Genomic DNA, 144179 nt, shown 5'->3' with positions numbered 1-144179 from the left:
CAGCTTCATTTTGGATAATTGGTCCTCCTAGTGGATCCTGACTCAATGAAGTAGAACTCTGACTATCTTGAGAACTGTTTCTGGCAATCTCTTCAGCAATTGTGGCTTCTTGCTCTATTTCTTCATTCAACATTTGCAGATAATTTGGAAAAACAGGACATTCTATGGTATCCTTCGTTGCATTAAAAGAATCTTCGTAACAGAGAAAATCTCCAAGTAGTTCCTCTTCTATACGCCATGGCTTAAAGAGTTGCAAAAGAGCTAAATAGTAAAATTCTCTTTTGTCTGGAGATTCACAACTCAATTTTCGATGATTAATCAAATGGCCTTTTTTCTGCTTCACTAGACATCCTTCATTTCCAATGACAGCATATTTTCCATTATTGATATCTTCTGTGATGTTCCTTTTATAACTATAGTTTTGCAGAACTTCATACAAACAAGCGTTCTCAAGGTGACTACTTCTATTTGGATAGTATGTATCCAACATGTTTGTCTTCAAAATATCTGTACTATTTGGTTCTTTCTCCGCCAAATACTCAATTTCTTGTACAGATTTCAAAACTCGGTTTCGTGTTGCAGCAAGGCCTAGACTAACCCAAATGATTGTTCTCGATTTGGCATAGAGAGTTGCTGATGATAACCGATCAGAACATTCATATGCTCTAATTTCTCGATGCGACAACATCTTCAGACTGTAATTGTATAATTTCTTGCTTAGACTCTTTTATGTGAAATGTCCTCCCACATTTCCTTTAGTTCTGTCTTTTCTTTTTTTGTGATGTAAGATGTCACATATCGAACCACAGCAATAGAGTTGTCTGCAACGAACTGAATATCCATGTTAGCATTCCACATGGACAAAATCACTGGGTTGTAGTCGTTGATGTACTTGGACTCTTCGTTTCTTTTTAAATTGTATGTATTTTTGGTGATTTCCTCGTCACAGTATGTCGTAGAGATGACATCAAATTATTTACTCTTCCCTTAGAAATCACTGGTCGTGGAAACGCAAAACGACATTTTATGTAGACCTTTTCCTTGTTTTTGAATTTTTGACAACAGTACTTCCCACAACGATGGGATTGGAAGCGTAAAACTTGTTGCCTTAAATTGTTTTCTTCAGTACTTTTAGGAACAGCACATGTTGCATACTCTTCAATGAAACTCATCACTGTTTCATCCGAATCTGATCCAAATTTGGGTGCATCTTTAATCCACAACAACATATGTATATGAGGAGCACCTCTCGCTTGATACTCCGTTCTCCAAAAGAAATCCAAAACCTCTCCAAGAGGAGGATTTTTTTAATTGGTAATAACAGACATCATAGCTTCAAATCTATGATTGAAATATCTGCATACATTTACTGGATACAAAGAACACAGTTCTCCTGGTGTTTTCAATTCTCTATTTTGTATATTAGCATTTGCTTCGCGTAGAAATTCAAGTAAGTCGTCCCATGCATACTCAGCACAGCTAAGAGTGAGGAACCATGTAGGAGTTCCTAAGTTTCTTAGCATACATTTCAATTCCCCATGACGACGGTACCAATACTCGTTTGTACCACGCTGACATGCCATGAGATTGATTAGATGAGATTCCAAAATATTATCTTGCAGATTGACTTTTTCCATAAAGTCCCTTGCCGAAACATTTTGCAGATGTGCTCCACTTTTCAGTATATGATTTACTGCATATGAAAGTCCAGACAAGTCACTTTCATACAGTAGATGAAACAAATATGGAATGCATTGACGAAACCTTGAATCTTCAGCATATAATCTTAAAGTCCGGTATTCAGAAGCAGGAATTTGAACTGGTCGATTGTCATATCGTCCACCTCGACCTGTTGGAAATAGCTGTGGAAAACAACAAGCTTCCAAACTTTCTTCCCATACACTAATGGGACTTCCTTTTGCTGCTTTCATTTGAAACAAGTCAATTGCATTCCCCATTAGTTCTTTGGAATGCAAAGGATGAACATTATAATGTTCTTCACCTCTAGACACATCAACTTTTTCAATTTGGCCGAGTGAACAATCACTGTCTTCTTCTGCAGCTATTTCCTCTGCTTCAACACATACATGTTTGTAGTACTCATTGTTTTTGACCAAATACAACGTTGCCTTTTTGACTTTCCTAACATCCACTAAATCTTGCCAGATTTTCTTACTCTTTGTCGGAACCCCATTAACTAGAATAAATGAAGGTTCCTCTTCCACTTTTTCTACACCAATAATATCAATATTTTTCTTGAAATCTAGAGGCAAATAAACAACTCTTCCCTTTAATCCTCTCTGTAAATATGAAGGAGGCAATTTCCCTGTCTTAGGCTCCATGCGAACAATTGCCTGAAAAGGATGGACACATTGAATCAAAATAGATTCATATGTATTTAAATCCATCAATTCAGAAGGAATGTCTACCAACTCCAGATTATTATAACCAGCTCTAGCAGGCATTCTGTTTTCATTTAATTTATTATAACAATATTTACAAATACGCTGATCAAAACTCAAATCAAAACAATTCTCCACCAACAAATAAGTTGCAAAATTCCTCCATTCACTATTATTTTCCATTTCACTTTTTGCATATAAATCAACTAACCTAGTCTGAATCTTATAATGAGTCCGTCGACAACACACACAAGTAAAATTAGGCCTTTCACTTGATTTCAACTGAAACTTGCTAATTTCCTGGTCAAACTTTTCTGTACTTGAAATCTGTACACTGTCTTCCACATTATGTTGTATTACTGTGTCAATTTCTACACTGTCCTCTTTTTCACAAAAATAACAAATCTCAATTTCTTCACAAATCTTCTTCACATCTAATTCAGTTCCATGCAAAAGAGCACTGTTTAAGCTTAAGTGCGGGACTTTTTGCAAAATACAACCTTCTCACTAATTTCCTCATTTTGTTATGATGCCCTGATAACATCCTAAAATGATGAAAAACACTCTGACATACTTTTCTAGAAAGACATGCCAATGAATGTCCATGCAAACCTGTGTTTTCTCTCACTCTGCAAGGATCTAAGTCTTGCAATATCTTCATTTTTTGTTTTAGACTTTTCTTACTATATGTACGTAAGAAATTACGAAGCACATCAATAGAATCCTGTCGCACACTACAAATACTACTACATTTCCAATTGTACACTGGACCCTTAGTACGTCTTCCTAAAACTTCATCACTTAATACCTCTTCTACATCTCTAGACACAAGTTTCTCTTTTTCAATCGGACAACCATCTTTTACCTCATATGCTCGACCACTGGTGTCAACTGCATGCACTAAATCATTCTCCTGGAAGTAACTCTCCTCATTAAAAAATGGCTCACAACTTGAACTATGCATCCATTCTCCAGAAAAAACTTTACAAAAATTAGTTCGATTAATTACTCTTTTGAATCTACTGTTTGATTTGAAAACATCAATTGTCTTGTTAAGTGTCCTAATTCTATTGATTACTAAAATAAATAATTTGTTCTTAACTTCAAAAGCTTGATCAACAATCTTCTCTACATTTTTCTTTTTAATATAAAAAGCATCTCTCTGTGTACCTTTCTTAATGTTTTTTAATAAATTTAAAACTACCCTATTGCGAAATATTCGTTTACGTACGTCCCTAAATTCATTTTGTCTTCTATTCCTATAAATATTATTGTCTCCTGCTGCAGTAGTAAGATTTTGGGGAGACCTCTCCTTTCTCTTCAAATTTGCTGTCTCCTTCTGTAAACTCACATGTATATTGACATTTTTTTTGATCTATAAATATTCCGAAGAAAGGACTTCGTTGTCTTACCAGAAGCTTTTTTCGCATTTTTTGTAGTATTTGTTGTAGGACACTGTTTTAATTGCGTTGCTCTTTTTGTTTTTTTTCGCATAGCATCTTTCCTTTTCCTCTGGCTTGTGGGCATTTTGCCTTAATATTGAAATGTTGATTTAAATCTGTGGTAAAAAAAAAACACATTATAGACCACTATTATCAAACAACAAAGCAATGACAATAAGTAAACAATATAAACACTATAATACTTATACATATAACCTTATCTCTGTTTTTTAAATGTTATTCTAAAAAAATATTTTGAGCACATGAATTGGTTTTACATTATTGACAAGGATTAGACAGTACCATTGATTTGCCCCCAAAATCGTTTTTTGAATAACATTTTACCAACACAGCGCAGGTCCTATGTACAAGCATTCAATTTCACTAGTGAAACCTCAGTGTTTCACAAAATACAAATCCTCTATCTTGCAAATGTTGATAGCAAGCATTATCAAAAAGCAAGACACAAACCAACAGCAAAGAAACTCAGGGCTTTATTACTGAAGGCCTTGCGCCACTGGTGCGTCATTTTTTCCCATGTTAAAAGTGACGCACCTGCGGCACAAGGCAATCAAAAATAAGGCCCAAATGTAAATACCATTGATTTGCCCCCAAAATCGTTTTTTGAATAACATTTTACCAACACAGCGCAGGTCCTATGTACAAGCATTCAATTTCACTAGTGAAACCTCAGTGTTTCACAAAATACAAATCCTCTATCTTGCAAATGTTGATAGCAAACATTATCAAAAAGCAAGACACAAACCAACAACAACAAAACTCAGGGCCTTATTTAGAAAGGCCTTGCGCCACCGGTGCGTCATTTTTTTCCCATGTTAAAAGTGACGCACCTGCGGCACAAGGCAATCATAAATAAGGCCCAAATGTAAATACCATTGATTTGCCACCAAAATCGTTTTTTGAATAACATTTTACCAACACAGCGCAGGTCCTATGTACAAGCATTCAATTTCACTACTGAAACCTCACTGTTTCACAAAATACAAATCCTCTATCTTTCAAATGTTAATAGCAACAATTATCAAAAAGCAAGACACAAACCAACAGCAAAGAAACTCAGGGTCTTATTTATGAAAGCCTTGCGCCACTGGTGCGTCATTTTTTTCCCATGTTAAAAGTGACGCACCTGCGGAACAAGGCAATCAAAAATAAGGCCCAAATGTAAATACAATTGATTTGCCCCCAAAATCGTTTTTTTGAATAACATTTTACCAACACAGCGCAGGTCCTATGTACAAGCATTCAATTTCACTACTGAAACCTCACTGTTTCACAAAATACAAATCCTCTATCTTGCAAATGTTGATAGCAACAATTATCAAAAAGCAAGACACAAACCAACAGCAAAGAAACTCAGGGTCTTATTTATGAAAGCCTTGCGCCACCGGTGCGTTACTTTTTTCCCATGTTAAAAGTGACGCACCTGCGGCACAAGGCAATCAAAAATAAGGCCCAAATGTAAATACCATTGATTTGCCCCCAAAATCGTTTTTTGAATAACATTTTACCAACACAGCGCAGGTCCTATGTACAAGCATTCAATTTCACTACTGAAACCTCACTGTTTCACAAAATACAAATCCTCTATCTGCAAATGTTGATAGCAAACATTATCAAAAAGCAACACACAAACCAACAGCAAAGAAACTCAAGGCCTTATTTATGAAAGCCTTGCACCACCGGTAAATCATTTTTTTCCCATGTTAAAAGTGACGCACCTGCGGCACAAGGCAATCAAAATAAGGCCCAAATGTAAATACCATTGATTTGCACCCAAAATTGCCTAAATGTAAATACCATTGATTTGCCCCCAAAATCGTTTTTTGAATAACATTTTACCAACACAGCTCAGGTCCTATGTACAAGCATTCAATTTCACTAGTGAAACCTCACTGTTTCACTAAATACAAATCCTCTATCTTGCAAATGTTGATAGCAACAATTATCAAAAAGCAAGACACAAACCAACAGCAAAGAAACTCAGGGTCTTATTTATGAAAGCCTTGCGCCACTGGTGCGTCATTTTTTTCCCATGTTAAAAGTGACGCACCTGCGGAACAAGGTAATCAAAAATAAGGCCCAAATGTAAATACCATTGATTTGCCTCCAAAATCGTTTTTTGAATAACATTTTACCAACACAGCGCAGGTCCTATGTACAAGCATTCAATTTCACTACTGAAACCTCACTGTTTCACAAAATACAAATCCTCTATCTTGCAAATGTTGATAGCAACAATTATCAAAAAGCAAGACACAAACCAACAGCAAAGAAACTCAGGGTCTTATTTATGAAAGCCTTGCGCCACCGGTGCGTTACTTTTTTCCCATGTTAAAAGTGACGCACCTGCGGCACAAGGCAATCAAAAATAAGGCCCAAATGTAAATACCATTGATTTGCCCCAAAATCGTTTTTTGAATAACATTTTACCAACACAGCGCAGGTCCTATGTACAAGCATTCAATTTCACTACTGAAACCTCACTGTTTCACAAAATACAAATCCTCTATCTGCAAATGTTGATAGCAAACATTATCAAAAAGCAACACACAAACCAACAGCAAAGAAACTCAAGGCCTTATTTATGAAAGCCGTGCACCACCGGTACATCATTTTTTTCCCATGTTAAAAGTGACGCACCTGCGGCACAAGGCAATCAAAATAAGGCCCAAATGTAAACACCATTGATTTGCCACCAAAATCGTTTTTTGAATAACATTTTACCAACACAGCGCAGGTCCTATGTACAAGCATTCAATTTCACTACTGAAACCTCAGTGTTTCACAAAATACAAATCCTCTATCTTGCAAATGTTGATAGCAAACATTATCAAAAAGCAAGACACAAACCAACAACAAAAAAACTCAGGGCCTTATTTAGAAAGGCCTTGCGCCACCGGTGCGTCATTTTTTTCCCATGCTAAAAGTGACGCACCTGTGGCACAAGGCAATCAAAAATAAGGCCCAAATGTAAATACCATTGATTTGCCACCAAAATCGTTTTTTGAATAACATTTTACCAACACAGCGCAGGCCCTATGTACAAGCATTCAATTTCACTAGTGAAACCTCAGTGTTTCACAAAATACAAATCCTCTATCTTGCAAATGTTGATAGCAAACATTATCAAAAAGCAAGACACAAACCAACAACAAAAAAACTCAGGGCCTTATTTAGAAAGGCCTTGCGCCACCGGTGCGTCATTTTTTTCCCATGTTAAAAGTGACGCACCTGCGGCACAAGGCAATCATAAATAAGGCCCAAATGTGAATACCATTGATTTGCCACCAAAATCGTTTTTTGAATAACATTTTACCAACACAGCGCAGGTCCCATGTACAAGCAATCAATTTCACTACTGAAACCTCACAGTTTCACAAAATTCAAATCCTCTATCTTGCAAATGTTAATAGCAACAATTATCAAAAAGCAAGACACAAACCAACAGCAAAGAAACTCAGGGTCTTATTTATGAAAGCCTTGCGCCACTGGTGCGTCATTTTTTCCCATGTTAAAAGTGACGCACCTGGGGAACAAGGTAATCAAAAATAAGGCCCAAATGTAAATACCATTGATTTGCCCCCAAAATCGTTTTTTGAATAACATTTTACCAACACAGCGCAGGTCCTATGTACAAGAATTCAATTTCACTACTGAAACCTCACTGTTTCACAAAATACAAATCCTCTATCTTGCAAATGTTGATAGCAACAATTATCAAAAAGCAACACACAAACCAACAGCAAAGAAACTCAGGGTCTTATTTATGAAAGCCTTGCGCCACCGGTGCGTTACTTTTTTCCCATGTTAAAAGTGACGCACCTGCGGCACAAGGCAATCAAAAATAAGGCCCAAATGTAAATACCATTGATTTGCCCCCAAATCGTTTTTTGAATAACATTTTACCAACACAGCGCAGGTCCTATGTACAAGCATTCAATTTCACTACTGAAACCTCACTGTTTCACAAAATACAAATCCTCTATCTGCAAATGTTGATAGCAAACATTATCAAAAAGCAACACACAAACCAACAGCAAAGAAACTCAAGGCCTTATTTATGAAAGCCTTGCACCACCGGTACATCATTTTTTTCCCATGTTAAAAGTGACGTACCTGCGGCACAAGGCAATCAAAATAAGGCCCAAATGTAAATACCATTGATTTGCACCCAAAATTGCCCAAATGTAAATACCATTGATTTGACCCCCAAATCGTTTTTTGAATAACATTTTACCAACACAGCGCAGGTCCTATGTACAAGCATTCAATTTCACTAGTGAAACCTCACTGTTTCACTAAATACAAATCCTCTATCTTGCAAATGTTAATAGCAAGAATTATCAAAAAGCAACACACAAACCAACAGCAAAGAAACTCAGGGCCTTATTTTTGAAAGCCTTGCACCACCGTTGCGTCATTTTTTTCCCATGTTAAAAGTGACGCACCTGCGGCACAAGGCAATCAAAAATAAGGCCCAAATGTAAATGCCATTGATTTGCCCCCAAAATCGTTTTTTGAATAACATTTTACCAACACAGCGCAGGTCCTATGTACAAGCATTCAATTTTACTACTGAAACCTCACTGCTTCACAAAATACAAATACTCTATCTTGCAAATGTTAATAGCAAGAATTATCAAAAAGCAACACACAAACCAACAGCAAAGAAACTCAGGGCCTTATTTTTGAAAGCCTTGCACCACCGTTGCGTAATTTTTTCCCCATGTTAAAAGTGACGCACCTGTGGCACAAGACAATCAAAAATAAGGCCCAAATGTAAATACCATTGATTTGCCCCCAAAACGTTTTTTGAATAATATTTTACCAACACAGCGCAGGTCCTATGTACAAGCATTCAATTTCACTACTGAAACCTCACTGTTTCACAAAATACAAATCCTCTATCTTGCAAATGTTGATAGCAAACATTATCAAAAAGCAACACACAAACCAACAGCAAAGAAACTCAAGGCCGTATTTATGAAAGCCTTGCACCACCGGTACGTCATTTTTTTCCCATGTTAAAAGTGACGCACCTGCGTCACAAGGCAATCAAAATAAGGCCCAAATGTAAATACCATTGATTTGCACCCAAAATTGCCCAAATGTAAATACCATTGATTTGCCCCCAAAATCGTTTTTTGAATAACATTTTACCAACACAGCACAGGTCCTATGTACAAGCATTCAATTTCACTGGTGAAACCTCACTGTTTCACAAAATACAAATCCTTTATCTTGCAAAATGTTAATAGCAAGAATTATCAAAAAGCAACACACAAACCAACACCAAAGAAATTCAGGGCCTTATTTATGAAAGCCTTGCGCCACCGGTGCGTCATTTTTTTCCCATGTTAAAAGTGACGCACCTGCGGCACAAGCCAATCAAAAATAAGGCCCAAATGTAAATACCATTGATTTGCCCCCAAAATCGTTTTTTGAATAACATTTTACCAATACAGCGCAGGTCCTATGTACAAGCATTCAATTTCACTACTGAAACCTCACTGTTTCACAAAAGACAAATCCTCTATCTTGCATATTTTAATATCAAGCATTTCCAAAAAACATGCCACAAACCAACAAGAAAAAATATCAATCTGCTTCCTAATTTGAGATAACGCAGGTGACATAATTCTAAAACATTCAAATATATTTCTTTACAGAGGCAGACACTATTAATTTCTACTCAAAAATATAAGCCATCCATTTACCCCAAAATCGTTTTTAGGTCGAGCGTAGCGATAGCGTAGCGATGGACCTATTGTGAGCGTGTTCGGGGGAATGTGAGACAGCGTTGGTGCACGAGCGTTGGTGCACGCGCCTCGCTGTCTCCGATTTGTCCGCGTGAGCGCGCCTCGCGCTTTTGTATGTGACTGCCCGTCCCCTGGCTCCGAATCCCCGCAAACACGCAGGCACGCCCACAGACACACACACGCAGGCAGGCACGCGTACACACACACACACTGCATACACACACACGCTCCCCCCCCTCCCTCCCTCACCGGGCTCTTTTGTTGTTCGAATCCCTCCTTCTGCCCGGCTCCCAATGGATGGATGGGCGGGCTGGCGGGGGCGATTCAGCCAGGGGCTCCAGTGCTGCTACGGCGGGCGGGCGGGCGGGGCCGACACGGGCAGGGGCTCCAGTGCCGGCCATTGCCTCTTGTACACCATCAGGAAGCGGGCGCGGCCAAGAACACTATGCGCCTGCGCGGAAGTGCGTGCGGCCGCCTGACGTCACTTAGAGGCAGAACCTTACGGTAGGCAGTATCTTGTTTTTTGTTATACAATCGTGGCATAATGGCATGCGCAGCCGGGACAATGGTGTCTTATTAAGCACAACCAGACCCTCCGTTTGCAGTCCTTCGGTGTCCACAGTTGCTCTGTCATCACTGAACTGCATAGCTCTAATTAGTAATGCATCAACTCCAGTGTTAAATGTTAACTGTTGTAGCGGAATGAACAGCTGAGACACCCATGGCGACATTCCTGCCTGTGGTCTGAAAGTTGCATGCATGTCACAACAGCAAGTGCTCAACCCACTGTACTGTTCCTCTAGCTGTCTATGCAAGCACATCCCAAGCATGCCCTGGTCTAGGACTCGCAGGGACTGAACTCGGCAGATAAGGCTTTCCCTTCCGTCAACAAATGCCCACATTGTCAAATCACTCTTTTTTGGCGCTGCTCGATAAAAGAGAAACTGATTGGTTTGAGGAGCGGTGAATATTTACTGTACTTCTCTGCACTCGGACCGCCGTTTGCTTTTCCTTTTCGCTTGTTTGTTTAGGGCCGGGACATTAAGTGATTTGCCCAGACTCCCCCGATTCGAACCCGGGTCTCCAGCTTCAAGGTCCGCCGCTTTAGCCTTTAAGCCACATCCTCTTACGTTGCTACTGGTAGCTGCCGACTAGTCTGTGTCGAACACAGAACAGCTTTTCGGTGTGGTCCACAGTCGCTAGTGCAAGAGCGCCTCGAATGAGCTGTGTGTTAGTGCAGCGCTGGCACAGTGGGCATTTAAGAACGAGAGTCTCACACAGTACAACGCTGGAACAATGTGCAATGGCACTATGTTAGTGCAAGGAGATCTCCGTTGATGCGAGCGCTGTTGACTAACAGCGACTGCAGATGCGGCAGGCTAGAGCTGTCCGATGATAAATGCCGGTAAAAGAAGCTGTCAACTGTTGTCCTGGGTTGTGATAAAACTGCTCACTATTGTCGTGCTGGCACAAACTTTGCTCATTCGGGACGGGTTGGTACAGTGGACGTGTTCATTTATGGCTTGCTGGAGCTTTTCAACAGCGCTCTGAAACACAAGGGGGCTTATTTACAAGCCCTTTGCGCCACTTATGCGTTATTTTTAACATGGGAAAAGTGACGTATGGGTGGCGCAAGGGGCTTGTAAATAAGCCCCAAGGTGCCTAGGCGCTAGCGAGACGCTAGTGCAACGGAGATAGAACATGGCTCACTTCTGACACAAGGAACTGATGGAGTGCTAGAACAAAGATGCTTGTTATTTAGCACAAGGGGCTTTCGAAAAGTTGCTGTGCTCCAATACAGGAGCTTTTGAGTTATACGTGCACAAGAAATGAACTGGCACAAAGGTGCTGTCCACTAGGGATGTGCTGGCACAAAGAGGTGTTCTATTCCACAGGGGAGGTACACCTGAACTATAATCCAGGTACAAGGGAGCTCCAAAGAAACTGTCCACTTCAGCAGGCATGGTCACAACTTATAAAGCGCTTGAAGTGAGATAAGGCGCTATGCTAAGAGCTCCTACTCGCTGGAGGTGCAGCAGCATCAAAGTAAGTGCAGTGCAGACACAAGGGAGCTTTCCACCGCTGGACAGTTGGCAGAAGACATTCATCCTCTTGTGCTGTGTTGGCACACGGGGGCTGTTCAGAAGTGTAGTTCTGGCCACATATATGATCCCTCATCCAGCATAGGCAGAAGAGAGTAGTGTCAGACGTCTATCTGCACAGTGCAACCAAAAGCGCGAAGTCCACTGCTGTACCGGTGGCCACAGGGGGGTTGTCCACTCTTGCAGTTATGGAAAAATAATTGTGGTCACTGGTGAATCACGAGCAGCTGGGAAGCTGTACACTGGTTACCTGCTGGCACGTATGCGCTATTCACTAAAACAGTGCTGGCACAAGACAGCGCTTTGCTAACGCATTGCTGGCACACTACTGGTGCAAAGATGGTTTTCTTGTTGTCATGACTCGGACTCTCTTAAACAAATGAGGTAATGCCATCTATATTTACAAGCTTGGGGTGGGGCTTAGAGTTTCCGGTAATGAAGCGCTGCCACAGCCCACCCACTAAATCTTGAACTCAATGACACGTTGTTGGCATCTCCAGGGAGTCGCAGAGGGAGGGAAAGCAAACGGTATGAATAAAACCTTTCACCTCGGCTACAAACCCTCGGAGAGTAAGGCCCCCTCTGCACTGTTCACAGATCAAGATGCAGAAACATAATCCCGAGGAAAGAGAAAGCACTGTACCGCCCTCTCCTCCGAGGCCAGCCATTCATAGATGACACTGCCCGACAACGTCCACGAAACCACTCCACCCTCATCCCTGCACCGCCAGCCTTACTTCTTCTGCACTATGCGCGAGCATGGCATGTCAACAGAATACACCGTCGACCTCTAGTGAGGAAGGATTGATACATAATTCAGATCTTTCTAAATGAGGTTACTATATTACAGTATTTGCACCCCACATAACATACGGTTATGCTTGATAGGTGCAAGTGTAAAAGAGTAAGTGGCTGTAGCCAAAGGTGTGCATTTATGCACACACAATGACTACACTATTTACTCATGGACTTCAGTGCAGAGGAGCACCCCCTCACCTGCTCTTTGGTACTTCTGACACAACTATTTCCACCTCTGGTTGCGGGAGCTACAGAAACAAAGGGCAAAAGAGTCTCTCTATGAGACACGTTTACTTTCTGTATTTCCCACGCCGTGCCTTAACCCGGAGCAGGGAAATAAAGGGTGTCAAGGGTCTACATGTGGGACAATCGGTCCACCCCGTGGTGTTAACAGGGGTCCAATGGTAAGTGATGTTGCAACAGCTGCCCATGCCATTTTGGTGAACAGAATTTTCTGTGTTTAATTCTGACTCTTTTAAAGCTATGATAAAAAGATTATATCATGTATGTTTCCTGTACCTTTAAAATGGGGGGGGACATAACCGTAACAGATTATCTGTTCTGCGAGTGTCTCAACCTTACATTAGCTTCTCTAAATGCACCCACTGAGTAGGGAGACACAGACCAGCTCTTTGTTTAGCAGGGTGCAGACATGTTATGTGCATTGAACGTTATGAAAGTGATTGTGACTTATTCTCACTAAGTCCCAAACCCATCGTTTCTTGAATAAAGTATCAAAGCAGCACCTACAAGAGAAATTGAGGTTAACATTAAATAGCCTGCCATCAAAATGAATTGATTCTTCAAGACTGTCATATAAAACCAGTCATCGTTGGGTCATTAGTGCTTTCTTAAGGACAATGCATGCGCAAAATAGCATATGGTTGCCTTAAAGATCTCCATCAGCAGAACGTGTCAGAAGAAAGCTGTTCACGCACATAACATGCACCTGCCCCGCTCTACAGATGGAAGGACTGGCTCAAACAAATTATTTTAACACAAGCATTTGTAATGCAATAGGTCTTGCATTTACGCAAGTTTAAGCTATTGGCATTGTAAATAACAATGCCTATTATTTTTGTTTTTTAAAACATAAATGAAAGGCATTGTCATTTACAATGCCAATAGCTTAAACTTGCATCAATGTGAGACCTATTGCATTGCAAATGCTTGTTTAAATAACTTTTTACAAACACAGCACAAGTCCTATGTACAAGCATTCAATTTTACTACTGAAACTTCACTATCTGCTTCCAAATCTTCTCCATAGAGCAAACAAGTGTCTATCTAAATTAAATGAATCATTACTTACCTTTACAAATGCTTTGGGAGATTGAGAACAGTGTCAGACACACACACCAATTTTTCTTTAGCAGAGCAAAAGGTGTGCACTCAATACACTGAAACCAAGACTGGCAGAGAAAACCTCTAATTCTACACACATATGCCTCATTTCAACCAATCAAAACTCTTCCCTCACCTTTTTCAAACCAACACCCTTCCCCTTCTCAGACCTTTCTATCTGTTACCATAGCAACTCCCTCCTAACTGAACTCTCAGGTTCAAAAGTTTATTCTACAATGTTGAAAATTAAGTCAGCAAGGATGTTTGACCTCTCAATACACCAGCTTATCCAGGGCATTATTGCTTTTAGTGACTTTTTCTTAACCATTCTAATTGCTTCTTTCACACAACACAACCATGCACCCTAACTTTCAGTTTTCAACTATCTGAATCCACCAATCATTGCCTGTGATTCAAGAGCAGGGAAACTCCACAATTATTTTTTTGTAAACTCCTACTGTTCCAACTGCCATTTCATTCCCACACTTCATCTGACTGCACCAGAACTTCTCTCATCATGTATTCTGTGTGGATTACTGGACATAGCTACATCCACTGGGCTCAAAGGTATGCAGCTAACAGAAATTTTCACAACCTTGATTTATCAAATGTGGAAATCAAGTGGATTGGCCAGAGAGGATTGAGATGTCACCAATTGATACCATTGGTGAAAACCTTTTTGCATCTGCCAAACCTTGACCTCTTAATACTGCACTGTGGTGGAAATGACTTGGGCACTATGACTGGGGTTGGTCTGGAAATGCTTTTAAAGGACAACTTTGATCAATTGATGACACTTTTTCCACAAACTGCCTTGGTATATTCCAATATATGCCAAAGACAGAAATGGAACTGGTCCAACCAATTTTGTCCACAATTTGAGAAAGCACGGAAACATGTGAATAAATCTGTTTCTGCTTACATGAGAGACTGTGGAATGGGTTCAATATACAATAATAACTTGCGTTACAACATGCAAGACATCTAAAGAGGAGATGGTGTGCACTTCTCAGATGAGGGGAATAGAATATTCCTCCTGAATTTAAGACTGTGCATTGGAACCTACTTGTAGGTACCTAAATCAGCCACAGAACCCAAAAGCTCTTTTCAGAGCTACCCTACCTCTGATCACTCAAAATGATTATCTTTCTCTAACTTTTTTCACTATTTTTCACCAGAGTACGCTCCCCGGTATGCTTCCCAGTGCGCGTACCGGGCGCTCCCCCCGCGAAATTAAAAAAATGTTTTTTTCTTATTTTGGGCATACATGACCCTCCTAAACTCCCCTCAGAAAACCGAGAGGGTCAAGGGGTGTCTACCGTGCCCCCCTTTACCCATTCCCAACATTGTTTTTCCTCCATCTTGTGTCTCAATTCGACCGAAACACAAAATGGCAGACTCCCGTAGCGCTTACCGGTGCGCGTACCGGGGCGCACACCGGTAAGCGCTCCCAAAAAAAAGGTGGGAAACGAAATTACATAAAAACCACTGGACAGACTTTCACCAAATATAGAATAGACCCTACTACATACCAGTCCCTACCATTTTCCCAAATGTGATGGTATTCCATTGAGCCATTTAGAGTGTAGCCCTGTCTAAATATCCTGAGGTAAATTACATGACAAAAACACATATGAAAGGGTTAGAATTTTTAACCAATTAAAATGTTACTTACATTTTGTACTTTTATATACTGACATTTGATTGGTTATGTACATCAATATATATGAAAAATGAGAGGGAAACACAGCCATTTTGACTAATAGTACCTGAGGGACATTTCAAAAGAATTTTCACAGGAAACTTCAACTGCTTTTAAAAAGGTAAGTTATTATTTTTGAAGGGGAACTATGTTGTGCACTTTTCTGATAGTTATATACAGTCCCTCTGTAATAGTTATAGATTGAGATAGGCTTCTCTGTTATACTTATGAATTGAGTTAGGCTTCTCTGGTATAATTGTGAATTTACTTATGCTTCATCACATGCACTTTTTAATAGTTCTACTTCCTGCCTGAAACCATACACTACCCAAAAATTACTTCACTGTAAAAAATTCAGAAGTACCTGTCTGAACTTAAACCCCAAAGTACCCTAACTCTACTGATATAGTTATTTTTTATGCAATTTACAGCAACAAAATGGAAGGAAAACAAGACAACAATAATATTTCTTTCGAAGTTGTTGAAGAAACCAATCATGAGGAAGATATGGATGACTTGGACTTTATGGATCAGACTCTGGACCAAGAAATTCTTGACAGTGTGGAAAAAATAGAATCATTCATTCAAAATGAGGACATTCCAGATGATCTAAAGTTAGAAGTTCTTTTAAATTTTGAAAAATCAGAACAATACATGTATATTTAATAATAAAAACTTCTTGACACATTATTCATTTTTATATGTAATTCATGAAGTACTACCAAAATAATTATAATATAAAGTGAGACTTATAGTATACTGTGGAACTTTTTTGCGTTACATAGTAAGTTTGCTCATAGTTACTTCCTTTCTCCCACTATATTATCTACAATGTGTAATATACATCTCTTTTTCATCATAAGGCAGCAGGATACACTACCCATCATCCACTAGGCCTTCTCAGGAAGTGCTTAAAGTATCTGTTTCTGCTTTCTTGACAGACTATGGTATGGATTCCATATACCACAATAACTTCTGTAACAACATGCAAGATATCTACAGAGGAGAAGGTGTACATTAAATTTAAGGGACAAATTTACAAGCCCCTTGCGCCACCTTTGCGTCACGTTTAACATGGGAAAAGTGACGCAAAAGTGGCACAAGGGGCTTGTAAATCTGCCCCTAACTCTCTACATTGCTACCTACATGTAGGTACTTAAATCAATAAAATAAAAAAACAACAAAAATATTTTTTTTTAAAAACAGCTACATTTTTTTTAAAGTGTAATTCTTTTTTCCCCATAGTATGCTTTTTGGTACGCTTCCCGGTACGCTCCCCGGTGCGCGTACCGGGCGCTCCCCCCGCGAAAATAAATTTTTAAAAAAAAAAATGTTGCCCATCGGGGCCCTTTTATATTGTTATTGTTATTGTTAGGTGTATTTGTAAAGCGCAACATTCATCCTACAAGGATATCACGGCGCTGCAAAAAAATAACAGTAAGACCAAGGCAGTAACCTGGTAGCATATTGATTATTCTGAAGTAGGGAATAGTGCGGTTTTTAGTTTTTTCTTGAAGGTGGGGTAGGAGTCCGTGAGTCTGAGGTTGATGGGTAGTTCATTCCAACATTTCGCAGCAATGTGTGAAAAAGCACTTCCGCCCATTCTGGATAGCTTAATCCGAGTGGTGGCTGCTTTGGCTGAGGCTTGCGAACGTAAGTTCCGCGCTGGAGCATAGAACTTAATTCTATTTCGTAGAATGTAAGGGCCAGTGTTGTGAATTGTTTTATAGGCAATACATAGTATTTTGAACATGGCTCTTTGTCTCATGGGCGGCCAGTGTAAGGCTCTCAGACAACTTGTGGCTGAATCGTACTTTTTCTTATTGCAGACAGCTTTTGCTGCGGCATTCTGGACCAGTTGTAGTTTTCTAAATAAGTAGTCCGACATTCCTACAAATAGTGAGTTGCCATAATCCAGCCTGCTAACTAGTAACGACCGGACTAGGATCTGTCTGCATTCAAGTGGGATCCAGGGGAAGACCCTTTTCAACCTTTTTAATATGGCAAATCCTTTGCCACATATTGAGGAGACATGGCATTTCATTGATAAAGTGGTGTCCATCTGAATTCCTAAATTTCTAGCAGACGATGTGGGGATTGGTGGAGAACCTAAGGAAGTTGGCCACCAGGTGTTATCTCAGAGCTGTTTGGCCCCACCAAAGAGTAGAATTTCTGATTTGTCAGCGTTCAGTTTTAAATAATGGCCGTGCATCCAGTTGGATAGCTCTGACAGGCAGTTGTGTAGTCTACTTTTGGCGTTGTTATCTCCATTTAGGGTAACCATCAGCTGAGTATCGTCAGCGTAGGAGCAGATATTAATGCCCCATTTCTTGCCAATCGACGCCAAAGAGGAGACATATACATTGAACAATGTTGGGCTCAATGTAGCTCCTTGGGGAACTCCATATTTAATCTAACGGGGGGGGGGGAGGTAAAGTTGCCTAAACAAATAGACTGGGATCTGTTTGATAGAAAGGACTCCAGCCAGTTTAGGGCTTTACCTTGTATTCCTTTTGCGGCAAGTATGTGGATTAACAGTTTATGGGACACGGTATCAAATGCCGCTGATAAATCGAGAAGTATCAGGTCAACCGTTTTGCCTTTATCGACCTGCATACGAATGTCGTACATTACGGCCAGTAGCGTTGTTTCTGTGCTGTTATTAGATCTAAAACCTGTTTGGGAAACATCGAGAAGTTTGTTGGTTTCTAGATAACTTGACAGTTGTTTTGTTACCAGTCTTTCTAAAACCTTCGATAAAAAGGGGAGCTGTGAGATGGTACGGTAGTTGGCTGGGTCGTTTATATCCGCGCCCGCCTTTTTTAGCAATGGAATTACTGCTGATTTTTTCCAAACTTCTGGAAAAACAGCTTGCTCCAGAGACTGGTTAAGAACTTTTGTAACTGCGGGGCCAATTATGGGAGTCAGTTGAGAAAAAATAAAGTGTGGGCAAACACCCCACATCAAACCGAGGGAGTCAGGGGTGGTCTACCCTGCCCCCTTATGATCATTTCCCCCTTTGTTCTAGCCACCTCTTGTGTCTCGATCCTACCGAGACACAAGATGGCGGCCGCTCCAGACTGTTTCGAATGTTTACAGACACCCGAGAGCCAATCAGCTTTCCGCGCGCAAGTCGCGTAGCACGCCCGGTACGCGCCCCGGTGCGCGTAGCGCGCCCGGTACGCGCCCCGGTGCGCGTACCGGGGCGCTGCCATAGATATATATATTTTTTTTAACCTAAATTACTCAAAATCCACTGGAGCACATATCTTGAGACATAGCAAAGGCACATCGGGCTACCAGTCCCTACAATTTTGCCAAGTTTGGTGGAAATCCATTCAGCCGTTCGGGCTAAAAGTGAAGTCGACCGCCCTATAGAAATTAACATGGGGAAAACACGTTTTGGGACCCCCCTTTTATCTCGGCCCCTGCTTGACGAATCCCCCCCAACTTTCAGGGAAGGAGAGGACCGGAGCGGGTCATTTTCTTGGAGAAATTTGCGAAGATTCGTCCACCGGCGCCAAAGTTATTCCCAATAGAATGTTGCGAATTTCCTATGGAAAGTAGATCCTAACTATAACTACCTACTGGCGACCACCAGTAGGTAATATATATATATATATATACACACACTATTATATATATGTACAAAGGTCTAAATTAAATTCAGTGTGCTCCCACTTGTCCTGTACAGCCTTCAAATCTCCTTTAATCATCTACAATAGCTTCAATATCATCAACTTACAGTTGCTTGTTTTCTCAACCTAGAGCATGCCGTTCAGTCACAGCTTTGATCCTGAATGCGCGTCCGAACTAGCCTGTAGCAATCCCCTTCCTCTTAAGAATTTCCTCCACATCCCTAACACTTGCTTGTCCGTCACCCTCCTTCCATCTTCATGACTGAGCATATTCACTGGCCCTGCAAATTTCCTTGTATTCTTCACATGCCAAAACTGCCCATATCTCTTTCCTGCATGGCTTTTCAAAGCATACTTGGATCCCTTTCACATTTTGGTTTGTCTTGTTACTTCCATCAACATACTAAGCTTCAAATCTCTACTGGTACTCCTTCCCCATACCTGCCCACTACCGGAGCCAGTCCACAGAATTTCAACCACCATGCAATTGAGACAGAGCATTAACATTTCCATTATCAGGCTCTGGTATGTGTAATTTGCAAAACACAATGATCCTTTGAAAACACCTCCACAACAGGGGACCTATTAAAAAACTGCATTTTACAGTAGTAGACTAAAGTGCTATAAATGCTATTTAGAATTCTTTGAGTGTACATTTTCACCTCCATCTTGACAATCTTTCCTGTGGGTAAACCATCATATATGTAAATTTACTAGTTAGGGCCTGATTCTGATGCGGTTAGGAAGGACTCCTTGCGGCATTTGCTCTGTCCAAATAGGATCAGGAATGTGTCTTTCCGACCGACTCGGAATGGTTTCCGACCGACTGCGTATGATGCGAGTTAGGCATTAGGAATATCCCAATCAGAACCCGGCGGCATTTGGAATGACCAAGCCATACGGAGCAGAATCGTACGTCACTACGGGCCACGTTTCCAAATGACCGAGTACGGTGCTGGATTTGGACAGCCTTTCTGAATTGTGCCATCCGACTCAAATCGGCAGTGGGAATCAGATTTTGGGGGGTCCATAGTGGGCCCTCCTGCACCCGGAACCTTCCCAATCGAGTCCGTGGGGGTACCCATGGGTCTCCCTTACAAGCCATACACAGTATAGCAGGCACCAAGGGATGCCCGCCACATGGTGGCTGATTTTTCCCAGCCACCTCTGTCTTCAATGGGAGCCTATGCATTCGGTCGGAACAAAGGCTCCCATTGAAGTCAATGGGAGTCCAACCAAATCATATCTGGAAGCATCCGGATGCATCGTATTTGGTCGGTTGGACTGTCCCGATCCGATTCAGAAACCATTCCCAAAACCATTCGGTTGGGAAGCTTTCCAAACCTCATCAGAATCGGGCCCTTAGAAGAAGAAGGGTAAGAGACCAGGGGGAGTGGCTAGCTAAAGGTTCATACTTGCTACTAAATGGGAGTGGTTTAGAGAGGAGTGGGGAAGTGTTTAAAAGATCTAAGGGTGGTTTTAGTGAGGGACATTAACCCACCCATTTGAGTGATTCCAATGAGATTCATAAACTGCATTTCTAAAGTTACTACAGCCAACAAGGGACCCAAAAAGATTAGTAAATTACTCCAGCTCAGAGTTGGAGTAAGTACAGCGCCACACATGGCCCAACACTGGTACCGCAACACACACCCATAGAACATAATTGAGGTAGGGACTTGAAATAATAAAACCTATAGGAAATAATGCTAAATTAAATTAAACTATTTAAAGTAGTTAAAATTATTTTAAAAATATAACTTCATGTTAAAAATGGAAAACGAAAACATATTTATCATTTAATTATAAAATATTTTAACAGCCTATTTTGAATGTATAAATTAATGTATCATTAAGTTTTATTAAAATATAATTCAATTACTTTGAACTAGTCTGTATATCCCTTTAAAAACTAATAACACATATTACTGTTTTTTACTTTAATTGAGAATTGTTTTTTATTTAAATTTAGAAAAAATATGTTTTATTTAGTTTAACATATTTATGTTAATTAAAGATTTGAATAAAAATTAAGTTAATAGTTCTGTTGCTTTTTTTTATTGTTTTTCATATTTCAAATAAATGTATAAATACATTTACATTAATATTTAACATAAAAATATTTTTACTCTTTTTTTTAACTGTTTTCTATTTTTTACTTTACTAAAGGGAGACTCCAGGTGGCCATGATAAGTGGTGAATTAGTCTGAACTCTCCTTTTGCTCTGTTCAGGGTGGCAGCCAAAAGTGATGTGATAAGGTCTGGTATAAGAAACTCCTGATATTGACCCACCACTCATCAAGCCTGAACCTCCCTATTTAACTAAGCCTGAACTTTGTTGACATGTCTTTAAACAATTGCATATGCTCAGCCCAGCAGCTATGTCGTTGCCTAGAGTATGCATATACCAAAGAAAACAAACAAACTGCCTGTAAATGATTAGTTGACGGAATATCTCGCCATACTTGGAGGATGCTTACCAAGTCATCAACGGAGTCTAAGTGTGTGTGTATATATATCTATCACACAATTTTTAATCAAATATATAAGAAACCATCAATACCTTCATCCAGACTTTTTTTCTCAAAAACATAAATTATTTATTGTAAACAACATCATATAAAAATACATGTATCGATACATATTAAAGTACAAAGCATAAAAAGATGACCCAGTTGAAAAAGTAACGGTATAACATACATTTAAGCACCATACAGCTACCCCCAGTGATACCCTGATTCAAACGCCCATACACATCTCAACACATTCATTCAACAGATACTCTCACACATATCAACAACCTGCAGATAAACACGACAAGAATAAAACAGAAACCAAGAACTCAAGAACATGTACTGGTGGACAAACAGATATGACAAAAGAAACAAGCGGAAACATAGCAAGATTCAACTAATTTGCGTACATGTATGTAACAAATACTTTCTTCCGAGACGTACTTGGTTGACATTACATACATTCTAATGGTCAAGTCTTGTTTACTGGAGATGCACCAACGTGTGTTTCGGTGAAGGCCTAAAAATATGCTCACACCTTCTTCAGGGCGCTGACACAATCAAACAAAGCACGAAAAAAGGGGGGTGCATCCAATGCAGGATCTGGCTCCTAGCGTGCCGCTAACAGACAGAAGCAAGACATCCCTCCAGCTTATCAGTGAAGGGGGAACTCAGTAATCCTACTTAGTCTACTTCTCCATCATATATCCTTAGTAGTACAAAAAACCAGAACAGTACAACCCAGCGGCATGAAGGATAAGGTAGGAATAATTCAAGGCCAAAACACTGTTTCATACGAAGCACATAAACATTGAAGCTTGGTCCGTCTCGGAAAATCCGGGGCAGTAATTAAATAAAGTGCCATCTGCCAACATTTTCAAAGGCAGAGCAAATATTAATCCTGCAGCTATGGATTGTGGCGGCCGCCACAATCAGAGTAGAGAATGGTATAGCCTGCCCCGTAAATCCTTTTTTCCTAAAATCTTATCCATAGAGTCCCCCCAGGTCCTTTGGAATGCCTCAAAAATTAACCTTGACTCAAGCTCCGCCCTTCAGCCCTGATTCCTGCAGCCTGGGACCCCTCCACCACCCCTGTCCTTTGCCCCATCCTGTCCCAAAGACTTCCCACCAATCACTCTCATACTCACTCTGTGCTGATGTCCTCAGTGTGGCTTGACTGCCAGTCCATTTCGGTCTCTACTCCATTGCCGCTCTCCTATTTGTCTCCATTCCTTGTAACACACACCCCTCTCTCTCCTGTGCATCTCTTTTTGTCTCTGTGGGCTGCAGCTCTTCCTTCCGCCCTACTCCTACATCTCTTATTCCCCATGGACTTCCCTTGAATAACCTCTCTCGACCCCGGAGGCACTACCATAAAAATCTGTCATTCAGTACCACCTTACCCCTTCCAAACTTGTCTCCTTCTGAATGGCCCCTGTCCTTATATGAAGACCCATCCATCTCCCTCAGTATCGACCATCATGCAACGCCTCCACTGTCCATGCTTTGCTTGGAGTAAACTGAACTAAAGCGGACCATTGCTCTAGCTCCAGGCTCCTAGCTCATCGGATGCACTTCGGCTTCTGTTTCACCCCCTGCTCTGCTCTCGTGTTCCCCCTTTTCACCCCATCTCAGTTTTTACCTCTAACCACCTCTACTCTATTGTGCCTTCAAATTCCAATCTTCTTGAGGTGACGGGCACTACACTCACCTACCCCCTGATTGCTCTGTCTTGGATGGCACGCCATGCCTTGCCATTGCTCTTATTGTCGTGCAGCAGATGCACATGGATCCTGGCATGCCTGATGGGTATCCTGGACCTAAAAAGAGGGCACTCCCACACCGAGGTGCCTACCCCTGTGGCCATTTAGCCCACTCTGGGAATCTGCTTGTCTGCCACCTCAGCACTCTGCCCCATCATATCAGTCTTTTTTTTGCCTTGTCTGCCTTGTAGTCCTTACATACAGGTCTCACCAGTCATCTTTCCTCTTTGTCCAGCGTGTTGCAGCATAACCACTGGACTGGGGGTCCATTCCAAAGGTCTGTCTGCACTCCCCCTTCAGTGGTAGCATTCTTTCTTTCGGGCCGGGCCTACCTCCTGCTTCTCCCACCATGCCTTTCTTCTTCGTGCACTTCCTGGGGTCTTTATGGAAGCACCGTATGTCAGGTATTTACTTGTGCATCCCTTTCTGGCTCAGGGCTTCGATATTTCCACCCTGGGGGTCCCTCACTCCTCAATCTCCTGGGGGGAACCAACATGCCGCAATTACAGCAGAGACCACTGCAGATGCTGCCCTTTTGGGCTCACTTCTAACAGTTGGCGCCCGGGGGTCTTCTCATCTGCAGGCGATATCGCCCTAGTTGCTCGCTAAGCACCACAATGGTGGCCTTCACTTCAGTGGTGGTTTAAGCCCTTATCGCTGCCTCAATCCTTGTTTCATGCTCACCTAGGTATTAAATAATCCCTGACCCATGTACAAAATAAATGACAGCAACACCGCTGCAGCAAATCCGCTGTCCCTATCACTTTTTGCTCCCTGTGCTCTCATATCCACCACCTGGGGGCCTACATGTGGAACCTTCCAGTGTTCAAATAAGTGTCCACCACTTCTACTATGCCCCAGTACTGATTTCCAGTCTATTGGAATCTACTTGGAAATTCAAGTTCATTCCTGATCTATGCTGGGTTGGTCATTGTAGCTCCTGTTTGACTGACCCCTTGTTAGCTGAGTTCCTGAACTTTAGTTAATCTTTGTTCCTTGAACTAGTACTGAATGAAGGGCTTCCTCGATTCCTGAGCCTTGGTGTTTCCTTGTTCTTTGAACTAGCACTGCCTGAATTGTATCCTTTATTCCTGAGCCAGCACTATTTAGCGATCCTTGAACTTTCACTCCTTTTGTATTTACCTTCTTCCCGGTGCCTGACTTCTTCCTATTTTCCTTAGATCCAGTTTCTAGTTTGCTACCTTCCTATACCTACTGTTTTTGCTTCCATTACCCCTTCGTGTGATTTGTTACTTGCCTTCTGCCAAGTTTGTCCCTTGGTTTTCCTTCTTTCCTGTAAATCACTCCCCCTTGCTAGCTCCTTGTCTATTGTGGCTTTGTGTTTAGTTCTACACACTTGATGTTACTGCCTTGTTTGTCCTTGTTTGATTGCCAGGATTTTGCGAGCACAGTTGACAAACAAAGTGGTGTTCCTTGTCCAAGGTGAGTTTTTTGTAATGGTACATTTTATTGATTTTAAGTGAAAGCTTTCATTGTCACAAATGAAAAACAATATAGCAACACCGAGAACAAGGCATATTGTTCCCAGGCCCCTCCAACACCCAGCCCCCACCCTCTCCGAGGGTCCCCACTCCTCGTGGTCGGTAAATGCACACTGATCCTCCAGTCTTTGTGCTACATGCAGCTATCCTGTGTAAGTGCAGATTTCGGCCACTAATGTTGTGACATGGGACCCCCGATCAATGGTAATGTCATAATAATCACCCCGTCTCTACCAAATTTTTGTGTATTTTTGAGGACAACCCTGACATTATACACTGGCTTTTCAATACTCATACATAAATCTAATCCCCTTTGCTTACTCGTCGATAGCGAGTGTGTTCGTGTCTCTCCATCAGCGAGCAATGTCTCTTTTAGACACGGAAATGCTAAACCAAAACAGCATTAGTTTGTATCGTTAATCTGAAAATCTGTAGTGACACGCAGAAGGACCAACTTGGGGTCCGATGGTATAGACCTCCCCAGCACCGATCCCAAGCAGGAGAGTACCCCTCTTCAAAATGGTTCTAATTTGCCGCTACTCCATGTTGTGTGCAATAGGTCTCTGTCCTGCACCGTGTGTTGTAGGCAGGAGCGGGAGGTGATCACACCTTTTTTTCCAGAGTTTGCGTCTTGTAAGACATACCCAATGAATATTTTTCAACTGAATGAAACTGAATCTAGCTGCAATCACTGGGGGGGTGGGGATATTAACAAGTGCTTTAGCTCTGCTTTTTTTGGCTTTAAAAGCCAAAAAAGCAGAACAAGAGGGTGCTAACATGCATAATCGCATGTTAGCACCCTTTTTCCCTAAGCCTCCCTTTGCATCTCTAATGAGATGCAAAGTGGGTGTTCCACACCGCAATAACGTGAGAAATGTCGCTAACCGACATTTCTCCAATTAACAAGCTGCACGCTAAACAGCATAGCGATAAGAAAAGTAGCGCTAACCTCGGTTATCGCTACTTTCCTTACGCCTGCTTTCAGTCTGACTTAGGCATTATATCCAATGGAAGGTGGATATAATGGCTGAGTATGCCCTGTCCTATCATCAAGCTATCGCCAAACGTTGTGCGATTATCGTCGGATTTCCAGTAATAATCACACTTTTGGCAGCTTGCTCTTGGAATTGTATCGCTTCTGAGATAAGCGTTGATGATAGCACGCTATCTCAGCGATACAATCCAGCGATAGCCGGTGATAATTATCCTCGCGCCAAGCGCGCTGAACGATAATTATTGCCGGCCCTTGCTGATATGCCCCTGACTGTCTTGGAGACATCCTAGCTTCTGCCTATTCCTCATTCGTAAAGGTACCTTGAACGAGTTTTCAGGCAGAGCAGAGTGCAGCTAAGGAGTCAGCAATGTGGTGAATTAATGAACGGTATACCAGTGTCACTCTGTGGTCTCCAAGCACCCTCAGGAGCAACTTTGTCTCTAAGGGGTTAAATTGCAGGAGATCCTCTATTTCCAATATGTAAGGTGTTAGTGCATGCCTTAGTTGTGAGTAGTGATAAAACTGGACATGGTGTAGTTCATATTCCTTCAATAGGGTCTGATAGTATTTAAGTGTTGTGCCCTCCATCAAATTATTCAAGGAGGAAATGCCTATAGTGTCCCGTTTTCGGCACCTCTCAAGCGCCACCACGTGTTGTAATGTGGTGCCCACCCATTATGGCGCCTGTTCCCTTAGCTTCTTATCTCATCCCATACTCCTCAGAATGGTTCTTTCCAAGTCTGGACCAACACCCTTGTTATTGGCAGAAGCGGCAAGTGCACCTCTCCTCCATAAAATAAATTATTTATGGGGGTTCCCTAGAGTGCCAATTTTTCAGAAGTGTATGCAGGGTTTCCCTGGGTAACATACCACCATTTTTTAACAATCACTGTGTTGAGAAGCCCTGTAATAAGATTCAATGTTGGCTGCAGAAATTTTAGAGCTATACAGTGAAAGCCCTTATTTCACACACAGCTGCAGAACATGGAGGGAATTTTGTGGAAGAGGGAGGGTGGTAGGTTGTGAGGGTAGTTTTCCAGTTACTATAAAATACCTGGTAGCAATACCATTTTGAAGACGATAGATCGACCAAGGAGTGACGGGAGCATGGACCATGTAATGAATATTGTGTTAGAGTTACTTTTATTACATCACCATAGGTATCAGCTCCACAGATCTTGCCTTTGCATGTATGTGGGTTTTCACAGTCAGTATCCCTAACAGCAGTTGTGGATGAGGAACTTGTTGAACTGCGGTCTTACAGTGTGAAGCTCCAGAGTGCTTTACCTCACATTCCCTTTATGGTTAATGTTGCTATATATATGTCTTGCACTTCCGTCCTGGCTGTTAGTTAGTCTAAAGGCCAAATTGCCTCTTGACTGCCTGTTTTTTCTGAGCTTTGACTTTCGTGCTTTCTTTTCCAGAGCTTCCCCTTTCTCCTCTGACTCCCTGTGTGATCTTAAGCAGCTCTGTACCCAATATTCTGCTTACTTTTTCAACCATCCCCGAGTACTCGTCAGAGCCCCTGACAGTCATATACTCTTGTATCACCCCCTGTTGTTCCCAAATGTTCCCGTTCAGAGACATCGATCCTCCTAACTGTAGTGGTGATCACAGTTGGCTGGAATACTTCCACTTGACCTTAGAACCACCAGCTTCCGCCCATAGTATTCCCATATTGTGTTGCTGCCTCCCACACTAATTTAAATTGTGTACCAATAGGCAGGTAGGACAGCCCTTTATAGTGCGCTCACTCATGCAAAGGCACTGTCTTACCTAACATCAATCACAGAGTTGGAGGCAATACCATCGCATATTCTCCAAAAGAATTCTTGTTATGCAAAACCTTGACTCATTTGTTGTGGCTATTAGTCCCTATTTGGGCAATCTTCTACCAATGCCACACCTGGATATGCCAGTCCTGCTGGGTGGGGAGGCCTGTTCATCCGTGTCGAGAAACATTGTTAAGCCGCCTTTAAGGTAAGCGGTAATCAGGAGCAGTGTATGTACAATACAAGAGCCACAATAAATGGGGCAAAGTTTTGCCTGAACAAGGCGCAGCAATAGCCTGCATTGCATCTTTTGTTGTGCTACTTTGTCTCTCCTAACACCTACCCCCGCCAAAATGAGAGTCACGGACGCTTCAATTGGAGAAGACATAGCAAAGATCACTTCAGGAGAAAATACTGCAAAACGAGATAACAAAAACATTTCACATTCATGCCTGTATATATGGACATCTTAAGACAGATGTCAGCGTCGAAAACTGAATTTACACCCATTTCTTATTTACATTCCCTTGCGGCAGGCAGGGTCCAATGCCAGGCTAATATGGATTCAGTCAGAGCAGCCTTTCAATGCAGTTCACAGCGTATCCGGACTTCACTGGGTGTAGTGCGCTGTGTGACCTGAGGCAAGCCCAGGCTCGTCACCATTGTGAAATGTTGAAACAGCAAATGTGGCAGTAGTTTCGCTTCCGTTTCCGGGCCCCTCCTGTTGATCCAGCCTCCCATCGAGGCGACTCCCATAAAAGGCAACAGTAGGCTGCCTCATTCTCATTTCCCTCTAGGGTGATCAGGTGAGTCTCTGTTTGATTAGCACCTAGTGTACTTCCGGTGAAAGTAACTCAGGTCAGGTCTTACTCAGAGGTTTCCCCTCCCTGCGGCAGGCAGGCCGCTGTAGGCGTCCTATGCCTCAGTAAACAAAAACTGGCGGACTTTACACCGACCCACCAACACAGTAACCTGGGGAATGCTTCGTTTGTGCCGGTGGTTGTAGGTGCTGGGCACCGGCACTCGTTTCGGTGGACCAGTTCTTATCTTTCACCATTAGATTTGTCCATGATGCAAGACATGGGAAGGCAGGAAGAGAAAGACAGGATAAACGTGACAAAGGGAGAGACCAATGATGTAAAACTCTGGAGTGAGGTAAAGCAACAAGAAGTGTAAGTTGGAGAGTGGAAGAGTTGAAACTGTAACTAAGCACTGAAGATGGTGCAGCACTTGAAACCCCTGCCCCCACGCCCTTTGGGCCTCATTTATGAGGCCTTGAATCAGTTTTGCGCTTCCAATGCGTCACTTTTTGTGACGCATCGGCGGCGTAAAACATGCCTCTTGTTGCGCACTATTTACAAAGTGACGCAGATGCGTCACTTTGTAAACCCCTGCGCTACATTATACCTACGTCAGGTATAATGTATGCAGGGGGCGTCCCCCCTCTAAAAGCCTCGTAGAAGTGACGCAGTGAAATCTATGAGATTTCACGGCGTCACTTTTAGGACGCAGTTGCATCAAAATCTTGTGCCTGCCTCACAGCAGGCGTAAGACTGACGCAGGCCCTTTCACACTGAGAAGTGACGCATGACTGCTTTAACGCAGCGATGCGTCATTTCTCATAAATGAGGTCCAAAGTCTCGAATCACAGTGGTTTGGTCCCCTTCAGCGTTTTTATCTAGCTTCTAACTTCGAGGCACTTCTAATGCAGCTACAAAAACTATGAATCCTGTGGTGATGGCAGAGGAAAGGCTTTATTTACCGTTATCAGGACGGCCAACATGGGTGAGGGCTCTTGTGACGAACCTGCTCGAAGGCTGCACTGGCCATTGTGACACGGTAGGAAAAAACGGGTAACTACCAAGAAAAACCCGGTGCACTGCTCAAATCACTCCGCGGAGTGTGATCATAATCTTTAAACATAATGAGATTTAAATTGGATGACGCATGTGGTACAAATGATGCAACATAAACATCAAACAAATGTACAAATAACACAATAATGAATTTCCTGGAATCTTCAGTTGATGATTAAATGCTTGTTTTAATCAATGTTCATAGAAATGTTGCGGATTTCACAAAATCCAAAACAATGGCATCCTTAGTTCAGATACAAATCCCAATGCATTTCGGGCTTCACAAAGCGCCCTTCGTCAGGGGAATCTACAAATGATAATTGCACAACATTATAGTGTTTGAAATGCAACGAAAATATCATGGGTTCATACAATTTCGGTCAGGAAAACATACATTAATGGAGGAGTGATGACTTTACTCAATAGTGTAAGTTCGAAATTACACTATTGAGTAAAGTCATCATTTGTAGATTCCCCTGATGAAGGGCGCTTTGTGCAGCCCGAAATGCATTGGGATTTGTATCTGAACTAAAGATGCCATTGTTTTGGATTTTGTGAAATCCGCAACAATTTCTATGAACATTGATTAAAACAAGCATTTAATCATCAACTGAAGATTCCAGGAAATTCATTATTGTGTTATTTGTACATTTGTTTGATGTTTATGTTGCATCATTTGTACCACATGCGTCATCCAATTTAAATCTCATTATGTTTAAAGATTGTGATTACACTCCTCGGAGTGATTTCAGCAGCGCACCGGGTTTTTCTGGGCAGTTACCCGGTTTTTCCTTTTGATTTCAGTGTAAAGGCTTAGCAGGGCCTTTTTTCCTGGTGCACGCGAACAGATAACTTGATTACTTTTATATTTATTTTGAGTGAGATTACTGAGTGCATCCGTGGCTGAGTTCTCTTTACATTGTGACACGCTGGCATTTTCCAACATGGTCCAACCCTGCTCCATGGGTCCTTGTTACTTTATTGCCACCTGAATTGTGCGGTTGATTTGACCATTTTTTCGAGGGCTTATATCGATTTTTAGCCCGGCCCTGCCTGCTGGAAAGATGCGCTCTGGCAAGGTTGCGGCAAGCAAGTGGTGGGAAGCAGTTAATCTAAGAATGTGCTGGGTGTTGTGTCTTTTACATATCACAGGGAACATAACTTATTAGAAATATGTGCTGGGGGCATTTCAGCTTTTATCTTCAGAGCTCCACTTTTCTGGAAAGCCAGCTTATTTTGATTTCTAACAAAATGTGTGGATAAAATGCCATTAAAACACATTAAAGATAGGAAACAATACCCACGAGAGAAATAGGGCATTCATTTTTTAAAGGCAGGTAAATTAAAATCAAGGTATTAGAACATTAATTGTTCTTGTTCGCGGGTATTTTATAATAGATAATGTTCTCCTATAAATGAATACTTACTAACCAGGTACACAACAGAAACCACACATTTGATGGGAACATTGGCTGCTGAAATATATGGATAGTTTGGGGAAAGTATTGAAAATATGCCATTCTGGATTGATCGGAATCTGAATACAAAAGGTGGGTGCTTCTAACTGAATAACAGTTCACTCACCATGTAGCGCTGTCATTCTGTAAATTTCCAAAAATGTTTGAAATTGGAGCGTGAAATGTTAAATCTCTTGGCTGGAGTTCAGGATTCTTTGAGTAGTTTCCTTAGGGTCATACTCATTTGGGAGGAGGAGTTGTAGTTTAGCAGAAAAAAAGTACATACTTCAAAACCAAGAGACCTATGTTTCAGCTTCATCACTTTATGAAATTGTGTGACCTTGAGCAAAACACTTTGCCTCTGTAGTCACTTTGCTTCTGTAGTTCCTTTCGATTGTCTGACAGAATTGTGAGATCTTACTGGTAAGTCAGTTTCGGGTTGTGTAAATTTAATGAATATGTAAGCTCCTTACTCCTCACAGAGGATTCTGACTCATATGTACTACGAAGCCATTTACACCACTAGATTGCTCAACCTACAAGGTCAGTTTTTTGGGAACATTGAAGGCAATTTTTCCAGCCAAATGTAATGAGGAGAGAATGAGGAAAGAAGCCAGCAAGTGCACTGTTATGTACTGTGCTGGCCCTGGCATTGAGCCATATCTAACTTGGGTCAGGAATTCGCATCACAGGCTCCTGCTAACAAGGCTAAGACCGAACAATGTCTATTTCCTACAGGCTCATCCTAGGCAGGGTATCTATATTGCTAATCTACCTGTATGCCCATGTGATGGCCCCTCCGCACAATGTACATTGCACTGTATGCTTTTTGTAAGTTTTACTCATAATTACAAAAGTTGTATATTTTACCTTTTTTTAAAGAGGCCAATATCAGACATTGTAGGGCTGCGCTAGCATTCGTGCAGGCTTTATCAACAGCAAGATCTTGCATTTTACATACAGTGTGCTATATGGCAGAGGGCATCAATGATATTGTCATTTAAGAACTCTTTTTATATGCACTTTAAACATAACCCAGGAATGCTTTCATATATCTTTTGATGCTATTTATAGTATGTCTCTTTTATGGTCATAGGATGATCGACTAAAAATTGATTAATGCTGAACATTGTGCAGTGAATGGAAATTGATTTCATCTGCTCTAGGGATACATGTCCCATGTACCTCACTTTGGTACAATTTAGAGCAATACTCATTTAGAAAAAAGTCTCCTGTTATAAAGTGCTATTTCTCACACTAAATGTGCCTTACGTCAGTAAAGATGAAGTAGCATTGCCTTGTGCTACTTTTCACTGACTTCATTGCACCCAGCCTTGACGTCACTTCATCCCATTCCCACAACCTGGCCTTAATTCTGGTTTCTACCCGCTCCAGCTGCCTTACATCTGGCATACTTTAAAAGGCTGTGTTTGGTTAATAACATCCAGCAAAGTACCCCATATGCCATTGTTTTAATGCTGCAGCAGGGCTCGGTGTGTGATGCACAGCTGTCGACGAGCCGACTGCGCCCATGGGAAATCAGAGGAGCATAAATATAGCCAATGAGGCAACCCTGTCAATATGGCTGCCCTAAGAAAGTGAATGAGTTCTGGGGAACCTGCATTAAAGCAATATATGATAAGATGCCGTGCGACAGTAGGTAGCCTGTTCCTCCAGGAAAAGTCTCCATCTCCCAGACATACGGCTCTCACACTGTGCCCAAATAACACTGCTGGACTCACAAGAACAGTCAATATTGTGATACCTGGGTTAAGGACTATCGCACTCTTACAAGTCCCTTCTTCATCAGGTAACCGAATCCTGTCACACCCGCCAGTTCCCCCTGCATCCCCTTGAGCAGTCTGGCGTGATACGGAGGCCAATCCCACGACTGCCTCCATTCAGTGACAAGTAACATAAATGGACCACTCACATCTCTACAATTAGTCTACATTGCGCAATCAGTATCAGGAACCCTGGACCACTTCTTATCACACTCATTCAGCCACCTGCATTAAGTGGCCAATGCCAAGATACCGGGACATCATTCTGTCTCACCTCTCCCCATTCATCTGTTGATGATACGATACCTGGGCCACATCCTATCATATGTAGTAGTTTTGCTAAATATTTATACATACACACTCCTACAACACTTCACATTCATACAAAACTTCGACCTTCAATAGCATGGTACTCGGGCGACATCCTAATCACACTTCTATAACACTTACGCATGTAAATATCAATGCCATGGTGCTTGGGCCACTTCCTGCAGCACTCACACAGCGCCTCTGCACTGAGGAATCAGAAACATGATATTTTGTCACAGATGATCCGATGCTGAGACCGTCCATTACATTCCAAGCATGAGTACACAATACTAGGCCGTGCTTCTTTCCACATGTGCCCCACATGTTGGTAACCGTCCATGTAGTGGCAGGGACAGACACTATTTCCAAAAACTTATAATACAGAGCTTTCCTTAGTGAACACTGCCTTTTTTTCTGCGGATCTTGTGGACTGCAATCTTCTCCATTGTGGCTAACTGATTGAATTCTGCAGAGAAACTAGCCAGATTTTCCTTTTGAGCTTTAGCTGTCTTCTCCTCTCCTTATTTTGCATGGTCACCGCATGCTTCGATGCTCTGGGTTTAAGCCACATGACCAATCCCACGGGCAGCTTGCAGGGCTTGACCTGCATTCCTTCTGTGTTTCTTGCTTGTAGAACCATCTTCTGGCAACAGCAATACTCTGTGTGCAACTATCTAGACAGGCCTCCGAGGAACCGCCTGATACACATGTAGAGCAAAGCACTATGGCATAACGCAGGAGACATTTGATTGGATTTTTAAGAGGACTCAAGTCGTATGTATGTGAGGTCAATAGGAGAAGGGGAGCGGAGCATCTCTACAATCAGTGGAAAAGTGAGGTACCCTATCAGCGGATCACCCCCCTCCTGTAAAGATGTTATCTTCACTGGCCAACCTGCATGTGTGAAGGTAGTGGGACATATAATAATAATAATACCAGCATTTGTAAAGCACACAGCTACCTCAGGGGAGGTGTCCCATGGCTGCGGGCCATCAGGAAGATCAGGCGATCTATTGCCCAGAGTCACAAGTGTGATTGACCAGAAAAACAAGCTGTCCAAGGATGAGTGATCTGAAAATGATACGGACTAATTTCAATGGGACTTCCGGGAAGGGAAGAGGAAGTCAAAGAAGAGAAAACAGAATAAGAGCGATGTGACCACATTTCTAAGTGCCAACCAACTAGCGTTAAAGATCCATCTGATTGAAGCGAATGTGATTGCAGAGAAACCCACAGTGTATTACTAATGTCCATCTTGGAAATAACCAAGCCACTGATGGAAGAACAGATTAGAAAGCTGTATAAAATAACTCCTCGAGACAAAAGATACAGTTGAAAGCATCAAGATTGAGCAGCTTTCTGTGGATGAATTATGAAGTTAAGAGTAGAACAGATGTGAAACTGAAAGAGTGCGTGTGGTGAGCAATGGGGTGAAAATGTCGCTTAGTGATGGAAGCTCAGCAAGCAAGGAATGGATAGAGAGTACACTGGTGGCAGAAGTGAACACAAACAAAAAAAAGTGTTTTTAATGTATAAAGCTTTAAAGAGCAAGGACAAACCCAAGAGTATGCAGAGGCCCCGCACTCCTACTGCGATGCACCTCGCTGAGAAGACCGAAACAAAAGCCATATCCGCCCTCGGTGGAGGGGGGCGCAAGACCACCCTCCAGAGGGATCCAATGTGCTGTGAAAAGTCTATACTCATTCCACGCCACACCTTCTCAGAGGGCCAGGGCATGTTCTCTAACACCCCCCCCCCCCCCCCATGAAGCCGGGCCTCCCCCACAAACCCACAGAAAGGCGCTGCACCACATTCCTAATAAGTAACTGGCACACGTGTGATATGTTAGCACCTGGTGCAGGCCTCTTCAAAGCTCTGTATGGGCAACCTTGAGAAGTGGTGTCCGGTCATCCCACTGGCAGGCTGGAGCCCGCAGCTTGGGAACGGGAGGCAGCCTTTGAATCAGGATTGATGGAGACCCCGTGAAGATAGCTACAAGTGGGCGCCTGTAGTTAGCAGCTCCTGCTGCACTGTAAGAGACTGGAGAGCACGGGTCCTGGTGTTTCCCATGAAGCCTGCAGGCTTCCAGTCCCCCGAGCTCCGCTGCTGCCATGGTCTCTGAGCTGGTTGCTAGGGATTGGAGGCACCAGGGCCTGGAAGGGTTAATGAGAGGGGGGGGGGGGGCTTGAAATGTGAGTAACAGCTGTAATTAGCTAGGACTCCTGGTCTGCTGTCTGTTCCAATTACCAGGGCTGCTTGTCTCCCCTTGGCCTATTAATGTTTAAAAGGCAGCAGGCACCGCTCGCGCTAGTTAAATGCAAAGGGTCCTGGGCGGCCCCTGATGCCTCTCGGAGCTGCTAATTATGAAAAGAAACAGGAGGAATGTGTCCACTTATGGGAGCGCTGACCTGAGAAGAATGGGCGTGACAGAGATGATATGATACTGGGGACGATTCGCCCACGTGGTGTTTGCAGATCCGCCTGTGTGTGGCATAGCAGACCACAGAGAGAGCGGGCACGCGCCAGACTTTTCCTGGGAGATCCCCAGCGTATCAGTTCACGCATGGCCAAGAACAAAGAGTATGCTGGGACCGGGTCCCCATTACGAGTGTCCCACAATCCCCCCTGAATGCTGCGCACCGAGGCGGGCAGGACAGGATATTCATAGGGGGGGGGGGGGGGGGGGAGGGGGGAGAGAGAGGAGAGGGCAACGAGCCGGGGGTCTTATTACAAGGTCCACAGATAGACATAAGGAGATAACGGGCGGAATGGATATAGGGGCGGGTAGTGCAGAAGGCCGATATCCCCCAGACCTTATCAAGGGATTGCAAGTTATTTCCTGCGGAATGGGGAATAACGCATGCACTCGGGAATGCCAGGTCCAATTCTGGCAGTTTTTCCCCTTACATGTGAAATAACCAAGCCAAACTCGCGCATGCTTAGCACCTGCTTGCCACAGGTGGTAAATGTATGAGGGGCCCGTACAGAAACAACGGGAAACTCAGGGTAGCCGATAGCGGCATGCCTTCTGCCAATGCTGCGTGGGTAAATGGAAAAGAGGCACTGAGAGCCAAAGCAGAGATGAACCCTCAAAAGATTCAACATGTAAACGATCCATCAGATGCCATGCAAAAATATGATAACGACTCGTTCAGGTTAAAAATAGGTTTTTATCTTGGAAGCTTCTTTTTCACTCTTGAACACTGGATTATATCACTACATTGACTTTTGTTAATTTGACGTCTTCCGTGGAGGCTACAGCAGGTGCTGCAGTAGATACAGACACTGGTAGACTGGATGTGCCTAGGAGTCCTAGGCGAGAGATCGAGGCACTAGATGGGTCCCGGCGGAGCCTGGAGGGACCAAGCAGACCATTTCTGGAGCGAAACCGAGAGAATCATTGGGTCGCAAAGTCCTTATCTGCATGATAGAGTGGAATAGATTGTCCTGTACGTCATTATCAAGACAGAAATGGATGCCTGGGCTTGGAGATGCACTTGATGAGCCTTAGTAACACCCCAACACCGCTCGGTAATACCTCACCCAGAAATACTTTAGTCATTTGGAGTGGCATTGCCACTGGAAACCATGCGGTAATATCACTCTGCACCACTTGTAAATGGAGTCTGGTCATCACAGAACACCATTAGCCAGTGCTGAGCTTTTCTTATATAGCCTATTGCATTTTGGGAGCTGTAGTCTCTGTTCATTTCCACTGAATCAACTAGCCTAACTTCCCTGAAAACAATGATTTGTAAAAGGAAAGCCCAGGCCTGGAACCTATGTCCCCGATGACATGGGGTAAACCGGTTACCTTACTTATGTGCAGTGTACCTGGACATCCTAGATGGATTTAGGGCAAAGGGGTCCTTATTAGCCGTGAGTATTCATGTTTCCGTTTTCATATTGGATTTAGTGCAGACAGCGCTTTCATTACGATTACAAAGGCCTTTTTTTCCTAGTCTGTTTACTTAGCTTTGCCACTGTCAGCCCGTGCAGTCGTGTTCTCTGCCGCTGCTAACAATGCACAGGGGCCTTGTGTGGAGGCCATGTGATGCACACCATGGGATTACAGAAAAGAGGAGGGCAAGGGGTTAATCGGATAACAGTGCTCTATTATCCGCCTGAGAAGGGTTCTGTTCAGGGGAGGCAACAGGTGCTAGTGTACCTGCTTCAGCTATGCCAAAAGCCTAAGAAAATAGTTAATGACCTGCTCACTTTCCAGTATTCTTCATTACCCAGTATCCGGTTCGTTCTCGTTGCAGTCTTTACACAATGATAACCATACCATCCTTAAGAAATGGTTTACTTATTCTAGCTAAAAGAAAAAAAAACGAAATACTCATTCAATATGGCGTCCTCAATGCATCCTCATTAGCTGTCCCAGAAATACTAGTGCTGAAACTTGGGGAGTGGGAGGTGTAATGTCCGGAGACGGCCATCCCGTGGTCTAGTTGATCGCGCACGGAGCCGTGCGCATACGCGGGCGTGACGTATCACGCCGCGTAGTATTTAAATAAAGGAGGCGTGGCTCCGAGGTTAGTTCGGACCTCGCGGACCGTCACACAGTGTCCCGGGGTCTTCTGTTACGCGCAGTGCCGCCGGCCCTGCGCTCGAGCGACCCCAGGTCCTACAATGGCGAAGAGGGTCTAAACGGACCCATGCAGAGCTAAGCTTGTTGTCTCAGTCTGCCCTACGGCGGAGCGCCACCGTATGGACGACGTCGGGGCCCCGCGTGCAGTGGGCCCGACCCAAATCATCTGCCCCAGCTGCTGGAGTTAACGCACGACTGCGCATATCACCGGTGGCCTGACCTGATGCAACCCGGCAGGAGAGAGTGGCCTAACCAGATGCAACCCGGCAGGGGAGAGTGGTGGCAAGAGCAGAGAGTGAGGCTAGACGCGCAGCTTTGGGTAAGGGCATAGCTTGGCCCGCAGTTTGCATGGAGAAACCCCACGCCCACTCCGCCCACTCAGAACATAGACACCTCGCCAAAGAGTGACTATTCCTACGCTGACCTGCCCTGCACACTGCGAAGGTGAACAAGGGAGGCCCTGTCCCTGGCGCTCTCCACTGCTGTGTCCCTGCCGCGAGGCTGAAGTACCCCACGTGCCAAGATGGCAGCCATTCCCCCCCATCGAGCCGTTTGTAGTCGATGGCGCGCCGGCTTTCCTGGCGCCGCGCTGTAAGGACTGGACGGAGCGGCTGCAATTCTACTTTGAGGGTGCCGGAACGGCGAGAGAACGGCGCAGGGCGCTTCTCCTTCATCTGGGAGGGAAAGACATTCACAGAATTTACAAGACCCTAGTAGAGGCCACTCCACACACTTACGTCACACTCCTCAACGCGCTTAATACACATTTCGAGCCAATGGCCAGTAAAGATTACGAGAGGTTCATCTTCAGGCAATCGCGTCAGGAAGCTGAGGAATCACTTGACGCTTTTCATGGCAGACTGAAAGAACTCGCCAGCACATGTGGTTTCCGCAATGAGCAAGAGGAGATACGTGGCCAGATCATACAGGGGTGCTACTCCTCCAACCTGCGAGTAAAGATCCTCCAGGAGGATGGGAAACCGCTGGTGGACATTCTGAAACTAGGCTGTTCCAAGGAACTATCGCAGGCCAGAGCGTCACACATGAAAGCGGCGCTCCATAGACCAGTTAAAGCCGAACAGGTCAACACGGCCGAACATGTCAACGTTGTCCGATCGAAGCAGCGCCAATTTGGTGGGAGGAGACCACAAGAACAGCGGACAGACTGCGGATACTGCGGAGGTGCGCCCCATCGAGCCCAAGACTGTCCGGCGTTGGGGAAAAAATGCGGCTCATGTGAACGTATGAATCACTTCGTTACGGTGTGTAGGTCATCCAAACAGAAACCCGGAGCCATCCATGCAATCAGAGAAAGCCCGGACAGCGAAGTAATGGACGATGATTCCAATGATTACCCCTTCCACTATGTATTCGCCATCGACCAGCTACATAGGAAGAAGAGGCGCCTCCCAAAGTGCCGCATAAAGATCCACCACCAAGAGGTGAGTGCCACGATTGACACCGGAGCCTCCATTGAACTCATGGCAGCGAACAACTAGAATCAATTGCGGGAAAAGCCGGCCCTGAACGCAGCAAAAAATCTGAGTATTCGCCTACGGGCAAAAGACTCCAATCCCACTGATTGGATGTTTCCAAACAGAATTACAACACCAGGACCAGAAGATCCCGACGACTGTCTACGTAACTAAAGAAGGCAGCGGCATGCTCCTCAGTGGACAATCGGCTGAAGAAGTCCACCTCATTTCGTTCGCGATGGCTGTGTTGGAAGAAGAGCTGGACACCATCCTCGAAGAATTCGAAGACACATTCCAAGGCATTGGATGTCTAAAAGGAAGAGAGGTGTCTCTACACATAGACCCGTCCATCCAACCGGTGGCCCTCAGACACAGGAGGATAGCATTCCACCTGAGGAAAAAGGTGGAACAAGAACTGGAAGCCCTTGAGCGACAAGGCATCATAGAGAAAGTCAGTGGGCCCACTCCATGGGTATCGCCAATCGTGGTGGCGCGAAAACCCAAACAGCCGGGACAGGCCCGCATCTGCGTAGACATGCGCCTACCCAACGCAGCAGTAAAGAGTGAAAGACACTTGATACCCACCATCGACGACATTCTGGGAGAATTGAACGGAGCAAAGTGGTTCTCCAAAATGGACCTCCGGTCAGGATATCATCAGCTACCCCTGCACCCGGATTCCCGGTACATAACCACCTTCTCTACCCACGTAGGTCTCAGACGGTACCGACGACTCAATTTCGGGATCTCCAGTGCGGCGGAGGTATTCCAGAATACCATCAGGGAGGTCCTAAGTGGGCTCCCCGGAGTCCTAAACGTCAGCGACGACCTGTTAATATACGCAAACACCGTCGAAGAACACCACCAAAGGCTGAGGGGCGTGCTGCAAAGGATCAAAGAGTCAGGCCTCACCTTGCACCGCGAGAAGTGCCAATTTCTCCAGAACAAGATTAGGTTTTTCAGATACACTTTCTCGGACCAGGGGGTCGCCCCCGACCCAGAGAAAGTGAGGGATGTGCAATAGGCACCAGCGCCAACAAACATATCGGAGATACGGAGTTTCCTCGGCATGGTCAACTTCTGCGGGAGATTCATCCCGGACCTCTCCAACCTCACCAGACCCCTCCGGGAACTCACCAAGTCCACTACCTCATGGCAGTGGGGAGAGGAACAAGAAAAGTCATTTCAAGACACCAAGGCAGCACTATCCGCAGATAAAACGTTGTCATACTTCGACCCAGCAAGACCGACCAATATAGCAGTGGACGCCAGCCCCTACGGCCTGGGAGCGGTACTGACACAGCGCCAAGAAGGAGAAGACTGGGCGCCCATTGCCTACGCCAGCCGGTCGCTGACCGAGACTGAACAACGCTACTCCCAGATAGAACGGGAGGCAATGCGATCCATTGGGCCCTGCCGGCACTTTCATGTATATGTGTATGGGCATCCATTCACTGTCTCCACAGATCACAAGCCCCTACTTCCTCTTTTCCGAGGGTCAGTCTCTAAGCAACCACCCAGTATAGACAAGTGGATCCTGCAACTCCAGGAGTACGACTACCAGCTAGAATTCAAACCAGGGGCGACAAACCCGGCAGACTACCTCTCGAGGCATCCCAGGGCGGCGACTAGCAGAGAAAAGGAAGACGCTGAGGAGACGGAAGAATACGTGAAAGTGGTCCTGGAAAGGTCACGACCTCTGCCCATGAGCATGGAGATGATCATCGAAGCAACCAACAATGACAAAGTCATCCAACTGGTGGTGAACGCCGTGCAGACCAATGACTGGAAAGCCCTCCAGGCGTCACTAAGTAAAAGAACGTCCCAGGCAAGGAGCGCGCTAGAGACTTTTCTGAAAGTAAAAGATGAACTGTCGGTAGACAGCCCAGGTTGCCTGCTGAGAGGACCGCGGATTGTGGTGCCAACAAGCCTAACCCGACAAGAAATTGAACTAGCACATCGGGGGCACCAAGGGGTGGTGAAGACCAAGAGCAGACTTTGCGCGAAAGTGTGGTTTCCAGACATGGACTCCAGCGTAGAACAGACGGTCAAGGCATGCCATTGGTACCAGGCGGCAGGACCACTCGAATGCCCGGCCCCAGTCATCACAGAAGACAACCCGCAGAGGCCATGGGAACAAGTCAGCGCAGACTTTGGACATCTGCCGGATGGAAGATACATGCTTGTCATCATTCATGATTTTACCAAGTACCCTGAAGTAGAAATAGTAACGACGCTCACGACCAAGGAGGTCATAGCAAAATTCGAGAAGGTTATCGCCACCCATGGCATCTTTGAGTGAGTCAAGACCGACAACGGACCGCCCTTTCAAGGACAAGACTTTGCAGAATACCTCAAGGAATGGGGAATTCAACACCAGAGAGTGACCCCCCGGTGGCCTCAAGCCAACGGGGAAGTAGAGAGGTTTATGCGCACCCTCAACAAGGCCATCCCGATCGCCCATGCTGTGAAGGACTGGGTTATTTAAGACCCAGCGGTGTGGAAAAAGGTAGGGCTAGGACCTTTCTCAAGATTTGCCCGGCGCTAACCGCCCTTGTACCATTCAAATTTACCAAGCAATGAGGCAGGCGCCGGAGACCAGAAGGCAGGAAACAGAAGTTTATTCCGACGGAGCAGAACACATCAGATCAGACAACAAGGTATCGTCTGGAGGTGCTCTAACAAGTGAGCTGAGACTCTGGCTTTTATATCTTACAAAACACTTGAGAGTACAATCAGGACAGTATGACGCAAAGGAAAAGACATCCCTATAATCCTCGTGTCAATCCTACTTCACATGCGTTCACAATAGGGACCCTTGACCTGCTGATAAGAGGGGAGGGGTCGTCACGCAGTTGAGTGTTCTGCCGAGTCTTAGGATGTGTGCGCCTGATCATATCACAGGGGGTGGGGAGGCCTTGGATCAATAGAGGGTCCTTTGAAGGAGAGCGACCTTATACAATAAGGGGCAGTAAATGATATCTCCCGGCTTAGGCGATGGCCTCGGACCTGTGTGGACAGCTAGACACGGGGTGAGGGGTCATCAAAGGAGTGGGATTCATGCCTCGTGGACAATCCAGTGCGGAGGGAAGGTTGATCAACAGAGGGGCATTCATCGGAGGAGAGGAGGTGTTGGTCAGGCGCTGGCGTGACTCCCAAGGACAGGGTCATGCAGAAGGGTTATGTTCATGAGGGGAGGGAGGGGGAGCCAGGGTGCGCGGAGGATGCTTGCTGGGTCAGAGGGGCGCGCTGGCGATCGATCGTGGACAGGGAGACCATGATGCCTAAAATGGCGATCGTGCACGTTGTACGTGGGTGACAAGTGGGCGCAGATAATGTTTAGCTCACAAACTAGAATTCCACAGTCCTCCCTTTTAACATATCTCGCCAACTTGTCAGTTTGGATTTATCCCCATAAGGCCACGTATTTCTACTTCATAGAGGGGACTCATGTGCTCATTTCGGAAGTCCAAAGTCTTTGGGCACATACAGTTGGAAACAAGGCCGCACAAAGATGGTAGACATTGGATACCTAAGCAACACACACATAAGATCACAACAGGTATCAGCACGAAGGAAAACAACCTCCAACCCCAGTTCCTCAAAGTGTCCCAAAACCAGTTTCCAAGCGACCATCCTTCTTGTTCTTGGTGAACCTCTGAGGAAAGTCTGTGGAGGTGTTCAATGGCTTTGTAGACTGAAGGCGAGTTGTCAGGCACGTATGTGCAGCAGCTGGATCCGATGATGCGGCATGCTCCTCCTCGGTCGGCTAGGACCACGTCTAAGACAAGGCGGTTTTGGAGGGTCACAAGGCGGACCGCCTGAAGCTCCGCCGTGTTGTTGGCGAGGATGCCAGCCGTGATGTTGATCGTTGTTTCTACTGCCTGGGTCAGGTGTCGGATAGCGCGGCTGTTTGCCATTGGGCCCCACAGGGGAACAAGTCCTTTTGCCGCATCTAGGAACTGTGCTCCGGTGTAGTCGGTTTGTCCAATGTCATCTGCACGCCTCTGCCGGTGATGGTTGGCAGGGGCTACATATGTGGGTGGAAGAACGAAGGCAATGTAACAGGCGCCCTTCCAACCTCTCGGGAGCCAGGTGTAAGCTTTGGTGCCACACACAAAGTACATATTCGGAGAAGCAACAAAGGAAGGGGGGTCAACTGAGTCCAATGTTCTGGTGATTCGGCAGGCACTGTGACCCACCAGCTGCGTTCCATGGCCTTCGAGACACACAAGACCTGTGACATTGATAACAGACAGGGCCACAGTCAGAGTAGCGGTAGTTTGTTTTTGCAGATGAGAGAAGGTGGTCCTGGCTGGGTTGTGGAGCACCTGTACTTCGACTCGTTCTTTGGCAGGAATGTCTTTAAGGAAGGTGGCGCCCGTAAGCGCTGGACACAGAGCAACAGAGGTCCTTTCGGTTTTGTTCAGCCAGAACCCAGAGTAGAAGTGCGACACTGTCCGGCTGGAGGTGGCGTTGTCCTTGTGGCTCTCTTGCATGAGGATCAGCCAGGCGAGGCAGGAGCCGTGAACTGAGAAAGGAGAAGGAATGAAGGGGATGGAGTGTCCTGTAGCATGCGGGAGCAACCCGCAGATCCAGCAGTTCGTAGCATTTGCAGCAAGGTTGTGTTGGTGCAACAGTTGCACGAAGGAATTGTTCCAAAATTCCCTGCGCCTTTCTCGGAGCTGAGGCGACAGAGAGATTAGGTGATGCTCTTTCAGGGGTGTTGGCTGTGCAGTAGGGAGCAATGCCTCATGAGCCGGTGTGCTCTCCTCCAGAATCCAGAAGGAGGTCATGAGGAGGAGGCAGAAGAGGAAGACAATGAAGAGTGCGATTGTCTTTGATTTGTGCAAGTTGTCAGTCTTTGGATTTCTATACCGGGTATTTCCTGTTGCTTCCATCATCTTCTTATCTGGCGCTTCCATCATCTTCTTGTCTGGCGCTTCCATCACCTTCAAGGGGGCTCGGTAGCGGGCAGAACCACAGACTTCGTTTAGCTTCTCTCCCGGTAACCCTTGATTGTGTTTAGGTTACCGTTCTGAGATTTTAACTTAGTCCGTGGCCTACTTAGCCGAAACTCCCTCCTTTCGACGCAGGAAATACCCTTCTCTGGATGGCACAGTGGGATCAGAGAATTTTGCAAGTTCGAGTGCCTCAGTATCGGGATAACAGTCCAATATCGGTCGGTCTTTGCTCAGGAGCTCTTCTTGGGCGCTGACGTTTTCTGTCGTGGTTAGGTTTGTAGAGACCTTCCGGCAATGATGCGCGTGCAGCCAGTGCTTCTTCCCCTCCACTCGGAGCGCCGTTCGGGTGGTGATCAGCACTTGCCAGGGGCCCGTCCACCGAGGTTCCAGACTCTTGGTTCGCTGGAAATTTCGTATCAGCACGAAATCTCCCGGTTGGATGTCATGGCCGGGGCCCCTGGAAGCATCGGGGATGGCTTGCTGCACCTGTTGATGAATGACAGACAACGTTTTGGTTAACTTGCACAAATAATCAGATAGTAGGACGTCTGGGACGTCATGAATGGAGGTCGGTTTGGGAGCAGTCCAGAGGTTCATCGGTCGCCCAAACACGACCTCGTAGGGGGTCAAATGGTGCTTGGTGGGGGTGGAGCGCATCGATAACAAAGCCAGCGGGAGGGCATCCGGCCAGTTAAGTCCAGTGGTGGCCACTATTTTTGCCAGTTTCAACTTCAGTGTGGCATTATGGCGTTCCACTAGACCGGCGGATTGGGGGTGGAAGACCGCATGAAACCGTTGCCTCACCCCCAACCCTTTTAGGATTAGTTGGATAACCTCAGCTATGAAGTGGGGGCCATTGTCGCTCCATAAAATTCGACAAAGGCCATAGCGAGGGAAGAATTCCTTCAGTAGTACTTTGGCAGTAGTCATGGCAGTGTTGTCACGGGTTGGATAGGCCTCCACCCATTTGCTGAAGGCACATACGATGACTAGTACATACTTCAGGTTTTGGCATCTCTCTAGTTGGATGTAGTCCATCTGAAGGACCTCAAAGGGGTGATTGGGGGTCCCAAACCCTCCCCGGGGTACTACAGTTCCTTTCCCGGGGTTGTGTTGCAGACAGATAAGGCACTGCTGAACTAGGCGTCTGGCTGAGTCGGGGATTTTGTCATTGTGCCAGACTTTGGAAATGAGTTCGATCATGGGTGCAGATCCTATGTGTGCGGGGGAATGTGCCATTGTCAGTATGGGGATCAGGTATGAGTCGGGCAGTAACCACTTATTTGCATCCTTCGTTCGCCAGCAACCCTCTTCGTCCTTCAAACCCACCCTTGCCCACTTAGTCAATTCGTGAGGGGTGCTGGCCGACTGTATGTCTCTGATCATTTCCCTTGTGTCACTCCATTTTTCTGCTTGCGACCTGGTCACATATATGCGTGTCACCGTCCTTTTCTCAGCTGTGGTTCGTGCAGTGATGTCGGCTAATGCATTCCCTTGTCCGACTAAGTCTGTCACTCTTTTGTGTGCCTGACATTTGATCACCGCTAATCGTTTGGGGAGGAGAACTGCCTCAATCAGAGCGGACACTAAATCTCCGTGGAGGATTGGGGTGCCGTGGGACGTCAGGAATCCCCTCTCCCTCCACAGGAGCCCAAAATGGTGGACCACTCCGAAGGCATACTGGCTGTCCGTATATACGTTCGTGGTGGTCCCTGCGGCTATGATGCATGCTCGGGTGAGGGCTATCAGCTCTGCTGCCTGGGCAGATCGTTGTGTGATGCAGGCTGTCTCAACTACTGTTCGGGCTGTCGTTACTGCATAGGCAGCTGAAGTGGTGCCATCTGGGAGTTTGATGCATGAGCCGTCTACCCATAGCTCTCCATCGGGGTCAGGAAAAGCAGTATCTCGGAGGTCAACCCTACTCCTAGTCTGTTCGTCTGTGAGGGTCACACAGTCGTGTATGGGAGGAACGTCGGGGTCGTTTTCAGGCAGGGGTAACAATGTGGCAGGATTCAAAGTCGTGCATCTCTTTAGTGTGATGTGGGGTGCAAGCAGAGTCAACTCGTACCCTGTCAGTCGTGCGCTAGTCAGGTGTTGGGTCTTTGTCTGGTTCAAAAGGGTGTCAACTGCATGGGGCACTAATACAGTGAGGGAGTTGGAAAGTACGATTCCCTCGCTCTGACGGATAGAGACAGCAGCGGCAGCTACTGCTCGAAGGCAGGCAGGTAAAGCTCTGGCTACAGGATCAAGAGTGGCGGAGAAGTAGGCACAAGGGCGCTGCTTAGGGCCAATCGATTGAGTCAGGACAGACAATGCGCATCCCTCCCTTTCGTGGGTGAAGAGGGAGAAGGGTTTGGAGTAATCCGGCGTTCCGAGGACGGGTGCTGAGCAGAGTGCATCCCGTAATTCCTTAAAGGAGGCTTGACACTCAGTGGTCCAAGGAAGCGGGGAGGGGACATCTTTGGTCAGCAGGGCAAGTAATGGTTTCACAATGAGGCTGTAATTAGGCAACCACTGTCTGCAAAAAGAGGTTAGGCCAACCAAAGAGCGGACCTGTTTTTGTGTTTTTGGGATGGGGGTGTCTAGGATGGTTTGGATTCGGTCAGGGGTAAGTTTCCTCCCTTCTTTGGACAGAAGATGGCCTAGGTAAGTCACTTATGGCTGGCAGAACTGTAACTTCTTTTTGGAGACTTTATGGCCATTTTCTGCAAGGAAGTGTAGGAGTTGGACGGTGGCTGTCGTTGCAAGCGGGGTGGTGTCGGCCGCCAAAAGGATATCATCGACATATTGGATCAACACCACTCCCTCTGGTAGCTGGAAGGCATCCAGCTGTCTTTTGAGGGCCTGGCTGTAAATGCTGGGACTTTCAGTGTACCCCTGGGGAGCTCTACAAAATCGGTACGAGCGGGATTTTAAAGTGAAGCCGAAGAGATAACGGCTGTCTGGATGGATGGGGATAGAGAAAAACGCGTTCTTAAGGTCGATAACAGTGAAGGTGGTGGCGGTGGACGGGATGAGGGTCAAAATGGTGGTGATATCAGAGACTACGGGATATTGGGGTACAACCACTTTGTTAATCTCTCGTAAGTCGATGATGAAGCGGTACGCTTTCTCATCTCCTTCACCTTGCTTCTTAACAATAGGTAGGATTGGGCTGTTGCAGACGTTGCTAACCACCTCTTCAACCACTCCTGCATCTACCAGAGACTGAATGATCGCTACCAGTGCCTTCTCACCCTCTGGGGATATCCGATATTGCGGGAGTTTCGGGAGCATAGCGTCCTGTCGTACAGTTATGTGGATAGGATCAATCATCATTCGCCCCACATCAGAGTCGTTTTTGGCCCACAAGTACGGGGGCAGGGCGTCAAGCAAGGACATGTCAGCGTCAGTTATGGGGCACATGTGTCGTGGGGGACGGGATCTGGGCATGTCTGGGTTGTCGTATAGGATGACTCGTATTCCATCTGGGGAACACCTAATGGTAGCTCGAAAATGTTTCAGTAAGTCAATGCCCATAATGGCGTCAGGGGAGTTGGAGGAAAGCAGGAATGTTGCGTCAGTGGTGTTGTTTTCTAGATCAAAGGAAATAGGCACGGACAGGGGGTTAGTGGAGGGCGTTCCATCGAAACCTATCGACGTTATGTGTGAGCCAGACATGGGTGCCCTTGGAATCAGTCGTTTTGATAACACACTACGTGTCGCCCCAGTGTCTACCAAGAATGGAGACTCTGTACCCAAGACCTTAGCGGTGACATAAGGACCTTGCTGGTCAACACAGAGCTCGACTGGATCCCTCCCTTGCCCCTGGCAGTCCTATGCAAAGTCGGGGGCATGTTCACCTTCGGACAGCTGATATTGGTTCTGCCAGGGACGGTCAAATGTGTTCAGCCTCCCTGATCTGTCATTGCTGGTGCCGTTGGCGTGCCCTCGTCCTTGTACCCCATTTCTTGGACCACTTGCCACATCCCTGGAGTCCCTATTTCTATTCATCTCTAGCATAACCGGACACTGGTATTTCCAATGGCCGAACCCTTTGCAGAAGGCGCATTGGTCGTTGCTAATGTCTCTACGTCCAGGGTGGGGTGTGGGAGTGTGATCTTTAGGAGGTAGATCTCTGGGGGTGGCTGATTGGTAGTTCCCCCTTTGATGTTCCCGTCCCATCGTTATACCTTGTATCTGGGCTATCATTACCCTTTCCTTTAAATCTTTCTTCTTTTTCTCGGGCGCCCTATCATTTTCATTCTTTTGGTGCTCGTAATACTGAGCCATCTGAAGGATAGCTGCAGGTTTGGAGGCCCCCCAACTACTCTCACTTGTCTGCAGCTTTTGGGAGACCTCCTGCGTTAGACCCTTTACGTAATTTTGTACAAACAGGTGCTGTCCGGTTGCGGTGGTCATGTCTTGGCCACTGTAGTCGGAGAACACTGTCTCGAATCGGGAGAAGTATTCTGACACATCTTCCTGCGGTTTCTGTCGACAGGCCGTGACTATCGACCAGTCTACCTTTCTTTCTGGGATCAGTGTCTTTAATTTTTGAACTATTTTGTCTGGGAGTTCTAGTATGTCTTTCACTGGTTTCCTTCCAGGTTCTCGTTGTCTATCTAATTTACTGAGTTGGTCCCAGGTATGCCCAAACAGATCTGTGTGGTCAGCCTTCCGGATTTGCTTCCACACGTCAGCTGGCAGGCATAACCCGAAGAACAAGTCAATGTCTGCTAAAGTCATTTTCGTCGAACCCAAGGCTGTGCCTAATTCGGTATAAAATGCTGTCGGGTTCTTTCTTAAGTCGGGCAGGGTTTGCTTAAAGGTTAGGATATCTTGTCGGTCCCATGGTTGGTAAACCCAATTGTACACAACCCTTCCCTTTGCATTTTCATTATTAATATCATCGCTCGTTCCCTGGCCCCGTGGCGGGATCCAGTAAGGGGCTGCTTCCCTGATAGGCATCATAGTATTGGCTACCTCTACCGATGTCGTTTCAGGGACTGTAGCCTTGGCTTCTGGTTTCTGTTCCGTGAGGTGGCGGAAGACCTCAAGCATCTGCATGAAGAGCTCCGTCGCCTCACGTTCAGTCCCATCTCCAACATCAATTTTCCTATACAGTGTTGTTAGTTTAGCGGGACCCTTACTTTGATACCTATCTTCATACGCGTTCAGGGTGTAGTAGCTGAATCGCAAGATGAAATGCCGTCTGTGGCTGTCGGCATGTGAATTATATACGCTCATTGTATAATCTTCGCTCTCCCTTCGTTCTACTAATGTCTTTGCTATTTTGTCGATCCCATCCCGCTCATCTTTGCTCAACCTATTTAGTCTGGCTGATGATTGTTTGCTAGACTCGGGGTCGTCTGATGAGGTTGTTAATGTGGCTGGTGCAAAGGCCGTGAGGGCTGGTGCACTAGCACTAAGATCGCTTTCGCTCACACTCGGAGCGTGAAAGCTTTGTCGGCAGGGGGCCATATGGAGGGGGCATGTAGATGATTGGGGACCTAGTAGTAACTCATCGTTCGCCCGTTGTTTGGAGGGCAATTCAGGGTAGAGCGCAGAGGGGGTCCTAACAGGACATTGGCCTGTCGACCCTGATTCTTGGTTTTGCATAGTATCTTTTCTTTCCTTTATTTCTTCTTCTAGTTGCTTCGCGGCTAGGTGGGCTGCCTTTCGTAATTCTTTCCCTATTTTTGCTTCTTCTCTTTTCTTTCGTTGTTCCGTTTCTTTGCGCCACATGCCGATACTGTCGAGCATAGTGGGCGTGGTCTTATTCTTCTGGAGCGCTATTTCTAATGTTTTTATTTTATTTTCGTCAAAGGAACCTATCAGTGGCCACTGACTTTCAGGGTTCCTTTTCGTATATTTATGCCATAGTTTAGTGTAAGCTATAGCGACTAGTCCATACTTAGTGAACATGTCCTTATTAGGGGTGCCCTCCAGTGGAGCTGGATGGTTCATCTCTAATAAGCGGTCCGGGCTAAACAGGCTACCAACCAGTGGGGAGAAGACAGGCATGACGGATTACAACGGGGACAAAAGTCTGCACTACCTATCTTATCACGGCGGACAAAGACTAGACAGAATATTTCTATTCTACGTTATTTGGAGGCCGTGAATACCTCAAAAGAACCAATACCGAATAATCGGCCAATCAAACAATCCAGTGGGGAGAATAAGTGGGCACGAAAAGTTATCGTTACCCACTCTTTCTCTACCTGCAAAGAGAGACCTTGTTCTTCCCTGTTTGCAGACAAAGAATCTCCAGACAATAATCCACGAACGATAGTTCGGGAAACAGTGGGGGAGGAAGATAGGCACGACGGATTACAACGGGGACAAAAGTCTGCGTTACCTATCCTTCACTGCTTGCAAAGAGAGAGCCTGTTTGTTTTTCCCCGTTTGCAGACAGTGAATCTCCAGAGGGTTTCAACAAAGCGTAATACTAGTATTATCCAAACAAAACAATATTTTTCCAATCTGTCGTGTTTACACGACCTTACCCGGACCGCATGGATGGTTTCCTGTCCTCTGGATCCAGCGCCCGATCGTCCTCTCTTCTTCGTGATGCCCGTGGCACTCCTGATGGTTCCCAGTCAGGACCGTAGATCACTCGAGAGAGGTCTGTTCAGAACTAGTGAAGGTCGGATGATCGGCTGTCAGACGAGGGTCTATCGGACACGAGCTCTTCCCGATCGTTGCAGTCGTTCACTCTGTCATCGGGACCGCTCCCACTGGATCCACGTGTCGCTGATGGGCCCCACGCTTTGGGACGCCAATTGTGGAAAAAGGTAGGGCTAGGACCTTTCTCAAGATTTGCCCGGCGCTAACCGCCCTTGTACCATTCAAATTTACCAAGCAATGAGGCAGGCGCCGGAGACCAGAAGGCAGGAAACAGAAGTTTATTCCGACGGAGCAGAACACATCAGATCAGACAACAAGGTATCGTCTCGAGGTGCTCTAACAAGTGAGCTGAGACTCTGGCTTTTATATCTTACAAAACACTTGAGAGTACAATCAGGACAGTATGACGCAAAGGAAAAGACATCCCTATAATCCTCGTGTCAATCCTACTTCACATGCGTTCACAATAGGGACCCTTGACCTGCTGATAAGAGGGGAGGGGTCGTCACGCAGTTGAGTGTTCTGCCGAGTCTTAGGATGTGTGCGCCTGATCATATCACAGGGGGTGGGGAGGCCTTGGATCAATAGAGGGTCCTTTGAAGGAGAGCGACCTTATACAATAAGGGGCAGTAAATGATATCTCCCGGCTTAGGCGATGGCCTCGGACCTGTGTGGACAGCTAGACACGGGGTGAGGGGTCATCAAAGGAGTGGGATTCATGCCTCGTGGACAATCCAGTGCGGAGGGAAGGTTGATCAACAGAGGGGCATTCATCGGAGGAGAGGAGGTGTTGGTCAGGCGCTGGCGTGACTCCCAAGGACAGGGTCATGCAGAAGGGTTATGTTCATGAGGGGAGGGAGGGGGAGCCAGGGTGCGTGGAGGATGCTTGCTGGGTCAGAGGGGCGCGCTGGCGATCGATCGTGGACAGGGAGACCATGATGCCTAAAATGGCGATCGTGCACGTTGTACGTGGGTGACAAGTGGGCGCAGATAATGTTTAGCTCACAAACTAGAATTCCACAGCGGTGCCAGGGGACAACACCTGAAACCTTCGTGGGTAACCTGCTCCGGCGTACAAATGACAGAGACACGGGACACTTCCTTCGGCGTCAAAGATTCAAGCTTTATTTACTGCAGGGAACACAGAAGTCACGGCAAGTACAACGCGTGCTACTTGTGGAGACTGCTTCAAATTGGTTCTGTGGATCGCTCCTTTTATACATAATTCACCCATAGGTTTACATGGTACACAAAGGTTTATGGCTCGGTTCCCATGATTATCCCCCAGAGGGGTCGCTTTGGTCTCTTTGATACATTCAAGGTCCGGAACATACGTGCGGAAACATTTGGCGGTTCCCAACTGTATAAACCCATCTTCCCACCATTAGTACATTCCATTCAGCAATAAAACAGATCGAAGGAGGAACAAGGACAGGTGCGGAGGAAGATGGAGACAGTGGGAAATTGGGAAGGGTGAAAAAAGAGGAGGTGTCGGGGAAACAGGAGCTACAGGCATCAAAGGGACGTGCCTAATGAGATGCACGGCTGAGACAATAAACCGGCACAGCAAGATGAGCCTCGTGCGGGGCCATTTGCCTTACAGTATCATCCCCCTCGTCATAAAGACATTTTCAAAGGACATGTGTCTTCCGTACATATCTTGGAAATCCCAGGGTCGCGAAGCGGACAACGTCCGTTCGCTGGCTACTTGAGGGCAAGAGACAAAATGGATGCCCTATCTAAGATGGAACCCGTGGGTACAGATAGAATAACCCACGTAACAGACGAACGGTTTAGGTCAGCACAGCGAAACTGCATACACCCACTAAACTCGTCATTTGCGGTTCATAGATACCAGACTCGACCATATTCGTGCGAGTCGAAAACACCACTTACAATTGTCACGGAACCTCAGACGCTCCTTTTGCCCTCATGTAGGCAAGCACTAGTCAGAATCATACTCGATATTCATTAGACCGTCTAGATGTTGCTGTAACATAGCTCTGTCCAATCGAGCTTCTTTGGTAACAGGCGGCTGTCTTATACACGTTGTAGCACAGAGGCCACATAAGGCAGGACCACACTGCACACAAAGGCAACACGTGAACAGGAATGCCACAACAACTCCGATAATCATCAGAATCTTCCAACCCCAAGTCGACATCAGGCCCCAAAACCACCCAAGTAGCGTCCAATCCCCTACGTCCACGTGTATGGACTCAGAGATCTTATGCAACTTCGAGATGGCTTGATAGACGGTCGGAGCGTTATCTGGAATGAAAATACAGCAGCTCGAATGGATCACCTTGCATACCCCACCTCGATCTGCTAAGATCACGTCTAAAACCATACGGTTTTGTAACGTCATAAGTCTATCCGCCTGAAGTTCTGTGGTGATATTACCAAGGGCACTGGCAGTAATGTTAGCTGTCGATTCTACCACTCGAGTCAATTGTCTCAGGTTCCTACTATTAACCATAGGCCCCCAAAACGGGAGGAAACCCTTGAAAAAGTCTCCTGCCTCTTGACCGGCAGTGTCCTCTTCGCTAATTACGCCTCTCACAACTCTAGTCTTGTGATAGTCTGCATCTACAGTGAACGTCGGAGGCAACAAATTTGCGATAAAACATGAGCCCACAAAGTCGAAGGGCAACCATGCATACGCACGATCATGGCAGATAAAGTATGTACCCTTGGCAGCCAGAAACACAGGGGACGAGACCATCGGCAAAATGTAATTTTCAGTGCAAGCACTCTCTCCAAGTCGGGCTTTCGATCTTCGGCCACGACCTATTAGAAAAAAATTACCAATGTGGGGTACGACCCATATCGGAGGCGAGCTTTTAAGCTGTTTTTCACTGGCGAACACACTATACTCGCCTCTACTCAGGACCCTATAGGCTTGTACCTCTTCTTCTGGAATAAGCGAGGGTTCATAGATATCTCTATCTAAATCCTCTATCGCTATAGACAAAGGCTTTTGATACGAGCCAGGGCCAGAGTAGGGGGATCGTGGCTCTCGATTGGGGTGGGAACCTAGTGCGCTTCGAAACATTGTTTGGAATGCTCGAGCGGAACCCTGGGAACTATACGGTAAAACCAAATATGGAATTCCCTTATCTGTGGTATGTGGCATCAACCCACACACCCAACAATTAGTAGTGTTAACCACTAACTGGTGCTGGTGAAGGAGCTGAATAAAGGAATTATTGCGAAATTCTGCACATCTAGCCTGCTCGTGTTCGGGTAAGATATGGAAAGAATGAGGAGATGCAGTAGAGGTAAGTTTAGAGTCAGAAGTAGGAGTAGGAGTAGGTATGGCAGAAGGTAAGAAGTACGACATCATATAGTACACCCCACCCGCCAATAATGCAGAAACAATCAAAAGCAATACAAATATCTGAAACATAAAACATTTCGTACGGCTAAGTTGTTGTAGCTCAAATCTTTGTGCCTGTGCTTTTTCCACGTCCATCAGCTTTGAAAACGCCATCCCCTATGACCGTCCGCAACGTTTCGTGACGCACTTCGTTCTGTGTAGCAATGGTCAATCCCTAGGAGTTCCCAGGAACCGACGGTCTTTAACCTAGCGTCAAGACCTACTAACCAGAAGGAAGTACGCGCGCGGCCCTACGGCCTTTATTTACAATATATATGCAATGTCTCTCAGCTGTGGAAGCAAAAATACATAGAAAAAAACCTTCAATATATACAAGAATAATTGCAATGATACAGGTGTTCAGACTGATCGTGGAAAACGGAATAATGCAATTGCCAAGGGGCAAAACAAAACTTTATTTGTCCTTAGTACTGGATCGCAAAAAGTATCGAGTTTTCCCAGGACGTGTCTGTTCATCGAACAAAGGATCTGTTGAAGAAACAGAGTTCTGTTGATCAGTCGAATGTTCTGATCTTGAATCTTTTGATGACAAATGTTCAACAGTATCTTTCTGCTGCACTGGGGATTCTCCGACAGGTTGTGCGTCGCTGAAAGGTACAAACGCCGGCAATCCTTCGGACTCAATTGAAGCAATGCCCCTCCTCACCCACGAGTCTGCCGGTAACGGAATAGGAACTTTCTTCGTATGGGTGGCATGCACCCAATTTTTCCGGCCCTCTAAACGAACGGCAGTTCTCGTGGCAAGGAGGACCTGGTAGGGTCCGGTGAACCTGGGCTCCAAGTTCTTCTTCCGAGCAAAATTTCTGGTGACCACCCAGTCTCCGGGCTGGAGCTGGTGGCCTGGACCCTCCGTCTGCGTCGGCAATGCTTCGTAAACCTGTTGGTGAATTAACCTCAGTTTAGCAGTCAGATCATGAAGATAGTCAATCAACATTGGGTACTCAAGATCACGGAACACACCCGGTCTAGGGACCCCCCACACATTCGCAGGGCGGCCGAACACTATTTCATAGGGACTAAGCCCTACTCGGGAGTGTACGGTTGCCCTTGTTGACAGTAAGGCTAAGGGTAGAGCGTCAGGCCACGAAAGACCAGTCGTAGCCTGAATCTTCGCTAGTTTTCGTTTAAGGGTGCCGTTATATCCTTCAACCAAACCAGCTGACTGGGGATGATTGGCGCTATGGAATTTTTGATTAATTCCAAGGCCTTTGCACACACTCTTCATCACACTCCCCACAAACTCACTTCCGTTATCAGACCACACAACCCGAGGCATTCCGTACCGAGGAAAGTATTCCTTCAGTAGGATTTTTGCCGTTGACAAAGCAGTGTTGTCCTTGAGAGGATAGGCTTCAATCCATCGGGAGAACGCGCAAACCACAACTAAAACATATTTCAGGTTATTGCATCTCTCCATATGGATGAAGTCTAATTAAATTACCTCAAAGGGACACGAAGGGGGAGCAAAACTACCAGGAGGAGTTGGGGTTCCCTTACCAGGATTGTACAACATACATACCATACAATTCTTAACCAATCGTTCAGCACATTTCGTGATACCATCATTCTTCCACACAGGGGACAGCAACTTACAAATACCTTTCACGCTAATATGTGCTAACCCATGTGCCATTGTCACAATAGCCAGCACATACGCATCTGGCAACATCCATCTCTTATGTTCCGACAAGTCTACCCAACAACCATTCGCATCCAACTTTCCCGTACTCTCATTCCACTTCTTCTTTTCAGTCTCAGTAGCCTCATTTTGTATCGCCTTCACACTCTCGATAGTGTCCTCACACATACTAGTCTCCGCAGGCCACCTAACCGAACTTGCCACATACATTCGAGTGCTAAGGTTCTGGGCAGTCTCCTTAGCAGTGTCATCCGCAAACGCATTACCACGTCCAACATCATCCGTCACCTTACGATGTGCACTACATTTAACAATCGCTACCTGCTTAGGCAACGTGAGTGCATCCAAAAGATCATTCACAAGCTGGCCATGCTGAATCTTCGTACCATGCGACGTCATAAAACCTCTCTCTCTCCACAACCGTCCAAAGCTATGCGCAACACCAAATGCATACTGACTGTCAGTATACACATTCACACGTTTATCTTTCGACAACACACATGCTCTAGTTAAGGCAATCAGTTCTGCAGCCTGGGCAGAATTCTGATTTAATCTTGCAGCTTCCACAACAGTACTCAAAGTTACAACAGCATACGCAGTGGTCACATCACCATTCGGCAATTTAAAACATGAACCATCTACATACAACGTTCCATCTGGATCTTCTAAAGGAGTGTTTTTAAGGTCCACTCGACCTTTTGTTTCTTCTTCTGTTCGCAAATAACAGTCATGTTCTGTTATTTCATCTGACTCTGTACTAATGGGTAACAAAGTTGCCGGATTCAGAACATTGCAACGTTTTATCTGAATATGACTTGCCAGCAACGTCAACTCGTATCCGGACAACCTCGCACTTGTCAAGTGCTGAGTTTTCGTACGATTCAAAAGAGTATCAACTGCATGCGGAACCATCACCGTAAGCATATTATCCATGACCAATCCTGCTGATTGTCGGATGGACACCGCAGCTGCCGCTGTTGCTCTCAAACAACTCGGCAATGCTCTAGCTACCGGGTCCAAGGTCGAGGAAAAATATGCACATGGACGTTGCTTATCACCAAAAGGTTGCGTTAAGACACTCAAAGCACAACCTTCCCTCTCGTGAACGTATAATGTGAACGGCTTACTGTAGTCAGGGGTACCTAACACAGGAGCAGAACACAATGAATCACGTAATTCAGAAAAACTCTTCTGACATTCCTCCGTCCATGGTAAAGGAGTTGAAACATCCTTGCACGTAAGAGCCACCAATGGTTTTGCTAGCAATGAAAAATTCGGGATCCACTGTCTGCAGTACGACGTGATACCTAGAAAGGCACGCACATCTCTTTGTGTTGTTGGCACAGTCATTCGCGCAATTGCTGCAATTCTCTCTGGGGTCAACCGTCTTCCCTCCTTTGACAATAAGTGACCTAGATAGGTTACTTCTTGACAACAATATTGGAGTTTAGAAGGTGACACCTTGTGATGTAAGTCACAGAGATGTTGCAGCAACGACACCGTAGCAAGTTTGCAAATGTCCTGAGTATCCGCAGCTACCAATAAGTCATCAACATATTGGATTAAGGCCGCACCAGCCGGCAACGTAAACGCATCCAGTTGACCCTTCAAGGCTTGACTGTAAATAGATGGACTCTCACAGTAGCCTTGAGGAGCGCGTTTAAACCGGAAGCTGCGTCCACCAAGAGAGAAACCGAAAAGGTCTCTACTTTCTTCTGCGATCGGGATGCTGAAGAATGCATTCTTCAAATCAATCACCGAAAACCAAGATGCAGATGCTGGAATCAGAGTCAGTAGTGCCGTGATGTCAGGCACAACGGGGAACTGAGGAATCACAATTTTATTTACCTCCCGTAAATCGATAACAAAACGATAAACAGGTGGTTTCGAAGGATCGGTACGTTTTAAAATAGGCAGTACAGGGCTGTTGCACACGTTTCCCCGAGTCTCTTCAATAACGTCTTTGTCGATCAAATCATAGATGATCGCTAACAGTGCTCGTTCACCATCAAGAGAGATACGATACTGGGGAATACGTGGCAATCGCACATTAGATTTCAACTGAACAACATAAGGGGAGATGTCAAGCAGGCCCACATCATTGGGACCTGTCGCCCATAGAGATGCAGGAAGAGAACTCAATTCCGGTGGAAGCTTATCGAGAGACAAGTACATAGGAGAGACAACCCTCTCTCCTAACGTAAGCTTTACACCCGCAGGAGAACAATACAGAGTTGCGTACAAACGTTTTAGCAAATCCAGACCCAAGAGATTTTCACCACAACCAGTAGTCAAAATCAACGGAGCTTCAAGCTCGCGTGGCCCAATTGTAAGAGGCAAAGGGTGTGGAACTGGATTGCTAACGGGGGCGCCAGAGAATCCAACAGAAACATTTGTTAAGCCAGACAAAGGTGCGCCAGGGAGTTTCGAATGCATAATGGAACTTTTCGCTGCACCAGTGTCCAACAGAAAAGGCTCAACGACGCCCGATGTAGCAACTGCGACGTAAGGCCCTCTCTGAGCAACCGGAACTGATACCACTCCCTCTCCTTGTCTATGGCTGTCCTAGTAATTACTGTCGTCAGTTCCCTGATCGACGTAATAATCGTCTACATTGTACTGCGCAGATCGTCCTTGCGATGATCCACGTTGATCGAAACAGTTATTAGAATTTGATTGGTTATCTGATCGGTCGTTTTGAGCACCACGACCTCTACCACGTGATGTCTGCTGAGAACCACCACGACCTCCTCTAGATGAGTTACCACTATTACGATCGTTTAGGACAGGACAATTGAATTTTAAATGACCCTCCTGTCTACAATAGGCACACTGATTGTACCCTAACGAGGATCTTTGAGAAGAGGAGTCATTTTGAGATTGTGATCGATTAGACTGCGACTGTGATCTATTTTGCTGTGAAGCATTCTGATTCGAACGCGGAGGATACGCTTGCTGTAACAACACTTTAGTTTTAAGTTCTTTCGTCTTTTTATCAGCGCGGTCGTTCTCCTCTTTCTCTCTGTTCTCATAATACTGTGCTGTAGCCAATATTTGAGCCGAGGTAGAAACGGCCCACGCACTTTCAGAGTTTTTCAACTTACTGCCCAAATCAGGCAATAAGTTAGAGACAAATTTATCCACGAACAACCGTTGACCACCCTCAGTGCCCATATCCTGCCCACTATGATCGATGAATGCCTCCTCAAATCTCGTAAAGAAGTCGGAGACGCTCTCGTCCTTCTTCTGCTTACAAGCTGACAATTTGTCCCAATTCACCCTCATAGCCGGCATAAGAGTTTTCATTAGTGTAATTATTCTCTGAGGGAGAGTGTTACAAAATATATATGAATATCCATATACATTCGTTTGCATGTACTTCCAAAGAGTTCATGAGTATATAAGATCACATTAACATGAGACCTGGCGCTCAAAATGGCTTCCTATCTGACCTTGACTGGACAAGCTTCAACAAGCTATTCTGTACACCCTTACAGGTCACCTTGCTTGTCTTGACTACATGATATGCAAATGTTACACAGTGCAGAGCCTGCCTTTCTGGTCTGCCCATATCTGGCTGTTTTGCATGGTGCAGACATTGCACATCCATGTCAGCCATATTTGGCTTGGTGCCTTATTCTAGTTCAGCTGAAATGGCACTTCCTAGAGTATATAAGAACTAGAAACTTGTCACTCTGGGAAGAAGCGGTCTGAGAGCCCCTAAGGTGGCAGATCTAACTTCTTCCTTGCTAATTAGCAATGATGCATGCTTTTGGTACCAATAAATACATTTCACTCTGTTTCTGAGCAACCTGCTATGTCTGGTGAGTTTCATTCATGATATGCTCCTGGGAGGGTGCCAGTATTTCCCCATCAGAATGATGTCAGAAGTGGGACATATTGGAGGACTGTGATGTCACCAGTTGATAAGTGAGATGTAAGTTAAATAACTAACTTGCCTTGCTGTAAGTGACCTTTCAGTCTTTCAAATATGTATTTAACTCATAGTTTTAATAAAAGGGACATTGACTGGCATTTAAAATAGACAGGTGACTGTAGAGAATGTTTTAAAAAAAATATTCTCTGTATCAATAAACTAATTGATATGTGGATATACTGCAGGAGACCCTGGGTTAGAGAATAATTTATGTGTACCTACACATATAAGAAGTAGTGAAGCAGGTGACTGATAAGTAACTAAGTTACTTTATGTCAATAAATATTGGCAAATGGCTAGACTCTTTGGGAGTTTTATAAAATCCATTTCAGGAGATCCTATGCTAGGGGGGGTATTGATTTTACCCACAAAAAGAAACACTCCCAGAATATAGTGAATGGAGCTTCTGATTTGCTGGTTGCACCGGAACACAGGGAAATAATTTTAAATATGCGTAGTAATGTCATGGATGAATGACTGCATTTGAATAGGTTATTGATCTTCAGTACCGAATATCTAAGTTTAATGAATAATAAAAAAAAAAAAAATTAGGCGCATTAGTGCTTGAGAGAGGGAAATTGCCCTAACACTTTTTTTGCAGGAGACATTTTGAATTTATCTTTCAGGGTACGCGCACATTGTAAGTACAAAGCAGACATCACAAGACCGGATCTCAGATGAAAATAATGGTAAGCGCACTAGAAAGCTGTTTAAAAAAAAGTCCGGAGAGAAAAATTCAAATGAAGGTAAGAATATGAAGTAAAGTAATATGGACAGTGAAGCAAGTACAAAGTAGGGTTGGAATGCCCTTTTGAGTCTATGCAAACTTAGTGACTTGCGTGTTTAAGAGTTTGCACAAATTCTTCTAAAAATATTCTCATAATGAGAGGGGTTGGAAATGTACTCTTGACAGTGGCAGACATAAAAGTTCTTCCAGTGTTAGGAAAAAGTGGTTGGAAGAAAAGTGAACTTGGAAACATTTACATTTTCACATGCGCAAATAAACACATGCAGAGTTGCTCATGAAAAAATGCAGTTCACAAATATTTTCTAGGAGTACTGTTTCTTGGCCTATATATGCAAGGATAAACACCATGCCTGCACTTTTTGAGACTTTGTTTAATAAGTGGGCTTTTAATTAGGCCTGGCGTTAGCCATGACTTTTTGTGTATATTAAAAGTATGCCCGTCACTCTCTCTCTCAGCTGGCATCACTGTGAGTGACTGTATTCTGCTCTTGCACAAGGAGCATATTGACCCACAAAGTAGTTTTGTACAGTGCACAGAATTCCTGTGGCAATGAGTACTTTTGAGACCAAAAACAATTTTTGCTTTTGCCAGTGCTTGTTAGAATGGTGAGGGCCCAGCAGCTTTAACACTGATATGGATTTACAAAAACAATGCCTACAAGAAGGCATGCATTGAAAAATAAAAAGACGGAGCATTCTACTGGAACTACTATCGTGGTGCAGTCAGAATGTGAGGCTTCTTGGCAGCTGTAAACTCAGGACGTGTCAAAAGGGCAGAAAAGGTCAGCAGAAATAGATTTGTAGGAGTGCGGGGAATGGTTTGGTAGAGACAGACCTGGTTACCTCAGTGTGTATTTAAAAAATTTTTTTACATGATAAATGTAAATGACTGTTCCTAGGAAATTGCACTAAATAGAAATAGTAGACCTCACAGAGAAAAAAGAATTTGTGTTTCTACAAAACTAGGACATAACAAATAATAAAAATAGACATTGATGTGGCCTTAGATACATGATATTAAATATTAAAAGGCATTCAAATTAATGGGTGGCTGCTCAGAGGATGAGCTGCTGTTAAATAAAAAATGCTAATAGATTTAGACTGGTTTGGAATATTTAGCACTGTTGAAAATTATTCTGTGCAAAGTATATCAAAGTATATATCCAGATTTTTAATGCGCACAATAAAATGTATCTCCAACTGGTTAAACTATGTTGTTGCACCACATGAAAAGTGTGGATATTAATTTATCTAACAACACCAATATTACTGTCTCTTAGTGACAAACTTAAAATGTAGTATGGCCTAATGGCTGCAGTGTCAAATGCAAAGGCTTTCAAAAGAAATGCAGAGTAGCTCTAGAGACCTGCATTTATGCAATCTTTTGCTTTCATGCACAAGAATACTGGGAGAAAATTATGGCATTCTGAAAAATGAGATGTTTTAAGCCACTTTTTGGGGTGCTGGAGGGGCGTAGTGCTAAAGAATAAAATAAATAATAAAGATCCTACCTTAAAAGAAAGATATATGGGCGTGCTGGCGTGGAGCAGCAATATTTTTCAGCCATGCTTCTCGAGAGATACTTTCCAATGTGATCGTACCTTTTAAAATATCACCACGGAGGCACGGACCCTCAGTCTTGCTTCTGGAGAAGTTCCTTCAACAAATAACACACATAGGGAACGCCTTGGAAGAACAGCTGCTAATAGGTTAGAAGGTCGAGGTCCACATTTAGAAGCCTAAAAGGGCTCAAGAGCAAGGGGAGTCTTTGACATTTTGACCTCTTAAAAGTTTTGAAAGAGGAGATGGCAAGCAGGGAGAGAATGAGAAGATTACGTACTTTGTTTTTGGCCAAAGCAAGAAATATATACACTCATGCTAAGGGAAATGCAGAAAAAATGTGGTTGCTCTCTCCTTTTCTCAATCTCTTTTGAGCCTGTCTAAACGGTCTATGAAATAGCCATGAGACATTTAATGGGCTATTCAGTAATACGGTTTTAAAAAGTGTTAGCATTAATAAAATGAATATATATATGCTATGTTACTGCCCATCCTGTCTGATGTTTTAATGAGAGGATAAGTAGTCTACATTGCTTTATTAGCTAGTCTGTGTAAATAAGCTGACCGTGCTTATTAGAGCTGATGTTGCATAGTTTGGATCTTGAAGAAAATGTACCCACTAGAATGCCTGTAGAATTAGCAGTTTGGAATTTTCCTGCTGTAGGTGCTTTTATTAAAAGAAATAATTTCAGAAGTGTCTGCAGTCCTGTACAAGTTATGTGAAGTCTGTCCATGCAGGGAGTTTTGAGCATTTGTATCTGAGGTTAAGCCACTGTGACAGTATGTGATTTCTACATTACACTATGAAAGGTTGTAATGTTGAAGAGTAGTTTAAACAACTTAAATTCCTTTATATTAATTAAATATACTGATTCTACAATTGTAGGGTACAACACTACAAGTAAATGTACATTTTGCTCTAATGATGTCTAAATATAATGTGCCTAGGGAAATTAGGGTCCAAATTAATTCTCAATGCATGGTAATAATATTAGGGATATCACATTAGCCTTTCTGGAACAACATTGGACACCAAAGATCTGTTTAGGTACCATTAGCTAAAGGATAAATTACATTGTTTTAGGAGCAGATGGGGATATAACTGTTTTTGAGAAATAATAAATTTGCAGGAAATATACAGGGTGGGTTTATTCCACTAAATAACATTAGCAAGGGGTGCAGCGTAGATACCAGAGAGTAGATAAGAGTATGGTATCAGTTTTATTGTTGCACAGTGTATCAGGATGAAGATATCAGCCATGCCCAAGGAGAATATCATGGTTCCACCAAAGTGGAAGATGTTTCCACTAACGTGGGAGATAAAGGGATACATTTCACAACTTTAATATAAATAAATATAATTTTGAACAGTATATATATCTATATATATTTTTTAATAAATGGAATTTATTCACAAATGCCTAATGATAGGTTAGAACAGAGCAAAGTACTGTTTACAGCTTCAGTAAGGATTCTCTGTTGTATACAACTTCTGTAGTGCACGTATGGATGTGTTGAGAGATGATGAATGATGCTGTTAGACTGCAGTTTGTTACATATGAAAAGGAAATGGATGGATGTACACATAACTAACAAGAAGTTTATAGATATAGGGAACGGAGAGGTTTTGGATAAATGAATTTATTATAAAGTTTTATATAGCGCGAACTTGATACCGAAGGATAAAATGCCTTCACAACAAAGTGATATTTAAAATAAATAAATAAATAAAAAATAGAAAAAAAAGAGAGGCTGCTGAAAACATGCTGTCCCCATAAAGTGATTACCTTGAACTTGTGGTCCCCTTAGAGCCTGTTGTGCCTGATACCAGTACAATATTATTATTTGTACCTTCAGAGGCAGAGTATTTTTCTCTCCTCAGTGGGTTTTAGCATTAAAGTCCATCCACTGGGTGGAAAACTCTTTGCCATCATACTGAGATACCAAATCCACTATGTTCACTGTGAGTCCCAATGTCAATGTGCAGGCAGTAAAGACAGACTCGGGCCACCTATGCCTGGAAGGTGGTAGATTGTCTTGCAGTAAGCTGATAAGCTCCTTGTGACATCTCCATCACTTGAGGCCTGTGAAAGACTGTGAAAAAAGACACTGTAGCTCTGCTGAACTACCTCCAGGAGAGAAGAGAAGCCTCATTGTCAAAATGCCAGTACTGCCAAAATGAGATGACTTACCTGGGTTTTGTGATATTCCAAGGTACCCGCAGCATATCACCTGACAGAATTAAATTCAGGGCATTCAGCTCTTGCCCACCAAGAAAGGAATGATGTCCTTCCTGGGGATAATGAACTACTGCCATCAATGGATAATGAATGCAGATGCTATGACTGTTACAAAATGAACTTGCAAACTGTTTTAAGAAATTGAAAGAGACATTGTGTACTGTACCTTCATGGGGAATGCCTGACTACAAACTGCCTTTCCATCTCTGTTTCAGAGCAAAATAACATTGCAAATGAAGTGATGCTGCCAATGATGTGCTGACACAGCTGGAAAAGAAAGGCCTGTGGGACACAACTATGTGACTTTGCTTTCTGCAGTGTTTGGGGGTCAGCAGCTGTGATGGTGGAGAGGATGGCTCATTGTGTTGGACTATACCTGTATTGTCTAGGTGCCATATTTGGTGCAGTGGTTGCTGTCTGGATCGACACAACATTTTTCTGCTAGCAGGCACACAGGTTATAATGGCACCATGTAAGATGCCCACCTGTTAATTTGTCAAAATTATTACCTACAATAGGTTATTCTGATGAGATCCATTCTCTTAGGGAAAGATATGACCCCCTAAGTAAGTTGGTGTTGAGATTGTAGAAAACGGCACCCCGCCAAGATTAGACAGCATTAAAAAAGGTAGACTATAGGAGTGGTACACTGATTGTTTCTCCAGCAGACTGCTAGACACTGATTACAGAGCAGGGTATGCCATAGCGATAGACACTGATTACAGAGCAGGTTATGCCATAGCAATAGCTGAAGTGCAGCTCTGCTTCTTGGAACATCTACCCAATAAGATGAGCTGTATGCCATAACAAAGCATGAATACTAGTCTAGGGTAAAACTGTTAACATTTAAACTGACTCACATTATGCTTTGCAGTTCTTATTTGTAGCCAGCTGTGGAAGTATCACTGATTCATAACAGAAATAGGGCGCCTTATTAAAAATGGTCCTTTATTAAGGATCTTGTTAAAAGCAATACTATTGTACACTAGGATAGCGGTAATAAAATATGAAGACTACATAGGAGCTAATACTACGTTAGCCAAAAATGATGCCATTGCTGACACAGCATTAAATGAAAGTATGTTACAGCCAGTGCAGATGGGACTAATGAATAAAGCATTCCAAAAATACAGCTCATTCAGAGACAATTGTTGTAAGCTAATGTAAAGGAAGAACAATCGTCTCCTACAACAGATGAACATAGAGGGAGGATTGACGATGGATGTGAGCTGAATAATGAAGAGAGTATGGGCCTACCAGGATGAGATAGATGCCTGTGTCCCCATGCAGTATGTTCCTTTCTCTTACAAGACTGGAGCAGGGACCCTCTGATATTGCACAAGGGAGGATGAATGCGCAGATGCATGTTGCTTCCAAGTGAATGGATTTAAATATTTGCTGGTGTGGGTGGATATGTTTTCAAAATGAATGGAGGTGTATCCAACAGGGAAGAATAATGCAGCAACTGGGGCGTAGTACTTCAGTAAAGCCATCTCTCCAAGGCTAGGAACCCAGCAGGGCATAAATAGCGATAAAAAGGAGATCACTTAGTGACTACATTTATGCTGAAGAGGTTGGTTTTGGGAATAAAGTATAACATGCATACCCCCTACCACCCTCCAACTTGAGGCCAGGAGGAGTAAATGAACTCCAAAATAAAAATAAAAATAGAAAAATAAATGATTAGTAAAAGCAACAGATGGAACATTCCTGGACTGGCCTAAGGCTCTGAATTTAGGACTGCCTGCAATGTGGCAAGGACTTCTAAGGTGATTATGGATACATGGTCATTGCGAGAAAAATAAAAGCTGTTTCTTTTAGTTTTAGGTGGACTGGACCACAGACGGTGAACTAACGCCATGAATGGATTGAGGGGAGAAGACGTAAGGCAGCGCCTCAACGCCTGAGAGGACGGTACCAGAAAGAGATGACCATCTGTCACCAGAGGACCTGAGCAACACAGCAGTCAAGAAGAGGACAGACCAGACCATTTCTACGATCCATGAGGGCCCATCATAAAGTGTCAGAGGGACACAACATCTACATCTACTGATGCTGCTGTGTGAAGTACACATGATGGTCTCCTCCTGCAGAAAAATAGACTGAAGAGGACAACGCAGGGCAGGTCCGTGACACTGCCCCTGAACAAGACGACTGCGGACCAGGAGGAGAAGCAGATGACTGCTTACTGCGTGCCTTTAAATTACTGACACTTGCAAAAGACCGCTTACTGCGTGCCTTTAAACTACTGACACTTGCAAAAGGTGCCCAGGAACTGAGTTAGAAGTGTCACTGTAGCACTATGCATTGCACAGAGACAATATTTGTTGGACACTTACTGCTGGTATCACAACAGCCTGCTGATATAATATTGATATCATCAAGATGTATCAATGTGACAATATATGCATTTTATGCAAAGACTGTGTAATGCCATCCAAAGATATGTAACTAATGTTTCCTACATATATAGACATATATATATATTTTGGTTTTACACTAATGTTGGATAGGTATATCCAAAAGGGGGGATTGTTACAAAATATATATGAATATCCATATACATTCGTTTGCATGTACTTCCAAAGAGTTCATGAGTATATAAGATCACATTAACATGAGACCTGGCGCTCAAAATGGCTTCCTATCTGACCTTGACTGGACAAGCTTCAACAAGCTATTCTGTACACCCTTACAGGTCACCTTGCTTGTCTTGACTACATGATATGCAAATGTTACACAGTGCAGAGCCTGCCTTTCTGGTCTGCCCATATCTGGCTGTTTTGCATGGTGCAGACATTGCACATCCATGTCAGCCATATTTGGCTTGCTGCCTTATTCTAGTTCAGCTGAAATGGCACTTCCTAGAGTATATAAGAACTAGAAACTTGTCACTCTGGGAAGAAGCGGTCTGAGAGCCCCTAAGGTGGCAGATCTAACTTCTTCCTTGCTAATTAGCAATGATGCATGCTTTTGGTACCAATAAATACATTTCACTCTGTTTCTGAGCAACCTGCTATGTCTGGTGAGTTTCATTCATGATATGCTCCTGGGAGGGTGCCAGTATTTCCCCATCAGAGAGCAGCAATCAACTGTTCGGGTTTAGCACCACCAGTTTGCAACCCATCCGCCGCTATAATGGCCGCCCAATCACCACCTAATTCGTTAGGATGGTTTTCCTGACGAATCTTAGCCCATACCGGTTGCGGTACTACATTGCCAAACAGCACATCAATATCGGCAAGATTCATTATCGTAGCATCTACGAGCTGCGATAACTCTTTATAATACCCTGCAGGATTTTTGCGAGGGTCAGGCAAAGATTGCTTCACCTGCAATACTTCCGATCGTTTCCATGGGAGATGTATCCACACTCTCTGGAAATAGGGTGGAACAATGGGATTAGCATTAGGATCGCCTGGCATTCACACTGGTGGAACTTCCCGCATGGGAAACTGACCAGACGCATCGAACTGCCTCTCAACGTCCTCAACAAACAGGGCTTGAGGTATAGGAGTGGGACGGAAAGATAACAACCGCTCAACAGCACGTCGAACGTTGGTATCCACTATCAGTCCGTTCGAGAACTGAAGTTGTAGATCAGACAAAGCGGTCAACACCTCGTCAGGTGCATCGGCCGATATCTGATCGCGCAAAACTTTGCACATTTCTTCGAAAACAAATCTTTGTGTCGGTACATTGAATTGACAGAACGTATCAAGCACAATACGTGGAGGATTTCTAAGAGGATGCGTCATCCAACCCATCGCCATGTTATATAGCGAAGCGCGTTCCCTACCACCGGGAAGCTGACTACGTCTCTGAGGACCATCTGAACCAGCGGACCCAAAGACAGGTCCAAGAGAATGAAAGAAGTTAGCCGCAACAGGAGAAGTACGACTACGAGTAGCTGATGAAGTATAGCACAAGGGACTAACAAGAGAAGGAGTAGAAACAGAAGCAACAACAGGAGTTAATAGAGCAGGAACAGTAGCGGGAGCAGGAGTATGCGGAAGTGGAGGAGCAGTGGGAATAGCAGTAGGCAAAGGAGCAGGAACAGTCGGAAGAATGGGTGCAGGTTGAGGAACAGGCTGAGGAATGGGTGGAGGAGCAGGTACAGGGGGAACCACTGGAGCGGCGGTACCCTGCACATACGGAGGTGGCGACTTCAGAAGATAAGACATTAGAGGATCCTCAACTGGTTCTTCCTTCTTATCCGACTCCGTAGGCAAAGCAGGATAGCATTTATCTATGGACATACGCTGTAGTCTGTCAAACACTTCCTTTTCCTTATCCTCCTTATCACGCTGAAACTGCTCTGCTTTCTTTACAATGGTAGCAACACCATCTCTCTGATTACATTTAGTCTGTCTGATCTCTTTCTGTCGGGCTTCTTTACGCCACAACCGAAAGGCATCAAACATGGCCGGCCTTGACTTCTTCGCAAATAATTTAGCCTCTAGATTATCTAAGATTGGAGTCTCAAAGCTACTATGAGGTGGCCAACTAAGGACACCATCCTTCTTAGTATACCGAATCCAATAGTCATTAAAAGTAATCGGGCCTAGCCCATGCTTACTGTAGAGCTCATAAGTGGGAGTTCCAACTGGAGGTATCGGACACGAGTCCTCCAGTCGGGAATCCGTACCACAACGTCTGAAACAACTAAACAAAGTACAGCGACCAGGCATCTTGCACACTAGCTGTGTTTCACAAACTTCAAGGGTTACGGGATTTACCAAGTCCCAGCAAAGAGCAAAAACCCTCGGTTTTTGGCGTCTGCAGTCGTCAAATATCACAACAAAATACCAAGAACCACAAATGCAATGGAACCATGCAACAACCAAGAAACCACAACCAAGAACTCTGGGAGCGACCCACAAATACTTAACTCAAAGATCGATGGCGTCACCAGGAAGGCCCGTCAATCGTCTCGCTATACCAAGGTCTACGCCAGGTGCCAAAACAGGTCTACAGTCAGGGCAGCAGTCCGTCGCAGCCATCAGGAGGCGGGAATCTTCGCGGGAAAAGTCTTCGGGCCACTTATTTCGACAACAGGATCGATGAAGCGGAGTGCACCTTCCCTCGGAGATTTCACACGAAGTTCCTCACGATCGTCGGGCTTGGACCGGTACCACTGATGCAGCCCGACGTTGGGCGCCAACTGAAGGACTGGGTTATTTAAGACCCAGCGGTGCCAGGGGACAACACCTGAAACCTTCGTGGGTAACCTGCTCCGGCGTACAAATGACAGAGACACGGGACACTTCCTTCGGCGTCAAAGATTCAAGCTTTATTTACTGCAGGGAACACAGAAGTCACGGCAAGTACAACGCGTGCTACTTGTGGAGACTGCTTCAAATTGGTTCTGTGGATCGCTCCTTTTATACATAATTCACCCATAGGTTTACATGGTACACAAAGGTTTATGGCTCGTTCCCATGATTATCCCCCAGAGGGGTCGCTTTGGTCTCTTTGATACATTCAAGGTCCGGAACATAAGTGCGGAAACATTTGGCGGTTCCCAACTGTATAAACCCATCTTCCCACCATTAGTACATTCCATTCAGCAATAAAACAGATCGAAGGAGGAACAAGGACAGGTGCGGAGGAAGATGGAGACAGTGGGAAATTGGGAAGGGTGAAAAAAGAGGAGGTGTCGGGGAAACAGGAGCTACAGGCATCAAAGGGACGTGCCTAATGAGATGCACGGCTGAGACAATAAACCGGCACGGCAAGATGAGCCTCGTGCGGGGCCATTTGCCTTACAGTATCATCCCCCTCGTCATAAAGACATTTTCAAAGGACATGTGTCTTCCGTACATATCTTGGAAATCCCAGGGTCGCGAAGCGGACAACGTCCGTTCGCTGGCTACTTGAGTGCAAGAGACAAAATGGATGCCCTATCTAAGATGGAACCCGTGGGTACAGATAGAATAACCCACGTAACAGACGAACGGTTTAGGTCAGCACAGCGAAACTGCATACACCCACTAAACTCGTCATTTGCGGTTCATAGATACCAGACTCGACCATATTCGTGCGAGTCGAAAACACCACTTACAATTGTCACGGAACCTCAGCTGAAGAAGCCCCGTTGGAAAGAGCGATCTACACGTTCCTGAGGGAGTACAGGCTGACACCTCACCGCACTACTGAAGCTGCCCCCGGCCCGTCGGCAATGGGAAGGATAGTCCGAGACACCACACCCAATCATCATACCTGGACTCCAAAAAGGGCAAGCTCCCAACGGACCCTTTTCATTCAGAGGCGGTCCAATGACTATGCCAGCTTCCGACGCAGAGCCAAAGAGCCCTCCATCTGGGAAAGGGATCAAGTCTATGTAAAAGATAGATATCCCGGAAGCAAGTTCAGGCTCCCCTTCGAACCAAACCCATGGACGGTCACACGTCGTACTGGCACCATGGTGACTGCCCAACGGGAGGGAGAGACTGTCACGTGCAACATTTCCTTTTTCAAGAAAGCATTCACTCCGCCGGGGGAACGCCATGGCCGAGAATCCGGCCCTGAGTTGAGCTGTTCACCAGAGGAGAATCACAGTCCACCTGGAAGCGAGCCCGCGATCCCAGCGGACAGCCCAACAGCAAGCCCTCTTGCCACGGAGACGCCGAGAACCACCAGCCCTCACTCCGCTGCGGGGCCCCCGTGTACCGGAACACCACAGCTGGAGGCCCCACGGAGAGTGTTGTTCCGCGGAGAGGCCGTGGGCTATGGACTAAGAAGAAATCCGGCTCCGTCCTCGCAGCTGGCGGACTTTGCTGTGGGCTGAGAACTGAACTCCTAGCCACCTGACTGGTAACCGGCCGGACGGCCACCATTTTTCTTTATCAGTTGGTTTTCACCCAATGATTCTTGTGTGATGTTAGTTTGATTCTAATAAAGGTTGAAAGGAATGTAATGTCCGGAGACTGCCATACCGCGGTCTAGATGATCGGGCACGGAGCCGTGCGCATACGCGGGCGTGACGTATCACGCCACGTAGAATATAAATAAAGGAGGCGTGGCTCCGAGGTTAGTTCGGACCACGCCGTCCGTCACACAGTGTCCCGGGGTCTTCTGTTACGCGCAGCGCCGCCGGCCCTGCGCTCGAGCGACCCCAGGTCCTATGGGAGGTGCTGCGGCACCCCCTCAGTTCATGGCATGGAAGAATAGAAAACCTGAACGAGAATAATTATGCCTTTCTCTTTCAGCCTTGGACAGTTTGGTAGATGTAAATAAACCATACATAAAGTGATCAAACTACTTTTTTAAAGTCATTAAGCAAATCTTTGTTCATGATTGTCGGAAAGCAAACTGAGAATTTCTAACTTGAAACTAATGGCGGCATGGGCAAAAAAGAGAGTCATTACTGTAAAAACATGAAAGGGCTTATTTACAAGCGCCTTGCGCCACCGTTGCGTCACTTTTAACATGGGCAAAAGTGATGCCCAGGCGGCGCAGAGGGCTTGGAAATAAGCCCCGAAGAATGTACAAATAAGGCCTTTTACATGTTAGTATTGAAGTGTGAAAAGAACACAATTTTAGTAGGGTCAGAACGAAACAAGATATATTCTCACTTTGTACTGTTCTTTCATAAGCATTTCCCTTTTCACTGAAAACCGACCCTTTGATATGTAATGTATTAATGGTATACATTATGGTAAGGTCTCCCAGTTTCATGGTATTTATTTTTTTAACATTTCTGTCAGTATTTATCCATATTTATTTTTTGCCCATCTTATTGGTATTAATCCATATTTATTTGGTGTTTTGCGAATATATAAAGTCATCATAAAATGGTATATTTCCACATTTATTGAACTGATATACATGCACTCATACTTTGCTGCCTGTCGTGTTGTGGCAAATTAAGCAGCCAAATATACCAAAACACTACACCTTAAGTTAAACATGAGCATTATAATACAAATATATGTTACCATACACCTGCATTTAGGGAAATCTCAACCTATTTTTAGCTTCTCATGCTGCATATCTGCTCAGCTAATGTCTTCAAAATCATAAAGAACAGCATGGAAAGTCGCCCAAAAAATGCACACTTTTCTGCATTTTTCCGCTTCTAAAAAGTTTGAGTTGGTTGGAAATATTTAAAGTGTTGTCCTTGCCCTAGTCTCCATCCTGTTTACCTGTGAATTTCCTGCGTCATTTGAGAGCTAGCTATTTTGTCTGATGCCCGATGGAGCTACCTGATTCAGCTATAGGGGAGACAGGTCAGGGATTCCCTCCTTGGACGTCACCTACTCAGTCGGTCTTTAGCCAGACTTCATTTCGTCTCTCCTGTCGTCTCTTCCCGCTTCCTACCTCTATCTATATCTCTACTTCTCTCCTCTCTCAATGTATTGAGACTGAACTATTTTGTCTGATGCCCGATGGAGCTACCTGGTTTAGCTATAGGGGAGATGGGATGTGGATTCCCTCCTTGGTCGTCACCTACCCAGTCGGCCTTTAGACAGATCTCATTTCGTCTCTCCTTGTTGTCTCTTCCCCTATCCTCCCTTTCTCACCTTCCCTGTTCCCTCCCCGCTACGCTCCATTTATTCTGCCCTCCATGTTATTTAAATGTTTCCCATTGAGACCTAGCTATTTGGCCAAAGCCCGGTGGAGCTACCTGATAGCTATAGAGGAGATGGGTTTAGGGACTTCCCCCTCGACCGTCACCTACCCAGCCAGTCTTCGGGCAGACTTTCCTTTGTCTTTCTGCTGTATCTCCCTCCCATCCTGTTTTTCTGCGTACCTCTTCTCTCAACACTTGAGACCGAACTACTTTCTCTGATGCCCGATGGAGCTACCTGGTTTAGCTATAGGGGAGATGGACCGTGGATTCCCTCCTTGGTCGTCACCTACCCAGTTGGTCTTTAGACAGACTTCCTCTCGTCTTTACGGTTGTCTCTTCCCTTATCCTCATGTTCTCACCTCACCTACCCCCACTTCTTTTCTCTCTCCTTTCTCTCCTCTCCTAATGTATTGCTGATTGTTTGATGCTATGTGTAATTGTTGATCTTTTTCTATTATACTGTTAAACCACACTGTTGTCTCCTCCTGCATCCTCCCTCTATTAATGGCTCTCCTTCTCCCCTCTCTCAATGTACTGAGACTGAATTTTTTTGTATGATGCCCGATGGAGCTACCTGGTTTAGCTATAGGTGAGATGGGCCCTGGATCCACCCCTTGGTCTTCACCTACCCAGTCGGTCTTTAGACAGACTTCTTTTCTTCTCTCCGTACTGTCTCTTCCCTTATCCTCCCTTTCTCACCTCCCCTGGCCCCTCCACTACTTTTCTCTCTCCTTTATCTCCTCTCCTAATTGTATTGCAATTTTTTTTTGGGGGGGGGGGGGGGGGGGGGGGGTTTATTGTGTAATTGTTGAACTTTTTATGTTACACTGTTAATTCTCATGTAAAGCGCTCTGATACCTCCGGGTCTAGCCAGCGCTATATAAAACTCTTTAAATAAAATAAATAAATAATCCTGAGGAAAAATTGTTACCAGATCTGGTGTGATCTGCAGATTGGGGCTGATTCACAAAGAGCCCCGCAGTCGTGGTGGAGGCCCCACAGTGACAGAGTCCACCAACAGTCGGGAGCCTCCGCCACAACTGCGAAGGCTCTTTGTGAATCGGGCCCTGTGAGTTTGAAAGCCAGCAAGGCTAACTCAGCCTTTCATCCTTTCTGAGAACAATACTTTAAGTAGCATTACATTGGTAATAATGACAACTGTTCTTGGGGCGTGGCTAAGCACGCAACGGCGGAGGACGCACTAGGGTAGAGCTCCGTGCTAAGCTCCCCTTCCCTGAGCCGTTTCTCCGCCACATTTAACACTAGCCGCCCGAAACTGCTGGCGGACCTTCCCGGAGCTCTCCTCGGCAATTTGGCCGACTTTTGTTTCGGGGCTCCGACGAGGCTGACCCCGACCTATCCTGCGGACCTCCTGCGGGATCCGCTGACGCCTGGCCGGCGGGGCACCTACGGGAGGCCGAGGCTTGGGCCCTGCTCACAGGCCCCAACTGGTAGGCCACGCCACTCTGTCCGCGGCCCCCTGGCCGGCTGCTGCCGCACTGCAAGCAACCTCCGGTGGCCCGGCGATCGCCTTGACTCGCAGCAGGACTCCAGCGGAGGGCCCGGACCAAGCGGGAAGTGGGCCCCCAGCCCCCACATCGCGACCGTCGCGCGACTGCTGCCCTGTGAGCTGGCGGGCTCCTTGGACTACCTGAAGACACACCTGGGGCACATCTGGGGCAGGCGAGGCGTGGAGATCGACCCCGGAGCGGCGCCGGTGACGTGGCGGCCCCGACCAGCGGGGGCCCCTCTCCGAGACACTGTGCAGCCATCGGAGCCACCCGGTGAGTCCCTCCTGCGCCCACCAGCATAGAGGAGCCCACGCGGAGCGACAGCCCGGGCATTGCGGCCCCAAAACCCGCAGTACGGCAGACCGCCCCTCCCCTCGCCTGGTCGCCACACCACTGCCGGAGACAGGCTGACCGCCCCCCCCTGAGACGGAGACACGCGACGGTGTGCTTCACGCCGGGCCCGCCTGCGGGGCCCCCCCACGGGGACAATCACTGCCTAAAGGTCAGCGAGGCGCACGAGAGGCTGTGACCCGGGCCGAAACCGGTGGTCAGACCCGTTCGCGACGCCTGGACCCCTCGGACTCACACACAGTGCCGGCCCCCCCGGCCCCCACTACAACTGGGGCGGAGTGGCTGGGCCGCGACCCGCTAGCGCTCCGGAGGGCAACAGGCGCGGCCACAGACCGCTAGGGACGAGCACGGGCGAAGGAGGGGACAGGACCCCCCCGCCTGCGCCGAGGCCCCCACACAAGGCCACCCGCTGGAGGACCCCCCCCCCTAGGGGACAACAACGACGGCCTAACCTGAGGGACCAGCCAGCACTCGCGGGGCCCCAACCCAGGAGCGCAGCGCTTCAGGGGACACCGTCACAGGAGTAACGCCAGGGGCCGACCCTGCGGGACAGGCGCCACCCGCACATGTCCGGGGGAGTGCGGACCCGCACCGGGACTGGAGGGGCCCCGCCGAAGGGGAAGACGGACAGACAGGTACACAAAATGGCCGCCGAGCAACTGGCTGCGAGGCTTGACAGCGTGCTGGCAGCGGTGGAACGGATGGAGCAGTCCCTCCAGCAAACCAGAACCTCCCTGGAGTCCAAAATTGATGGGGTCGCAGTGGACCTGACCCTCCTGCGTGATTACCATAGGAAATTGTCCGACCGAACCAAGACCCTGGAAGGCGCAGTGAAGGAGATCGAGCCCAAGGTCACCCAGACTGACAGACACGTGCAGGACCTCCTGAACAGAGTGGAGTTCCTGGAGGACAGGGCTGAGGACGCGGAAGGGAGGGCGAGACGCAACAACATTAGACTTGTGGGGGTTCCGGAGAAATGGGAAGGGGCCCGCCCGGCCGAACATGTGGAAGAATGGCTGCGGACACTTTTGCCCGAAGGCTCGCTGTCACTGCACTTCGTCGTGGAGCGCGCACATCGGGTGCCAACGAGACCCTATACCACCGGCGCCAACCCGAGGCCGCTGCTCTTCAGAATACTGAACTATAGGGACAGAGACACGGTGCTGCGAGAGGCACGGCGATTGGGCGAGGTGCGCATAGACAACGCGTCGATCATGTTCTTCCCCGACTACACCATCCAGGTGCAGCGCCAGAGGCACGACTTCATGGCAGTGAAGAAGAGACTACGCACCGCGGGCCTCAAGTACTCCCTACTATTCCCTGCCAAGCTGAGAGTGGTGGCGGGAGATAGCACTTACTTCTTCAACACACCCGAGGAGGCCGACGAGTGGCTGGACGGAGGCACGGACACGGCACCGAAACACTCTCGCGGAGGCGAGACGAGGACCAGGCCGCGAGCACCGCGACGACGCCGCAGGCACAGGACCCAACAGTCCCAACGCGCGGAGGAGGGGGCGGGACTCTCCCCCACACTGGACCAGATGCTCCGAGAACAACGTGATGCACTGCAGAAGGTCTCCCAAATAAGCAACTCATCCTCCCATGAGACGACCCAGGAGGACGGCCAACAGCCGGTACCTAGCGACGACGACGAGGCCATATACGGGATCCCGAACTCACAGATCTCGATGGAACTGCCCATCGTCACGCCGCAAACCTCAGACCTGATCCACTGACCCAACGGGGGATGTCTGCATTGGCCTTGCCAGGACGAGGGAAGGGTTGGCAGTGGCCGCCTGGACGATGGTGCGCATTCGGAAACCCCCCCCCCCCTGCCAGCTGATCGAACTGTGGACACCTGGAACAGTGAGTAATGCCCTTATGGCACTAGTGGTAAGCTGGGAGGGCGCTGAAGGGGTGGTCTTTTAGCGCGCATCTCCGCCTGGTCGCACACAGGATGGGCAATTTGGAGCACTGGACCGCAGTGGGCGGCCACTATTGTCCTGTATTGTATGGCTCAGGGAAGCGGCCTGCTTCCCCTAAACTGACTATATATCCATCCTGTCGAACTTGTGCTTAGCACACACTGCCCCTTGAACAAAGTAAGAATGTTCCTCTCTCTTGAGAGTATGGACGGTGGCCCGTTCCGCCACTGCCCTTTTGGTATTTTAGTGGGGTTAGCCCGCTGTTGGTTGTTGTTCTTTACTGTTTTTTTTCCCTGTCCTTATGTTTTCCCAAACTTTGCTGAGTGTAATGTGGGGGGTGGGAACGGACGAGCTGGGAGAGCCACTGCTGGGGCCTTTGGTGATGCCGCTGCTATTGGGAGGGTCAGGGGGGAATGTGTATTGCTGAAATGTCTGACATAAAAATATGCACGTGGAACATTAGAGGTATGCACACACCCGCGCGCAGGTACCAAATCTACTCCTACTTGAAGAGGCAGAACGTGCAGGTCGCGCTATTGCAGGAAACACACCTGAGTGGGGCGGAGGTGACAGCGCTGAGGCGGAGATGGAGGGGACAACTGTATGCCACTGAATACTCCTCGTACGCCCGCGGGGCACTGCTATGGGTAAAGCCGGGAACCCCCTTCGTAATGTCGGACGTACACATAGATGCGGAGGGGAGGTATGTCCTGGTGAAGGGTCGCATAGACGGGCAACCAGTGGTCCTGGCGTCCATTTACGCTCCAAACACGGATCAGGGCACCTTCCTGGCGCGTATCTCAGGGAAATTAGCGCCCTGGCACGGCGTCCCATGGATCCTGGGGGGCGACTATAACGCGGTACTAGACCCGGTGCTGGACCGTTCGGTCCCACCGAGGCCAGAGGTGACATCCCAGGGGGCCACGAGGGCACTCACACAGTGGGCGACGCAGTGGGGTCTGAAAGATGCATGGCGTGCGCACAATCCGAACACTAGGGTGTACTCATACTTCTCGGGAGCGCATGCATTACATGTTCGCCTCGACAGATACATGGTGTCAGCGGACATGTTGCCCCATATCACTGACTCACAATACCTGGGTAAGACACACTCCGACTACAACCCCCACACACTGCACATGGCCTGGGAACGCCCGCGCCCGCCAATCCCCACGTGGCGACTGCAACCTGCATTACTGCTAGATGCCCCCTTTAGAGATTCCCTGCAGGCCAGAGTAGCGCAATACTTCGAAGACAACTCAGATACAGCATCCTCCCCGAGAGTAGAGTGGGACGCATTCAAGGTGGTGGTACGGGGACATTGCTTGAGCACTCAGGGGAGCATACGGTGGAAGTTGGAGGAGGACTTGCGCAGGGTGGAGGCGGACCTGCTCGGCGGGGACCAGGAGGCGGTGGAAGGTGCAGGCGACCGGCTGCAGGCGGCCCGGGCGGAGCACGAAACGCTACTGGAACGGCTGCGGCACGTCAACTTTGCGGCCCATTCGGCGCGAGTGCACCAGCACGGTGACAAGCCCGGCAGGTTATTGGCCTGGTTAGTCAGACAGGAGGAACGCACGGAGCCGGTCTCCGTCATCCGCACGGCTGAGGGAGAACTAGTGTACACCCAAAATAGGATACACCAAGCGTTTGTGGGACACTACCGGGCCCTATACAAGTCGCAACTGAGAGTAACTGCGGCCTACATAGCAGAATACCTGTCAGACATCCCGCTGCCCTCCCTTATAGGCTCACAGCAGGACGCCCTGGGGGCGCCATTCTCCGCGGACGAAATACGCGAGGCCATCTTCGCACTGTCCAACGGCAAATCACCTGGCCCGGATGGACTGCCCGCCGAATTTTTTAAGGCGTGTTCAGATACGCTGGTTCCGGAGTTGCTCAAGTTGTATAATACAGCAATGGAAGAATCAGCACTCCCAGACTCGCTCAACGAGGCAAACTTGGTCTCGCTGCTGAAGCCGGGCAGAGATGGCGCACTCATGGGGTCCTATAGGCCGTTGGCCATGCTAAATACTGATTATAAAATTTTCACCTCACTCCTGGCCCGCCGCCTGGCCCTGGAGGCACCTACTCTGGTACACGCCGATCAAAATGGCTTCATGCCGGCGCGGAGCACGTCTCGTAATCTACGCCGCCTCTTCCGGATTCAGGAAGCGGCTCTGACGCATTGGCCTAGGTCGGGGTGCCTGGTCCTGGATCTGGAGAAGGCCTTCGATTCGGTAGAATGGCCATACCTGGGAGCCGTGCTGGACAGATTTGAGGTGGGAGATGCATTTGCCGACATGGTCGGTCTGCTCTACCAGAGACCCAGTGTCCGAGTGAGGACGGGAAGGCTACTGTCGGAGAAGATCGGGGTGCGCAGAGGCACCAGGCAAGGCTGCCCCCTGTCCCCCCTCCTCTTCTCCTTAGCCATCGAACCACTAGCAGCTCTGCTACGGGACAGAGGAGCGGAATGGGGGATCCCATTGGCTGACGGAACGCACATAGTCTCACTCTACGCAGACGACCTGCTGCTTTATGTGCGGGACCTCACCGCGGTGCCTGCCGAGCTATCGGACGTCTTCCAGACCTTCGCAGAGGTCTCGGGCCTCAGGGTCAACTGGGCCAAGTCCGGGGCATACTCATTTAGCCGTGATCAGGAGGAATGCGATGTGCATCTTGGAGGGGCCAGGCTCGCTTGGTACCCGACCACGTTTAAATACCTAGGACTGCACATCTATAGAGACCCACAGGACTTACTGGAGGGCAACCTGGTGCGCGCCATTTCTTCTCTGCGAGCTCAGATCTCCTTCTGGAAAACCCTTCCGCTAAACGTGCCCAGCCGCATCGCTCTCACTAAAATGATAGCGCTCCCTAGGCTGCTATACTACTTCGCGAATATCCCCACGTATGTCCCCACGCGGATATTCCGAGATCTGGAATCAATGCTTCGTGGCTTGATCTGGAACACGGGGCGACCTCGAGTGGCGCTGGCTAAACTGTACTCCCCGACCGCGGAGGGAGGATTGGCTGTCCCCAACATGGAGCTGTATTACTTGGCCGCACAGCTCCAATGGGTGACGTACTGGCTCAGCGATGCACATCTGGACGATACGGCCACTGCGGACTACCAGTGGACGCATCCCCAGACCTGCGCCCTGTTTCATCCATTGACCAAGGGACCCCGTCCCCTGCCTATGCATGTGGCCGTGGCCCGCAAATGTTTTCTCCGCAGCCTGAAGCTGACGCAAAATACCAGGCCATATGCTCCTGCCCTCCCCCTGCTGGGCACCCCCAGGAGGAGCGGGATGGTTACGCAGCGCAATCTGGACCACTGGGTCACGGCTGGAGTAGAGACCATGGGTGACCTGTATTCTGACGGAGCCCTGCTCTCATTTGCGGAGTTATCTGACACCACGGGACTCCCGGCCGGGCAGTTCCTACTCCATGCGTCGGTACTGCGGGCATACACTGACTACTGGGGTGACATCCAGGATGAACCGCCGATGCACCACCTGGTCCAATATCTACATGTAATGGGCAGAGGCTCGCACATCACGCATTGGTTGGCGCAGGCGCTTCTCATCCACACGCAAAAACCCACGCAGCAGATTAGGGCTAAATGGGCGGCGCACCGTGGGAGGGATTGGACCGACAAGGAATGGAACCTAGTACTAGCTAGCCCAGTGAACATCCCCCGCAATTCCCGCTTCCGTGTCATCCAACTGTACATCTTGCACCAGGCATACCTAACGCCAGATAGAATAAACAGATACTTCGCGATCGACACTGCCGTTTGTCCCAGATGTGACCTGTTAGGCGCAGATATCCTGCACATGCTTTGGCACTGCCCAACCCTGACCACGTACTGGGGGGAGGTGACCTCACTCCTGAATCACAGCACGGGCCCGGGCCTGCCGGACACGTGGGAGGCGTGCATTCTCGGCCTCTATAAAAGGACCAAGCTGAACAAAACGCAGGCACGGTTCTGGGATCTGGGCCTCGTTACGGCCAAACGGCTGATTACGCGACACTGGAAACGGCGGGAACCGCCCACCCCGAAACACTGGTTCGCATCCTTTACAAACTGGGCCGGGGCGGAAGGCACGGCGCTCCACCGGGAAGAAATAGCGGGCCTGCGGCAGTTCCCGATAGCTCAGCTCTGGGATGGCATCCTGGGGTCCCTGAAGGGGGAGGGCACTGTCAGAGGGCTCACGTAGACTGGGTGAAGCCGGAGGTGGATCACAGGGGCTAATGCTGTATCGCAGGAATCATCGCAACAGGCGCCCCCCCCACCCACCCCCCCCCCTGACACAGACAAGAAACAGCCAGCGCGTAAACCTCGGATACGACCCAACGCCCACGCAGGCGCCCATCAGCGGCCATTGCCCAGCAGCGCGCCCCAAGCACAAAGCTGCTGACATCGCCCCCGCAAGCACACTCCACCCCCCACCCCCCACCCACTATCACATATATGTTTACATGTTTGTAGTATCGGACCCCTGCTCACGGACGGTGGCCTCTCTGACCCCTCGTGTTGGAGTCGGCAGAAGCCGCTGACGGCACTACAGATGGCGACTGCAGGCGTAGACGCTGATAGCCACACCGACAGCGAGGCTCCTCCACCTGAAGGCCACATGCTCCACTAACAAGGCCGGCGGCCGATGACACACTATGGCCCGCAGGGGCTGCCCCACTCCAAGTTCAGGCACACTTGCGCACGCGCACCTCTGACCTCCAGTTGCACTGTAACAGCATCGGCAAACAACACACCGTACAGAGGTGACACCTACAAATACCGTGCTAGTGGGACGGACTTCGAGTGGGGAAACCGCGATAGGAACATTGGGACACACCGATACGAACTGTTTTGTTTAGTTTGCCGATTTCATGGCTCAGTTCTAGAAAAAAATGAAAAATAAGGCGTCATTTATGGACTTTTCCTTTCTTGACTTAAGAAAATGTGACTATCTTCTCCATGTCCTAGCACACCGGGGACACAAGGGACGCAATGACATGCCCTTTTTATGATGGCCCACACCCCCACGATTCACCGTTCATTTGCAGCCGGCCCGCAGGGTTGTAGGCTTTGCTATGTGTACTGTACCTTTGAACATTAATGACAACTGTTCTTCAAAGTGCTTAGGAATAGCAAAGTTGTGTTATTAAACCCTTTATTAAAAGGAAGTTAATGCACGTAACTTTAAGGGCTTTGTGTAATAGTTATCAATACCAATGGCGGGTGGCATTTCAGCACTCTCTGCAGTCTCCTGTCTAGACGGTAACAAGCATCACAAGGAATGGTGGTGGGAGAGACAGGGTAAGGAGGACATCAGGGTATCACAAATACCATCATCCAGCACCTGGCATGTTGACAAGGAGCATAGGTAGGGAGGACAAGATGAGAGAGGTGGGGTGCGCTGAGGAAAATACAGAAAAGATTGCTAGAGCGTTGTAAATATCAAGACATGATGAACTCCAATAGAGTGCTAAACATGTAATGAAAAGAAGTAGTCCCATGACATCGGCAGTAGAAGGCTACCCACTAGCCAATCAAGAGCAAGAGATACAAGGTATACTCCAGGGGAGGGAGAAACACAGATAAGGGAGAAAAGTCAGCAATAAAAATCAGTGAATTAAGGGGCACATTAGCAAGAACCTTGTTAAAATGATCGCAGTTTTAGCGGCAGGAAGCTGCCGCTAAAATGGCGATAATGGGCTTGCTAATATGCGTTATAGAATTCTAATAGAAGCCCAGGTTAGATGTGCAGGACAGGCTCCTCTTCACACCACAGCACCCAGATCTGAACAGACTGAATAGGATGATTTTTAGCCCGATACTGACTTGCTGTTGTTCCTGCAGCCCCAGTCCCAGCCACTTGCCGCATCTCTACAGCAGGGGGTAGAGAGGACCACAGCCCCCACGCTGCAACGCGGGCAGCAGACCCGTAGAGCCGCACGTCACCACCAGTGCCCGCAGGCGCTTATAACGAGGCCAGCCTCCGGCAGCGCGGGACACGCACGGGCGTCGCCCAGGCAAAGCCCGGGCCAAGGGCGGGCCGTGTGCGCCCGTCCTCGGCCGGACAAGGCTGGGCTGGGCCTGGTCTCTTGGCTTCTTAGTAAAGGAATACAACTATTGCATTGGCTTCACACGATATGAAAGGTAAGGAGGTGGGGACGCGCAAAACGGTAATGCCCGCCGCTAAGGATCGACCATTAAAATCGTCAATTACAAATTTCCTGACTAATGCTATGAGGGCTATAACTAACAAAATAGAATCCCTGGAGTAGAGACCGGGGGCTACACAAAGGGCCTTGCACAGCGGTACCATGACTGCATCAGAGTTGGAGCAGAATGATGCACAGGATTGTAATGCTGGGGGAGATGGATTAGGGAGCTCAAGTTCAATTGTGGAGACCTTAGTGTCCAATATTTCTGGGACCGCAGCCACCAATAGTATCCTACAACAAGGAGGTTTTGTTGACACACTACAAACGAAGGCCTGTGGCAAGGAAAAAAAAGATGCTTTGCCCCGGTAACCCGATAGAAGATCACCCCCCCCCCCCCAAAGGAAAGCAGCAAAGGCTTTGGTTTAGGATACTGTTCCGTGCATTAGAATTACTGAGCATACAGTGGATTCTTTATCAACTACACAACTCAATACCGCACTGGAGGCTACTATTAAGTTACTACTCGAACCACTCATGGTAGTGCTAAATAGCATAGATATGTCTTTAAAAAAGCTGATTGGTGCCAGTGTCTTGAAGTCAACATCTGGGTTAGGTCCTCCTCCAGTTTCTACCACTATATTAAGTAAGGACTTAGCTAAAGCAACACCATCTCTTTTATTAACAGCTAATACAATTTGTAATACAACTACAAAAGTTTCCCAGCATATATCACAGCAAGTAAAATCACAAATAGAAGAGCCTCACATGCTGGGCGATGGTTGGACAAACGCATTAGCAAGGCGCAGGGACCTTGGAAGGCTTAATGTTGCAGGCAGACAGTGCAACACAAGCCTGGCTGATGACGGAAAGGGCCACAGAAGAACACTTCACCTTCCACCTGATGCCCCACCCAATGTTATCGTACTTAAAAACGTTCCACCCCTGCCAAACGATAAGGAAGAGGACTGGAAGCAGCTTAAGAACAAGACTGTACATTGGTTGTCAAAGGCCGTGGATTGGATAGGCAGTGACGATTTGTATTGCAAGATAAATAATGTTGAACGTGTATCATGAGTGGGCTCATAGCTTACAAAAGAAAGTGGTGATTGCATTATTGTTAATATTAGGGACAAGACCCTGGTATATTGGCTCTTGGACATGATGCTTAGGAGTAATAAGGAAAGAGGCACTATGGAGGCTGTACCATTGGCCTTGGCTTCGAGCCCACAGCTGTTAATGCGTTACCTGCTTTTGGCGTCCCAACCTTTAATCGTTTTTCTTCTCGAGATCGTGTGGATTGACTTTTTTCCTTGGGCTCGAATTTGCATGGAGTTAAAAGTAGTTTATATTATCTACACCATCCACCATTTAGTACACAGGTCCTTGGGATGGATATTTTGTTTTCCTCTCCAATGGTTAAAATGGACATTGTACATTTTTCAGAAGACACATGGAATTCTTTAATATGTTTTGTGGTTAACACATGAGGAGAGTTGCCACATGTTCATGTACATGCATGTGGTCAGCGGAATAAAGTTTCCCCTGCAGTGTCTAATTCAGTTAGTATCATTACTCATTTATCACCGGAGGGTAACTCTCCGCCACCCAATGTTATGATGCGGGGTGACTTGGAATTATTCGTGGCATCCATTGATATTGTGTCTTTGGACGGCCATGCTCCATTTTTTTTCCTACATCAGAAGGGACTATTTGTCATAATAATATGACCACCTATGGCAGCCTATTTTGGAATATTACAGGCTTGTCACGCAAGCTGGAAATTAATGAATGGACTGATTTTGTTCAAAACTATAGTATAATATGCCTTCAGGAAACATGGATGCGAGACATCGTACATATAAATGACTTTTTCTCCATCCATACGACAGCAAATGTTTCCTTAGGTGGTCATGCCAAGGGAGGATTACTGACCCTGGTTTCTACAACATTGAATGGCAGGATAGGAAAGATTAGGACTGATTCACTACATTTCCAGATTATCAACATCTTTCTTGGGAAAATGTTTACATTGGTTGTTGTACATTTTTATCACAATAACTTTAATGTGACAAATGTTAGTATTGACCAAGAGTTGGATAATGTCTTGTCAAACCATATTGAACAGGTGAGAACAGATTTTGCAGTCCTTTTGGGAGACGATTTTAACTGTAAACGTTGCCCTTTGTCTAAACAGTCAGCATGTCATCTGGTGGCTGGGGTGAGTGATGGCAGTTGTCATTTTAATCATAATCCCTGTGGGAATATTTTTAATTACCTTTTGTCAACATTTTCCCTATTCCTTACTGTGGATCTTATAAACTCTGCAGACACGGATTTAGTCACATATATAGGGCGAGGAAATGGCACCCTAAACGATTTATTGCTTTTTCAGGATATTTTAAACCTCATTCTTTGATTTTTAACATTCATAAAATGTGTTATAGTGATCACTATCCTATATCGTTAGAGTTGACTACACAGTCTTATGAACAAACTGCCATAGTTAGATCGGGTCCACTATCTCATGTTAAAAATAAGGGGTTGCTTCGGAAGTGGCCCACCATAAATCTGACTTGGTTCTATCTAAAATCATAACTACTAACTTGACCCAAGTATTAGATTGCCTGGAAGACGCCATAAAACCTCCAGCCATGGTGATATCATTTTAGTCAATAAAAGAGACAATAAATGCCTTATTGACCAAAAACATAACGCTTAGTACACAGAGCAACAAGAGGTGGTTTGATGGTGACTGCACTTTTACTCATAAAAAAATAATTAAGGCATTGAAATCAACACCTCGAAATGCATCCGAGGTACAGCAGTCATGCCTTGAATATAAGCAGGCGATTGAAAAACGCAAGCTAAAGATTAGACATAAGGCTTGGGAACAACTCTATGCAGCCTGCCAAAGTAGGGACTCTAAACTCTTCAGGCAAACCGTCAACCAGAAATATTTTAATGGGAACAATAACAGGATGATTGACACAGTAATTATGCTTGAGACCTGGGTCAATCATTTTTCAAATCTTTATAAAATTGGCAGTGATCTAGATTTTTCTAGTAATTTTAACTATGTGGTCTCAACCCTGGTACCTCCAACATTAGACAAAGTGGACAGGGCCCTAACACAGACTGTGAGGAATAAGGCCTCAGGCCCTGACGGTATCCCTGCAGATTTATTTTTAGCTAACACTCCCTTGTGGCTCCCACTGCTTACAAATATTTTGAGTTCTTACGCGGTTCTAGGTCCCCTTGATTCTTGGAGATCCGTGATAATAGTTTCAATCTTCAAGAGGGACGATAGGGCAGATCCCAAATGTTACAGTCCAATATCCCTAATTGACTGTACTTGCAAAATTATGGGTAGAGTTATTCTGGAAAGGCTGGAGGATTGGGCATTGAAACCGGAAACTTTTCTGACATTCAATATGGTTTTAGTAGAGGCCTTGACACCGTTGAACCCTAGTCTCAACCTGCACCTAGTCATAGGTTAATACACCTTAGCCAAGCCTGGATCCCTTTATTTAGGGTTCATGGGCTTGACGTCCACCTTTGATTGAGTGCAGAGAGGGAGGCTCTGGGAGAAGATGTTGCAAATGGACATTGGATCGGCCATTGTGCACTTCCTAGCAGCAATGCATCGGGGTGTCACTGTGGTAAATATTTTACCGTATCATAGTTTGCCATATAATTACAAGTACAAGAATAGCTCAATTAAATGAAAGGCAGAGTCCGGGGTGTCTGAGTCTGAAAGGGCTTTAATTCAGAAATGCCTCGAGTCAATGGAGATCTATTCCATCAATACAAGGGTTCGGGCATGCAAGGGAAGATGTCAGGAAAGATGTCAACGATTTATTCACAGTACATGACATATATAGTAAAATGACACAATAGCATTGCATACAGTAGGCGTGACAAGTGAAATGTATATGATACGAACACATGTGCGTAGCAAAAAGGCGTGAACATGGGTGTGCACAGAGGCGTGAACTAGGAACGTCACAGAAAAGTGTCATAAGTGGGTGGATGCTTAGTGAATTCTTGCAGAGTCAGCTGAAACCTATGGCCTGGATGCGCGCGCAGCTAGAATGACGTGTGATTGACGTGCGTCTGGAGGGAGCTAAGAGTCTGACTTTTAACACTAGTGGAGAAGACATAGGTCTGGCATGTCAGGTCGACCTGTTCCTGAAACATATCTGATATCTTGTGTTTGGAGGATGTTTATACTGGAGGAAAAGGTCTTTCGGGCAAAGGCTATGCTACACTGAATGTATGCATGTCTAGGTGCAGATGCACGGAGCCAGGGCCTACCATGGTAACGGGAGCAATGAATTACATGAGGAGGACAGGAAGGCTTGGCCCTTTACTCTGCAGTCGGGGAACTGTTTACTTATTTTACTAGACAGGAATGTGTTTTCGAGGAGGCTGAGCTGGCTACGCTGATATCTTGAAGGCAAAATACTGTTTTTGGCAGGCAGAGCAGGCCGAGCCGGGCACCGCTCGCTTGGCAGGAAGTAAGGCAGAGGTCAGGGATGCATCTCATCTCCACGTTGCAGCTTTCGGAGACAGAGGCGGAAAAGTGGTTCAATGGCAGGAATCAGGGCCTAACTCGGCAGAGCCAGGAAAACGTGAAAGTGCACCATGTAAAGACGGTGGCACGGCATACTTGGGAACTGAATTATCAATCCATTCATGGTGGATCTGAAAGAGGACATGTTAACGTTGGACGCAAATGTATTTGCGTCTTCAAATTCGGTTGTGGAGGGAAGTTACATGCACTTTAACTCGTACATGGAGACGATGGGGTACTCGTTAGGGGACATAACTGACCATAAGAATTCCAATTACCTCATCACGGGGAGGGTAAGTTATGAAGCTGAGGGGGAACTCTCACCTCACCTCGGTTGAGATGAACCGCGGGGTACGACAGGGCTGTGTGCTTGCCTCATTTTTATTCTGTCAGTATATAAACAACCTAGAGAGCCATATTAAAACCGGGAATGGGGATGTCCCCCAAATAGGTGGAAGGTTATTACCAGCGTTATTATATGCAGATGATTGTGTCTTAATGTCCTGAACTGGAGTGGGGTTGTAGAGGCTTTTAACTGGTTTTAATAATTTTATGGATGACCTTGGCCTGAAGACAAATGTAGCTAAATCTCACATCATGGTGGTGGGTAAATCCCTTGCTATGTTAAAAACATGTTTCATAAATAATGAGAAACTGCTTTATGTGCCCACTTTCTCTTATCTTATCGAATAAAAAAAACCTGGTCTCATCGGTTAGAGGCAAGGATCAGGGGTTTTAATCAAAGCTTGGAGGCAATTTTCAGGTTTACAAAAAAATTAGGCTCCCGACCTATTAAGGTAATGACTGAAATCTACAAAGCACGTTCGTGTGCTGTCCCCCTGTATGGTGCTGGAGTTTGGGGCTCTTGCAATGTTAAACGCATGCAGGGAGCTGAGAATATGTTCTTGAAATGCTTGCAGAGTGTTCCTAAATCCACCACTGCTACTATTTGTCATAGTGAGCTTGGGGTGATTCCCCTGTCCATTCCTATACACTTGGCTCCTTTGTTATTGTGGCATAACATTTGGGTGAAGGAAGCAGCAGTTTTAAATCACACTATTATTACAGACTGTTTAAAATTGGAATGGGTGAGCAAAATTCCATGGATCTCCTATGTCAAGGTACAATTGGAGACTCTGGGATTGTTGGATTGTTTTGAGAACCGCAGGAATATTGCCAAAACATCAAGGGCAAAGTTGAAAAGGGAGTTTTTAGCTCACTCATATTTGTTGAGAGACATACAGTCAGTCAAAGAATCTTTATTCGATCTAGTTAAAAATCATACAAAGAGAGTAAAAACATTTATGTACAAGTAAAACAGGAAACAACAAAAAAAAGGGTTGTTGACCACTCACTTTTAGTCTGTTCTCCAGGCATGGAGTTTTATTTATCCCTTCCACTTAGCCACGCCAAACTGTATTACCGTATCAGGTTCAGGTTTGGAATCTCTCATCTGCTGGTTTCATATCCTCGAAATCCATATTCTGATGCCAAGTTAGATTTATGCCCCTGCGACTCAGAATCAACTCAGAGCACATTGCACTTTAAAGTTTTTTGGTAAATTGTACACTAATGAAAGATGCGCCTTTTTAAAACCATTGTTAAAATTCCTAGGTATTAGAAAGTTTTGGGCCACCCTGTGTCATCTTCAGCTTTTTTTTTTTTTTTTTTTTTTTTTTTTTTAAACCTTTATTTACAAATGCACAGTACACAGCGTCTGCCTACAACCCCGCAGGGCCGGCCGCTATGACAAAGACAGGCTAAGCGAAAAGTGGATTATGAGGCAGTCCGTTGCTGGAGCGATCCATTACATCAACATTGTCGGCGAGAGCACAGTATCATACAATAGGATACGAAAGGTTTAATTTTATGTTTTTGTTGAAGTGAACACAAACAGACAAACACATGGTATCATAGTGGCAAGGGTTGCTGGAGGCGGGGGAGAGGGGAATTGATGCAGGAGAAATGTCGAAGGCAAGGGGGGGGGTGACGCGCGCAAGAGGGCAAGGCATGTGGTAAGTAGAGGAGAGGAACGTAAATCACGGAGAGGAGGGGAGGGGGATCTCGTACTCAAGTGGAGGTGAACAGATGTCTCCACGGTAGGTATTCCAGGGAGCCCAAACTCTGGACCATTTCCCTGGACGCCCCCGGGCCTCATATACCGTCTTCTCTCGGAACATGGACCAGTCCATGTTTTCTTTCCAGGCACTCAGAACTGGTGGTCTAGGGGAGCCCCAGAGCTGCGCAATATCCCTCTTAGCGATCATATTGCCTAGGGTGACCCAAAGTGTCTTGGCAGCAGTACAATCAGTCGGTTCCCACACATTCAACAGACAGCGACGCGCCTCAGGGAGCAATAGGACCCCCGTGACACGACTCATAACATCATGCACCCTAGACCAGTACGCTACAATGATTGGACATTCCCACATAACATGAAGAAAGGTACCATCCATTCCACAGCCACGCTTGCAGCGTCCGTCTGTAGCCAGACCCATTCGCACCAGTCGCATTCCAGTGAGGTACACACGATGAAGGATTTTCAATTGAACAAAGCGAAGTCTAGCAGGAATAGCCACCTCCTTAGGGGAGGACAAAGCGGACTGCCAGTCCTCGTCATCAATTTCGAGACCGTCAGCAGTCCAGGCAGCCCGGAGCTTCTCGAGCTGGTCAGCTCTGTTATTTATAAGCTTCTTATAAATCAAAGAAATGGTACTGTCTGGGACGTGGCCATCTAGAACTCGATCCTCCAGCGGGGAGGACTGCGGAACGTCCGTACCAGAGGGGAAGACAGAGGACAAGGCATGTCTCACCTGCATGTATCGGAAGTGCTCCCTATCATCAAGCCGGTATTCCAGCTTTAGTGATTCAAAGGACTTAACCGCGCCACGTGTCCAAAGGTCCCCCACAGTACTAATCCCAATCATGTCCCATTTCTCAAACCCTTTCGTCTTCCACAGATTGCCCAGTCGTTCAGAGTCATACAGTGGCGTCATACGTGTCAGTCTACCACCCCAACCCGTGGCCACTGTAGCGTCCCGCCATGCACGCACTGCGCATTTCGTCGGGCCCGTGAGGAGTCGAAAGGGGGCCTTAGAGTACAGCGCCCTATTAAAGTTACCACCGGGCAGCTGCAGTTTATCTAATGCAAAGGCAGGGGCAGGCTCGGAGAGTAAGTCGCGTGGTTGATGGCGCTCAGGTGTGAGGCCCAGTAGTAACGTCTAATGTCTGGTAGCGCAATACCTCCGTCGTACCAGGAGAGCGTGAGCTTGGATAAGGCAATACGGGCACGGCCATCCCAGATAAGTTGCCGCTGTAAACTCTCGACTTCACGGAAATAGCGGGCCGGAACGGGGTCGAAGAAATTTTGCAGGGCATAGAGAAAGCGAGGAAGCGACATCATTTTAAAAAGCGCCGCCCGGCCCAGTGGAGATAGGGGGAGATCGCGCCATCTCCGAACATCCTGCTTCAGTCTGCGGAGCGGAGCATACAAGTTCCGCTCGTAGCGGACCGAAGAGATCATGGATACATGGACCCCCAGATACTTAAATCCGTCGGTCGCTACCAGGATTGGAAATCTGCGGGGAAGAGGCGGTAGGGTACCAGCTATGGCGTAGACACAGGACTTGGTCCAATTAATGACCAGTCCCGAGTTCTTGCCGAAGGAAGTGAGGACGTCGAAAAGAACATTTAGTGACTTCTGAGGGGAAGTAAGATAAAGGAGGATATCGTCCGCGTATAAGGAGACACGATCCTCGAGGTCAGGGGACCAACGGATCCCTTTGATCGAGGGTTCCCACCGGAGCCATACGGCAAGAGGCTCGAGTGCCAGAGCAAACAGAAGCGGAGAAAGGGGACATCCTTGACGTGTGCCGCGGCCCAGGGGAAAGGGGTCTGAACATCTTCCATTCACAGCGACCTGAGCCAGCGGCCGTTCATAAAGAAGTTTGACCCATGCAATGAACTTGGGGCCAAAGCCAAATTTGGCGAGGGTTGCCCACAGGTAGGGCCATTCAATGGTGTCGAATGCCATCGTGGCGTCTAGGGAGGCGATCACTGCCGGCTCGGCGAGAATAGAAGCTCTCGCGAGAACACTGTGTAGCCTGCGTAAATTAAGAGCAGTGTTCCTGTGGGGGATGAAACCGGATTGATCCGGGTGGATCAGGTCACAAATCACAGTAAGCATACGGTTAGCCAACACCTTAGCGAGGATTTTGGGTTCCGCATTAAGGAGGGAGATGGGGCGGTACGAGGCACAACGATCACGAGGTTTGCCATCCTTATAAATGACCACTATAGTAGCTAGGCGCTGCTCAAGGGGGAGGCACCCGGCCTCAACCGCCTCGAGAAACATGTGACGCAAGTGGGCGGCCATCTTGTCAGGACAAAGTTTGTAAAGTTCAATGGGGAGTCCATTAGGGCCCATTGCCTTACCCGAGCGAAGGGAACGAATTGCGAGGGCAATCTCGTCAACAGTAAAGGGGGCCTCCAGAGCGAGGTGGTCCGCTTCAGACACAGTGGGCAGGGCAATATCACGCAGGAGCAACCTGGAGTCGGCCTCATCACGATCACTAACAGGCGTATAAACCATACGGAAATGGTCAACAAAGCATTCAACAACTTTACCTGGATCAGAGACAGTCACGCCAGAATCACAAACAATGGAGGGAACAACCCGACTAGCACGCTCAGTCTTATCTAGCCATGCGAGAAGCTTGCTAGCCTTGTCACCCACATCATACAGTCGACCAAGTTGATTGGACCTCATCAATTTAGCAGCGTCCGTGACACAGGCTCTATAGTCTGCTTGTTTTAGTTCCAAGTCATGCAACAGTGCAGGTGTGTCGTTCCCACCCAGCTCACTCTCAAGCGCAATGATTTCGGTTTCAAGAGCCACAACAGCCTCCCTTTTGACCCTACGCTCGGTGGCAATGAGTGAGAGGGCTGAACCCCGAATAACCGTCTTGAAGGCCTCCCAAAGAACAGTGGGGGAAGTGACTGAGCCCAGATTCTCGGAAAAATAGCAGTCTATTGCCTTAATCAAGTCTGAGCGGAGCCGGGGGTTTTTCAAATGCCAGGGAGGGATCGGGGGAATTCTATTACCAGGTGGGCCACCCACAGAAATCGTAATCAGCAAGGGAGAGTGATCCGAGATACCCCGGGGTAGATGCCGGATCTCACGTACAGTGGACAGAGTGGAGGCTAACATAAGAAAATAATCGATACGGGAGAGGCTGCCGTGCGCTCCAGAGTGAAAGGTGTATTGTTGGAGTGAGGGATGTAGTGAGCGCCAGACATCAACCAAGCCAAAAGTGTCAGCCATTTCACTGAGCCACATCTGGGACTGCGGCAACACCCTAGGGGGTAGTCGGTCGCAGTCACCGGACATGACAGAATTGAAGTCCCCGCCCAGGATCAACAAGCCGTCTGGCAGCCCAAGAAGAGTCCTGCCTAAATCAGCATAAGTGGTCGCTTGCAGTCCCGGGGGGATATAGACAGCAACAAACACAACCTGTTTACCCTCCCACCTCCCCGAAACAGCAGCATACCGCCCACGCCCATCAAGGATAACATCGTCGACAGCAAGAGGAAGGGAAGACTTTACCATAATACCCACACCCCGGGAACCCGAGGTGAAACCCGCATGTGCAATCAGTCGATAACCCCGGCGGTCTAAGGCCTTGCAAGCATTGCCAATCAAATGAGTCTCCTGAAGAAAAACAACATCAGGGGCATGGCGCCTCAAAAATTGCAATACAATGCCCCGCTTAATCCTATCACCCAGACCATTTACGTTCCAAGAAAGAATCCGCATCTCACCCCCCCCCATAACAGCAAAGACACTTCACACCCACCCCCCAGCAGAGCCCACTATAAACAGTCATTGCAAAATATAGAATACCATGAAACAAAGAACAAAACCAATTGAACGAAACACAACTCAGTCCCCAAACACAGACCCCAGAACCCAAACCCGTTACAACACCCCCCTCCCTGCACCCCTGCTGACTAAAAAGCCACCCCCAACTGCAGTGTGCCTGTCGCCCCGTACTTCTACACAAAGAACCCCCCGAGGAGGAAGGGAGAAATCACCCGTTACCGCACCGCCACGGGCAGAGTCAGTAGGGAATAAGTCAATTTGTACAGTATATTACATAGTCTCAATCGGAACCTCCAGGGCATCTGTTACTCCTGGGCCGCTGCACCACCTTCCGCACCACCAGGGCTTCCGCTCCCAAAGTCATCTGCCGGCAATGAGTCCAGCCAGTCGGCTGCACGTTCAGGTTGATCGAAGAAGTAGGCACGTTCCCGATATTCGATCCGGAGCCGGGCCGGAAACAGCATGGCGTATTTTAGTCCCCGATCCCTCAGGCGACGCTTCACCCCGAGAAAGCCAGATCTTTGCCGCTGCACTTGAGGAGTGAAGTCAGGATATATGGATACAGAGTTATTGTCATACTTTAGGGGACCATGCTTACGGGCGGCCTGGAGGATAGCATCTCTGTCCCGGTAGTGGAAAAGCCTGGCGATGATAGGCCTCGGTGGGTTTCCAGGCTTCACTTGGCCTCCGGGAAAACGATAGGCACGCTCTACGGCAAAGAACTTACTAAGTCCTGCCGGAGCCAGCTGGGCGACTATTAATTCCTCGACCAAAAGGTCGGTCGCTACCGCACCATCGCCTTCCGGCACTCCGACGAGGCGTATGTTGTTCCGCCTGGCCCTGTTATCATAGTCCTCCATCCGCTTGAGCAGTAGGTCGTGCGATGCACGCAGATTGCCAATTTCGGATTGCGCCTCGGCCATGTCGTTCACCAGGCTCGACGTTTTAAGATCCAGCGCCTTCACCCGCTCATTTGTTTTGGCCAGGTCGGCTCGAATCAAAGTCACATCCACCGCCACCGTATCTATTTTGGTCACTACGGCTTCGAATTGTTGGCCCATATCAGCCTTGAGACCAGCAATGGCAGCCATAAGGTCTTGGAGCGACACCTCCGACGTGGACGACGTGTCGGTCTGAAGTCCTTCAGCACCCATGCATACTGCCCCGGGGGAGCCTTTCGGTAGGGTATAGCGTTCGATCATGTTCGTTTGGATCGATCCCCCCCGGGTCGTAGTCTTACGACGTCTTTCGGCCTCCACTTTCGTCGCCATCGCGCATTCAAGTCTGCCGAGTAGCCGGAGAGGTGACGGACAGGCTGAAAAGTCTAGAAACTCCGATGTGTCACTGGCACAGAGGTGTCGCAGCCTCCTTGCAAGTCCAGCGGAGGAGCGTACGACTGAACAGGCAGCAGGCAAGGCAGGGTAGGAGGAGACAGGGACAAAGAAAAAGAAACCGAAAGTGAAAGCAGTACACCTCCGGCGGGTCAGATGCCAGGCAGCCGTTGTTGTTCAATTACAGGTCGGCTACAGTGGGCAGCCGAGTCCCCGGTCGCGCCCGTGGGCAGGCCAGAAAGTTGCAAGTTGTAGAAAAGCGGTCCCCAGGGTCCGATTTCGACCGGAAAAGGATCAACGGCCTCAGCGATGGTAGCTCTGCAAAAGCCCGTCAAAATGACCAGGATAGGTGAAGGATAGATAAAGGAGGACGGCGCGGGTCTCGGGAGCTCTCTGCTCACGCGACCATCTTGGATGCCCGCGTAGCTCCTCCGAGCCATCTTCAGCTTTTAAATGACGAATTCACTTGCCTAATGGTTTATAAATATATTTCTTCCGCAGTTCGGATACAAAATATTGTTGGAAAATTACTTTTTATCTTATTTATTTTTCCCACGGTGACAATTGTTGAAACTCAATCATGAATTGTATTGCTGGTGCGTGTTCTTTGTTTACGGAATTTACATTGAATCCTTGTACTATATTTTTAATATGAAATGATGCATTATTTTATGGCTGGTTATAGCCGAATACAATTTTTATGACTGACTGACTGACTGACCCTGAAAGAGCTGAGTTACTCGAAATCTCGCAGCACCTCAAGTCAATCTTGCTTTTGTGGATATTCCTCAGTAAGGAGAAGAAGAATAACACTTTTTTATGCAATATCAAAACAGAGGGCCTAAGTCACTGCCTTTGCATGGGACAGTCTTTCACATGAATGGAAGGAAGAGGAAAGGTAGGCTTTTTGCTGGTAGCTACTCATTGTGTAAGAACTGGGACCAGGAAGATGGAAGAGGCAGTAGTGATTGCTTTGCTTCAGTACTTTGGCTTTTCACACCGCCATGAAGCTTGAAAGAAAATTCAGATGAGTTGTCTATGCATATCATTTCCAGTGGCTTTCTTTGGTCACGCTGACCATTGGCTAGACATGACCTGATATGAGTGCTGTAATGTCCTAGTCTGACTCCTGTCCCAATGGCATCACTTCACGCTTCATTACTGGTGTTGGGGACAGGGGAGGGGGCTCAAAACATTCTTGTGCACCGTGACTAGAATTCGGTATCATCTAGAAAAAATGACACTAAAAGGGCCCACGATAAGAACCGCAAGTCCAGAGATGTTTTCTGCAGAGCAGAACTGGCAGGAAAGCATGACATAGCGTGGAAGCTTCCCTCTCCTCTGCTGTCACTAATCTCCCGGTATACCAGTAATTATCTACAATGATAAACGTGCTACTAGTGGAGACCATATTCTTCTGTGAAGGAAGTGTTCCATATTACTCTTGGAGAAAAAATGGAAGAAGTGGAAGATGTGGTTCGATATTGCTCTCGGAGACAACAGCAAAGAAGATACCCTTATGTGTCCACCAGTATTGTTTGCCCCTGCTCTCATGGTGTTTTGAGTATACACTAAGGCAGCCTGGTGACCTGCAAGTCACATGTTCTCCTCCAGACAGGGCCGACCTTGCCAGTCACCCTTCTCAGATCTACATCAATTGTACCACTGAGCTGGGTGTTTACATTTATTCATTAAGTCATAAGAGGCAATTCAGTGCATGGTGTATGCCACACAGGTCACAGAGTATGACTTTGGTATTTGATACACGTGCAACATCCCTTTGTGTTGGAATAACAAGACATTGATTGGAAAGGGAGGAAGGGTGGAGTAAAGTACGTTCACGCGAGAAGCTCTCTACTCTGGCAACCAGAGTGAAGGCAGATTGCAGTCCAGGTATATGTCTGTCTGTGCGAGGCCTCAGAATGTATCATTGTTGTGATTAAGGTGCCACTTATAGTCACTGTATGCGTTGCCCACATCCAGTCAGCGTTGTTATTCTCAGAAAAGTAGACAACTACCCATCCTCCTCTTGGCTCTCCAGTTACACCTATCAATTCCTTGAAAAGTTACTCCTTACCTCGTTCACTCTTTCAAACTTGTCAGACTCACCTTCAGCTCCCCTTCCAAACATCCAGCGGGCTGACTCAGGGTGTAATTCCATCCGGGTCTCACTGCCCTTTGGAGGAATCAATAACTTATAAATCACTGGACAAAAAGTCAACTACAAGCAGAAAAATACCTTACCACTTTCACCCCACCCCGCTGCTTCCTTAAGGTTCAGGTCAATTTATCTCCTGGGACCTCTTCCATTAGATCAGCATCAATCCAGGATCTGTCCTCTCCTGGAACCCTAAATCAATGAACAAACGGGCCTTCCTGTCTACCCACCACTCCCAACCAGTCAACATTTCCTGGACACAGATGAGTATGGCCACACTCTTGAATATTTCCAAAAACAGTGGTCCCTACTCATGGACACAATGGTATACTAAACTGATAATCACACACCTAATAAGTGTTATGTCTTTTGTCCAGCCGGACAAGGAATTTATTTAACAATTCTCTTAATAAAACAGAATGAGTGCATTAATAAGAAGTGGGCACAGCCGTGACCCACAACATTCAGACAAAACAACGAACAGAATGGTAAAAGGAGCGAAGCAAAAATATGTCTGTGTACTTGTAGTCAGTGTTACAGACAAAGATTGTCATAACCACACCATTGCATTTCACAATATCTTAAATGTCATATTGCATAAGGGGTTTTTTTGGTCAACGACATTTCGATGCCTTAAGTTAAATGAGGGGCATCATCATCAGGACAAGATTATAGTCATTGTTGTCTTTAAATATTACACTGCCTTTTAACGCAATTCTATACATTTATACAGTACATTGGAAAAAAGGAGGAGAAAAGGGGAGAGAAAAAATTACATGGAATTAGGCATGTTGTATTTGAAAACTGCAACCTCATCTCTTCCATTAAAACAGAGTGTGTTCATGTGCTCGTAGTGAAGAAAAACGGCGCATTGTGGATATCCGTGTCTAGGAATTCGCGAGACAACCGGGAAAGGACTTAATCGTTTGGAAGGGGTGTATTTGAGTGCCAGTGATGACAAATTAATGGTGCATTGAGGAGCAAAATATCAAGTCCTGTGAGGGCAGACTATTTGGGCGCAGTGATGGAGACAAGTGTTCCAAATTTTGATGTCACTCTGTGACCGGAGTGAGATCGGTCGGAAATGTGGGCAGTGAAGTTCAATTAACCATAAAACAAAAATATAGACGGAGGCTGAACCGGGATCCGTGGCGCTGTCCTGTAGTGTCCCGAGTTCTGGAACGTGTCCCTTTTCATTGGCATCCCCTTCCAGATGCAAGCGCTCTAACGCACCTCGGTTAATTAGCCGTGACCACGTCCGCCCGAGCACCATTGGCATTACCGTGGGCAGTTCACCATCTTGATGTAATTATATTTTTCGCTTAATTTCAAGCCACCTTCAGTTGAATACCCATCAAATGATTCACACCAATGGCATGTTTTCTTGCACAGTGAATCACATTCAGTATGTACACCTTGTTCATCCTTGCATGGTTTTTAGCACCTTGCGCCTTGTATGCTCAGCACAGTGTGTGTGACACCTTCCACACGAGTATGAACCAGCAACACCTTAAGAGCATGGTATGAGTTTTTTAACTCTAGAAGTATTCTATGTGATAAGACATCAATTAATTCCTTACTATATGTTCCCCTTGTGTACGTTTTGCAGGTTTTTATCAGGCAAACAATGGTAGTCCTGATGATGATCCGTTATCTATGAAAGGATCGAAACGCCGTCAACATTTATGTGGGCTTAACACGAGTTCACTATTATGTGCATAATTTGTTTTGTTCCCCACATTTGTGAAGCAAGTATATTACAGAGTCCCTTTCTTGCTCCATTTTTCGTTTACATGCCTGATGTATTTGTATATGTCTGTATTGTCTCTGAGTCTGTGTAAGCATTGAGGATACAGGACTGTGTCCCACTGTTTTATTGTTCCTTCTCAACTGGTTATATGAACTAATTAATAAATTTTGCAAGTCCGGATGGACTTTGTTTGCTATTATAGTGCACATTTTGGCCTATAATTATTATATCCTCCTATCTTTGTGTCAAGGACCATTGTTTTTCGTTAAATTGATACCCCAGGTCCTTACCTACCTAGTGGGTTCCCTTGTTGTTTATAGTAGTATGTTGTGCAATCGCTGGATTGCAAGGGATATAATCCTATCTACTTCCTCCTGAAGTGGGCCCCTTCTGTACCCCCTTGCTTGTTTTACCCAACCTGTCCACCTTGTCCGCACCTCCCCCTGTGTACTCACTAGAATACATTCAAAAAATTTGTGAAGGTCCCTCCCTGTTCTCTGACCCAACTGACAATAATCCAACTGCCACACCGTCTACTCTCCCTGAGGAGTTAGAGAAACTAAAGAAGAAATATGTTCGCTTGGAATTAATGACCCTAGGGCTTAGACAATACTTAAAAGCAGAAATCATTCCTATAGGGCTGATAGTGAGAAACGTCCCTGGCATTTTTACTGATAATCCAAAATACATCAAAGGATTCAGCCATATTGGAACTACTTGTTCCAGGCATTGGTTGGTTCTAGGTATAGAGATAGCCACAGAGACATTAAGTACCTTACTAACTGAGATCGAGGACATTGAAAAAAAAATCAAGGACGATACCTTAGTCCCTGATTCTAAGAAACTTCTAGATCAAATCCAGAAAACTGTTGATGAATTTTATAGAATCGAGCAGAACAAAAAAACTAACAAAGTGAAAAAAGACATCATATCTTTTCACATTGAGTCAGCGTATCCTTATCTTCAGAAAGACTTCTACCTGGAACGCGCATACTCCAACCCCCGCAACTCAAGACCCTGGGGTAGATTCAATCAACGCCAAACATTGGTAGGGTTCTCCGATTCCTCCGCTGACCTATCCGACAACTCAGACTCCAGTGACAACCCTGGTCCCTCTAACCGAAACCCCCCCCAAAATAGGAATAATTTTTTAGACAGGGGCCAATCCAACACCCCTGCAAAGGGTCGAGGCAAACGGGTTCCTCGCTGGCACAATCCCCCGGGCGAACGTCAGACGAGACAAAAATTCTACAAATGGTAGAGTCTACAATGTCTCAGTCACAAGCCATCCCCATATTTAATTTGTCCAAGCATAATCTCTCTTGTACTGAAACCTCGTTGCTTAGTAAAGGTCTTTCCTTTGTACCTACGATCCGCACCGACTTCTTAGAGCTCCAAACGGAACTTCTAAGATTTTACCGCAAGGTACGCTTGGATGCATTTTTCCAACTGAATCCATCTCCCTTGGCTATAGCCAATACCCCGTTTAGGCCTCCTTTCACCTTTCTGCCAACAGCTTCTATGGTGCCCCCAGAGGTAGTTACCTTTGAGAAACTAGTCAATAATGACCTCAACACCTTGAAAACTAAGAAAAAATGTATTCCCTATAATTTACCTTTGGTAGAAAAGAAAGCCATCAACTCATTAAAAAACCTAGAAAACCTTGTCATCAAAAGCGCAGATAAGGGCGGAGGGATTGTCCTACAAAATAGGGACGAGTATACTCATGAAATCCTAAGACAATTGGCCAACACTGATCATTATATGAAACTTCCATCTAATCCTACGAAGGATCTGCAAACCATCATTCTAAAAGTGACCACTGAAGCACTAGATCTTGGAATTATCAACCCGAAAGAGCACCAATTTCTCAACATCAAATCTCCACGTATGCCAGTTTTGTACACTTTACCCAAAATACATATAAGCACCACAGCACCACCAGGTCGGCCAATTGTGTCCGGCTGTGGTTCAATCCTTGAACCTTTGGGCAAGTTTGTTAACTATTTCATCTAAGACTTTGTACCAAGTACACAATGTTACGTCAAAGATAGCATGGCCATGGTCAATTTTATAGAAGAATTACCCTTCAGCGCTGGCAATCAGCTATTATGTACAATGGACGTAGAGTCCTTGTACACAAATATTCCCCAGACTGCTGCCCTCCTGGTCATCCGGGACATCTTAGATACCAGACCAAGACCACATCGTATGCCTACGGTGTTTATACTCCAATTATTGGAAATTTGTTTAACTAGAAATTTCTTTTCCTTTGATCAACAATACTTCCAACAGATCAAGGGGACTTCCATGGGGGCTGTTTTTGCCCCCAACCTGGCCATACTATTCATGGATCAAATAGAGTCCAATTCCATCTTAACAACTTCTAACCCCTTCTCATCAGACATTGTTATTTGGAAACGTTATATTGACGACATCTTTTTGATTTGGAACAGTGATGTGACCAATCTTAATCAGTTTATCCATTGGTTAAACAATAACTGCTGTGGGCTCACATTTACTAGTACCATTGAAACAGAATACATCCCCTTTCTGGACCTCAACATATACCACTTGGATGGCCATCTGTACACTAAATTACATCGTAAACCCACAGAGAGGAACACACTTCTAGCTTACAACAGTAATCACCCTAGAGCCCTGAGAGATTCTCTACCTTACTCCCAGTTCCTCCGCATTAGAAGGAACTGCTATGCGAAGGAGGACTATTTTAGAGAAGCTGCCATTCTGTCTACTAAACTCAAACAAAGAGGGTACCCTAACAGACTGGTAAGAACATCAGTCAAAAGGGCCTGGTACTGCCCCAGGGAAGCACTCCTAACTCCCAAAGATAAGGAATCCACCACAAGACTGACTTGTGTTACTACTTTTTCTCCTTCATCCAATGAGCTCAAAAAAAGTATATTGAAGCATTGGCCCACTCTCAATGCAGGTACCCTGCAATTTGATCGGCCACTATTTGCATATAAAAAGAGCTCTAACTTAAAAGATCATCTGGTTCGTGCAGCCCTTCCTAGCCCCCCAAACTTGAGCACAATTGACGCCTTATGGACTCAAACTCCACTGGTAGGACATGCAAAATGTGGCTCATGCAATGTCTGTGAACTCACTATTGAGGGGAAATCCTTTTTGTTTAATACAGTCACTATTGAATGTAGAAGTTTCACGAATTGTAACAGTACTGATGTTATTTATTTAATTCAATGTCCCTGCAAACTTGTATATATTGGACAAACAAGGCAGAAAGTCAAGACAAGAATTGGCCAGCATCGCAGCAGAATTTGTTGCAAAACTCCCAACACTCCCTTGGTGGACCATTTTTGCTCAAAAGGACACTCAGACAATGAACTAAAATGGACTGTCCTGAAGAGTGTGAAACTGCCACCACGTGGAGGAGATATCGGACTTCTGCTCAACAAAGAGGAATTGAAAATGATTCTCCTGTTTGACAGTATCCACAATGGCCTGAACCGCACCGAGGATTGGACCTCGCTCTTGTGATTAATCACTCACAGACATATATACTGATAAAATACTGGAGGCTCTGGGTTCCTGCCTCTAGAATAGCATAATTGTTATTTGGGTCGCTGCATTTTACAGGGACGTTCCCTCTTCTATCATGTTCTTGTATACTTAATTGTGTAACATAATGCGCATGGACTATCAGGCACTTCACCAATGCAATAATTTAGTTCACTTTTAAATCACCTTAAATCACAATCACAATTGGCCCCTTTTATCCCACGCCTGGTTACCTATAGGAATTATGCCGAGGACGAGCGTCCATTTACTCTTGAACATAACCCGGTTAATTCCACCCCTCCAAGATGGCGGATTAATTTGACTTGATCCCCGCCCAATATGGCCGTAATGACTATATCTGCTGGTTCCACCCACTTCCGCTTGTTCCACGGCGCGATTGTGCACCGGGACACCTCCATGCCGTTCTACTACGGACGCAGGTAAGCTCTGTTCTGCCACCCGCCCCCTCTCAAAAACCCCCCCGAGGGGCTGGCCACAGCCCGCTAAGCCTTTGAATTATCTTGTCGCTCCAGGTACCGACTCAGCGTAATTCAGTGCTGAAGTTACGGGTAAGATCCTTTCTTCCTCGCGCCGAACGGTCACTTCATGGCGGCGCCATTAACTGCTATTCCCTTCCTACCTCAGGTCTATCAACCAATTGTATTCCCGCTCACGACCTCACTTCTACCTCACTAGCGCCACATATCCAGCAGTGACCAGGTAATTCCCCTTTCTAGTGCTGCCACCTTTGGTTAATGTATATGGGTTAAGTACACATAATGGACCCTCCCGGAGCGCTGGCCCCTCTCACTCCTATCCTTAACCACGCTAGGTCTACACAAGACCCATGCTGCAGACAACGGGACGCCCAACAATCCATGATCTGCTTACAGTGGCTCCATCCCGTGAATTCTAGACCCACGCAGCCTTCTTCGAGACAATCAGTCTTCAGTTTCAGCTATCTTATGCCCCACGCCCAGCTGGGTTATCATTGACTCAGGTAAGTGCTGCCCCTTAATCAGGGCTGTGCATTCACAACCTCTTTGTACTCTTCCATGAGTTACTATCAAGCTGTCGAGTTCTGGAACGTGTCCCTTTTCATTGGCATCCCCTTCCAGATGCAAGCGCTCTAACGCACCTCGGTTAATTAGCCGTGACCACGTCCGCCCGAGCACCATTGGCATTACCGTGGGCAATTCACCATCTTGATGTAATTATATTTTTCGCTTAATTTCAAGCCACCTTCAGTTGAATACCCATCAAATGATTCACACCAATGGCATGTTTTCTTGCACAGTGAATCACATTCAGTATGTACACCTTGTTCATCCTTGCATGTTTTTTAGCACCTTGCGCCTTGTATGCTCAGCACAGTGTGCTCATTTTTAAGCCACCGTCAGTTGAATACCTATCAGATGATTCATACCATTGGCATGTTTTCTTACACAGCGAATCACATTCATTATGTACACCTTGTTCATCCTTGCATGGTTTTTAGCACCTTGCGCCTTGTATGCTCAGCACAGTGTGTGTGACACCTTCCACACGAGTATGAACCAGCAACACCTTAAGAGCATGGTATGAGTTTTTTAACTCTAGAAGTATTCTATGTGATAAGACATCAATTAATTCCTTGTTATATGTTCCCCTTGTGTACGTTTTGCAGGTTTTTATCAGGCAAACAATGGTAGTCCTGATGATGATCCGTTATCTATGAAAGGATCGAAACGCCGTCGACATTTATGTGGGCTTAACACGAGTTCACTATTATGTGCATAATTTGTTTTGTTCCCCACATTTGTGAAGCAAGTATATTACAGAGTCCCTTTCTTGCTCCATTTTTCGTTTACATGCCTGATGTATTTGTATATGTCTGTATTGTCTCTGAGTCTGTGTAAGCATTGAGGATACAGGACTGTGTCCCACTGTTTTATTGTTCCTTCTCAACTGGTTATATGAACTAATTAATAAATTTTGCAAGTCCGGATGGACTTTGTTTGCTATTATAGTGCACATTGTGGCCTATAATTATTATATCCTCCTATCTTTGTGTCAAGGACCATTGTTTTTCGTTAAATTGATACCCCAGGTCCTTACCTACCTAGTGGGTTCCCTTGTTGTTTATAGTAGTCCTGTAGTGAAGGGCACAATTGTTATGAGTGCAAGTGAACATTATACTGAGCATACGGCTGGGAAGAGTAAATGCATAAACCTACGCGTATTACAACAGGCAATGCATCGGATCAGCGGATACCGCGAACAATGGAGGAATCTGGAAAAATAATTGTTCAGCATTAAGACGGTCGAGAGCGACCAGGGGAGTGAGCGGCATGGCGTGCTACTGGTAGAATAATTACCGGTACTGCCTTGTCCAGCGAGGAGAGTCGTCTGGATCGGGAGCGTAATAGCTCGATCTGGGAAGAAAATTCAGTGGAGTCAATTACCCAGCAGGGCATGGAGAGACTGGAGTGAGAGGAAACGGCGCAAGCGGGTTACTTACATGCAGAAGTCAACGGCGCTGTGGCAGATAGTGGGGTTCTGGTGTTTGAGAGCTCCCATGTGGCAAGTTTATTAAAAGGACCATGTGGTCTGCAGAAAGCGAAGATGGACTGCGGAGGTGGGAGCCGGTTAGGCTGTGAACAGTGAGAAAGGACTGTGGAAGAGAAACCTCTAGTCATGGTGTGCAGACGCGGCGGCCATCTTAAGGTGGTGAATATTGTGAAAAAAGTGAACAATGTTCAAGATAATCAGGCACACTGCAGTACATAGAATAACATTTAGAGGATTATTTCTTGTAAGCTTTGTTTACAGTAGGGAGGTCCAATCTTCGAGACGATTCAGGCCATTCCTGATGCTGTTGGTTTTAACGATCCAATGGAGTTCCTCCTTGTTGAGCAAAAGGGACATGTCTGCTCCTCGAGGAGGGGGTTTGATGATTGTTATCACAGTCCATACCAAGTCTTTGTCACTGTGACCTTTTTCTGAAAAATGTTCAACAAGCGGTGCATTAGCTGTCTTGCACCTTATCCTGCTTCTGTGTTGGCCAATTCGTAGTTTCACTTTCTGGCTTGTTTGGCCTATGTAAATGAGCATGCATGGACATAAAATAGCATATACAAGATTTGTGGAGTTGCAGTTAGAAAAGTATTTACGGTCAAATTTTATATTTCCATACTCAAAAGTTTTGCCTTCAATGGTTGAGTTGCAACATACACAGTTTCTACATTTTGAATGGCCCAAGAGTGGCGGCAAACCCCATGCATCATTTATTGTAGTTTTGAGGGGTTGCTGTGGTTGGGAAGCTCTCACTAGATGTTCCTTTATATTCTTTGCTCTTTTAAAAGCAAACATGGGGCGGTCCAGAGTCAGTTGACCGGCATTGAGAACAGGCCAGTGTTTCAGCACACTTTTTCTGACTGCATTGGAAACAGGGGAAAAGGTGGTCACACAGATTAGCCTATCTTGTTCTTTCTTTTGTTTGGGTTCCAAGAGGGCTTCTCTTGGGCAATACCAAGCCCTTTTGAGAGAGTGACGTACCAATTTTCTGGGATAGCCACGGTTTCTGAGTTTCTTACTGAGTGTTTTGGCCTCTGTAAAGTAATCTTCTTTAAAATAACAGTTACGCCTGATGCGCAAAAACTGGGAATAGGGGAGTGAGTCCCGTAAGGCCCGGGGTTGGTGTCTGCTGTATTCTAGCAGAGTATTGCGCTCTGTAGGCTTGTGGTGTAGACAAGTGGTAAGACGATTATCAGTGTGTCTTATCTCTAAGTCTAGAAACGCGATGGATTCAGTACTGGTAGACAGGGTGTATTTTAAACCTCAGCTATTGTTGTTCAGCCATAAGAGATTGTCAGAGGATTCGGTCCATAACATAAATATATCATCTATATAGCGTTTCCACAAGGCGATGCCATTGTGGAAAGGATTAGATGTATGTAAGATGTTATTGGTCTCTAAGTGGTCCATATACATGATGGCCAGGTTAGGGGCAAAAATTGCTCCCATGGAAGTACCCCTGACCTGGCCATAAAACTGCCCCTCGAAAAGAATTTTTTTTTTTTTTTTTTGTAAGGCAGATTTCAAGTAGTTGTAGGATGAACAAGGATTGAACATTGTGAGGCCGTGTCCTTGAATCAAGTACCTTTTCGATCACACGTAAAGAGTCATACTGTGGAATGTTGGTGTATAGTGACTCCACATCCAGCGTGCACATGGTGCTGGATGTGGGGTCAAAGGGATGTTCTTCTATCATGTTAATCATGTTCATGCTATCCTTGATATAGCAGAGGGTTTCGGGTTAAAAGGGTTTAATGAAATAGTCACTATAATGGCCCAGTGGCTCTAAGACAGACCCGCAACCAGAAACTATGGGGCGTCCTGGAGGGGATAGAGGGTTCTTGTGGATTTTAGGTAAGCAGTAGATAACAGGAATGCGGGGAGACTTGGCATTGAGGAAGTCAAATTCTTTTTTTGACAAAAAACCTGAGTCGAGTCCTTCTGTGGTAACCTTACTAATCATTTCTTGAATCTCTGTTGTAGGATTTCGAGGGAGTTTGCAATAATGCTCAGTTTTACTCAGTTGTCATAATATTTCTTGTTTATAGAGTTCTAGATCTTGGATCACAATACCGCCTCCCTTGTCTGCAGGTTTTATTATGAGAGACTGGCTGTTTTTGAGGGAGGAGATTGCTTGTTTTTCTTCAAGCGTGATGTTGTATGGTATGAAGGACCTTTGGTTCTCAAGGTGGCTTAGATCTTTGAGTACTAATTTCTCAAAAGTAGGTATCTCCGCCGGGATCATACCGCCAGTTGGGGAGAATATAGACGGGAGTTTGAAGGGGGTGTTGCCATGGGTGGGGGGTGAAGGGTTGAGAGCAAAGAATCTGTGTAAGCGAATCTTCCTGAAGAATCTCAGAAGTTCTATTTGTATGTCTTGGAAATTGGGGCGTATTGTCGGGACAAAGGAGAGGCCTTTGCTCAGGAGTGACACTTCATTGCTAGACAGGGTATGGTTGGTTAGATTGAAGATTGGAAGGAGGCAGCTTTGTTCATGGTTGGTTTCAGTCATATTGTCGTTAGGTGTGTCTACCAACGGTAATGCTGGCGGCATGTTGCGTCGCAAGCGCGACGCAGCTCCAGCAAGGCTCGGGGTGCCCTATCTGTCCAATGCTGCATCAAGCCTTACGCCTGCTTCAAGCAGGCACAGGGTTTTGACGCATCATTGGCCTAAAAGTGACTGAGTGAAATCTTGTAGATTTCACTCAGCCACTTTTGCGTGGCGCACCTGCCCCGGAACGCCCACCCTGCGCCAGAACGTCCACATGTGGCGCAGGGCTTTACAACGTGACGCATCTGCCTAGATGCATCACGTTGTAAATAGGTCACAGGGATGCGCCACGTTTACGCCACCATTGCGTGACGCAAACGTTGCGCAAGTCCAACATAAATCTGCCCCTCAGTGGTTGGGCAGTTGATTGTAGTTATATAGACTGCATAATACATTCCTTATGCCACTTGACACTCTCACACTCACATATAACATAACTGCTATGAGTCCTGTCCATCACTCAGTACTGTACCAGGCCCCAGCAATTAACCACCTATCACAGACTGAATAGGCATGGAATAACTGAGGAGATTTGTCCATGCCGTTGACTAGCTTTGGACATTAATTTAGTTCACCACTGCGGGTCTCAACAAGTTACATGTGATAACTGAATGGGGATTGGGAGCCCACTGCCTCACAGTCCCAGCACAGTTCGACGCTTTGCATCCTGGTAAATGCAGTACACGGTTCAAACTTACTTCAAAAATAGCTGGAGTTTTTCACCAATGTTGGTGTAGACATTGCTGTATATCTCTAGACACGTGTTTCTGGGTTGATCCCTTCATTAGTAGAGAGCAGCAGTTTTAGAGAGAAAAGAAAAATCATCTGGGGTTGCTGGAAATGCTGCCAAGTTCCCCTCAGGTCACAGGACCACTCACAGGCACACAGGTGCATCTCCAAAGCTCGTCAGCTTGCTGGCTCAAGGGAGCCTTTTAAACAGAATGGGGGTTGGGAGCACATTGCCTCACAGTCCCAGCACAGTTCGCCCCTTTGCATCCTGGTAAATGCAGTACACAGTTGAAACTTACTTCAAAAATAGCTGGTGTTTTTCACCAAAGTTGGTGCAGACATTGCTGTATATCTCTAGACACGTGTTTCTGGGTTGAGCCCTTCATCAGTAGAGAGCAGCAGTTTTAGATTGCAAAGAAAAATCATCTGGGGTTGCTGGAAATGCGGCCAGGTTCCCCTCAGGTCACAGGACCACTCACAGGCACACAGGTGCATCTCCAAAGATCGGCAGCTTGCTGGCTCAAGGGAGCCTTTTAAACAGAATGGGGGTTGGGAGCACATTGCCTCACAGTCCCAGCACAGTTCGCCCCTTCACATCCTGGTAAATGTAGTACACAGTTCAAACTTCAAAAATAGCTGGAGTTTTTCAACAAAGTTGGTGCAGACATTGCTGTATAGCTCTAGACACGTGTTTCTGGGTTGAGCCCTTCATCAGTGGAGAGCAGCAGTTTTAGTGAGCAAAGAAAAATCATCTGGGGTTGCTGGAAATGCTGCCAAGTTCCTCTCAGGTTACAGTACCATTCACAGGCACACAGGTGCATCGTGTTTCAGGGGCGAACTGTGCTAGGACTGTGATGCAGTGTGCTCCCAACCCCCATTCTTTTTACATGTGATAACTACCTTTTGACATCTCGCAGTCGCATTAAGATATGAGATGATAGTAACAATGTCTATCCCAGCAGGTCACTGATCCATGTCATCCTTCAAGCTATGCCTGCTCAGGACTGTAAACAAAATATCTTAGAATGGATTAGGAAAATACAAAATATCATCAAGAGACCTACAGAACTGCTCAAAGTTGCCAGCTTATGGAAAACCATAAACTGTTTGCCTGTCTCTCACACTTCCTCTTCCATCACACTGCTAAGCACTGCATCCCATAACACGATAACCGCACCTAAGTGGTCCTCATTCATGACCAGAAAACACTCCCCACATTGGTTAAAAACAAATATAACACCCTTCTAACCACACATTCTACACAGTATAGTGTACTACCCATGTAGGCAAGCACTTCAGTGCTCCGCATAGGGGTAGTAAGCGCTATATAAATATTGCAATACAATACAAAAGGAACAAACAGTATTGCACTTGCTCCCACTGGAAGCTGAGCACAGATTGCACTTCCCTTTGTTCTTGCACTGGTACATAGCCCGCTCTTTTGCTTAAAACTGTACAAAATGTAAAAAATTGATAATATTGCAAATAAAATCAGTGCAAAACCATCTGTGCACGTTCATCTCTAGTTAATTTTTATTTTTTACCACAGAGGTGCTAATAGCGCTGGGATGCTTACGGGTTACTACGCGCTTTACAAAACCCTAATAATAATAATAATAATAAAAGGTGGCATAAAACACCCGATGCCAGCATAAATGCTATTTGCATCAGAAAATCAGGCCCGGGTGTAAAGTATCTAGAAAATCTGCAGAGACAATAGTGAAATCTGTATTTGTTTCTTAATGTCAGAAGTAATAAAAAAAGTACATCAAACCTCACTAACTATATGTCTTTTCACTAAACACCTTGAAAGGTTAGAAGATAAGCTCATGAAATTGTGTAGGCTGCCTGCTCCCTAAATATATTTCTTGGGCAGCCTCTGTGCCCTAAAGACAGGGCATTTGCCCTCGAACACGTCTTGCCTCATCCCCAGTTTATTGTCGTGTGCCTATGAGGCGGGCGTCTTCCTTGTTGAGACTCATTGCATAGGGGCTCAGAGCTCAGCCCAGGTGCAACTCTGCAGAGCTTCCATTACAACGAACTAGACCCTCAGTCAGTGCTAGCGGTGTACACAGCTGCCACTGATTCCACAGTGTCAAGGCCCCATTACATCTTCCTTTCTGATGTATGTTTTGTGCTCGCCAGGAAATGCAGGCGGAGAAAAAATATATACAGGCATTATTTTATGGCTCTATAATAAGGCACTCTTTATACAGACCCTTAAGGTCCTGTCAAACGGAGGGCAGTCAAGCGTTGAGACTAGAGTCTTAGGCCCGCACTGGTATTCAGTCCTGTAAAGTACCACGCATCAGGTGTTAGACTCACGCATTTTAGTGTGGTGATCGCATCACCACACTAAAATGCATTAGTCAGGCATTTTTAGCACCACTGGTGCACTGTGAGGGAGATGATATGAATGATTGCGAGTGTCAGAAAGGAGCTGCATTAACAGCAGCATACGGCCGGTGAGTTCAGTGCAGGCTGTGCTGCAAGAATCGTGCTGCCTTATTCAGTCAGCCTGTGTTGAAAAAGTGACTTTAAACATAAGGAGTCTGGTCTCAGCATGGGCGCTGACTACTGTGGTGGGCTGGGTTCAGCTGACTGCATTAAATTGTTAACAGCTGAGACCCGCTGCAGCTGCCTCAGTCGAGGTGGTACCAATAACCATTTCATGTGGCCACCCTGCTTGTACCAGTGAGTGTAGAGCCAGCCAAATGAATCCAGGGGTGGTGCCTTCCCTGTTTTGCTGTATTTCAGCAACTGGTGCCACGCTACCCACCCCTGTTAGTGCCACTTACACGTTTATGTGGCCATGGGGCTGCATTATCTGCAGAGGATCACAGTGGGCGCTGACTCTTGTTTCAATCAGTGCCCTTGGGTCTGTGCATGTGGGCACTCTGTCTCACTGCGCTGCAGGGTCCGGAGTTGGCGCAGGCTGCTGTAGCAGGATGTGTTTTCAATGTCCTGCCAACTATCCTGAGCCCCAGGAAATGCTGCCACCATCCGAGTTTGGCTGTGCCCCCTAACCTCGACACACAGACACTTCAAGGTAGCCCTAGGCAGCAGGCCGCTGCAGCACAGAGTTGTGAAACTATGGGCTTTCTGGGAAGGTTGATACAGGCTTCCCTTGTCTACATGAACAGCGGCCTCATTTTCACAATAGTTTGTTGTTGCTTCAACAGTTAAGGTATGATTCATTAGTTTTTTCTTTTGATATCAAAAGTATTGTTTATTTCAGGTGTTGTGGTGCAGGAGCCCAGTGCATGTTACGTGCGCCAGGTTTGCCTCGCTTGACTGTGTGTTCAGTTTAGCGTTACTTCACTTCAGGCAATGGAGAGGCCTGTGTGATCTGTGTTGTCTGTGTATTGTAAGCGGTTGCAGTGCTGGGCCCGCTTACTTTTGTTTTTCTGGCTCCACCTGCGAGGTGGCTGCCTTGGCTCATATTCTCCCTTCTCTTTGCTCTCTGCATGGAAACGGCAGTTAATAGTACCACTGCCAATTTCTGTCTCTATTAGCGGTCGGGTCCCTTGGGAATTCACCCTTTTAACTACAGTGATATGGGGACCCCCTCTCCCCTCAGATGCCGTGTACTCTGAAATAAAACCACCTTCTGCCAAATTCCTTGTCTATGCAGGAGTTTTCAGGCAGCAATTAAAATGTCAAGATAATTCTCATGAATAATGTTCCTGTTGGAGCCAGATAAGAGTTTTGTCTAGTCACAGTTTTGTAGCGCAGAGGGTTAATGTGCCTGCTGCATGGATCTGTGCCAGAGATCACTAAACAGCATTTTATGTGGCTAGCTCAGTGGGTTACTGCTCTTGTCACAGAGGTCCTTTTTACTTGCAGTTCCAAAGCTACAATTTAAATAGCACAATTACATATAAACTGCAATCAATGAGCTGCATTTAAACTGTGTGGTATAGGTTAGAACGTTATTTTTCCCCCAGTCTTTCATCATCCCAATGTTTCTAAAAGGGTTAGTTTGGGTAGAAATACATCCTTTTTAGTAAAAAAAGCAACCCCTGTGGTACGTGTAAAATCTTGAGTTTGTGCTTCTCTGGTCCAAACACACTTCCAAATATACTGCCTACTAGTATGGATGACATCTGATTCCTACAACTTGTAATCTTCACTGTTTTTTTTTTAATTGTTTTTATTGTTTTGCATCAAAGGGGTACATCAAAAAAATTATACAACAAGATATAAACAAAAATAACAAAAAGTTACAAAAAGCAGTTTTAGGACATAATTAATCCCCATATTCTGTCCACTTTCCGTTTAGCCTGTAGACCCCTAGTATTTGCCAGAGCGTATTCCATATTATGTATCTCTTTAACAAGACTCCACCACTCAATGACCTTTGCTGAATTTTGTTGAACCCAATCTCTAGCAATAGTCAGTCTAGCACAAGTGATTAAAATATTCAGTAAATCACATAACACATTGTTTTCCCTGACGTTCCTATAAATACATCTTTTAGCGAGAGCGTAATAGGAGTACCGAGTTTAGTAGAAATAACTTTAGTTACTCCATTCCAGAATTCACCAAGATTTGGGCACGAAAAAAATATATGAATAATATCAGCTCCTTTCAAATCACATTTTGGACATTTTGTACGATCGCTGAAGTTATTATTCGATGCCCATTTAAGAATCCGATCTGGTGTATGGTATAAATGACATATGGTTTTGAATAGCTGTAGTTTAAGATTTAAGGATTGAACAGCAAGATTGAGGCTATTTAAAGAGGAAGTGATAAAGTCTGGTGTTATTTCCATTGTAAGCTTATTAGTCCATTTTTCAGCCAATTTATGTATGTCATTAGTATTATGTCCAGAAAATATTTTATACCCTATACTAATCAGTGCTTTATCTTCTTCCCTATAAATACAATTCCATACTTCAGATTCTGTCAAAGAAGTAAGTTCTATCTTCCTCAAAAAATAATCCCTAATTTGATAATATTTAAATCTTGCCCCTTCTTGCAGTTTATAGCAAGCTTTCAATCTTTCAAACGAAAAAAATCCCCTATGATCATATAGATCTCCAAGTAAATTAATGCCAGATTTGGAAAATACACCGCCTATTGTGTCTTGAAATATTTCTGGAAACATGGATTAGACCATAGAGGAGTTTTATCATGAAATAAAGATATCTTGCTCTTAGTAAGAATGGAGCGCCAAATGTAAGTGGTATCCCGCACCGTCTTAAACTTAACTTGTTTAAAACAATTGGGGTCATTTAGTCTATAGAAAAACATAGTTGCGTCTGCTCCCAGCAAAAACGTATGAAAATATAGACATTTATCAGGGATCAGCAAGCTACGAAAGCGGGTCATGAAGGAGGACCAATAATAATATCTAATATCTGGAAGGCCCAGTCCACCTTGATCATAAGGAGCTTTAAGAAGAGACATAGCTCGTCGTGCTTTCTTGTAGCCCCCAAATAAAGCTACTAATAATGCCCTCTAGCCTACAAAAATAAGAATTATTTACCCTTAAGGGGATAGAGCGAAAAAGGTAAAGATATTTAGGCAAAATTTTCATTTTAACCAAATTTATTCAGCCAATAATACTAAGTGGGAGCTTATGCCATTTCTTAAATAATATAGCAGTTTCCTTCAATAGCGGTTCGTAATTTAATGCCACAATTTCATCTATATTTGACGAAATTTTTACCCCTAGGTAAGTTGCTACTTCGCATATCCCTGTCACCGATGATGGTAATTGATGATTCAGGATAATTTGAGTCTTACTAGTATTCAAGCGATAGCCGGACACTAAGCCATATTTCCCCACTTCTACCAAAATGCCTGTCATAGTTTCAGGCACATTCGTAGAAAAGACGGCATTATCATCCGCATATACAGTTATGTCAAGAGAGTTTAAGCCGTTTACAAAAGGCTTAATAAGAGCTTGGTTTTGAAGTGCAATTAGGAAAGGTTCCATACCTAAGGCAAATAATAAGGGTGATAGAGGACACCCCTGTCGCGTCCCTCGCCCAATCATAAAAGTAGAAGAGCTTTTGCCCATATAGCAAACTTTTCCCAACGGCATATCATATAATGATTGAATCCATTTCAAGAATTGACCCTTTATGCCAAACGCTTGCAGCACTGCCCATATAAAATCCCACCCCACTCGGTCAAATGCTTTCTCTGCATCTAATAGAATCATACCAAGTGGGGTGGGTTCAGTTTTTGCCAGGTAAAAAGGAAGAAAAGGCCATATTGATATGTGCTGTGGTGTTTCTTTTAGGTATAAACCCATGTTGTTGGGGTGAAACCATATAAGACATTAGTGGTGCAAGCCGGGTCGCCAATATTTTTGCATATATTTTTGCATCGCTATTAATAAGCGAAATTGGCCGATAGGAACCTCTCTCCTGCGATGGTTTACCCTTCTTTAAAAAAAGATAATTTGGGTGAGGTTCCACGATTTTGGGGCCTGCTCTCCATTACCAATTGCTTGGATAACTTTAATAAGCAGTGGGATTAGCTCTTCCATACAGTTTTTATATAGCTCTAAGGGGATGCAATCCTCTCCTACAGCTTTGCCATTTGCTAGCGAATTAATTGCTGTTTTAATTTCTATTGCTGTAATATCAACCCCCAGCTGATCAGATTGTTCACCCTCCAGAGTTTTGACTTTATTTACTGTTATGTAATTTCTGATATTATCTTCTTTAACTACAGCTTCTGGCATATAAAGCTCTTGATAGTAAGATGCGAATTGTTGTAATATTAGTTTAGGATCCTGAAACATCTGATTGTTATCCCCTTTAATTTCTTTAATAACATTTTGAGCACGGTCTTCAGCCACTTTATAAGCTAAAACTTTGCCAATTTTTTCCCCATTTTCGTATTGGTTAAGGTGATATTTTTTTAATTTAATAATACTTTTTCCCTAAAGATATTTTTCATCGCTACCTTTAGTTTGATCAATTTAAAATTTAGAGCTTTTAAGTTTTCTACCCCGGTTGATAAATTTTCAGAGAGTTGATGTTCAAGATTAAGTATTTTGGTAATCATTTGCTCGTTTCGGGATTGAAATTCTTTATTTTGTCGCCATATATATTGCTGTGTAAATCCACGTATGCTGGCCTTACATGCATCCCACACTATTGAAGGTGAAGCTGAGCAAATATTTATATCTATAAACTCCTTTATTTGATCCTTTAGTTGCTTAATAAAATTAATGTTTGTAAATAGATGTCTAGGTAAAGAAAAAGAACGGGGTGAGGGTCGCTTTGTGGATATCTTGAAGGTCAAAATAATTGGATTATGATCCGAAGTGACTCCTGGACATATTGTGATAGTGCTAGTTTCCAAAATAGAATCTGTAATCCATATCATGTCTATCCGTGAGCATAATTTATGTGCGGCAGAATAGTACGTATAACCCGGTACCCGAGGGTGTAAGCATCGCCACGCATCCTTCAGTAAATGGATTGTAGCTAGATCTAGAATTGCCGCTCTAGTCTTCTTCATTCTCTGAAATGAGCCTTTTCTAGTTGTATCTAAACTATAATTCATAATACAATTAAAATCACCAAGTACAATATATTCCCCATCCCATGATAGCAATTCCAAAGTCACTTGATCAATAACATATGGTTCATCCTGGTTTGATGCGTACACCCCACAAATAGTACATTTGTGACCTTCCCATGTTATCTGTACTATTGCCCACCTACCAGCCCTATCAGTTAATGTCTTGTTTATTTCTGCTTTAAAATGTCTATGTTTTAATATTGCCACCCCCCGGATAGAAGCATTAAATTCCGTGCAGACCATAGTGTCATATCCAAGTTGTTTTAGTAATTTTCTATCTTTATAGGCTATGTGTGTTTCCGTAATGACCACGATCTGCGGATTGTACATCCTAAGCTCTTCATATACAAGGTTTCTTTTATTCCTGTTATTTAGGCCTGCCACATTCCACACTAAACATTTTATTAAATGCATTGCAAAAAGTATAAATCCCTATTCTTAAAACATAAAAAAAAATCGTATCCATCTTATTGTATCTCCAAATAATATAGTTTTTTAGCCCCATGATGCAATTTTTTCCCCGAAATAGACCACCCCCCACCCTACCCTTACCAGGCATCAGCCTGTCCCAGCCCACCCCACCCCTACTTACAGGTCCCCCCATTTGAACAGCTGCCATTCTGTTTGGCAGCTTTAGCGCGGAGTTAACCGCCTCGAGGTTTGGGCGTTCAAATATTAATAGAGATTATTGAAGACCATGTCTAATTTTAAGTAAATTTTCTCTTTTTTTACATTTCTGTCTTATCTATTATATCAATTGAGACCTTATATAAACATTCCTATTCTGTCCATTGATCCCATACAGCTGCCTACATCTTTGTTATAGCATAATCAACAAAGCGAGAAGAATTAAGAGATAAAGAAGAGTTATTCAGTAATAGCTTTCTTTTCCAATTTCCACTCAGCCAATGCTCTTTCCACTTTGTTTTCTTCCAAAAAATAATATGTTCGGCCATTTTTAAGCACTTTCAGTTTAGCTGGTTCTTGCAGATAAGCTTGGCCACCTAACTCCTTTATTGGATCTATATATTGCTTCAGTTTCCATCTTCGTTCCATGGAAAGTTTACTTAAATCAGATCTTACAAAAAAAGTAGTTGAATCAATAGTAACAGGAGTATTTGTTCTTGCTTTTAATGAAATAGCCTGGAGAAGCAAAAAATTACCAATGTATATCAAAATTGGGCGAGGATATTTGCTGCTCTTATTTCTTTGAAGGAGAGGAAGTCGATGGGCATGCTGTATTTGTGAGTCCCAGTACCAATCAGATAGTTCAGGAAATGCTTTCTGAAGCAGATGAACAATAAATGCCCTAGCATCAGCTCCCTCAGCCCCTTCCGCAATTCCAAATAAGCGTAGATTCTGTTGTCGTTGCCTATTTTCCAAATCTTCAAGCTTAGCTTGCATTTGGCACAGTTGAGATCCATGTTTATTTACAGCTATCTCGGAGCGTGCTGATTTTTCCTCCGTTAACATAACTCTTTGCTGAAGCTCTTCCATCTCTTGAGAGATAGAGCCAAGTTTGCGTGACATTTCCTGCAGGGAAGACTGGGTCTTATTACTATCTTCCTTCATCTGTTGGTAATGAAATTGAGCCTCTTGTTTTTGCTCATTCAATAACTATAGAATCATCAGAAATGAAGAGGATACCTCCCCTTGAAGTGTCCAGTCTGTTGAAGAAGCATTATTATGGAAAGTGCTGGCTGAGTGTTGATCATTAGAGCTCTGTGATTCGGCAGCTTCAGTAATTACTGATTCATTTAATAGTCCTATGCTTGATGATGTCTCAGATAATACTGCTGTTGAGGCGGATATTGTAATTGGTGCTTTAAGATTCACTGCAGTCTCTGTATTAGGAATGGAAGAAGGAGGGGGTGAGATTTCCCGTGATGAATTCAACTCGACAATCCCTTCCGAAGCAGATACAGAAATACAAGAGGGTGGAGTTGATATGATTTGTGATGTCTGAGCCAGAGTGCCACCATCAGTTGTCTCTTTTACTGGATTTTTATTAGCAATCAGATCCATCGTAGTGGTAGAGTCATTAACATCTGCTAAAGTAGTGCTTAACTCAACTGGGCTATTTCCAGATAGCCAAAGTGCCATTGATTTCGCTCCACCCTTAGATTGTACCCATTGTCTTATCGGGCTATTTTCCGCAATCAATTTCATAGTAGCAGTTTGAGGTTTGTTTAATACCTTTTTAGTTTTGTTCTTGATTTTACCTCTTCCTTTCTTAATGCTGGTTACTTTATCTTTAATAGAGGGTGAAGTTTTGTTATTACCCATATCAGAGATGTCATAGTATTCCTCAACAGTTTCTACTCCATCCGTATGCTCCAAATGTTCCATGTACTCTACTCCTGTACTCCCCTTATATCCCACTGAATCATGACTTAGTACCTCCTCATCTCTTGGTGCCAAAGTAGTAATGGACTGTGTAACCTGAGTAATATTCGTATTCATATTACTCTCAGTCATAATTAGTAGAGGAGTCTCAGCGGGGGTAGTAATTTCTGTTGTGATCAATGCAGGAGTAGGAATGCTGATATCATTATTAACATCGTCATGCTGCATCTCTTGATTATTTATAATGTTACAACCAGCCTCAGGAGAGCTGTTTAGCTGTGAAGTCATAGGGTTACTTTGTATCATTGGTAACAATGTATCTAAGGCAGAGTCATTTTTAACACTATTAGCATTGATGGACATGCGAGGTGTTAGTTTGTCAGTCACAGAGCATTTTTCCACTCTCTCTTGCCTACCAGAATTTCCTGGTGTATTCCCGACAGGAGCAGAGACAGCAAGGCTGGTCGGTGCTGTCAGCTTTGTCGTTGCCGCTGCCGTCAATCGCGTATTCCACCCTTGAAGTTTCGGTGCCTTTTCCCCACACTCCGCTGACGATTTTAGGGAAAATAGTGAGACAGAGCGCCGGTTAACTTAAGAGCTGAACCAGCTGATTACAGCTCGACCCTTCACTGCTACCGGGAGAAAACGCTGCTGCAGCTGTGCGGAGCGAAACAATCCCCTCACCCCGCTCTCGATCAGCCGGAATCGCAGCATCCGTTTTACTCTGCCTTGGTTTCTTGCTCCAAACACCGCGTCAATCAGCACGCCGTCTCCATACACCGCCCTCGACTTCAGCTGACCTGCGTTACCAGACCACACGCAGCCTAGCCCAGCCGCGTCAGACCAGCTCAGCCCCGTTCAGCCAGCACAGTAAGTTTCAGCTTCTCGCTTAATTTATTTTTATCAGCTACTCCTCCAGGACAGCCAAATCATCCGGTTTTTGGCCACATACGGTAGATAGACACGGCCCATGCTCAGTGAACAGCTCAGACCTCGATCAGCGTTCCTCCGCACAGCGGTGTCAATCCGCCATCTTGGACCCTGTAATCTTCACTGTTTTATGTAACATTTCCTATAGACTGATTTACACATGTTTGGTTCATTGTCTCTGTATAATGTGTGTATGATGTAAAGTGCTCTGACACCCTACACTGGTATGAGGAGCACTATAAAACAAATGAAACACATGAAAGAGAGATTAATGCCCTTCCATTTCAGTTTTTTTTGCAGCAGTTTTAAGATCTTACAGTTTCTTGTTGCTCATATGGGTGTAACTTCTGGTATTCACCTGTATCCATGGACTTCTTTACTTGATTTTACTCGCAAGGAAAGAGCCACTCTTAAGTGTCACACATTTGGCCATTAACCCCTTCAACGCTGCGTGAATTCCGCTGCGGTGCTGAAGGTTCAAAAGAACCTATGGACTCATGACGGAACGGTTCCGTCATGAGCACAGGCCAACCGACGCTCATGACGGAACCGTTCCGTCAAGAGCATGGAAGGGGTTAAATGTCACTCATAAGTACACTGAAACTATGAAACATACATAAGCAATCTCAAGCTTTGGCAGCTATGAGTATTAAGGACAACAAAAACATGGGGTTTGTTGGTAACTAGAGTGGCTTGAGGTGTACCTATCTCTTTAGGTCTCGACCTCTGCCAATGCCTCTGGCATTGCAGATGTCGAGACATGTAGAGGTGAAACAGGAAAGCTGAACCAGGCGGATTACGCTGAGTGCATTTGCCCATGCACGCGCTTGTCGTTTGCTGCCACAGCAATGCCGAGAGCTTCACACTTCAAAGGAATGCTTTCCCCCGCCCCTCTCTGTGTAATGCCTCTCTCTCACCCTTTCGCTATCTCCCCCGCCCTCCCACCTTCAGCCTCTTCCTCTGCAGTGCACTCTCTCGCCCCTCCCTCCTCCTCACCCCAACATTTGTCTCTCACACCACAGGCTGCTGCTATGTAATTTGGTACAAAAGAGGGTGGTGATAGACGGAGCATCTGAATCAATCAAACACTCACACCCAGTCAAAAGATCTGGGTTTAATCCATCACCGTTCTTTAGCCCACTCTGCCACCCCAGTTCAGACATGGCTATATGCAAATCAGTCTGACCCTGTGCCTCATGGGAACAGTCCAGCCCGAACTGCCAAGCCATGTCTTCCCTGGACCGGAAACAAGCTTCCGAGGACCGGTTTCTGGCATTCCAGCCGTCTTCAGCCCGGCTTGCTTGAATCCAGTGGCAAAGTGAGCAAGGGACTCACGTCTGAGCATACCCTGCCACACTTATAGTGGCCAAAAGCGGTACAAAAGGGGGTGGTGATGGACGGAGCATCTGAATCAATCAAACACTCACACCCAGTCAAAAGATCTGGGTTTAATCCATCACCGCGGCGGTGTTTTATGTATTTTACTGTCCATTTCAAACTGACTTTGTTTGTTCAAAAAAGGATAAACGTCAAACTCGCGCCGACTGGAATCAGACCCCAGATACTTCTTGTTGCACGCAGAAATATGTGGCATAGTTAACTTGCTGAGGTGCCTTCACTTCATGGCTGAATAGAAAAAAAACTGTAAGGAGGCAGTCAAAACAATGAGCACACTGGTAGTCCGGCTTCTCAGCACTCACTGTGCCCGCCCGCTCAGAAAGCACAAAACTGTCAGATAAGACGCTTTGCCTATGTGCAGGAGCTAAGATCTGAACTCAGGTTTTGTGCCTTTGATGCCAGAGGCCACATGTCCGCCTCCTTTTATTTGATTACAGTGATTAACATCTGCAAATTCATTTATATTAGTAGCATAACACAGGTGCTCAAGGGGACGCATGGAAACGTTGAATCAAAATTAAAACTGCACACAGTAAATTCCTTGAATACGGGATGTTTACTGTCGCCCTATCTTTCTATCTATCTATCTATCTATCTATCTATCTATCTATCTATCTATCTATCTATCTATCTATCTATCTATCTATCTATCTATCTATCTATCTATCTATCTATCTATCTATCTATCTACCAACCTATCTATCGCCCTCACTCTATCTGTCTATCTATCTATCTATCTATCTATCTATCTATCTATCTATCTATCTATCTATCTATCTATCTATCTATCTATCTATCTATCTATCTATCTATCTATCTATCTATCTATCTATCTATCTATCTATCTATCTATCTATCTATCTATCTATCGCCCTCACTCTATCTATCTATCCATCTATCGCCCTCACTCTATCTAACGCCCTCACTCTATCTATCTATCGCCCTCACTCTATCTATCTTTCGCCCTCACTCTATCGCCCTCACTCTATCTATCTATTGGCCTCACTCTATCTATCTATCGCCCTCACTCTATCAACTATATATCTATCAATCTCCCTCACTCTATCTTTCTATCTATATATCCCTCATACTCAATCTATCTATCGCCCTCTATCTCTCTATCGCCCTCACTCTATCTATCGCCTTTACTCTATCTATCTATCACCCTCACTCTATCTATCTGTCTATCTATCGCCTTCACTCTATCTATCTGTCTATCGATCGCCCTAACTCTATCTATCTATTGCCCTCCCTCTATCGTCCTCACTCTATCTATGTATCGCACTCATTCTATCTATCTATCGCCCTCCCTCTATCTATCTATCGCACTCACTCTGTCAATCTATCGCATCACCACAGCATCACTCAGCCCCGCCACAGCATCACCACTCAGGGGCACCACAACATCACTATGCGCTACCACAGCATCACTCATCGCCACCACAACATCACTCAGCGCCACCACAGCATCAATCTGTGCAACCATTCAACAACAACTGGTTCAAATATGTCCTCTCAATGTTTCAAGCTTTATTACAAATGTCACAAAAAGATGTTAATATTTCACATCTGTTCTTGGATTTTCGTCACAATAAAATACACTGAACATCATCTTTACAAAAGTTATTTACAAAAGTTGAAGCTATTGCCATTAGAAATTACAATAACTTTTAAGTAATAATTATTTAAAAGAATTAAAAGCCATTGTTATTTATAATATCAATACATCTAAGTCACGTAAATACAACACATATTGCATTACAAATGCTACAGGTGTCACAGTTGCAAAAGCTAAAACTATTGGCATTGTAAATGACAAAGCTATTAATTTAGCTATTTTCAAAACCAACACATAAATAAAAAAATGTGTAATTTACAATACCAATAGCTCAAACTTTCCCAATGTGAGACCTATTGCATTGCAAATGCTTGTTTAATTAGCAGAGTCACATCACTGGTGATGCTGGGAGGGGTGAATGCTGTTTGAAGTTGAGAGCTGGTGGAGAAGGCAGTGCTCCTGATGTCAGAGCCTCCATGGATCTGGCAATACCAACACCATTTTGCTGGCTGTCAAGCCCGTTGAAGTAGTAACGCACCGACTGCCTAATTTAGGGTAACCCATCTGATGCCATTTTGCCAGCATCCCTTATGTATGCAAGTGTTAGCTCTATAGTGCGGACGAAGACAAATGGCAGTGGGCCACCTTACATGTGAGACCGTTGGATCACTGACAGAATATCGACAGTCAAAATATCGACTTACCAATATATCGAGGTAAAAATATAGAATGCCAGAATATCGACTTCCTATCTACAAACAGGTAAGTACAAAAATATCAACTCCAAAATATCGATAGGAAAAAATATAGACAGTCAAAATATTGAATTTTGTAAATATCTTAAAAGTAATTTAAAAGTAATATAATAATAAATATAATTAATTTAAACATACTTAAAATACTTAAATACACTTAAAACTAATTAATAATTAATGTAACTTAAAAAACAAATTTATCATTTTAAAACATATATATATATATATATATATATCACGTTCACATTGCTGCTTGAACGACCCTCAACCAGGCAACGCTGATGCCGTCGGTAGCAGCAGCCGCTACCTGAATGCTGAAAGTACTGGATCCCACCAAATAGAAGGAAGCAGAGACGGCACACCAGGAAACCTTGCACAAAATCCCTTTATTGTGCACTCGTTAACCCAAGACGACGCGTTTCGGCGTAAGCCTTTTTCAAGTAACCGCCATTTTGTTTTTTGCCACATTTATAGTTCCACAACTATTTTTGTAAACAATAGACATAAACGAAATACTTAAAGGTAAACCATTGGACATTATTTTGCTAACGTTCCCGGCAGGGCACACAGTCAACCATTATTATGACCACTATTTATTTCGGCAGTGGGGTAGGCAAACATCGTCCACTTCCCACACTAAATACATAAACATCAATGTACATACAATGAATGTTGAATTGTGGACATAATGAAATATAATTTGTTAAATTTAGTCTTTCATTGTCAATGGTTTACCTTTAAGTATTTCGTTTATGTCTATTGTTTACAAAAATAGTTGTGGGACTATAAATGTGGCAAAAAACAAAATGGCGGTTACTTGAAAAAGGCTTACGCCGAAACGCGTCGTCTTGGGTTAACGAGTGCACAATAAAGGGATTTTGTGCAAGGTTTCCTGGTGTGCCGTCTCTGCTTCCTTCTATTTGGTGGGATCCAGTACTTTCAGCAATATATATATATATATACATATTATTAACACAACATATACAATATTTTTTCCGTAGGATAGCGAGAGGGTTAAATTTACTATTCACAATCCAGAGAGTGCAACAGTAGGGAAAGCATTGGATAGCGTAGGTGTGAAAATTACTATTCTCACTCCAGTGAGCGCAACAGTAGGGAAAGCGTTGGATAGCGTAGGGGTAAAGATTACTATTCCCACTCCAGTTTGTGCAACAGTAGGGAAAGCATTGGATAGCGTAGGGGTAAACATTACTATTCCAACTCCAGAGAGTGCAACAGGAGGGCAAGCTTTGGATAGTGAGAGGGTAAAAATTACTATTACCACTCCAGAGTGAGCAAAAGTAGGGAAAGCGTTGGATAGCGTAGGGGTAAAAATTACTATTCCCACTCCAGAGAGCACAACAGTAGGGAAAGCATTGGATAGCGTAGGGGTAAAATAACTATTCCCACCTCAGAGAGTGCAACAGTAGGGAAAGTGTTGGATAGCGTACGAGTAAAAATTATTATTCCCACTCCAGTGAGTGCAACAGTAGGGAAAGCATTGGATAGCGTAGGGATAAAAATTACTATTCCTACTCCATAGAGTGCAACAGTAGGGAAAGCGTTGGATAGCATAGAGATAAAAATTACTATTCCCACTCCAGTCAGTGCAACAGTAGGGAAAGCGTTGGATAGCGTAGGGGGGTAAAAATTATTATTCCCACTCCAGTGAGTGCAACAGTAGGGAAAGCGTTGGATAGCGTAGGGGTAAAAATTACTATTCCCACTCCAGTGAGTGCAATAGTAGGGAAAGTAAATACTTCATATATAAATATAAATAACATAAATATTAATACCAATTAGAGAATAATTAAAATATTTTACAATTTTATAAAATATATTAATTAATTAATTAAATTACAAATAAAAATTAACTACTAAAAAAATTACCTACTAATACTAATTATTTACCAATTACCAATAAATTATTTTACAATATAAAAATAAATAAAAATTAGACACAAAAAATATTTTAAAAATGTAATTACTTACAATTAAATTACTTCCCAAGCTATTCCCCTATAAACACACAACCCACTACAGAAAATAATGTAATAAAAGTAACATATTTATCAATTAATCAATTACAATAAATTACAAATTATATTTTAATTAATTACCAATTAATAATTAATTAACAATTAATTCTAAATAAATAACAATAAATAAAATAACATATTTAATTAATTATAATTAAATTACTTTCCACCCTATTCCCCTATAAACCCACAACCCGCTACAGAAAATAAATTACTAAAATTAACATATTTATCAATTCATCAATTAAAAAATAATTACCAATTATATTTTATTTATTTACAAAGTAATAATTAATTGACAATTAATTTTAAATACATAGCAATAAATAAAATCACATATTTCATTAATTATAAATAAATTACTTCCCACCCTATTCCCCTATAAACCCACAACCCGTTACAGAAAATAAATTACTAAAATTAATATATTTATCAATTAATCAATTAAAATTAATTACCAATTATATTTAATTAATTACCAATTAATAATTAATTAACAATTAATTATAAATAAATACCAATAAATAAAATTACATATTTAATTAATTATAATTAAATTACTTCCCACCCTATTCCCATATAAACCCACAACCCGCTACAGAAAATAAATTACTAAAATTAACATGTTTATCAATTAATCAATTAAAATTAATTACCAATTACATTTTAATTAATTACCAATTAATAATTAATTAACAATTAATTCTATATAAATATCAATAAATAAAATAACATATTTAATTAATTATAATTAAATTACTTCCCACCCTAATCCCCTATAAACCCACAACCCGCTACAGAATTATATTACACAAAAATTAAAAATTTATATTAACTTACCTTAAATTCGATATTTTTGTTGTCTATATTATGTCTAGTCAATATTATGTCCATTCTATATTTTTGATTCGGTATTATGTCCTTTCTATTCGATATTAAAATGTTCTAGTCGATATTTTAGTAGTCTATATTATGTCTAGTCGATATTATGTCTATTCTATATTTTTTACTCGATATTGTGTCTAGTCGATAATTAAAACTCAATATTTTGACTCTATACAGAGACCGTTATAGCAATCAGGGAGGATCCTGTAGTGTTGCAGGCACTGGGCCCACAAGCTACTAGTAATAGACATGGACACAGTGTGGTCGGGTACAGGAACTGGCCCATGGCATGTGCGCCCGGCCCCTTTTATTTGCAGGGTCACCAAGTATCGGGGTGCATCTGGAATGGTGGTAGAGTCCACTCTGGAGATCTTGCAGGCGCTCAGGTTACGGTGGACGACAAACCTACAGCTGTTGGGGATGATCTCTGTGAACGAAGCCTTCCCTTGGAGGTGATGTGCTTGATGGTCTTTCTAGCTCATAACAGCAAATCAACTTCCGACTTGCCTCTCTTGCTTAGACTTATCTCTCACTGGAGCCTCATGGAGGGCCTTCCTGCCATGCTGCCTTGAGACAGTGTGGCTGTGCGGGCTTCGTGTAGGCTGCACAAAGGCGTCACTGAGGAACTGCCAACAGGACCACAGCCAAGTCGCTCATGTAGCCGCAGAGGGTGGTGTCTCAGTCTGAGTGTTCTCGCAGTCAGAACTCAGGTTCTGTGCCTTCCTGTGATGGTCTTTGAGTGACCAGTCTTCGACTGTGACCTCCATGCTTCCTGTGCCTGCCGTCGAGCTGCTGATGACGCATCGCTCCTATTCAGACTCCCCTCTCACAGGAACTCCGTCGAGGCCCTTGCCCCTGGATTGCGACGTGACTGTGTGGGCTGTGCGGGCCTTTCGTAGACCGCGCTGAGGGGTCGCTGCAGAACTCCCAACAGGGCCACAGCCAACCCTCGTGTAACCCCAAGGGGGAATATTCCAATGGTCGGGTATGCTCTACTTCAGCAGGCTTCAGGTTGATGGGGGCACACAGAAGGTTCCTGGGTGGCTAGCCTTGTTGAGCTCCGGTTGTCTGAAGTGTTGGGATCCACTCTGGTGGTGCGATGTCCCTTTGACATCCTTAATGATGATGCACCTGGATGACGATGACGAACACAGGGATTTCCCTTCAGTTGGGAAACAGGTGGCGAACTCTTGCCTTAGGTGACCTTGTGGAGTGAGGAGGACTGTAGAGACTTTGTGGCAACTTGCCGTTATCTTCCAGCAGGTGCACTTGCTAGGTGTAGTGCTATCGATACCAAGCAGCCGGTGAAAGGTGAGAGGAAGGTCGAACTGCGAAGCGTGGGGCCTGGACGCAGATCGCGCTTGCTAGCGGCTTACGGTTGGTCCTCCCGCCAAGCTGTCTCCAGTGACGTCTCTGCACCCCGGTGGCTGGCTTGTGCTGATGAACACCTTCTCCAGTGCTGGCACGAGTTCTCTGTCCTATCGCTCTTCTCCGTTCCATCTTGCACACCTTTGGTGGTTGTCTGCCCTGTGGCAGCTGTGCCACTCTTCTTTCTTCCTTTGCGGAGTGGCGTCCTGCCACTGTCTCTTCCTCCTTCCGACCAGGTCCTCACTTGGATGTGGCGTCCTCATGTTTGCGCCACATGGACATCCCTCTGGTCACCTCCAGTTCTTGGGATGGTCTTCACTTTTCTGCCGCCCTGTCACAGGTCTGTCCTGTCAGTAGGACTTGCTTCTTCCTCTTGGGGACCTTTCACAGGCACTATCCTCTCCTCCAGGATTTCGCGGTGCTCCTCTTCTCTTCGCTCGAGGGCATAGCCCTTGGGCCTCGAGGATGCGCCGTTGTGGCACTTGATCCAGCCTTCATCCGGGCATGCTTGGCCGGGTCAGTCACTTCGAGTGACGTGCTCCGTGCTTGCTGTGCGAAAGTGTCGCCTGTCCTTGGAGCACATGTTGTGGTGGTGCTGGCCACATGGAGTGTGCGACGCTCCTCTTGCCTGTCTTGGGGTACTGGAGACTCCATCTTGAGGCAGTGTGAGGGAGGACACTCTGTGCTGTCCTTGGTCCACTGCAGGGCTTCGCTGGTGCAGTGGAGATGTAGAGGATCTCCTTGCTATGTTCAGCAGTGATTCTCTGCAGGTATCTCTATCTTCCGGATGCCTGCCCGTTCTGTCAAGTTCCTGGGTGCAAGTGTCAGTGCCCCTAGAACTCTGCATTCTTGGTCCTTCTCCAAGGCGGCCTCTTCTGGCTTACGGTGGTGGCTACTCACCACTGGGAGTAGGGTCGCCCTCCTCTTGCTTGCAGTGGCGTAAGGCAGCCACTGGGGGTTGCAAGTTCAGCATGCATCTTTCTTGCATCTTCTTGGGCTTAGCTGCCCTCTGTCTTATTTCCTTCTCTGGACCTTGCTTGGCCCCTGAATGATTCTGTTGGTCAGGGCAGCTGTGAGCGTCTTGTTGCTCCTTGCGGGTGGTTACTAGGTCTTCCCCGTCAATGTGCTTAGAGCAGGCAACACCTAATGGGCATATGCTGCATTGCTGTTTTTGCTGGAAGAGTTTTGTTTCCTCTATGGTTCCACCCTGTTCAAACTGCTGCCTTGCAGTCTATCTTCTGGGGGTACACAACCTCTTAGTTCTACTAGCGGGCTGATTTTCCCATCTGCTAACTCTGTGCTGGAGGCAGCATATGTACACATATTCAGAGTGCCTCTTTTATGACAATCTAAGTTCCTGCGTCCTTTGGAACCATGTAGTGACTGTGACTCAACCTTTCTTTCTTCAGCCAGACCAGCTGGGTGCAGTGTTGGGAATGCCACTAGGTGGCACAGAGATCAGGTGCAGTCAAAGTCTCCTCTCCTGCTAATGGGGAGCTGCTACTGATAGCCTACAATCAATCAATCAATCAGAGTACTTGTAAAGCGTGCTACTTACCCGTGAGGGTCTCAAGGCGCTGAGGGGAGGGAGGTGCCACTACTGCTCGAAGAGCCAGGTCTTGAGGAGTCTTCTAAATGCGAGTAGGTCTTGGGTCTGCCGTAGGTGGGTAGGGAGGGTGTTCCAGGTCTTGGCGGCGAGGTAGGAGAAGGATCTGCCGCCGGAGGTCGTTCGTTGGATGCGGGGTACAGTGGCGAGGGCGAGGCTGGCAGAGCGGAGCTGGTGGGTGGGGGTGTAGAAGCTGAGTCTGCTGTTCAGGTAGGCTGGTCCAGCGTTGTGGAGTGCTTTGTGTGCGTGGGTGAGGAGCTTGAAGGTGATCCTCTTGTCGATGGGGAGCTAGTGTAGGTCTCTCAGGTGGTAGGTGATGTGGCTGCAGCGGGGGACGTTGACGATCAGTCGGGCAGAGGCGTTTTGGATGCGTTGTAGTTGTCGTAGGTGTTTTGCTGGGATTCCTGCATAGAGTGCGTTGCCGTAGTCCAGTCTGCTGCTGCTGAGGGCCTGTGTCACCGTTCTTCTTGTTTTGGTCGGGATCCACTTGTAGATCCTGTGGAGCGTGTGGATGGTGTTGTAGCAGGAGGAGTGGACGGCATTGACCTGCTTAGACATGGAGAGGGAAGAGTTGAGGATGAATCCTAGGTTGCGTGCATGGTCGGTGGGTGTCGGTGCTGTTCCCAGTGTGGTCGGCCACCAGGAGTCATCCCAGGCTGAGGGGGTGGGTCCGAGGATGAGGACCTCCGTCTTGTCTGAGTTCATTTTCAGATGGCTGCTCCTCATCCAGTCGGCGACGGCCTTCATTCCCTCGTGGAGGTTTGTTTTGGCGGTGTGTGGGCCCTTGGTGAGGGAGAGGATGAGCTGGGTGTCATCGGCGTAGGAGATGATGTTGAGGTCGTGATGGCGGGACACTTGTGCGAGGGGGGCCATGTAGAAGTTGAACAGTGTCAGGCTGAGGGATGAGCCCTGAGGGACGCAGCAGATGATGTTGGTGGCTTTGGATCAGAAGGGTGGGAGGCGGACGCTCTGGGTTCTGCCGGAGAGGAAGGACGTGGTTGAGTCAAGGGCCTTCTCTTGGATTCCGACTTCTTGGAGGCGTGTCTTTAGAGTGCGATGGCAGACCGTGTCGAAGGGAGGCTGACAGGTGGAAGAGGGCTGATGTTTTGCCGTTGTCTAGTTGATGCCTGATGTCGTCTGTGGCGGCGATGAGGGCTGTCTCGGTGCTGTGGTTTCATCTGAATCCGGACTGGGACGGGTCCAAGATGTTGTTGTCTTCGAGGTGGTGGGCCAATTGCATGTTGACGATTTTCTCGATGACCTTCGCCGGGAACGGGAGCAGGGAGATGTGCTGGAAGTTCTTAAGGTCCTTGGGGTCCGCTTTGGGCTTCTTGAGGAGGGCGTTGATTTCGGCGTGCTTCCAGCTTTCCGGGAATGTCGCTGTTTCGGAGGAGATGTTGATGACCTTTCGTAGTTGGGGTGTGATGGCTGTGTCTGCTTTGTTAAATACGTGGTGTGGGCACGGGTCTGACGGAGATCCTGAGTGGATGGAGTTCATGACCTTGCGTGTCTCGTCGTCGTTGACGTTGGACCAGGAGGTCAGGCGGTTGGCACTGGTGGGGTTCGCAGGGGAGGTGGAGTCTGGCATAGTTGAAGCGGTCGTGGTGTTGAAGCTGTTGTGGATGTCAGCGATCTTGCGGTGGAAGAAGATACCAGTGAGTCGCACAGTTCTTGTGAGGGCAGGATGTCATTGGCATTGGCGCTGGGGTTGGAGAGTTCTTTTACGATGCTGAAGAGCTCTTTGGTGTTGTGTGCTTTGTTATCCAGGCAGTCTTTGAAGGAGGATCTCTTGGCTGATCTGATGAGGTGGTGATGTCTGCGGGTGGCGTCCTTGTGGGCTGCGTGGTTGTCCGGTGTGCGTTCGTGGAGCCATTTCTTCTCCAGTTTCCAGCATGCGTGTTTGGAGGTCTGGAGCTCGTGAGTGAACCAGGTGGCTCTCTTGCTGGCGTGGCTGTTGGAGGTTTTCTTGAGTGGGGCGAGTCACTTGGTGGGGCCTTCACAGTCCTCCGGCCGCAGTGTTGGTTTCCTCCCCAACACTCTGGGAAACAGTGTCTGCGCCGTGTCTTTGAGGCACTGCAAGCCGAACAGGGCAGGCTGCCTTTCGCTGTTGTGGGCTGATGTCTTTGTGGGCATTTTGGAGGACTGCAATGGCGGTGACATTCACTGGACCATCCACAAGTGTGTCACTTGCACGCGGTGCTTCAGGTGAGTGTGCCTTCTGCTGGACTGCTCTTGTCCCTTCTCCACGATGCAGGCACGTAGGCACATTCTCCTCGCCCCATGCATACAATGTAGGTGCTGAGGGAGGTCACTCAGGGGTACGGCAGCACTTAACCCCTTAGCTCCCTGTGTGCGGCCACAGTGGCATGCTTGACAGGCACTAGGTACAGGGTGTTTCTGACAGCATTCCCCCTGGGAGCACGACAGAGCTGCAGCAGGCATGCACGCGGGGTCAGACCCCCTCGTCGCCATTGTAGTGTTGCAGGCCCTGGGCCCACATGCTACCAGTAATAGACACGGACACAGTATGGTCGGGTACTGGAACTGGCCCAGGGCACTTGCCCCGGCCCCTTTTATTTGCAGGGTCCAGTGACAGGTGATGGGTGGGTGGGTGTGAAGTGTGGTGTTCAACAGGCAGAACACTAGAACATGTCCAGTCGGACACTACAGATCCCAGAGAAATGTGCATACATGTGCCTTACACAATGGGAAAAATCCTGTCACGGCAGGGGAATGTTGTGTCCTGCGAGAAACGTTCTAGTGTCTCGACAGACACAGAGTTAGTAACCACTCCCCCTCTGGGAGTGGGCAAACTTGCACCACCCCACGCATCCCTCAATGGCATCACAAGTGACGTGAGCCTGTTAATAAAAGGGCCCGGGTGCGCGTGCTCGTGGCCAGTTCTGAACAGTAACCATCTGTGTCTGCGTGGTCATTGGTGTACCATGAGGGCCTAGCGCCCACCAACTTTACAAGGATATTAGTATATGAGACCACAGCTGAACAATGCCCTTTTGGTGCCAGGTCTGAAATGCCCAGAAATACCCCTAAAGCAGCTTCTGGCTTGGAAACAGACATTCTTTCTCGCTAAAATACTCTTCAGTTCGGTGGGACTATCTGGGCTCAGTCAGTCAACGTGGTTGAAATGAGCTTTCCGCCAGATGGACTGCCAATTTATAACTGAGACCCGGAGAAAGTTGTTCACGGCGCCACGTATTAGCGAGCAGGTTACCTCAGAAATAGCCTGGTCTGTCAAGAAATTGGAACATTTCGACGTGCTGAGATCCCCTAAAGGCCAGTATTGCTCGTGAAGTGCAATTGCATGTCAAACACTGGATTGACGTGCCTTGACTCCGCCAGCCCCATTGAACTTTCTAATAGTAAACTGAGATATGATTGGCTCTGTGTTAGTTCTACAAGCTTTTCGAGACCGACCAAGGGTTGCTCTCTCTCTCTCTCTTTCGCTGTTGTTCCTCGGCTGCAAAGCTACCGTTACTGAGCTGGTGCAGTTCTAGCAGCGACCTCGAGAGGGCGGTGCATACTTTATTTCCTTTTTCCCGATTCCAAAATTGTGGCAATAGATGACACCTTTATTCTTCCAGGGTTTTAATACGCACCGAGAGGCGCGCCTCCTGCAATAAAAATATGCTTCTGTAAAGTCTTCGTTTGCTCTTTGAAGCTATTCTGCGCTACATCAAATAGCTGAAGTAATGCATAATGAAATCGTTTCATACAGCAAGATAACATCGGAAGTCAGCTTTCAGCTCATGCTCGTCTTCTGAGAAACAAAAAATAGTCATTATACATTTAGATTGCAGTCTGTACGGATAAACTTGAGTTTTAAAATACTTTATTTAACAATCAAGTCCATCAATGTTAAAGCAACATAAAAAAGAATGTAAAAGTAAGAGCAATACATTAAAAACAGAAGATGTCGTAAGTGATGCAATCAATTTATAAGTAGTTTAGACATCTGTGGTGCGTAACATGGTGTTGTAAACCGATAGCTGACGAGATATCTTGGAAATCTCATTCACAATACAAATTCCAGATACTGTGCCTGAAGGCCTGGCTCTGATTCTTACGTGGCTGTTGTTCGTTTAAGCATTTAGACTTCAGCTAAATTACCTCTTCACCCTGTTAATGCACTTCGTTAAAACATTGATCAGGACCCGACGACTAAGTTAAAGTGCCTATTCATAAAGTGCCACATGCCATTACCGACCCGACAAAATAATTTTAAACAGCAGAAATAAAAAATGTCTTTGTCTACATCAGTATGTAAACAGAAAGATTCTAGAGAGACAGCGAAACAACATTTGGTAAAAAGGGTCAGGAGTAGTTAACAATTCGAAAAACAGACAGTAGGTATAAAACTGCTAAAACCAGACATAATAGTGTTTTATTGCTATTAGTACAATTTGGAGCTCAAAGTTGATCGAAGGCCAGGAATTGTACTTAAAGTGTTTAGAAATAAAAGTGACATGCGCTAAAAGTGTTGAATAATCACAGTACCAGTAATATAAAAAATACCGTAACCTACATCAAGCGCCAGACAGTGGGAAACTATAAGGGCAGGATAGGCGTAATTCAGCTCAAGATCAGCAAACGATGGAGAAAAGACGCAGCTTGTACCTGCATCGTATTTACAGAATTCGCCTAGCAGCCTAGCAACCTGCCCATACTGTTTTCTTGTTAGCGATCAGATTTGAAACTTACACACACGAAGCACATCAGAGCACAGGTAATGCTACAAGCAAACTCCAGGATCATAGCCCTGTGACCCTGAGGAGACTGGGTGTAAGACTATTCCTTAACAATTTATCCACCTTGTCCAGAAATTTTATCAAACCAGCTATCCAATTCAAAAGTTTCCTTATGAACCGCTAGGTTTAAAGCTATTTTGAACCGCTGGAGGGGGAGATTTAAATTCCAGAGGGATGATGCACCTTTGAGCTCCAGAGCGAGAAATCTTCCAGGAATGCGAATTTGCCTAGCCTTGGTGCTGGTAAATTCCAATTCTATTAAGGACTCGGAGGCGAGGATTATGTCATTCTTTCATCGCTTTATTCTCTACAGCAGCAAGAAAAAATATAACACAACTACTTTTCCCATGAACATTTGGGGGAAAGAATAAAGTCAAACATGAGTCCTATTACAGTGTCCATGTACAGGTGTCTCCCATCATGCTCCACTGTACTTGTCTCCTCCTCTTTCTTAGCGCGAAGCCAGAACATCCGTCCACTCACGCATCTTGTTTAGAATTATCTGCTCCTGCAAAAGAACACACCATCAGATCCATCCTATATCAATAGAACGTCAGCTGTAAAACAGGAAGAGCAGTACACCGCAGAGCAATAAGCGCACATTCGAAAAAGAACATAAACGCTTTACTTACATTGCATACGAGGAGGGTACACTTCCATGAAGTCACTGGGGGGGATAATCCTCGCCTCCGAGTCCTTAATAGAATTGGAACTTACCAGCACCAAGGCTAGGCAAATTCGCATTCTATGTCAGGACCGGAGGCTTCGGATTATGCCAGTTCAAAGCTTATCGACCACCAATCTGGCCACATCAATAACTGGCTTGAAATAGAACCTCTTAAACGTGGAGTCCGAGGACCAATTGGCCGCTCTCATCAGATCCTCCAACCGAGCCCCAAGGGCAAAAGCTTTAGACGCCATGGCACCTCGCATAGAGTGAGCCCCAAACTGTTTAGTATCAATCCCCGCCTCCTGCATTATCCAACGCACCCAACGGGCGATCGTCGGTGAAGTAACTGCCTTATACGGTTTACGCAGGGCAATAAGCAGCTGTCGCTCGCCCGGAGGTCGAGTATCTTCTGTCATATCCTCATAAGCACGGAGGCACTGCACTACGCACAGCTTAGGGGAGTCCTGAAAAGCCGGGTACGAAATGACCCTAGTATGCGTTTTGGTCTGTCTGTTGACGGTAAAGGAAACACCTTCAGGAGAAAAAACCCTGGCCGTTATATCCAACGCTCGCACGCCCGAGACACGCCTGCAGGACACCAGGCACAACAACATGGCCAACTTAGCCGTCAACTCCTTTCGCGTTAAAAACCTGTTCGGTTGCCAGGAAAGGAACAAACTCAGCACCCTGTTCACATCCCACAGGGCGGAATACCGAGGTTCCGGCGGCAAGGCAAGCCGTATACCCCGTAAGAGCCTACAGACTAAGGGGTGTTCACCAACCGGGGACCCTTGAACCAGGTCGTGCCCCGCAGACACCGCCGACCAAACGTATTGATCGATCGATAGGCCAGGCCCTGATCAGACAGTTCCGCCAGGAAATTCAAGACACGCACTACAGGTGCCCCCACGGGATCCAAACCCCGTCGCACACACCAACGGCTCCACCGGAGCCAAGCCGATCTGTAGCGTTTAGTCGTGCTGTCGGCCCAAGCCTTGGAGAGCAAGTCCTCTGCCGTTCTCGAAAGGCCAGGCAACGTCCAGCGTCGCCGGAGAGCCTCCACACCATCAGGCGCAACGAGCCCTCCAGGACTAACCTGTGGGGCACTCTCTCCGGATTCAGTAGAATGTGGGGAGACTGGGGGAGTAGGATCGGAGAATCCCAAGAAAGTTCCAGAAGAACCGGAAACCAAACTTGCGACCTCCACCATGAAGTGATCATCACCACCTGTGCCGACTGGCGGCGTAACAACGCTGACACCCGCGTTATCATTGAGAACGGTGGAAACGCATAGCCCTGTATTCCTGACCAGTCTTGGAGGAACGCATCCGTCGCCTCCGCCAGAGGGTCGGGCGCCAGCTGAAATACCGCGGAAGCTGGTGGTCCAAGCGGGACCCGAACAGGTCCACCGAAAACGGGCCCCAAAGGTCCGAGAGCTCCGCAAACAGGGTAGGGTCCAGCTTCCAAACGCTGGCGTCCAGAAAATTTCTCGAGTGCCAATCGGCCACCTCGTTCTGACGACCCGGCAAATACTCTGCCGTAACCGACACCTGGCAGTCTAGACAAAAGTGCCAGAAATCCCTGGCCAGGTCCGCTAACAGTTTGGACCTGGTGCCGCCCAGGTGGTTGATATAACGGACTGCCGACATGTTGTCCATCCTCAGAAGGACGCAGGACTGCACTCTGTCTTTGGTCCATCATTGCACTGCGAAGGAGCCCGCTAGCAACTCCAAGCAGTTGATATGCAAGGACTGTTCGAGAGCAGACCAGGCGCCGCCCGTGGAGAAGTCTCCGCACCGCGCCCCCCAGCCAGAACGGCTGGCGTCCGACTCTATCACGATATCTGGGGTGGAACCGAAAATAGCACGGCCATTCCAGGCCTCCATGTGCGTAAGCCACCACTGCATTTTGTCCCTCACGTCCTCCGACAAAGGAATCAGTTGAGAGTACGTCAGGCCCCTCCGCAGGTGGTACGCCTTCAACCGCTGCATGGCGCAGTAATGAAGGGGCCCCGGGAAGATAGCCTGGATCGAAGAGGACAACAGGCCCACTAGCCTCGCCAGGTGGCGCAAGGAAATCATCCGCTTCGCTAGGGTTTGTCGCAACTCGTGTCTGATCCGCGCCATCTTCCTGGCCGGCAGGCTCAAGGTGGCCGCCACCGAGTCTATGGTGAAACCGAGGAATGTAGCGCATTGCATGGGAACCAAGAGAGACTTCTTCTCGTTGATCACGAACCCCAGGCCTTGCAAAAGGTTGACCGCAGACTGCAACTGTGACCGCAGTCTCTCGGGGCACTGATCCATGAGCAGCATGTCGTCTAGGTAGACTATCATCCTGACCCCCTGAGCCTGCAAGGCCTCCACCACCGGCCGCAACACCTTTGTGAAGCACCACGGAGCTGAGGAGAGCCCGAAAGGAAGAGTAGTAAACTCGTAAACCTGGCCGTCCCACCTGAATTGGAGGAAACGCCGATGAGGCGGAAAAATGGGAATCGTCAGATAAGCGTCTTTCAAGTCCAGCCTGACCATCCAGTCGGACTGTCGCAAGACATCGCGCAGCAGATGTATCCCTTCCATTTTGAAATGCCGATACACCAACCACTCGTTGAACTCCTTCAGATTGATCACGGGGCGACAGCCCCCGTCGACCTTGTCTACCAAGAAAAGATTGCTTATAAAACCTGAGGGGTGTTCGCAAGCGCAACAAATCGCCCCTTTTTGGAGGAGGGCAGCGACCTCTTCGCTCACCAAAGCCGCATCGCGCTGGGAAAAGGTAATGGGGCGAGGACGCTGTAGCTGACACGGACGGCCATGGAACTCCATCTGGAAGCCCTGAACCGTCTGCAGCACCCAAGCATCACTGGTAAGGGAGGCCCATGCAGGAAGAAACTGCGCCAAGCGCCCCCCCCACTTTCAAACTCGCGGAAGGCAGAACACTCACCTCGGCCACCGCCTTGCTGTTGGCCACGCTGACCACCACGACCTCCGAACTTCTGCCCTCTCGTGGGGTAGAAATTATTGAACTTGGCCCTGTCCTGGTACTGGCCACGTCCGGAGCCTTGACCTCGATCCGAGCTGGTGCCCCGGCCGAACGAGCGGCCCCTGCCTCGTCCGGCCTTATCGAAAACCCGGGGCGCAAAAACCTTTTTGATATTGGACTGGGCACGATCCAGGGACGTGAAGATCGCCACGAACTTCCCCAGTTCCTTGATGAACGGGTCACCAAACAAGCCCCCCTGGGCTACAGCACCCGCCTCCGACGAGGCGAGGTCGCCCAGCTTGGGATCCACCTTGATCAACAGGGAGCGCCTCCGCTCCGTCGATAAGGCGCAGTTGGCGTTGCCAAGGAAAATAATGGCCCTCTGGGCCCAGTTGCAAAGGACCTCAGGGGAAATCGCGTCACCCGACACCTTGGCTTCCTCAGCCATATCCAGGATCTTGGTAAGGGGCCCAACAGCATCCAGAAGCTTGTCCTGGCAAGTGCGCCAGGACCTGTCGATACCCTTCCGTGGGTCCTTGACAAATTTCTGTAGGAAGGTCGCCATCTTCGGATCGATGCCCGGGGTCATGGCCACCTTGCCATCCAACGACGGCCGGGGACACTCCGCGCGCAGGCGGCTCCTAGCATCCTTGTCCACCGGCTTCCGTAGCCTATTAGCAACGTACTGGGCCACCTTGTCGCACGGGACCCACTCTGAGGAACGGGGGTGGACGATATCGTCCGGGTCCAGCATGTCCGACGGACCTGCGGAGGATGAGGGCTGAGAAGGGAGCCACGACCTGGAAGAACAGGCCTCCTCCTCCGAGTCCGGGGAGTCGTCGTCGTCGCGCTGCGGGTCCGGAGACATCGCAGGTGGAGAAAGCGGCGGAGCCTCCGAAGGAAGAGGGGCAGGAGCTTGTGCGTCCTCCAGGGCCTTGAAGGCACTCTTCACCCTGGCAAAAGCCGCCGAATCAACCCCCTCAGTGCAAGGCTTCTTGGGAGGAGGCGGGGTAGGCGACGAATCAGGCCCGGAGGCCGGGACCGGCGCCAGAAGCAAGGCGGCAAACTTGGCATAGGCCTCGTCCAGGCGCGCCGAAAGACGTTGTTCCAGGGGGCCCATAGCCTGGTCGACCGCGCGGTAGATGGAATCGTCGACTGCCTGGTAAAAGTCATCGTCCAACGGGACATAGTTCAGAGGGTCCTCCTCCGGATAATTGTCCGCGTTCCCCTGCATAGCGAGTTAAATTAGGCTCTAGCAACGGGAACGGCAGGCAAGACAATGACCCTCCTCAGGGCGCTCTATAGTCTGGGGAGTCCCAGCGATATGGGTGGCCAGAGGCACACAATGAACGGGCAGAGCCCTGGGAACGCTGCAGCCCACAGAGTTTCGGGGCGCCTCCCGGCAAAGCGGTCCCACAGCACACTTACGACCCCGTAGGGTGTTCGCCAAAAGTACAACCCAAAGGGCGTTCAGAAGCAAGGGAAAACCTAATTGCGACCCCGCAGGGTGTCAGAGCAGGGAGGCAAGGCACTGGTCCGCTGGTGACAGGAGCGCGCCAGAACACTCTAGAAGCTTCTGGGAGCGCCCCTTCAGCAAACGAGACACCGGCCCCTGGTGGCCGCGCCACCACACCGCACACTACTGGGCAAAGATCACGTAAGGAGCGCACTAGGCGTCCCGCAACCAATCAAGGGAATCTGTGGAGAAAAAACAGAAACCCGACACCCGGCCCAAAGGCCTAGGGCACCACACAGAAACCCAAAACCCAGGAGAGAAGGAAAAAACCAACTTAACTTGCTGCGAGCAGCGAAGAAAGAGGAGGAGACAAGTACAGTGGAGCATGATGGGAGACACCTGTACATGGATACTGTAATAGGACTCATGTTTGACTTTATTCTTTCCCCCAAATGTTCATGGGAAAAGTAGCTGTGTTATATTTTTTCTTGCTGCTGTAGAGAATAAAGCGATGAAAGAATGGCATAATCCGAAGCCTCCGGTCCTGACATAGAATTTTGAGGCACCATGTTATTCGCTGATAGCACTTCCAGCCAAATGCGGTTCTGCAGGGAGCCTTCATTTGTGGCCCATGCTGAGTGCATATATTTGAGGAGGCTGGCTTTCTGTACTTGGATTAGATTGCCCAGCAGTAATTCCAGTCTGATCTGGGCTGGAGATGTATGGTAAGGGAGCTTAACAATTATCTAAAAAACAGCACTCTGGGCATTGTTCAGAAAAGCGCTCAGTTACCCCGGGAAAGCTTCCGCGCCTACCCCAAAGGGAGGATGAGTTTGGTCATCACAATCTTCAACAGAGGTTCAAGGGTAGGCTCTTTTGTTCATTGGAAGATGATTTGAGATAAGTGGCCTCCTTTGTTGTCCAGCCAGCATCCCAGGTATATGTGTTTGTTTTCAATAACCATGCAGCTGTTGGCCAGATTCAATGTTTTCCCTTTTACAATCAGATATCACAATATTCGTTTTTTTAAAATTTACCATCATTCCATTTAAGCTGCTGCGCTGATGTAAAACGTCAATTAGCCTCTGAAGCCCCATCGTCACTTGACTCAGGAGGACAACATCATCTGCGTAGAGCAAGGAAGTGATAGAGCGATTTGCCAGTTTTGGTGCGTTGCTGGTTACTGAATCTAATGCAGGTACAAAATTGCACGTGAGCAAGTTAAAAATGGCCGAGGCTAGAACGCACCCTTGCTTACCTCCTTGTTCTGTTTTCATCTTGTCAGAGACTGCTGAGTTATTTCCCAGTTTTACTCAGAGTAAAGCAGTTAAATGCCATAAAGTAATGTATCAGGGATATCCCTGGCTTTGAGCTTTGTCCAGAGCAGCTGGCGGTTTTAATGGTCGAAAGCCTTGTTGTAATGTACGAAGCAATAATGAAGAAGTGGTTTTTTCCTTATCTGCTTTGCTCCTTCATTCTGATGGCCACAAGGTTTTCAGTGGTGCCCAACATGGGTCTAAAGCCAATTTGGTTAAAAGAGATCAAGTTTTTTGAGCTTGCCGATGTGACTAAATATCCCAATAGTAGGGAGGCAAAGTATTTTGCTTCAACGTCCAAAAGGGATATGGGACCATAGCTGTCGGGGCTCGACACTGGACCCTTTTTATAGACAGAATGCAATAGCAATGCTTTCCAGGACAGGGGGATTGGTTGAAGCTGGTGAATTGTGAGTGTTTAAAAGAATTGGCGGTGGCATTGAGGCATTCAAAGCAAGAGTCTTTGGATGATGTGTATTGGGCGAGCGCCACTAGCAAGGAGATTTGGATATCAAACTTGTTTGATTGATATTCCTAAGATTTGGCAGTGGTGTTGAGTATTAATTATTTGCTGCCAGGTCCTTATATCAATAGGAGAATTTATACTAGGATTTTGAATTGGGAACTCAACATGAAAATCACTAAAAAAATTTGATTTATCTGAAGGAGAAGCATTGACGTTGTCCTTCACAGGCGAAAGGCGGTGCTGATTTTACCGTCCAAGTCTATTGTTGGCAGACATCTTAGAGCCTGCAGCTGAGCCCGAAGTTAGGCATGAGGGGCCCCATTTAGGCTGAAGAGGTTGAAGTTTAGAAATTGGGATGTCTTCAGGTGCATCATGGTTTATGGTGTGCATTTTGTCATTTAAGGCTTTAGGTGAAACCCAGTCTGACGTTTTGCCTGCTTGGAGGGGGACACTTGTTGACTATTTGTTTTTTTTTGCATTGAAAGAGCAGGCATAGATCTGATCAGCAGCTGCTCAGAAGAAAAGTTTAAGATAGAGAGAGAAGGGCTGAGCAGGGGGTGCTGATCAGTTGAGTTGGCAGCTTGTATTTGCTGGGCAGGGCTAGCATCGTTGTCCAATGGGCCAGATTGAGGCATCATGGGGGGCTATAAGATGGGAATACCCATTTGACCTCCTCCGACATAGGATGGCGCCTTCATTTTTCATGAAGAAGAATTTAGACAAATTGTTTTTTGAGCCGTGGGCCATGAGGCAAACACGTTGGTTCAATGTGGAGTAAACCGCAATACTAATATGCTGACCTTTGGAGGTGGGGATGAAGGAGAGCTTTGTGCTGGATTGGACATTTGAGAAACTGTGTCAGGGGCTTTTTGGCCCTTCTTTTTGTGCTCGATCAGAGGGGGGTTACCCAAAGTCTACCTGGCCTCATTATAATAGGAATTTGCCAGCAAGTTGAAACAACATGGAAGAACGTGGAAGAAAAAGTGTCAGTGGTGGTTTCAAGGGACGTGGTGGGGAGAAGGGAAGAGGGGAGGATGAACAGAGCACCATGGATTGTGAGCCACAAAAGGTGAAGAAGGCGCTGCAGAGGCCAATGTTCTGGGGGCTCACCTAAAGGACACAGCAAGCGGGATTAGGACGGGATCGCAGGGAGCACATGAAGTGGAGCAAGTCACATCGGGACCTAGCACAGCTGCCTCCACACCACTCGGCTTGACCCTAGGGCAGTGGCTCTAATGCTCTGACCATGTTCACCATTGATCGTTCTACCACCCTGCGCCTTACCACCAGCCGCAGGTGGGCTCCTATGGCGTACGGTGTCCTGCATGCTGGGGCTGCGGGGCAGACTTCAGGCTTGCGGCTTCGATCACCCTCCAAGGGCACCGGATTCCCTGGTTACTGTGTTAATTTACCGATGTCTAGCCCTGATGACTAGAGCACAAACCGCACAAGCCGCGACTCGCCTCCTCTATGTCGCATTGCGCTGAACCAAAAGCTGTTACCTAGTGGCTGTACGTTTAAGCTTAACAATGACCTTCAATCAAAACATTGTGTACAATCAACAGGCCTCTGCCCAAGTATTTAAAGTCAAAGAGTAGTGTTGTATCAAACCACCTGAAAATGACCTACTCTTGTAAATCATGGTCACCTCCTGGGGAACTCTTGCCTTCTACCCGCCATCACTTCATAAACTTCTCCTCGAGAACCCACCTAATAATGGCTGGCTGCAAGACCTCTGTAATCACAAAATTGTGAATGCAACTTAGTTGTTGTCCTGCACCCTTCACCCACTCACTTCACTGAAGTGTCATATGCATCTACTCTTCTCCTTACTTTGAACCATTGTAGAGAGTAACTTTGTGAATGTATAGCATCCATGTATTATGCGTAAAGTGCCGTAATATCAATTTCCATTATATTTGTGCGATTGAAAGATTTAAATTAAAAATAGTAAATAAACAAAGCTGGCAGATAGGCCCTGCCGGACTCCCAAAATGGCCTCCCAAACTGGCACTCCTCACAGCAAGGGTAAGTGACTGGAAGGCCTTTGCTGGAGAGAGGCATGAACAGCTCAGGAGGGTGTTTAGGACTATAGTGTAGCAAACATCAATTCAGGACACTTCCATCCGGAAATGTCTGCCTACTGCAACCTGCCCGTTCAATGCCTCAACATAACCCAGAATACAATAGCTGCCAATGTGAATCTCTTCTATTCATAGCATATACTGCCTGAGCCCCCTTTCAGTATCAAGTGCAAGGGGCATTTTGAAGGAACTCTGGAAGCAGAATAGACTGCTTGATTAGAGTAAGATTCTGAAATAACGTTTAATGGAAGTGGAAGTTCGAGATAAAGAGTACCCTTAATTTTGGAAATGAGATGTGTGGTGGGAGTTTAGCAGTTAAATAAGCCAAGCCGCAATGAAATATCCATAGAGCCAGTGCAAAGGGTTCTATTGAGAATGTTTTCCTGCACGAACTGGTAGATAGCAGTAGGAGAAAAGACAGATCTTCCATAAGAAGATGCAGAAACATGGAGTATGAACGATAGCCCTTGACTGCTAATGTTGAGACTTTCCTTGGCCAAGGAAAGCACAGCATACAAAACTTTAAAATAGAACTATAAGCCTCATGATATGTTTGGAAACGCTCCCTCTAAATGTGGTCCATCTACTGTTATGCTGGAGCAACGAGAATCATTTATGCCAGCGGTTCTTAACCTCTTTGGCTTCTGTGGACGCCCACTTAATCATTACTGGAACCCGGGTAGCCCCACTGAATCATTATTGGAATCCGAGGACCCCCACTGAATAATTTCTGGACGCCAGGGACACCAGCATAAGCATTTCTAATGGCTTGAAATATAGAAAAGAGCATTTATCAAACAAATACATAAATGATGAACTGTTTTATTTAACTCCTAAACAAATATATTGAAAATCGAAATTGGAATGGGAAGCTTAGAGCTTTTCTAAATTCAATTTGAGCCACTCATCGCCCATACTATATTCTGTTTGATGCTCTTGCAGCACCCAAAAAATCAATCTGAGAATACCGACGTAATTTTTGCCTCCAATTTCAAATTCCTTTCACGTGTACAGAACATTTTCAAAATATTACCCTTTAAATGTTGCTTCTTCGTGTATGTACACATTATTAATCTATTAATATTATTTAATTTTATAAGCCGTCCAGTACCCCCCTTAGTAGGTAGGCTTCATGGATCCCCTGGACCACAGGTTAAGAGCCACTGATTTATGTTGTTCTGGATGGATGCTATACATGGCATATGCTACAGCAGCCATGACTCTTGAACCCTCCAGTGTTTATGAGATGTTGCCCATCCCTGCCAACATCAATGAAAAAAACGCCTCTCTGGTAAATAACAAACACATTCACATTAAAGCAAACTCTACACCAGAACAGCACCAGACAGGAACTTCTCAGCCTATAATAATGAATCTGTTAGTAGGATAGCATTCTGTGTACAAGCAGCTGAGCTCTGAAACAATCTTCAATAATAATGAGAAACAATTGAAAAAACCCGCAAATACAGATCGTACCTTTTACTGTATATTCAGCACCACAAAATGTTATTGATGTGCATACATATGACAAAACAGCATGCATCAGGGGACAAAGCATGACAGTAACCAAGATGACTAGGCATCAAAGCGCTCCAGGCATAGTTTGGTGTTTTAGGGCCAGGACCTGCTTTATTCCCTGATTTCTCCCAATGAACCCCGGCATGACTGCTAAGGCTGCAATGAGGCTAGGGTGCAAGATCGTTGAAGACAGAATATAGCATAGGATGTGCATGAAAAAAGGAAGCACATCAAAGGTGGCAGAAATGTTAGTGGCCCGTGTGGAGCGAGACTGTCCCAGCCTGTGAGAGGGTCTAGCAGGGAAGAACTCAATGCCACATTTCTACTTCTCGGTTGTGGTACCCTAGTGATCTTTGGCGTGTACCAACTTAACTGGGGACAGTGCAGTATACAGACCCGGTGGGCATGATAGGAGGTATGTTGTGAAGAAACTGTAACAGACGATGCCGTAGAAAATGAAGAAAGGTTTATTCTGAGCTGAAGAAGACATATCACACAACGTATCCTAGAGGCAGTCCCATGCTCCAACCAATCTGAATGGAGTCTGGAACACCGCACA

The sequence above is a fragment of the Lissotriton vulgaris genome, unplaced genomic scaffold (assembly GCF_964263255.1).
Source record: "Lissotriton vulgaris unplaced genomic scaffold, aLisVul1.2 SCAFFOLD_439, whole genome shotgun sequence".
In the NCBI taxonomy this organism is placed as follows: Eukaryota; Metazoa; Chordata; class Amphibia; order Caudata; family Salamandridae; genus Lissotriton; species Lissotriton vulgaris.
The sequence above is the reverse complement of the archived record's forward strand: the minus strand, read 5'-3'. Positions refer to the sequence as shown.